Source organism: Schistocerca nitens, chromosome 8 (assembly GCF_023898315.1).
Source record: "Schistocerca nitens isolate TAMUIC-IGC-003100 chromosome 8, iqSchNite1.1, whole genome shotgun sequence".
NCBI lineage: Eukaryota > Metazoa > Arthropoda > Insecta > Orthoptera > Acrididae > Schistocerca > Schistocerca nitens.
This window is the reverse complement of record NC_064621.1, coordinates 536717060-536861238: the sequence shown is the minus strand read 5'-3', so window position 1 is coordinate 536861238 and position 144179 is coordinate 536717060. Positions and strand designations below refer to the sequence as shown.

At 43.4% G+C, this 144179-nt stretch overlaps 1 protein-coding gene across 1 annotated transcript; it reads left to right on the top strand.

Moving 5' to 3' along the window:
- The first annotated feature begins 24861 nt into the window (after nucleotides 1–24861).
- LOC126199661 (uncharacterized) lies at nucleotides 24862–138497 on the top strand. The gene is made up of 3 exons (XM_049936589.1): nucleotides 24862–24922; nucleotides 67978–68495; nucleotides 138222–138497. Exons 1-3 carry the CDS (start codon nucleotides 24862–24864, stop codon nucleotides 138495–138497), a joined length of 855 nt encoding a protein of 284 aa, XP_049792546.1.
- The last annotated feature ends 5682 nt before the right edge of the window (nucleotides 138498–144179 follow it).

Sequence of the window (144179 nt, the reverse complement as noted above, 5' to 3'; positions counted from 1 at the left end):
TTATGTGTTCGTTTATCCTGCGCGCTGTTAGAGAGTGGAACGGTAGGGATATAGGCTGAAGGTGGTTCTATGAACCCTCTGCCGGGCATTTAACTGTGAACTATAGAGTGACTATATAGATGTAGATGCAGATGTGAACTTACTTTTGGTTTTGGCCCTTAGACGTTCAACAGCATTGTGCAATCATGTTGTGCAATATTATTGATGGTCTCCCTAAACTGCTCAACAAAAATGTACATTAATATTGTGCTATATGATTCGAAATGTTGGCCGATCAAGACACTGCTGCTGTGATTCTTAGTATACTTTAATGGCACTCTTCAACTGGCGGTGGAACACAGCGTTAGAGGATTCTGTGTCTGGTTAATAGCGTGTGCAATTCAGCAATCAGCACTTCGAATCCTTCAGTTCTCGCAATGTCAAACTACCTACACAGTAAGTGTCCAACCACTGCCTTATTCTTTAGTACTATTTCAGGTTTGTGGTCCACAAAATAGCCTCTAGTTACTGTTTTACATAGGCTGGCGGGCAACAAAAATCACTTTACGCTCTCAGAAAGTAACTGAAATAATTTTCACGCAAGAGAAAATCAATATCGCTCTCTTGATGCAGAATCATTGACTATACCAAATTGGTTCCCCTCACGTTACCCATTGATTTGGTGTCAACTATGTAAATTCGATGCATTTTTTTACTGTTCTTTCCTCGTTGAAGCGTTCTGGGGACGACGTGTGAGCTTAAATTCTGTAAATTCTATTACTTTCTCTTCCTTAACATTCATTATTCCTTCGTTCTTGTAGAGTTTTTCTTTCCCATCTTCACGGACCACTTTGAACCCATACTGTAACAAGCTGTTCCTGCATGAGGTGTAGCAAGTAAATAAGGAGAAACGTTACCTATTGCAAACAAAATCACAATTAACTTTTATACCTTACTAAATACTACCCTCCTCTATCTATCACTATCCGTACACCGTTGCTTAAGTGTCTTCCATTGTACAAAGCAATGCTGCAGGTCATCCATTGTCACCTTCTTCAACAATTCTGTATTTTCTGCCATTAGCTCTTCTAAAGATTCAGAATGATCATTTTTATCTTGAAACTCTTCCTTTGGTCCGTTTTTGCATACACAAACAACAATATGGGATTGTAGGTCCGCCTTGATGTAAAACACTTTTGTTATTTATTTATTTCTTTTCCCAAACTGGTCCAAAATGTGTTCCATTCCATTCACTATTTGCTAATGAGAACAGGTAAATGTCACAAAGAGCCAGATCTCGTGAATACGGAAGGTGTTTGAGAAAAGGAATGCGCCTGTTCGCTAAAAAGTGTTCCAGAGAAACTGCACCGTGGTGCGCTGCCCCGATGCAGAATCCATGCATTGTTCATCCACAAATCCAGTATTTTTTTCATCAGTCTTTTCCTCGGCTTCATTAGGACTTATTTTTAGTATTTTTGATTAATCCTAATGCTCAGTCGTTATCGTTCCATACAATTTCATTAATTTTCTGAACTTTTGTTTCAATTTGTCAACTCACAAATCGACTGGGACGTTCATCACCTTAAACCTCTTTCCGACCTTCTGGAAACCATTCAAAAACTTGCGAGACATAGAATTATAGAAACACCTCCTTTAATATACAAAAACATTCTATTGGTGACTTTTTTAAATTTCAGGAGGAGATTGACGTTAATGCTGCTCTATTCTTAGGTTCGCAATGTTGGCGCCACGGCCGGTGTGGCCGGGTAGTTCTAGGCGCTTCAGTCTGGAACCGCGTGACCGCTACGGTCGCAGGTTCGAATCCTGCCTCGGGGATGGATGTGTGTGATGTCCTTAGGTTAGTTAGGTTTAAGTAGTTCTAAGTCTAGGGGACTGATGACCATATATGTTAAGTCCCATAGTGCTCAGAGCCATTTGAACCATTTGAACCATAGTGCTCAGAGCCATTTGAACCATTTTTTGTTGGCGCCATTACTGCCGAAGAATGTCCTCTACAACCAAGCTCAATAGCAAACTAAAGCAGACAGAAACACGAAACGAACGGTGGCTGCTCGTGAAAGTTCAAGGTCAACAGCATTCCAATTCCAGCCTCACCCAACCCGGCCGTGCGATCGGAAGTATGCAGTCTCGTTATTTAATATCCACACCACGTATATCCCTATTTTACGAGTGGGAATCTAAACTCCCATCTTGTTGTACCGTATGCCTTTAATCTGTCGCCCGTTGACTTCGTGTCATCGATGCAAATTTAACTGAATTTTGTTATTCTTCTTACCCTCATTGAACTGGGAAGGGGCCAAAGCCAAAAGCTTTACAGCTTCTCATGTAACACTAGCTACTGTGAAATTACGGCTTTTAAAATGAATTAATGCTTTGTTAAGTGATAAAGTTATTCATTAAAACTATTGTAAAATATCTTATTACTATGCCGGTGAGAATTTTTCAGCATGCCATTGAAGATACTCGTTTTCGAGTGCTGGGCCATAACAGTCATCCCTTTGTCAAAACCGCTTTCGTCAGCGTTTTTCCCTATTTGTGGCCCCTCGCCATCGCTAGATTGATTCCCCTTTCTTTTTTTTTTTCCTTTACGGTTATTCCATTTTCCCACAAAAGGGGCTACAGCTGCAGGAACTTCATTAACAACTACCATCTGAATAGCCCACCTGCCTCTCCCTGCTACGTCACCCAATTCATCTATTCCTTCAGATTTCTTAGTCACACTCCTTAGCTCATTTATTGACATAGGGCCTCTTCACAGCTGTTCCTGTAGGTGATTCTACCATCAATGCAGCGCTGCTATTGCTGCGTTCTTTACACCAACAATCACTTTGCAAGAGAAATCAACAAGCCTCTCCAAGCGACGCAAAGCATACTGACATCAAAACAGGCAACATTTTACACTCTGACAGTCCACAACGGCGTATTTTAATCTAGTCACCTAATGTGGAACTACACTCCTGGAAATGGAAAAAAGAACACATTGACACCGGTGTGTCAGACCCACCATACTTGCTCCGGACACTGCGAGAGGGCTGTACAAGCAATGATCACACGCACGTCACAGCGGACACACCAGTAACCGCGGTGTTGGCCGTCGAATGGCGCTAGCTGCGCAGCATTTGTGCACCGCCGCCGTCAGTGTCAGCCAGTTTGCCGTGGCATACGGAGCACCATCGCAGTGTTTAACACTGGTAGCATGCCGCGACAGCGTGGACGTGAACCGTATGTGCAATTGACGGACTTTGAGCGAGGGCGTATAGTGGGCATGCGGGAGGCCGGGTGGACGTACCGCCGAATTGCTCAACACGTGGGGCGTGAGGTCTCCACAGTACATCGATGTTGTCGCCAGTGGTCGGCGGAAGGTGCACGTGCCCGTCGACCTGGGACCGGACCGCAGCGACGCACGGATGCACGCCAAGACCGTAGGATCCTACGCAGTGCCGTAGGGGACCGCACCGCCACTTCCCAGCAAATTAGGGACACTGTTGCTCCTGGGGTATCGGCGAGGACCATTCGCAACCGTCTCCATGAAGCTGGGCTACGGTCCCGCACACCGTTAGGCCGTCTTCCGCTCACGCCCCAACATCGTGCAGCCCGCCTCCAGTGGCGTCGCGACAGGCGTGAATGGAGGGACGAATGGAGACGTGTCGTCTTCAGCGATGAGAGTCGCTTCTACCTTGGTGCCAATGATGGTCGTATGCGTGTTTGGCGCCGTGCAGGTGAGCGCCACAATCAGGACTGCATACGACCGAGGCACACAGGGCCAACACCCGGCATCATGGTGTGGGGAGCGATCTCCTACACTGGCCGTACACCACTGGTGATCGTCGAGGGGACACTGAATAGTGCACGGTACATCCAAACCGTCATCGAACCCATCGTTCTACCATTCCTAGACCGGCAAGGGAACTTGCTGTTCCAACAGGACAATGCACGTCCGCATGTATCCCGTGCCACCCAACGTGCTCTAGAAGGTGTAAGTCAACTACCCTGGCCAGCAAGATCTCCGGATCTGTCCCCCATTGAGCATGTTTGGGACTGGATGAAGCGTCGTCTCACGCGGTCTGCACGTCCAGCACGAACGCTGGTCCAACTGAGGCGCCAGGTGGAAATGGCATGGCAAGCCGTTCCACAGGACTACATCCAGCATCTCTACGATCGTCTCCATGGGAGAATAGCAGCCTGCATTGCTGCGAAAGGTGGATATACACTGTACTAGTGCCGACATTGTGCATGCTCTGTTGCCTGTGTCTATGTGCCTGTGGTTCTGTCAGTGTGATCATGTGATGTATCTGACCCCAGGAATGTGTCAATAAAGTTTCCCCTTCCTGGGACAATGAATTCACGGTGTTCTTATTTCAATTTCCAGGAGTGTATTTGTTTCAGCATACTCCTCAAGCGGACCGATTACTGGACGAACCTTCGCTGTTTCAGCGTCCTCCGATGTATACACTACAGCACTTGGAACATTGTCAGTTTATTTATAACCACCCAGTCTTTCTTTAGCATGTTCCAGGCCCGCAACTCCACCAAGCGGCATTCTGTCTCGTGGTGGGCAGTTGTCATAGTTTTTTGGCTGAGCATTGTATTTCTGTGACATGTTGCATGTATGAAAGATAGGACTCAAATAATTTTTAGGCCGCTCGACTAATATTTATTTGGTCGAATCCACGTTATTGCTTCCTGGACGAAAAAAAAATAGACTCCCTTCAAGTTTGGCGTCATTAGAGACAGCTTGAAACGTCCCCTTTGAACAATTATACAAGACTGTGCTTATACTGACACACAATATTTTTTAGCGCAACGCAATCTGACTTCCAAAATTCCCTACAAAAGAATGGCCCTGACTAACATTAAACTATACCTTTCACAAATCACTTACCTCACAAAAATCTTCGCTGCTCAAGCTACTGCAATACAGCGAGCGCCACTACTGCCAGCTAAATAAAAGATTCAAACTATGGAAGGCACTAACTACTGATAGGGATAGTTAGCAAATGAAAGATATTAATAGAGAACAAACAATGTATTTACCTTGATATCATCATATATATAGCAGTTCATGACAAATTACAAAACTCCGCCATCTCTCTCCCCACATCCACCACTGCTGGCGGCTCACCTCCAACTGCGCCACGCTACGCGCTGTTCACAGCCAGCTGCCTAACACTACAATGGCGAGTATTACAACAATGCAAAGCAGCCACAGACTGCACACAGCACAGCCAGTGATTTTTATACATAGGTGGCGTTACCAATAAAAAAACCTAAACAGCCTACTTACATAGCCCCCATGCTCCCCACAAAAAATTTTACAAATTGTGTTGGACTGTGGCCAATACAGATTTGAAGAAATTTTTCATAATTACAATAACAAAGATATCAAATGCACACACTTATTGATACAATGTTGGTCAAAAGCAAAAATTTTCTCGCAGTCCATAAAGACAGTCCTGATCATTCATCACATTGCAGTGTTTTTCTCAAAGTCTGAGCAGTAAAAGAAAATGCACACGGAAGTAGTGGATTTCCATGCAATCTTGAAGAAGTAGCGTTGTCCTTCCAATGGAAAGACAGTACTGACTCTCGACATGCAGACAGGTCATGGGCCACAACAGAGCAAACCCACAGCGGAGTCAATCGAAGTTTTGAAGAATATCGTTTGGTAGGTCATCACAGAGCAGACCCAATGTAGTCCTGGTAGAGATTACGGTATTGGTGGGCCACCAGAGGTGCAGACCCACTGTAGTCCTTGTAGAAATAATGGTACTGGTGAGTCAGCAAAGCTGTAGACCCACTGTAGTCCTTGTAGAAATGGCCAGCAGCCATCTGTTGTGACTGTGCAGGTGCACAATCACCAATGAAGAGTCTTGCGGATAATATAGCAAGTCCATAACCCACCACTTGTCCACTCACAAAAATTTGTTTGAAATGTCCTTAGAACCAGCAATGCTGTTATCCAGTGCCTTGCTGAATTATTAACACACGTGCAAACACTATCAGTCCCTACTTCTCACATATTGTCCATATACTATGACCAACAGAAATGTGTGCAGTGAAATGATACTTAATTTGAAGAACTGGTGTCAATTACAATATTATAACATGAGAGTACAATTACAAAGGTACAAAATACATCATTAAAGAACATAACAATACAGATAACATTTGTAGTACAGGCTTTACAACACAATAGAAATAAACATATACATCAATGTTACAGGAATTATGACATGAGTACATACATAAAAGATCAGAATAGCTTTTGAAACATCAACTTTACACATGAGCATTAAAACAGAACATAATAAATAATATCTAAGCATAATTACAAGTTAAATAACATATTATTAATACCAATTATATTTGAGGAGAACAGTATTCCTCATCATAGTGAATGTAGCTGAGTATTAGAAGAAAAAAATTCTATGAGACTACACAGAGACAGGAAGAAAACAAATACACAAGGGTACACAAACACATAGGGGGATAACACAATGGAAAGGACAGGGTTCGTTTTCAGTGTAACTTTTGGTACTGCAGTCCAACCCAAGACTTCATTCCATAGATCTTTCGTCTTATTTCCACATTTGTTTCCACCAAAAAAATCCTATCCAAGCATGCTTTCTGTATTTATTTCACATATTTCTTAACTCATTATTTATTTCTAAGAAAATCCTACCTATATCTGTTGTCCCTAAACCCTACTTTTTTTGGTTCATATCCTCTTTCAAAATACCCTTTTTTTTTTTTTTTGGCCAAAGCATTTTCTTTAAGCTTCTCAATGCATTTCTTCCAATCCATCATAGTTAGTTTCGTATATAGTCTACCCCCTCTTAAGCTAACTTAAATCTACTGAGCTCAGATGCTAAACTAAGGGACGAGGCAATGCAGCATCACATAAAACAATTAATATAAACAGCAATGAAAAAAAACGCAGATTTGCGAAGCAAGCAGCATTAAGAAATTAGCAAAGCAATTGTAATATTACAACTAATCTAAGGCACTGTGCAGCAACAATAAAAATAAATCATTAGTAAAACTGGCTTAACAGAATAATACAAAGTCAAATTCAATAACACTATGCCTGGCAAACAGCAGCAACTTATACCTAAACATGACATAGCTCAAGCAGAAAAAATATTACAGTAAAAATGGCCATGTTTAAAACTTACTTCACATCTTAACACTAGAGTGATGCATCACAAAAACTTACTCTACGAAAAAAAAATTACCAAGTAGTTGAAAAGAAAATTATGTATGCAGTTCCTGTTATTAGTCCCTTCTTATTGTTCTTTCCATTCCAAGAGCTCCTTTTTCGAAGAATGTGGATCATAAAGTAATTATTTAATAGATCTTGATATCATCATATACATATATATATAGAGCAGTTCATGACAAATTACAAAACTCCGCCATCTCTCTCCCCACATCCACCACTGCTGGCGGCTCACCTCCAACTGCGCCACGCTACGCGCTGTTCACAGCCAGCTGCCTAACACTACAATGGCGAGTATTACAACAATGCAAAGCAGCCACAGACTGCACACAGCACAGCCAGTGATTTTTATACAGAGGTGGCGTTACCAATAAAAAAACCTAAACAGCCTACTTGCAAGCTTCTCATATTCTTACGTGAGTGGTTAGCGATAGTCGTTTCTAAGAATGTGGTTTATGCTCCGCCCTTCGCCCTCTCAGCCAGGCATGTGTGCGTAACTGCCATCTGCCGGCTGAAAGCATTCCCCCACCCCCAATCACCACCAAATATTTACCTCTTCCCGTTTCCCGTTTTGCCGTTTTGTTCGACCGCCTCCTTCAGTTTTTCCCATCGCCACCAACGTTTACAGAGCTTATCTGCGTTTGTCCCTCTCAGGCGTCTGAACTTTTCACCAAGTGAATGTCTTACGCTAACTCCAGGTTAAGTCTTATCGCCGTGTTGCAAGCTTAGTCCTGCGGATTTACATTCGACGTTTATACTTTGAACTTGTTTGAAAGTTTGCCAAGATATCTCATGACTAGCCCACAACTTCCGAGAGCTTTAGATAAGCGTACGGAGGCAAGGGAAGAAATCCCATGTGCTTTGTAATGAGGCTTTGTAATGAGACTTTGTAATAAGGCTATTGGCAGGAGAGAGCATCGTGTTCGGCGTATAGTTCTGGCGCATCGTACTGCATCTGTAGCAGCAGTTTGAGCAACGTTGGCATCACATTGACACAAAAAACTGTAATTACAATGAAATGAATATCCCTAGCTGCATACAGGCGTTGATATTAGTCAACGGAGAGAGTGGAAAATGTTTGCCCAGACCGGGACTCGAACCCGGTATCTCCTGCTTACATGGCAGACGCTCCATCCATTTTTTTTCTTTTTTTCTCATTTTGTTCGATATTGTTCGCTGCGTTTGTTCGGTGCTCATGTCCCACGACACCCGTTCAAGTTCAGTGTTCATCCGTTGACTCAGTTTCTTATTGCAGAGGGCAGCTAACCCTCTGGCCTAACACACTGAGTTACCGGCTGTCTGAGTCACCGAGGACACAAAGGATAGTGTGACTAGAGGGACTTACCTCTGGCACGCCTCCTGTCAGACCCACATTCCCAACTTATTGTCCCGCACTATAATCATAGTGCCCCCGCCCATTATACTCATTACTCGCGGCTTGTTGCCGATTCCCGTAAGAGTTCGGGCACTATTTGTGCATCCGCACAGAAGGAGATGGTCAAATGTCCGAAAGAACAGATAACATCTTCATATATACAAAAAACTGTTGCAAATCAGTTACTTCAAGGACAGTTCCGAAACAGACGCCCTGAGGCTATTAAGATGAAGTCTGAAGCGACATGTAAACTAGTAAAAGAATTGAAGAGCACAGTGCTTGAAAAAGTTTTAAAATAAAAGTGATTCCTCTCTTTAAAGGTCTTTTTTTATAAAAATATAATTTGCGTCTGACTTGTAACAAGCGGCACTGTGGTCGGCGTCTGTTCACCAGAGGTGCGGCCGTAATACAAATTCTGGAACTAACCACTCCAGTCTTAACCACTGAGCTTTTCTGAGCTCAACCCTTTGATTCTAAGTACTATTATGGAGCGTTTTAGTAATTACAAAATTACCCCAGGTGGTAACAAATCCTCCGCCATCAGTGGCGCAACTAGTCTATCGGATTCTGGGGAGACTAGGCTGAAACGCTATATCCCAAACCAGAGGAAATCGAAGTCTTTTGACCGACTCATGCCCAAGGTCGAAACATTTTATGGCACTATCAATATTAACTCTCTCTTGACACCAGGAAAACTCTATAAATTAGGAGACACACTAAAAGAACAAAATATCAAAATTTTAGCCCTGCAAGAAACAAGGTTGCCTGATGAGAATACCATGGATTTTGGAAACTACCGATTGTTTAAAAGTAAAACAGACAAAAGAATTCTTAAAAACACTCCGCATCTGGGTGTTGCATTCGCAATTTCGCAAGACATTTTTGGCTCCGTAATCGAAGTAAATCCAGTAAACAACAGAATAATGACAATTTCCATGAAATGTGCAAATAAAATGTACTGTTTAATTAACGCACACATGCCTATCAACCAGGAGAATAGAACAAATCCAGAAAAAGTAAATAAGTCATGGGAAGTGTTAGAGAATACAGTCTCCAAAATTCCTCAAAATTATGTAAAGATTTTAATGGGTGATTTTAATGCACAGTTAGGGAAAGAGAGAAAATTTAGAAAAACGGTCGGTGAATTCCCTGCACATAAATGGACCAATCAAAATGGAAAGAGGCTGGTAGAATTTTGCAGAAATTTCAATCTCAAATTATGTCAAGTCATTTTAAGAAAAAACCTTCAAAACAAAAGACATGGCGATCACCTAACAAGGACATAGGTGAATTCCAAATTGACCATATTGCAATCTCGTATCCATGTCACAAAGAAATTTTAAATGTTCAAGTTCGTAAAGGCGCCAATATTGACTCAGACCATTACTTAACCCGTGTGAAACTAAAGCTAAAACCCCAAAATTTCAACAAAAGGACACCATTAATCCCCAAATTTGACACCAGTAAAATCCAACCATCATTATTAGCAGACGAATTTGACAAAACAAGTGCACAAAATTGGGAACAACTCAAACACAAGATTATCAAAACAGCTCAAGATCAAATTCCTTTACGAAAACACAAGAAACATGCTTGGTGGAATGAAAACTGTGATCATGCAATCAAAGCCAGACAAGAGGCATTTAAAGCATGGAATAGCAACAAGACAGAAGACACATATGATACATTCATGGCAACTAGAAAAGACACTTCAAAACTAATTAGACAAACAAAAAGACAATATGAGAATAGTCAACTCTTAGAAATTGAAGAAGATTTTCAGAAATACAATACCAGAAACTTTTATAAAACTTTTAAAACCAAAATAAAGGGGTACCAACCCCAGAATCTTTGCTTCAAGAAGGAAAATGGACAGTTGGCTCTTAACAACCAAGAAAATTGCAAAGAACTTTCTAAATATTTTAAGAATCTTCTAAATTGCCCCGAGCCCACAGAAAGATTTCCACCAAAAATTCCCCAACAATGCAATCCAGTTTCACTTGCACCAAATGAAGAGGAAATCATTAAAGAAATTCATAGGTTGAAAAACAACAAAGCATCTGGTGAAGATGGAATTGTTGCAGAACTTTTAAAGGCAGCTGGTCCAAAAACCGTTAAAGAAATTACTTCAATCATGCAAAACATTTGGCAAACTGAAAAAATTCCTGATGAATGGAAAACCGCCTTGATTCACCCACTTCATAAGAAGGGAGACAAAACTGATGTTAATAATTACAGAGGAATTTCTCTTCTTCCAGTCACATACAAAATCCTCTCTCAATGTCTTCTGAACCGAGCACAACAACAACTTGAATGGAAAATTGGCGAATATCAAGCAGGTTTCAGGCCAAATAGATCTTGCCCAGAACAGATTTTAGTCCTCAAACTAATTCTCAGACATCAAAAAATTTACAATAAAAAACTAGTTTGTACCTTTGTAGATTTTAGAAAGGCTTATGACTCAGTGGATCGTGAATCTCTTTTCCAAATTGTGAAAGAACAAGGCCTGGATCCTAAAACCACGGCAATTATCAGAGACACGCTAACTGGTACAAAATCAAAAGTAAAGTTCAGAGGAGAAATTTCAGAATCCTTTGAAATAAAAACAGGCGTGAGGCAAGGTGATGGACTCTCTCCGTTGCTATTTAACTGCGTTCTAGAAAAAGTAATACAAGAGTGGCGCGAACGAAAATTGGAGTTCAAAATTGACCAACCAGTGAAATTAGGACGAACAAATATTCGAATAGACTGTTTGGCCTTTGCAGACGACTTGGTTATTCTAACGCAGGACATCCAAATTGCTCAGAAACAAATAGAAATCCTTAAAGAAACAGCAGAAAGAGTAGGTCTCCAAATCTCATTTGAAAAAACACAGTATATGACTAGCAACAAACTGGCACCCAAACTTTTGGAAACTAAGTATGGAAAAATCAAAAGAGTTTCGCAATTCAAATATTTAGGTGAAACAATCTCAGAGACTAGTCTAGAAAAAATTGGAAATGAAATTCGTTGTCAAAAGATGGAGACAGCTTTTAGACTTACAAAAGACATCTACAACAAAAAATGTCTCTCGAGGTACTCTAAATTGAGACATTACAACACGGTCATAAAACCAGAGTGCCTTTATGGGGCTGAAACGCTAATTTTAAACAGAAAAAAGGACATTCAAGAAATCCAAAAAAGAGAAAGAAAAGAAATCAGAAAAATTCTATGTCCAAAATATACTGAAGAAGGAACATACAGGCTAAGAGCAAATAGTGAAATTCAACAATACACCAGCATATATTCAGATATGAAAAAACGCAGTTTAAAATTTTATGGGCATATTAAAAGAATGGATGCTACCAGACTAACTAAACAAGTAGTGGAATTCTACGAAAATCGAAGTAAAGCTAAATTTGAGACAATAAAATGGATTGCCGCTATAAAAGAGGACATGAAAGAGGCAGATATAAAACAAGATGAAATTCAAGACAGAAAATTATTTAGGCAAAAAATTCATGACTGGGTAGTTGGTCAAGCTGAAAAACCAAAGAAAACTGGAACCACATGGTCTGATGAAAGGAAAAGAGCTCATTCCGAGAGAATGAAAACAATTTGGGCAGAGAGAAAGTCTAAAAGAAAATAACTGAATGCCCCGTGATTGTACTTCGCGTGGTCCAGTAGGGCCCAAACGTGAATAATAATAATAATATAATTTGTACATTACTATCTGTTTGGTAATCTAGCTCCACAAAACAGAGAGAGAGAGAGAGAGATAAAATAATTCGATGAAGAACACCTGTTACGTTGGCTACGCAGTTCCACAACGACTCTCGCTTTACCGTTGTGCTACCCACATTATTGTTGTTTCATTTTGCATTTGAGATATTTCTACTGAGCTCTCTCTTTTTTCTAGAGATCATCTATTTTTCGTGATTTATCAGATTTATTTCATTTTATCTTTTGACCAGATACCCTTCCTGTCATCACAGACGGCAGTTCGCATGAGAGAGAGGAGTCGTTTGTTCCATCTATTTGTGTATCGCGTAAACGTACTTCTGTGTGTTACAGTATTTTAACTGTTTTTCTATCGTAATTCCTGAGCGGAGATTTGTAACGAGCTCAGTATTTACCTAAACAAGAGCGGAAAACCGTCTAAAAACCACACGCAGGTTGACATGTGTGCCGGAGCAACGGTCGTTAATATGCAGCATGGATTCGTTCCAGGTGTGGCTTGCTTTTCTACCTGATCAGCTAGTGCGTGCGGTTTAAGCTGTACGGGTGTATCTAAACTGATGTGTTCAGGAAACAGGAGAAATCCAAAATCTATTTCACTGAAACAGTTATCCATTTTTCGAATTCGAATCTGGCAGTAATATCAACGATCGACGTTTACACTGACGGAAAAAAATCTCGACACCAAAGAGGAGTTTTGCGACATAAATTAAAGCTGATAGCCGTGTTTCTACATCTTAAAGATGATAGCTATTGAAATTTCGCGCCAGTCGCACAAGAGAGTCAACAAAGATGCCATTATCAACACTTCACTAAATTTGAACGAGGTCGCGTAATAGTCGTGTGAGAAGCTGGATGTTCCTTCTGCATACTGCATAAAGACTTGGCAGGAATGTAGCCACTGTGTAGAGGTCGTCACGAGAATTTTCGTTCGCAAGATGACCAGGGTCCTAACGACCACGTGGCACTACGGACAGGAAAGACCATCGTGTTCGCCGTATAGTTCTGGTGCATCGTACTGTATCTGTAGCAGCAGTTTGAGCAGCTGGTGGCGCCACAATGACACAAAAACTGTTGCAAATCAGTTACTTCAAGGACAGATGCCCTGTGGCTTGCATTCCATTGATCCCAAACCACCGCCATTTGCAACTTCAGTGGTGACAAGCTCGAGCTCATTGGAGGTCAGGGAGGAGGTTTGTTGTGTTTTCTGGTGAAAGCTGGGTCTGCCTCGGTACCAGTGATAGCTGAGTGTTGGCAAGAAGGAGACCAGATGAAGGCCTGGAACCAACATGTAAAACACACTGGACCCACACCTAGAGTTAAGGCCTGGGTTGCGATTTCGTATGAGAGTGCCGGCCGAAGTGGCCGTGCGGTTAAAGGCGCTGCAGTCTGGAACCGCAAGACCGCTACGGTCGCAGGTTCGAATCCTGCCTCGGGCATGGATGTTTGTGATGTCCTTAGGTTAGTTAGGTTTAACTAGTTCTAAGTTCTAGGGGACTAATGACCTCAGCAATTGAGTCCCATAGTGCTCAGAGCCATTTCGTATGAGAGTGAGACGCTCTAGTGCTTATCCTACGCAGCCTGGCTGCAAATTTGTGCGTCAGTGTGGTGATTAGACCTGCTGACCTGTTATTCTACCATTAACCAACAGTATTACAGGGTATGTTTTCCAACAGGATAACACTCACCACATACGGCTGTTGTAACCCAACATTCTCTGTCCTTCTCGATCACCAGATCTGTCTCCAAACGAGCACACATGGGAGATCATCGAACGTCAGCTCCAGCGTCATCCACAAACAGCATTAACAGTCCCTGTAGTGACCGACCAAAGGCAACAGCACGAAGCTCCATCTCACAAACTGACATGGCGAGCCGGAGTGGCCGAGCGCTTCAGTCTGGAACCGCGCGACCGCTGCGGTCGCAGGTTCGAATCCTGCCTCGGGCATGAATGTATGTGATGTCCTTAGGTTAGTTAGGTTTAAGTAGTTCTAAGTTCTAGGGGACTGATGACCTCAGAAGTTAAGTCCCATAGTGCTCAGAGCCATTTGAACCATTTGAGCCACCTGACATGCAGCAACTGTACAACACAATGCTTGCACGTTTTCATGCTTGCATTCAATGTTCTGGCGGCTACACCGGTTATTAATGTACCAGAATTTCACATTTGCGGTAGCTCATCTCCCGCTTTCATTAATCTGTTATGCTGCAATTTTGATCGCTTAAATATGTCACCTAGGCAAGTGTATTCCCGTAATTTCATAACTCTACATGAATCATTTTTGGGTGCTATGATTTTTTGCGTCCGTGTATTTATTTATCCCGGCTGAAATAGAAAATGTAACTGTGTACCGAAAACGTGAAAGACAGTGTCACTAGCCTGTAAGTACGTAATCATGTTCCTAACAGTGTGCGAGGTGTTCTCTAGGTGGCAGCATCGTCCAGATAAAGAGATATCAATACTGGAACATCATAAAGATGGCTACCCCACGAACACATTGCATGAGGGGTGAATAGTGTTCCCTTCTTAGTCTGATGTGTAGCGAAGGTATGAAACGTGCTGAAGCTAATTCCAAATTGAGGTTCCCGTATTGTGAAACCTGTTTGTTAAAACAATAAGTTCATTAATGGAGTCAGGAGTTCGTAAATATTGTGAGGCGGGTTGTGAACACTCTCAGTTCCTTTTATTTATTTATTTTTTCCTTACGCTCACTAATTTCGACGTCTTCGGCGTCGGTTTCTTCTGCCATAAAATGTAAATTACTTCTTCTCTGTCCTGTCCGCTAACTAAGGTTCCTGCCGGCCGCGGTGGCCGAGCGGTTCGAGGCGCTTCAGTCCGGAACCGCGCGACGGCTACTGTCGCAGGTTCGAATCCTGCCTCGGGCATGGATGTGTGTGATGTCCTTAAGTTAGTTAGGTTTAAGTAGTTCTAAGTTCTAGGGGACTGATGACCTCAGATGTTAAGTCCCATAGTGGTCAGAGCCATTTGAACCATTTTTTGAACTAAGGTTCCTCCTCTCTCTTTATTGTTGTCGGCTCCTAATCTTCACGTGGAGGAAGTGTTGTGCTATACATTTTCCAGACTTTTCCGCTTTCAACCTAATCTGTTTTCTTACTCCTTTTTGAAATGGTATATTTCACTTTGTGTGTACTGCAGTCTTTTTCTGAAATTAGAAAAACTACTCTGGAAAAGTAATGTTTATCCGAATGTGAAAATAATACTGTTTCAATGTACAACATGGTCATGTCCTTAGGAACAAATAATCTGTTTAAATTTAAAAGTTTTGCAGTCAAGAAAATCTTGTCGGTACTGTATTAACAGTCTGTGTGTTACGTTAATATTCTACTGTGCACAAATAATCCGTAAGTGAAATCAAATTACGAAGAAGTATTATCAGACACCAATTACAAGTTAAAAATATTTTGAAGTAGAAACTATTGGCAGCTAACACAAATTTCCATTTTCAAGACGTGGGAAATGGTTACGACATTAAGGAAACCCAGTGCATTTTCAAATATCGCGTGTTTCATTCTAGAAGATGTTCTGTTTCAAAGTGCAAGATGGTGCACGACTGAACAAATATGGCTTAACCATCCACACGTTATGTAACTACCTTTGAAAATGTATAGAATTTTACGCATCATAAAACTCCGTAATTGAACAATTAACAATATCTTGCAAACAGTATTAATATATTATATATCACTTGAATATGTAAAATTCGCAAGATTTACAAAAGCTTCAGGAAACACGATCTCAAGTCTCACCACAACAAAAAAAGCCAAAATTGCTGTAAAGTGCTTTTGGCGGTTTCTAGCTCGCATTCCTTCAGATGATTCTAAAATCGGCCTCTAGATTTATGAAAGGTCATGCGTTCTTTGGTACACTATCCTGACCCTAATATTATAATTCAGAATTGTACATGCAGACTCTACGAGTAAGATGAGCAGATTTTTTTTATTATTATCATCAGTTCCTCTACGTTCAGAAGGCGCTGTTATTCCATTATTGTATATTACTGGCTAGCCTGGCGCCCGCTGCTTCGCTTGTGTAGATTGTGTGGTCTGCACTGATATTTTTGTTCTTTTTTTCCATAACCGAAATTTTATGTTGTTCGCTAATTGCAACACCTTTTATCCCCCAAAACATATTTCTTTATGTCTAACCGAAAAGTAAAATAACAGTTTTCATAGGTAGAGCTTTAAAATTTCTTTAATATAACGAAATGTTTTCTTAAAAATTTTCATCCACTATTTCACTTCCTTAGGGGTTGAATTCCTATTTTTTTTTTTTTTAATTTCTAAGAGAGAAGCCAAATACAAATTTTCATAGCTTTAGCTTTGAAAATGCTTTCATAAGGAAATAATTTCATAAAACTTTTCTTCCCCCCTATTTCATTCCGTAAGGGGGATCGAATTATCAAAAACAAAAAAGAAATGACACGGAATTTTTTTTTTATTTCTAAGCAAGGACTACCAATGTTCATAGACGTAGTTTTAAAATTGCGTTAGTAGTTCTTCAATAATTAGTTATCTTCAAAGCAACTTCTACTCACTATTTTACCCACTTTATTGATAATGTTTTTAAATGCTGAAACACGTATTTTTTATTTTGACAGAGAAACCAAATGCCAATTTCCTTAGTTCTATCTTAAACATAGCGACATATTTTCGAAAAGTCTTTCACCCCCTTAGGAGAGGAATTGCGCAAAATCCTTCCTTAAACGAGACCTGCAGTATAGGATTAAAGCCCTCAGCAAATTGTACATTTCTGTTCTCAGTGATTTCGGCTGGGCGATGACGACCCCGGGAGTCAGTCAGTCGGGACATAGCCTTTTATATACAGAGATATATTCTTTTGCAGGTTGGAGAAAATGAAAATTCTAGCGTGTACTTGACCTTTGTTAGTAAAGAGTAGAACTTCTGTAACTATTCGTGAGGTATCGTGGGCAAGTTGCAACAATATCACATCACACAATCATGTTAACATTATCTAAAACAAACATGCGATCGGACGGTTAGTGATGCCGGTAGCCCAACAGCTATAAAGTTCTACCACGTGGTTGGCTCCCCACGGACGAAAGACACATAAAGCAAGGAAAATTTACGAGAAGGCAAAGCTCTAAATATTTAGAAAGGTGAAAGCTTATGCAGGCACAGCTGAAGGCAAACAGACATTCATACAGAAGCGAGTGCTCACTTCTTATCGACACCTTTGTGCGGCGCTCTTCCGGCGGATCCAAGTCTGCTACAGAAATTTGCTAAAAGAAAAATATGCCAAAGTTTTGCATTCCTTGCTGCGACAAGGCAAAGCAATCTTCCAGATTTGAAAAGCGAGACCAAAAGCTAACAGCTCTCCCCTCGCCAAGTAACAGCGCGCCACGCGGCCAGCCTAACTCACCCTTCTTCGACTGGAGCACAGCTGTCGACGCTCCCGTACCGGCGGCAGACTGCCTTCCGCTTCTCCAGCCTCTTCCACGCTCCGCGTGGACCGGAAAACCCAAAGATGCCATTTCCGCCACCAACCTAACGCAGGTGGATTTCTCACAAGTAGCGGAAACCTCTTTGCCGACTTGACCACTACGAGAGTTGGCTATTCTGTACAACTGCTGCTGAATCTGCAGGACTATCGCAGACTTTCTGCAGCAGACTACGCCACCGTCTAGCAACGTGACACACAATCACATTCATTCAATCACACTACTATGAGAGTAAAGAGAATAGAGAAACGAGGAAAAGAAAGAGAAATGGTAATGAAAATGGGCTACCGGACTAATGAAAGGTGGCTACAGGACCCTTTCACTTCCCATCACATAAAATTGTGGAAACCGTGATGTCGATGCACCAATCGATTGTTGCCACATGTCTGCCCATGCGGAACTCCCACACGCTCTGTGCCAAATCCTTCGCTGTGTTATTGCGTTTGAGTGGCTGAGAGGAGCATTTATGTTTGGTGAGACCCACAGAGTGCAGCACTAAATTGTGCTCTCGATAAAACAGCGTGTGTGGTCGTTGTCGAGTGTTACGGGAAGCACAATTCGTGGAAAATGTGTGCAGAACTGTTGGTGAATGAGTTTTAATACTGGAAGTGTACTGCCAAAACATACAGCAAAATCTGAAAAGTAAAACGTAGAGCAAAATGGTAGCAAACGGGATCTGTAGCGAATAAAAATCGTATGCAAAAAGAATTTAAGCACCAGTAAACATTTCTGAGCTGAGGAAAAGCCTAGAATGGTCTCCGACGAAATCTCAACGTCGTTAATCTGTGCAAGTGGGTGTCAAGAGACCATCGTGTCGAAACATAATCAAAAAGGACCTGTATCTGTGTCCTTAACAATTTAATGTTATGCATGATTTAAGGCTACAGACAAAATTTTGCGTGTTCATTTCAGCCGGTGGTTTCTGAATAAAGCAGAAGTCGGACATTTGGATCCTCAGTTTTCCATTTCTTCAGATGAGGCCTGGTTCAGCCTGCAGGATATATAAACTCACGGGACATATGCCATTACGCATCAGAAAATCCCCATAGTGCTTCAAAAAGCCATTGCATTATCTTAAGACTGGTGTTTAGTTCACTATGCCTGTTGTCCACATTGCAACATATACTACTGGCCATTAAAATTGCTACACCACGAAGATGACGTGCTACAGACGCGAAATTTAACCGACAGGAAGAAGATGCTGTGATATGCAAATGATTAGCTTTCCAGAGTATTCACACAAGGTTAGCACCTGTGGTGACACCTACAACGTGCTGACATGAGGAAAGTTTCCAACCGATTTCTCATACACAAACAGCAGTTGACCGTCGTTGCCTGGTGAAACGTTGTTGTGATGCCTCGTGTAAGGAGGCGAAATGCGTACCATCACGTTTCCGACTTTGATAAAGATCGGACTGTAGCCTGTCGCGATTGCGGTTTATCGTATCGCGACATTGCTGCTCGCGATGGTCAAGATCCAATGACTGTTAGCAGAATATGGAATCGATGGGTTCAGGAGGGTAATACCGAACGCCGTGCTGGATCCCAACGGCCTCGTATCACTAGCAGTCGAGATGACAGGCATCTTATCCGCATGGCTGTAACGGATCGTGCAGCCACGACTCGATCCCTTAGTCAACAGATAGAGACGTTTGCAAGACAACAACCATCTGCACGAACGGTTCGACGACGTTTGCAGCAGCATGGACTGTCAGGTCGGAGACCATGGCTGCGGTTACCCTTGACGCTGCATCATAGACAGGAGCGCCTGCGATTGTGTACTCAACGACGAACCTGGGTGCACGAATGGCAAAACGTCATTTTTCGGATGAATCCAGGTTCTGTCTACAGCATCATGATGGTCGCATCCGTGTTTGGCGACATCGAGGGTGAACGCACATTGGAAGCGTGTATTCGTCATCGCCATACCGGCGTATCACCCGGCGTGATGGTGTGGGGTGCCACTGGTTACACGTCTCGGTCGCCTCTTGTTCCCATTGACGGCACTTTGAACAGTGGACGTTACATTTCAGATGTGTTACGACCCGTGGCTCTACCCTTCATTCGATCCTTGCGAAACATTGCATTTCAGCAGGATAATCCACGACCACATGATGCAGGTCCTATACGGGCCTTTCTGGATACAGAAAATGTTCGACTGCTGCCCTGGCCAGCACATTTTTCAGATCTCTCACCAATTGAAAATGTCTGGTCAATGGTGGCCGTCACAATACGCCAGTCACTACTCTTGATGAACTGTGGTATCGTGTTGAAGCTGCATGGGCAGCTGAACCTGTACGCGCATTCCAATCTCTGTTTGACTCAATACCCAGGCGTATCAAGGCCGTTATTATGGCCAGAAGTGGTTGTTCTGGGTACTGATTTCTCAGGATCTATGCACCCAAATTGCGTGAAAATGTAATCACATGTCAATTCTAGTATAATATATTTGTCCAATGAATACCCGTTTATCATCTACATTTCTTCTTGGTGTAGCAATTTTAATGGTCAGTAGTGTAATTCTTTCACCAAACTATTAATACTAATCGGTATGCCTAGAAAGTCTTTAAGCCACATGCGTATCAAGACGAACGACTGTACGGAAAATATCAGCGAAGTGGCGCAACAGCACATATTGGTTTGACAAACATGTCACTAGTGTATTAGGTGCGCGGTGAGCAGAGGACAGTCAGCAGAGGCAGTGCAGTCTCCTGAATACTTCGACCACCTTCTCTCTCTCCCTTTTATTTTCAACTGTGGGACAATTTGAAGGATCAGAGGCACTTAAATAATGATAGAAGCTGAAAAAATGAATTAAAATTTGTGTCATAGCTTGCACTTGAACCTGGGTCTCCTTGCTCACTAGGCAGGTATGCTAGCCATTACATCCACAGCATTACAGCTAACATACCTGCACGAACTACATTACTCCAATGCCCTCCCTAACACAAACTTCAGTTCACACGTTCACCCTATTTTCCCTTTTATAATGCTGTGGTGATGTACTGGCTAGTATGTCTGCCTAGTAACCAAGAAGACCCATGTTCAAGTCCCAGCCACAGCACAAATTTTAATTCATTTCTTCAACTTCCATAATTATCGTAGATAAAGATGAGACTCAAATGTCTCGGTAAAAATTTAGTTACACTTAAATAATCCTCATACACTGGAAGAGATACAGCAGAACACTGAAAATGCTACTCCTGTTTGTTCTCGACCAGAGCTGTTACACGTGTGTCACAGATTGATAGATGGACTATAGTGCTTATGGTGCATGTGTTTAGCACCTTCTGTGATGGTCATTAACAAGGTCCACTTGGTAATGGCATGGAGCTGAAGGACAAGACCACTCGTGGGCTTACGTAAAATATATGTCAGTTACTGGATCCGCTTTCATTACTTGATTTATTATGACAAAAATTTTAAACATTCGGAACAAAGTGGATTCATTCATCTAGATAAAAAAAACCTCTAAAGTGAAAGGAATGATGCCTTCATCCAAGAAATAATTTTTATATACTACTTTTTTACTGTATAATAACGTACAAGTATTTTTGATATGTGGCACTGTAATTTTGAAATTCTTTTATTCTGTGCCACTCTATTCTCAGAAAATTAATACATTTCTCCAACTGATTGTTTTAAAACTTCCATTGTCTGCAAATGCCTTTCCCTGTTCTACGCATTAAAACAGGTTTAATTCTTGTCCACAGCCGTATCTGTTCATAATTGACGCAGACAAATCCGTACTCCATATTGTCTTTTTCACCGCAGTATGAGAAGTTACTTGTTTCGCATTGTTTAAGCGTTTCATTTCTTGCTATTTTTTCATTCACTAGCTGATACAAACCTGACTGCACTTTAAGAATTTACTGTTTCTTGGATACATTTGCCCATATATTTGTCCAGTTTCTCTCGGTATATTTACTTAGCATCCTGTTCACTGGTTACTGATGGATCATTTATTTATGCACATTGGCAACATTTGTGGGAGTTTTTTGTCTTATCCTATTTGTTATATAACGGTATTCCGAGTAACGTAGCCTAACATAGTCAAAGACGTGACTGATGTGAGATATACTGGCTCTACAACGGCATCTGTTTCAAAATCGCAGCTGTTAGATCAGTAGGTAGCGCTTTTACTTCCTTCTGCGATCTATAGAAGAGCACGGTAACTCGTGACCTTTTAACATTTCACTCTCCTAATCATTCTTCACTCTGCGGTAGGGGAATATGTGACCTTTTATCATCCCACGGTCCTAATTCTCTTTCTCTGCGGTAAAGAAAAAGATGCTGTTTTAACGTTGACGATGATATATGATGCACTGATTTCTTTTCGCCTTTACGAAACAGTTGCGTACGTGTTTGTCCGCTGGTGGTTTGCCACTAGGAAGTTGTACAGTCGTTCTGCGATCAGGAGAATCGCATAGATTTTCCATTGAGTTGCAAAGTGAACAAATATGTGGCTGAGTTTCATATTTTACGAACGTTCCTTGGGCATAAGTAAACATATAGGACTGGATATGATTCTGCAAATCCACTCCGCATATTTTGATTGTATTTAGTTTCCGATACATATATTTATATGACCATGCACACTTCCTGTCATAGTAGAAAGTGGCGTAAATCTTGTGACAATCTCGTATTTTATCAGATGGAAATTCAAAGACCCAATTATAAATTCTGACAGATCGTAAACCTAATTGCAACTACTGTTCCGGCGTAGCGACAAGCGACGGCACGAAGATGAAGAACGCAAAAGGAGAGCCAATAGACCGCCGACAAGGAACGCATCAAGACAGGAGCGGCCTCTAGCCGAAGCGAATATAATCGCTGCTACTGCCAACCTAGGCCGGACGGCAGAAGACAGACACTAGCAGACACGGACTAGAAACCACATAGTATATAGCGATAGACACTGATTATTTGCATGTCGCCAGTAGTTAAGTATTGTCTATCTATTTTATTGTAATAAAAACCATTAATATTCCTTTCAGATGACGCTAATACAATAGCTCCCTACTTAGCAATCATAACCAACCGCTCGCTCACCGACAGATCTGTACCTACAGATTGGAAAATTTCGCAGGTCGCACCAGTGTTTAAGAAGGGTAGTAGGAGTAATCCATCGAACTACAGACCTATACCATTGACGTCGGTTTGCAGTAGGGTTTTGGAGCATATACTGTATGCAAACCTTATGAATCACCTCGAAGGGAACGATCTATTGATACGTAATCAGCATGGTTTCAGAAAACATCGTTCTTGTGCAACGCAGGTAGCTCTTTATTCGCACGAAGTAATGGCCGCTATCGACAGGGGATCTCAAGTTGATTCCGTATTTCTAGATTTCCGGAAAGCTTTTGACACCGTTCCTCACAAGCGACTTCTAATCAAGCTGCGGGCCTTTGGGGTATCGTCTCAGTTGTGCGACTGGATTCGTGATTTCCACTCAGGAAGGTCGCAGTTCGTAGTAACAGACGGCAAATCATCGAGTAAAACTGAAGTGATATCAGGTGTTCCCCAGGGAAGCGTCCTGGGACGTCTGCTGTTACTGATCTATATAAATGACCTGGGTGACAATCTGAGCAGCTCTCTTAGGTTGTTCGCAGATGATGCTGTAATTTACCGTCTAGTAAGGTCATCCGAAGACCAGTATCAGCTGCAAAGCGATTTAGAAAAGATTGCTGTATGGTGTGGCAGGTGGCAGTTGACGCTAAATAACGAAAAGTGCGAGGTGATCCACATGAGTTCCAAAAGAAATCTGTTGGAATTCGATTACTCGATAAATAGTACAATTCTCAAGGCTGTCAATTCAACTAAGTACCTGGGTGTTAAAATTACGAACAACTTCAGTTGGAAAGACCACATAGATAATATTGTGGGGAAGGCGAGCCAAAGGTTGCGTTTCATTGGCAGGACACTTAGAAGATGCAACAAGTCCACTAAGGAGACAGCTTACACTACACTCGTTCGTCCTCTGTTAGAATATTGTTGCGCAGTGTGGGATCCTTACCAGGTGGGATTGACGGAGGACATCGAAAGGGTGCAAAATAGGGCAGCTCGTTTTGTATTATCACGTAATAGGGGAGAGCGTGTGGCAGATATGATACGCGAGTTGGGATGGAAGTCATTAAAGTAAAGACGTTTTTCGTCGCAGCGAGATCTATTTACGAAATTTCAGTCACCAACTTTCTCTTCCGAATGCGAAAATATTTTGTTGAGTCCAAACTACATAGGTAGCAATGATCATCAAAATAAAATAAGAGAAATCAGAGCTTGAACAGAAAGGTTTAGGAGTTCGTTTTTCCCGCACGCTGTTCGGGAGTGGAATGGTAGAGAGATACTATGTGGTTCGATGAACTCTCTGCCAAGCACTTAAATGTGAATTGCAGAGTAATCATGTGGATGTAGATGTAATGTGATTTCCTTGCATTGTTTTATAGCTATCCGAGAAATCGGCATCCTTGAGGCACCCTATAAGAGACGAGTGGGCAGAACCCTACAAATTCGCCTATTGAACCACCATCGATCTTAAATTAAACGGTACTGCTCGTATTTTGTACTATTCTTTCACAGCCTTTAGCATTGATACACTTCACAAATACACTTTGTGTAACGTTATTAATTTAAACACCAAAAAAATTCCTCATCATTCAGATTTTTTTTTTTCAACCAATACCACGCATTCGGGAGGACGACGGTTCAACCCCGTCTCCGGCCATCCTGATTTAGGTTTTCCGTGATTTCCCTAAATCGCTTCAGGCAAATGCCGGGATGGTTCCTTTGAAAGGGCACGGCCGATTTCCTTCCCCATCCTTCCCTCACCCTAGCTTGCGCTCCGTCTCTAATGACCTCGTTGTCGACGGCACGTTAAACACTAATCTCCTTCTCCTCCTCCTTCAACCAATTCCAAAAGAATAATGGAAATATGCGAAGAATGTTGCTGTCAAATTCAAACCTGAATGATGTTTTCCGAGAAAAGTACATTTTCACTGTACTTACAATTACGAAGTGACACGACGAAAGGAAGCGGAGAGCGCATCCCCTGTTGACGCGGTCCTTCCGGCATGCAGGCTGCAGCGCACGACTGCATACCATCACAGATAAGGTTGGGCTTCTCTAGGTCAGGTACATCTCACTGTCGTCTTTACAAATACGCGACTAGCTTGCAAAAGTTTTGATTAATTGATCCCACGCCGCTGTACTGGACGTTGAAAGCTCAATACAAGCGAAAGTAACGTCGGATGGGCCCGAATACTGCCCAGTGATGTAACAGTCCTGCACCCCAATTGCTTATATCACAATTATCGTGTGACTGCAAATCTAAAATTTCGGAAATGAGGCAGTCGCTTCTGTGCAGATGAACCGAGGTGACGAATATACACCTACTCCTAAAATGATGGTTTTCTCTCCTACTAAACTTTAAGAAAAGGAATTCTTTTCTTTATTTCTTTTCCTTGTGCCTTTTTCCCGCAATGACGCAGGGTCGGAATGGTTAATCGGAATTGGCAAGGTTAATTTAAGGGGTGGCCGGATGCCCTTCCTGCCACCACCCCGTACCCCCCAGGATGGAAGTAATGTACCCCAATTGTCTGTGTCTAGTGTAATCCATGGAATAGTGTAAATGTGTTCAGATGTCTGCGAGCCGTGTAACTCAGGCGGAACGTGGGGACCAGCCCGGTATTCACCTAGTGGGATGCGGAAAACCACCTAAAAACCACATCCAGGCTGGCCGGCACACCGACCTCCGTCGTTAAGCTGCCAGGCGGATTCGAACCGGGGCTGGCGCGCATACTCGAGCCCAGGAAGCAGCGCATTAGCTCTCTCGGCTAACCTGGCGGGTCAAATTTTAAGAAAAGCAATACGGGGTTGAACAAAAATATGGAAACACTGCATAATATACATTCCTGAACGTACGGTGTATGTAGGTGCTAGCCAATCCTGTTGGTTGCACTGCTGTATTTCACCGTGAACGGCAACTGTGTAATGTCCTCAACACGTTGCGTCAGTTGCGACGAGAACAGTTCTCTGTGAAGTTGTGAGTGCATTACGTCGGATCTGAGTGATTCGAACGTAGGAAAATTGTTGGTGCTTATATGGGGGGAGTACTTCCGTAACCAAAGAAGCTCAAGTGTCTGGTGGAAAGCGGAAAAAAGTTTGGTCGTTATAAACGGCTATTGAAGAGGATACGAAAAATAAGGCGACGACAGCTGCAAAAGTCACTGCAGAACAGAATGTCGCACTCGCGCATTCTGTCAGCAGCGAAACTACACGAAGGGAACTTCAGAAGCTAAGATTTTCAGGGCGTGCTGCAATTTCAGACCACCCCACAGTGATGCAATTGCCCGTAACAGGAAAACGCGGTGCAGAAGTCATAAAAGCTGAGCTGTGGAAAAACGCAATAATATCATTTGGTGTGATAAGCCTTGTTTCGCACTGTTTACAACTTCTGACCAAGTTGACGTCCCAAGCGTCAAATACGGCGGTGAATCGGCGAAGGTCTTGGCAGCTGTACTGTGGTGTTCCCTGGGTTCCACGGTTTCACTGCAAGGTCGCATTATTGGCAAGGATTATGTGACTGTTATGGCGGATCAAGTCTACCCCATACCCCATAGCACATACTATATTCCCACACGACAGGGCCCCTGTTCACACAGCTCGCATTGTCCAGGGCTGGTTTTGTGACCACGAGGATGAATTGTCGCGTCTCCTGTGGCCTCCACAGTCACTCAGACTTTGTGGTCTACTGTGGAGAGAACGGTACGTGATTGCTATCCACTTCCATCATCCTCACCCGAAATTGCCACTATTTTGCAGCAAAAGTGGTATAAGAATCCTTCAAAAACCGTATTGGACCTGTATTTACCCATTCTGAGATGACTGTAAGCTGTTTTGAATGGCAGCTGGTTTCCCAAACCGTACTATGCACTGCAACCTGTTGAGTTAGTAGCGTTTCTTTATTTTTGTCCACCCTTTGTATCTAGGTCAGGTGTGCCCCATTGTCGTCTTTACAGATTTGAGATTGACTTGGAAAAGTTTCGTTCGATAGATCCCAGTCAGCTGTACAAGTGACACTAAGATTGGGTGGACCCCACTAACACCCATCGCTGTAACAATGCAACACCCCGACTGGATAAGTAAAAATGACAGTGTGACTTTACATCTAAAATTTTCGAAATAAGGTTATGGGATCAGTACAGCCGAAACAAGATGAGTTATGTACACCTATTGCTAAAAATCGTAGTCTCTTTTCCTGCTAATCTTTAAGAAGAACAGTACCTTCAGGTTTTAGTTACATCTAAGGTATGTCACAAAGAGGTGTAAATGGTAGAGGTGCTCACCTTTTCCCAAAAATGCTATGAAAAAGAATAATTACTAGAAAACAAAATGGTCGCGAGTCCATTGTGGAAAATAGCACTGCATAATTATTTGACCATCCCAGCAGTAGCTCACATTATTCAGAAATAAACGGAAGTTATCTGAGCAAGAAGACCGAATAGTAGCGGCTTCGTTCTAGGATACCATCATAACGACCGGGAGAGCGGTGTGCTGACCCCATGCCCCTCCTATCCCTATCCTCCCCTGAGGATGACACGGCGGTCAGATGGTACCGATGGGCCTCTTGTGGCCTGTAGACGGAGTGTTTTTTTTTCTTTTTTTCTTTTCTTTTTTTTTTTTTTAAATCTGAGCAAGACATAAATTTCCCAGTACTACTGTACTTCGATGTAATATCACTTCTTGTTAAATTTTCAAAAACTCAGATACTATAATGTGTACAAGAATTATTTAAATATCGTGCTGCATTCACACTACATTGTGCATGCAGCACGATACAGTAACACTGATCGTTACAGATTTGCACCGCCAAACGTGACCAGAACTGTTACAGTCACATTTTCTTATCGACACACAAAACAGTTACTGTTGAGAACAATGATTCAGCGTCAAGATTCTCCACACCAAGTCACAAGCTCAGTTCAGTGAAATCACGGAGTCACCAAAAACGTTCAACAAGCACGAAGGCCGGCCGGAGTGGTCGAGCGGTTCTAGGCGCTACCGTCTGGAACCGCGCGACCGCAACGGTTGCAGGTTCGAATCCTGCCTCGGGCATAGATGTGTGTGTGTACTTAGGTTAGTTAGGTTTAAGTAGTTCTAAGTTCTAGGCGACTGATGACCTCAGAAGTTAAGTCCCATAGTGCTCAGAGCCAAGCACGACAAATTTGTGTCCGAGTAACGCGTAGAAAAAAAAAAACTGCAGATTACTTGAATAGCGCTGGTTACTTTCTGATTTCAAAATTTTAAGTCCTCAGTAATTGTTTAATTGTTGATCCAGTTAAATGAGTAAGAAAATTAATGTTTAGTTAGTGCAAACATCATCATTACTGGAAACAGATTTAGTGGCTCAATTTCATTCAAAGTTTTCTGAATATTTCATTAACGTAGTGACGCGCAGGTTGTAATTAGGAATAGGTGCATAATCTTACCCTACGTAATAGTCATACGAGTAGAATAATGACAGAAATGTGTCAATTACATAAATACAGAGGTATTATGGCTGTGTGGACGGATGATCATCATCTTAAATGAGCCACTGTTCGCGCGTGTCCACCTCTCAACTTCGACGCACGCCCTGTACGGTATTTCTAACAGCAACGTTTGACAGACAGAAGCTTGGTAGCTGCTGTCCACATACACTGTCTGATCAAAAGTATCCAGACATCCTTACCTAATGCGGAATTGACCAGTAGATGTCAAGACAAGCGGACCCGCTTGTGTAAAAGCAGGCAGTAGAGAAACAGAACTGGTCGGTAGACAGAGCTCTGACTTACAAAGTGGATTAACCATGGGATGTCACCTGAGTAACATATCCATAGGGGATATTTAAACCCTTATAAAGCTGAGCAAGTCGACTGTTGATGGTAATTCTGAAATGGAAGCGCGAAGGAACAACCGCAGCAACCAAGCACACCTCACTTACTAATGGGCAGGAGTCTTCGAGCGTTGCAGTGGATGGTTGTTGAAAGGTCATATGAAATCAGAGGAAGGACTAACTCGTGAGTTCCAAAGTGCTACCAGCAGTCCAGCTGGAACAATGACTGCGTAACAGGAAGTCGAAAACTTGGGCTGCAGTGGTCGAGCAGTTCCTCGAAAGCAGCATTAACATTACTATAAGACCCGAAGACAGTAGAACTAAACCTTGAAATGAGACAAGAATAAATGAAACTAAAAGTGAGAGTTCCAGAATGAGATTTTCACTCTGCAGCGGAGTGTGCGCTGATATGAAACTTCCTGGCAGATTAAAACTGTGTGCCCGACCGAGACTCGAACTCGGGACCTTTGCCTAGGTCCCGAGTTCGAGTCTCGGTCGGGCACACAGTTTTAATCTGCCAGGAAGTTTCATATCAGCGCACACTCCGCTGCAGAGTGAAAATCTCATTCTGGAAACATCCCCCAGGCTGTGGCTAAGCCATGTCTCCGCAATATCCTTTCTTTCAGGAGTGCTAGTTCTGCAAGGTTCGCAGGAGAGCTTCTGTAAAGTTTGGAAGGTAGGAGACGAGGTACTGGCAGAAGTAAAGCTGTGAGTACCGGGCGTGAGTCGTGCTTCGGTAGCTCAGTTGGTTGAGCACTTGCCCGCGGAAGGCAAAGGTCCCGAGTTCGAGTCTCGGTCGGGCACACAGTTTTAATCTGTCAGGAAGTTTCAAAAGTGAGAGTTGTTTGCAGTGTTCCTTCCGTGACTGTATTACTTTCGTAATAATAAAGAATAACCGATTTCAGTCACAAATCGTACGTATTATTAAATTGCACGATGCATTTCGAGACTTGGGGGCTCATCTTCAGGCGCTTTGACAGTCTACATCAACTTGAGATTTCGTTTAATACTAGGACTATAATATTAAAAAATGCCACATGATAAAATATAAGATTATAAAGCCATGATAAATCGAAAAGTAACTTACTGTTTCTAATAGTAGGTACATGGTTTTGGAGAACGTTTATGTACACATACACACTTTCTATTAAACACCACATTTGCAGAAACATTTTGACGTAGCACATTTTCGTACACAAGATGGTGGCTGCTAGACTCTGTTTCTTCATTCAACAAGTTTTCAGAAGCTTCTTCTTTATGTGAAATTATTGCTCTAGCAGATCAAGTTTTTTACTTTTGTTTTCTGTATGGAGTACAGTTAAGCTGTTATGGAGCACACACATTACCATTAAAACCCAAAACACTAACACAAGAAATTATTACCATCGAAACAACTGCAAGAAATAATGTATATTCTGAAAGTCAATTGGCAAACTACCAAACAAAATACAGGTTAACATCAGTAATGGAAGTAGTACAGAAGGAACATCAGACACTGCACATAGATTAATAAGCATTCCCTATTTAGACGCAGCTCAGTATTAAAATTTCTTTCTCCACGAGCAACATACTGGGATACCACTTACCCTACACAGTAAACATAAACACTTCAATAACAGAAAAAAGTGTAGTGTATAAACCACACTGTACAGCTGTCCTGCATTATACATAGGCAAAACAGGAAGAACTTTCCATACACGTTACAAAGAACACACTGAAGCCTTTAGATTTAACAACTTTGGCAATTCTGCAATAGCTAACCACATGTACCTTAACAGATACAGACTAAGTGAGATCCATAACGGCTTAACTGTACTCCATACATAAGACAATGGTAAAAATTTTGATCTGATAGAGCAATTAGAAATAATCTTACATAAAGAAAAAGCTTCTGAAAACTTGTTGAATGAACAAACAGAGTTTAGCAGTCGCAATTTTTTCAGTAATTTTAAAAATTTCTTTTTTTCCTTACAAACAAGTAATTAATAATGTAACCATTTCATAAAAACTGCAGCATCATCACAGTCGAATTTTTTGACTTCTTTTTAATTTTGCTTGAAAAAGAAAATGTGGTGTGTCAAAATATTTCTGCAAATGTGCTGTGTAATAGAAAGTGTGTATTTGTACATAAGCAATCTCCATAAACATATACTTACTGCTGGAAACAGTGAGTTCCTTACCTTTATGAACTTATATTTCATAAAGTGGCATTTTGTAATATAACAATGTGATCATTCCAGGCCCAGAATTAAACGAAATATAAAGTTGATCTAGATTGTTAAAGCGCCTGAAAATGAGCCCCAGGGATTGAAATGCATCGTTCTTTTTAATGAAACCACAATTTGTGGCTGAAGGCGGTTACTCTTTAATATGATAATTGTGACATGGTATATGGCGGCGGTAGAAAACAACTTTCGGATTCGACAAAAAGAACCTACAAAATCTGACGAGAATAATAGAATAATCCTACCGCACTGTCGATGCATCTCGTTAGCATCAAGCATTATGTGTACTATCTGTCAAAGCCATCAAGAACAGTAAAATCTGAAAACAGAAACGAACGATCGCACGTACTTGAAGCACCTTTTCCATTTATTTATGTGAACACCTTTGTGTCCCCGTTCCATGGCAGTAACCTAGAGTGCTTCTTTTCAGTAAAGTTAAACGGTCAATAATGGCCTAAAAAGCCTTAGTTAGTTGTAGAACGCATAGGTCTAAATAAATACATACACCTTATATCAAAAAGTGTCACATTCGAAGTTATTGTGCCTGAAAACTTCTCCATTTTCCCATTTACGATTGCGGCAATATGGCAAGGAGTCAATACAAGATATACGACTGCTTTTATATCAGAAAGAAATGAGACAGGATTTGATGAGGGGGCGGGGGGTGGGAGGGATCACTGGTTAGTATTCCAAGACAGAAAAAGGCGGTGGAATGTAAGAGACTGAGAACCACTGGTGTAGTGGATTCTGTCCATGGTCTTATAGGTCCATGAGCTGACATTGCAAACCCCCTGCGACTGTGTAATGATATTCTCTGTGTGCCCGTGAAGGGAGCAGCATGTGGGCTTGGGGACTGTGCAACAGCAGTACCAACCTAGCAGCGTAATTGTGCGCACCACACGCAGGCTCTGTCACGTCGTCTCATGGCGGCTACTGTGGCAGCAATTAGTGCGTGCCGGCACGCGTCCGTCCCTTGACAGCCTGGATCACGCAGCACAATGCGACTGCGCGGTGCACCTCCTGTAACCGGTGCACACACGTTTGCAGCATTACAAACATCCTAAAGTGGTCAAAATACATGTCAGATAAAAAAGTTAGGTGTCTCATCCTATACACATAGGGTAGACAAAAATATGTGAACAACTCACCACAACACATAACTCTGCCTAATACGAGGCGTGTTTTTTAAGGCAGCACCGTTTTGAAATAAAAGTAAAACAAGTAGACTTTCCTTTTCAATTTTATTTTTATCTGAAAGCTCGTACTTCAATCTAACTTTCTGGATAATTCCAACCGATATTAAGATACTTATCATGTCGTACAATCAGCTGTAAATAGCATCCAGGTGGACATAGATAATGTTGTGGGTAGAGCCAACCAAAGACTGCGATTCATTGGCAGAACACTTAGAAGGTGCAACAGGTCTACTAAAGAGACTGATTACACCAGGCTTGTGCGCCCTATTCAGGATTGCTGTGTGGTGTGGGATCCGATTCAGATGGGACTGACGGATGACATCGAAAAAGTACAAATAAGGGCAGCTCGTTTTGTGTTATCGCGAAGTAGGGGAGAGAGTGCCACAGAAATGATACGTGAATTGGAGTGGCAATCATTAAAACAAAGGCGTTTTTCGTTGCGAAGGGATCTTGTCATGAAATTTCAGTCACCAGTTTTCTCCTCCGATTGAGAAAACATTCTTTTGGCACCCATCTACATAGGGAGAAATGATCATCACGATAAAATAAGAGAAATATGGGCTAGCACAGAAAAATTTAAGTGCTCGTTTTTCCCGCGCGCCGTTCGAGAGTGGAGCGGTAGAGAGACCGCTTGAAGATGGTTCATTGAACCCTCTGCCAGGCACTTTATTGTAATTAGCAGCGTAATCACGTAGATGTAGATGTAGAAGTCTGCCACCTTAGCAGAACTTTCCATAATTTAAAAGTTCGTAACAATCACATAAAGCACACATTTTGACATTTATGAGCGATGGTATGTTGCGAAAATAGGTAATATATTTTAAAGATGACGGTACAGCCGTGCATAATAACGAACGATGTGGGCGACCTTCGATCATTACTGACGATCTGGTGCAGAAAAGTGATGAAAAAGTGAGAGAGAAGAAATTCTTTACTCTTTCGACGTTATGTGATGAGTTTTCTCAAATGTCAAGAAGTGTGCTTTATGCAATTTTTACAAAACATTTAAATTATCGAAACTAATGCTCAGGCGTCAGATTTTTGCGGGGATAGTATTCGAAGATAAGTGCCTTACTACAGAAAAGTGGATTAAAGTTCAGGCTTTCATGTAAAAATGAAATTGATAAGAAAAGCCTACTTGTTTTATTTTCATTTCAAAACGGTACTTACTTAAAAAGCACGCCTCGTACGTTGTTGGAGAACGGTTGGCATTCCCAACAGCTTTCGGTCGTCTTGGAATGGATAAATACAGGTCCTATACGGCTTTCCAGCGAAACCTATACCATTTTCTTGCAAAGTAGTGGCAAGCTGAAATAAAAATAATGGAGGTGGATAGCGGTCACGTACTCTTATCTGCAAGGTAGGCTCAATACTACTGATATTTCGTAACTGTGGTAGCTGGGAGGGATGCGACAGTTCATCCCCGTGCTCACAAAACCAGTCCTGGACGATTCGAGATGTGAACAGGGTCCGTGTCGTTTTGGAACTCAGCGTTACTATTAGGGAACAAACTTTGTACCATGGAACGAACTTGATCGGCCAAAATGGTCACATAAACTTTGGCGATGATGCTACCTTACAGAGCAACCGTGGGGCCCACGAAATATCACTATACGACAGCCCAGATCATCATCGAACCCCCGTCATGTTTCACTCTTGGGACATAGACTCGGCCAGAAGATGGAAACAGAGTAAACCAAGACTCATCAGACCAAATGACATTCTTCCATTGCGTCATACTCCAGGTTTCGTGGCATCGGCACCACGTTTTCCTGTTTGGCATTTTATCATTGTAGAGTAGTTTTGAAATTCGAGCTCGCCCTGAAATTCCCTATTGCTCGATCTCCCTTCGTGTTATTTTGGTGCTGACAGGGTTTGTGATTGCGACGTTCACATAAATGCAATCTACATTCGGTTTGCAGCTAAACGACTGCGCAGCACATTTTTCATTCAGAAGTCGTATTTGAACAGGAATGTCCAAAGTGGACCTATTTTTTGCTGTAAGACAACTGCAGGAACAGCACTATGAATATGGAATAGATCTACTAATGACTTTCCTGGACATTGAAAAAGCGTATGATAGTCTGCGTAGAAGCAAAGTGTGGAAAGCCCTGGAGAACGAAAGGGTAGCAAAACAGATTATTTGGAGGGTAAGGGAAATGTACCATGGAAGTGTGAGCTTGTGAAAGTGGGAGGAGAGAGATCAGTTTGGACTGAACAGAAGAATGGCTTGAGGCAGGGAAGTGCACTTTCGCCGTTACTCATTATCGTAATGATGGATGACATAATGAGTACAGTAGCAGAAGTAATTGGTGAAAGGAAGATGAAAGCCATGGTGTTTGCAGGTGATCTGATGATTTGGGGGACTGAGGAGGGGGAAGTACAAGATCAGTTGGACGTATGGGAACGAACAGTACAAGAACATGGGATAAAATTTAGTACATGTAAGAGTGAGATGATTATCACAACAGCCGGCCGGAGTGGCCGAGCTGTTCTAGGCGCTACAGTCTGGAACCGCGCGACAGCTACGGTCGCAGGTTCGAATCCTGCTTCGGGCATGGATGTGTGTGATGTCCTTAGGTTAGTTAGGTTTAAGTACTTCTAGGGGACTGATGACCACAGCAGTTAAGTCCCATAGTGCTCAGAGCCATTTGAACCATTATCACAACAAGAAAGAAGGAGAGAGGAACAACTGGAATAACAATTCGTTCAAAAATGGTTCAAATGGCTCTGAGCACTATGGGACTTAACTGCTGTGGTCATCAGTCCCCTAGAAGTACTTAAACCTAACTAACCTAAGAACATCACACACATCCATGCCCGAGGCAGGATTCGAACCTGCGACCGTAGCGGTCACGCGGTTCCAGACTGTAGCGCCTCGAACCGCACGGCCACTCCGGCCGGCATAACAATTGGTGGGGAACCATTGAGGAGAGTGGAGATTTTCACGTACCTAGGAAGCCTGCTACAGGAAGATGGAAAAAACGACAGAGAAATAAACGTGCGGGGAAGAACAGCAGAAGCGTTTCGGAAGAGTGTCAGAAGCCTGATATGGAGCAAGGATGTACCCCAAATCAGTAAAAACGTTATATAGCGATCGTACTATGTCCCGGTCCTGACATATGCACCAGAAACCTTGGTTATGAAAGGAAGTGAGAAAAGCTAAGTACAAGCTAGCGAGATGAAATTCTTGAGAAACAGTATTGGAGCGACAAAGATAGACAGGTTAAGAAATGGTAGGAACCACTATAGGAGGAGACAGAGAAATCAAGGCTGAGATGGTATGGACACGTTAAGGGAATAGAGGAGAAGAGGATACCCAGGAGGATACACGAGATGAAACTGGAAGGAAAGAGACCAAGAGGAAGATTGAAAGACAGATGGCTGAAAGGAGTAGAGGAACGCGTCCAGAAAGAAGAAGACTGGACCAAGGTGAAGACGGAGAGATGGTGGCAAGGCAGAAGACGATGGAGAGGCGCATGTTCCATACAGACCCAGCCAGAGCCTGGAAACTATCCAGGATGATGATGGTGATGATGATGATGATGATGATGATGAAGTTGTATTTGAAGCGTTCAATGACTTTGAAAGTAAAACTTTGTCAACCGATCTGAGTAAAAACTCTAAGGCGTTTTCATCGTATGTAGAATCAGTAGGTGGGTCAAAATCATCTATTCATTCACTCGGTGACCACACTGGTATCGAAACGGAAGATAACAGACAGATGGCCCAAGTACTGAATCCGGTCTTACGAAATTGTTTCACCGTGGAAGATCATAACATGGTTCCTACTTTCAATCGTCGTACGAAAGTCGAAACGACAGATGTTGACGTAACCGATTGCGGAATAGAAAAATAACTACAGCCGCTTAGTAGCGGAAAGGCGTCGGGACTAAATTAGATACCTATAAGGTTCTACAAAGATTAAGCGAAATAACTTGGTCCCCTTCTAGCAGTAATTTATCGTAGATCGATTGAGCAACAAAGGGTACCTAGTGACTGAAAAGGAGCGCAGGTCATTCCCGTTTTTAAGAAGGACCTTAGAACAGATAGACCTATATCGTTGACGTCAGTCTGTTGTCTCATTTTCTGGAACATGTTTTATGCTAAAGAATTATGACATTCTTGGAGAAGGAAAATCTCCTCTATAAAAATCAACATGGATTCCGCAAATAGAGATCCTGTGAAACTCAGCTCGCTCTGCTCCTCCACGAGTCCCACAGCGGCGTAGATAATGGAGCTGTGGTTGATGCCGTGTTCCTTGACGTCGGGAAGGCATTTGACACCGTCGCGCTCTGCCGTTTAGTGAGCAAACACAAGCTTATTGAGCATCGGAGCAGATTTGTGACTGGATTCAAGACCTGCTTGCTGATAAAGTTCAACTCTTAATTTCCGGAGTGCCATAAGGAAGTGTGATAGGACCTTTACAGTTAGCAATATATGTACAAATGATGATGTAGAAAGCGTCGGATGCTCTCTAAGGCTGTTCGCAGATGATGCGGGTGTCTGTAACAAAGCAGCAACGCCAGAATATAATAACGATTTGTAGAATGACATCCAAGGAATTGATGAATGGTGCAGGCTCTGGCAGTTGACCCTGAACGTAAATAAATGTAACATATTGCGCATATATATGAAAAGAAATTAACTACTGTACATCTACACTAGTGATGACAAACCGCTAGAAATAGCATCTACCGTAAAGTATATAGGAGTAACTATCCAGAGCGACCTTAAGTGGAATCTCCACATAAAACAAGTAATGGGAAAAGCAAATGCCAGAGTCAGATTCGTAGGAAGAATCTTTAGGAGATGTAACTCATCCACGAAGGAAGTGGCTTTTAAGGTGCTTGTCCTACCCATTTTTGAACATTATATACCATGTATAGGGGAATATGCTTGTTTTCAATGAGACAGATATCCACCTGGACAGTGCGACGACGCTTGGAGCTGCATGGACTGTTACCAAAGCGACCATTGTTGCACCATCCCGTGATACGGCGGTAGAGGAGAGCGCGCCGACTGTGCTGCATCCAAAGACAACGCTAGACACGTTAGTGGCACTGTTTATTCTCGTAAGACAAGTTCTCGTTAACCGTACACCATGGTAGGCACATCCATATGTGCAGGCTCCGACAAAAACTTACGTTGCCAGAATACGCTTACCATCGTTGTAGTGGCCCAACACCTTTAAATGATGGTATGGGGGTACCATTGTGTACACAACACCATCACATTTGGTTCGAATACCCAGTAATTTCGACACCGGCAGATACAATTTAGCCGGCCGGAGTGGCCGAGCGGTTAAAGGCGCTACAGTCTGGAACCGCACGACCACTACGGTCGCAGGTTCGAATCCTGCCTCGGGCATGGATGTGTGTGATGTCCTTAGGTTAGTTAGGTTTAAGTAGTTCTATGTTCTAGGGGACTTATGACCACAGCAGTTGAGTCCCATAGTGCTCAGAGCCATTTGAACCATTTGATACAATTTAGACGTATGAAGATCAGTGGCTGTGCCCTCTCTTAGACGTCTGTGTGACATTATCTTCCAACAAGGTAACACAAGAAAGCTTTTTTCCCATGATGCGCCGACCTTTCTCTATACAGACGGTGTTGTTTTGGTTAGTACGTTATTTTCATCTCTCAGAACTTTATTAAAAAACACGTAGTCACGAGCAGGGCTTAATTTCGCTGGATCAAGCTGGAATGGCGTTTCGGTATATCCCACGGAAAACAATATACAGGGTGTCACAGAATAAAGGGAATGTTTGAAATGAGTAGTGGCAGCCATGAGCAGGTGGCAACACTGCGGGTTCGTGACAGTTAGCGAATAAACAGTCCGCCATTTCAGTAATCATGGATCAGTGGAACGGACAACAGCGTGCGTTAGCCATAAAAGTGTTTTATAAAAAGAATGATAGTTTAGTATCGGCACAGAGGGAGTCAATTTAGACCTCATGATGCCGTTCTGTCGAAACACGCGATAAAATGTTGGATTAATAACTTAGAAGAGACTGGACGTCAAAGAAGTGTGCGTTTTCCAGCGCACATTGATTTTGTACGCGAGTCTGCTAATGGAGCCCACGGCATTCAATTTGTAAGTTAGCAGCAGTGGTTGTAATGTCCCGGGAGACTGTTCGCAGAATTCTTCAACTTGATATAAAATTTCATCCGTACGAAGTACAGATGGTGCATCAAATGAATGACAACGAATACCGGTTACGATTGGGATTCTGTCAACAAATCATAACAAAAATAAACAATGACGATGAATTTCTAAACAAGTTGTGGATGTCAGATGAGGCACATTTTCATCTCACAGGTTATGTGAATAAATAGAACTGCCGTTGCTGGGCAAATACAAATCCTAATGACGTTCATGAGCCGGCCATTGTGGCCGAACGGTTCTAGGCGCTTCAGTCCGGAACCGCGCTGCTGCTACAGCCGCAAGTTCGATTCCTGCCTCGGGCATGGATGTGTGTGATGTCCTTAGGTTAGTTAGGTTTAAGTAGTACTAAGCCTAGGGGACTGATGACCTCAGATAAAAAGTCCCATAGTGCTTAGAGCCATTTGAACCATTTTGACGTTCATGAGCGCCCTTTACACGTTAGTAAACTGACACCATGGTGTGGTGTTTCATCACTTGGGATTATTTGACCGTATTTTTTCGCAAATGAACTGGGAAACACAATAATTGTCAGTGCTGATCGTTACGTGGATATGTTACAAACTTTCGTTACGTCTCCATTGAACAACTTTGTAAACGTTCATGAAGCCTGGTTTCAACAGGTTGGAGCACGGCAATCAATGGCATATGTGCGAGGATTGTTTGGCAACCGTGTTATCTCACGATTCGGTAAGATTCGCTGACTCCCTAGATCACCAGACTTACCCGTTTGTGATTTTCTTTGTTTTTTTGTGGGGTGGGGTGGGGGGGGCTACCTCAAGAGCAAAGTCTACACGACTCGACCAAGAATCCTGGATGAGTTAAAACAGAGAATTCGGGATGCAGTTCACAGCCTCCCAGCTGAGATGTTGCAGCCGTCATTGAGGAATCTCAACAGCAGATTTCACGAATGTGTTCGTACAGGAGGACGCCATCCAAAGGATGTAATTTAAAAAAAATGATAAATGTCAACAATGTTTCGTAAATGCAAAGTTGTAAGGTTTCAGTTACTATGAATGCAATTTCTTTCCTTCATCACTTCTAGTTTTATTGGATTGTGGAAATGTTCCCGTTTTTCTGTGTCACCCTGTATGTATTTGTACTCACTGCAACGAGTTGGCACCGGAGATTTAAAATAATACACGTGTATTAAATTGCAACGTTATTACAATTGGCAGCTGCAATGGCGCCAGCCAACGTGACTGACGCCGGCCGGTGTGGCCGTTCGGTTCTAGGCGCTTCAGTCTGGAACCACGTGACCGCTACGGTCGCAGGTTTGAATCCTCCCTCGGGCATTGATGTGTGTGATGTCCTTAGGTTAATTAGGTTTAAGTAGTTCTAAGTTCCAGAGGACTGATGACCACAGATGTTAAGTCTCATAGTGCTCAGAGCCATTTTTTGAACGTGATGAAGGGTGACGAACATCATGCGATGTACAGCAACTTGTGACGAGGTAGTGTGTATGTGTGTGTGTGTGTGTGTGTGTGTGTGTGTGTACAGTATACGCAAGATAAGCGGAACTTCGAAGTTGAATGAATAAACGGAAATGTCAGTTTTGTACATTCTTACTCTTCTACGGAAAGGAGAAATCTTTGACTAGATCTAGTATCGTGGCGCCGTCTCTTGTTTTGCGTGTCAGTGAGAAATAAACACCACATGGAGTGTCTGAAAATGAGTGTCTGCATAATGTGCTGTCACGAAATCATGTTTCTTCCATGTCGTAATGTATTCCTGAGCTGCTAATTGTGGCTTTCCGCTTTCAAATTATCCCTTTTTCTTCTTGTGCAGCTGTTTTCATAGCATATCTGCTTAAATGAAGAGCTCTGGGGGTCGGAATAAGGAATGTGTCTTTTTAGTGTCCGCAGCTCGTGGTCTCGCTGTAGCGTTCTCGCTTCCCGAGCACGGGGTCCCGGTTTCGATTCCCGGCGGTGTGAGGGATTTACACCTGCCTCGAGATGACTAGGTGTTGTTGTGTCGTCTTCATCATCATCGTTCATCCCCATTACGGTCGGAGGAAGGCAATGGGAAACCACCTCCATTAGGACCTTGTCTAGTACGGCGGTGTGGGTCTCCCATATCGTTCCCCTAGTCTCTGTCAAGGAGTGTGGGAGGTCATCGTCATCTTTTTAGTCGTCAAATTATAAAAATCGTGGAAAAGGTCATATCTTTTATTCATTTGGTAAAAAATTATACATTCAGAAGCTTATTTGTTTATTACCTGTGCACACAAAACATGTGGCTTCTTTTTCATTCACTAATATCAAAGTTCCGAAAGACAAAATCTGACTGAAGGATATTACGTACAGTCGGTCCCCATAGCAATGCACATGAGGTTGAGAGGAGAGAACGAAGATCACGGCAGCCGCGAAGTGAGGATAGGTGTGAGGGGGGGAGAGGGAGGGCAGTGTTTTTCCTTTTATCTTCCACTGCTACCAACTCAGGTGGCACATTTCGATCACACACCGAGTTAACGTTTCATGAAGAGTGTTAGAGGGACGTTCGTGTTCAAATGTGGTGCTTATTTGTAGTAATGAATACGAACTTGAATCAATGCAGGTTTTGTCTCGTTCACATTCCATTAATTTTTCCTAAGTTTTCGGGAAATCGATACTGAACATGACGCTGATGGGCCAGGAGTATATCCATAGTAATTCATCACTAAGTGCTTTATTAATTAATACTTGACACACTTCACGGAGCAGCTACAATTCAACTGACTGAATGTTGTGGCCTGCAGGCAAGGAAGAGTACCTGCCGACTTGTGCCGCTGTGTTTCGAGCACAACTAGGAAGCATTCCTACCGGGACGGACGGATTGCAGCTGTTGCTTATATTAAGTCTTGTGGTTTTATTGTTTTGATTGTAAGAAATTATGTTTTAAAAACATGAATTCCAGAACAGTATTTTGAAAAAAAAAATAATTTCTCATTGTAAGTTTTATCAAAAGTTTTCAAAAATCGAAACTTGTGATTTTTATGGCTAATGCGAGTGCGGTTGTATAGGTAAAGAAGTGCGTTCCGGTTCCCAAAATTTTGGAAATTGAACACTGGTCACGAGTAGCGAACAAACTAGCTGGCTCAGCGCCATTTTTGTTGACGGAGGTGTAGTGACTGAAAAATTTAATTCTTTTTTATCGGAACTGAAATGAACTAGCTGTAGTCAAACATATACATTTTGCGAAAATAAAACGGTATTGCATTTTGCACCGTGTGTAATCCCAAATCGCCTACAAATTTACTCATGTACTTTTCTTACTACAATAAACAAGCACAATAGGTAAAATTTCGTTATTGCTGTCTTGTTGTATTATACTTTTACCGTCCATCGATGGCAGAGATAGATGCGCCACCCAGCCAACTGGGAATGCCTGTTCATTCCTGCACGTTTACGTCCGACACCACCAACAATGAACACCATGAAATTCACAGCACTAATAACCCACCTTCCAACGATTGTCTTGGAGCAACATCTAAAAACCATGGAAAACAAACGTGTGAATTTTTTAATAAAATGGGAATATGAGAGTATTCTTAATTGTAGTAATTCTCTTTTATCGTGGATAACTGAAATTATACTTTCAGAAGCTTATTTGTTTATTACCTGTGCACACAAAACATGTCGCTTCTTTTTCATTCACTAATATCAAAGTTCCGAAAGACAAAATCTGACTGAAGGATATTACGTACAGTTGGTCCCCATAGCAATGCACATGGGGTTGAGAGGAGAGAACGAAGATCACGGCAGCCGCGAAGTGAGGATAGGTGTGAGGGGGGGGAGAGGGAGGGCAGTGTTTTTCCTTTTAGAGGGACGTTCGTGTTCAAATGTGGTGCTTATTTGTAGTAATAAATACGAACTTGAATCAATGGGGAGGGGTATCTGTTGAGAGGCCAGACAAACGTGTGGTTCCTGAAGAGGGGCAGCAGCCTTTTCAGTAGTTGCAAGGGCAACAGTTTGGATGATTGACTGATCTGGCCTTGTAACAATAACCAAAACGGCCTTGCTGTGCTGGTACTGCGAACGGCTGAAAGCAAGGGGAAACTACGGCCGTAATTTTTCCCGAGGGCATGCAGCTTTACTGTATGATTCAATGATGATGGCGTCCTCTTGGCTAAAATATTCCGGAGGTAAAATAGTCCCCCATTCGGATCTCCGGGCGGGGACTACTCAAGAGGTTGTCGTTATCAGGAGAAAGAAAACTGGCATTCTACGGATCGGAGCGTGGAATGTCAGATCCCTTAATCGGGCAGGTAGGTTAGAAAATTTAAAAAGGGAAATGGATAGGTTAAAGTTAGACATAGTGGGAATTAGTGAAGTTCGGTGGCAGGAGGAACAAGACTTCTGGTCAGGTGACTGCAGGGTTATCAACACAAAGTCAAATATGGGTAATGCAGGAGTAGGTTTAATAATGAATAGGAAAATAGGAATGCGGGTAAGCTACTACAAACAGCATAGTGAACGCATTATTGTGGCAAAGATAGATACGAAGCCCACACCTACTACAGTAGTACAAGTTTATATGCCAACTAGCTCTGCAGATGACGAAGAAATTGAAGAAATGTATGATGAAATAAAAGAAATTATTCAGATAGTGAAGGGAGACGAACATTTAATAGTCATGGGTGACTGGAATTCGAGTGTAGGAAAAGGGAGAGAAGGAAACGTAGTAGGTGAATATGGATTGGGGCTAAGAAATGAAAGAGGAAGCTGCCTGGTAGAATTTTGCACAGAGCACAACTTAATCATAGCTAACACTTGGTTTAAGAATCATGATAGAAGGTTGTATACATGGAAGAACCCTGGAGATACTAAAAGGTATCAGATAGATTATATAATGGTAAGACAGAGATTTAGGAACCAGGTTTTAAATAGTAAGACATTTCCAGGGGCAGATGTGGACTCTGACCACAATCTATTGGTTATGACCTGTAGATTAAAACTGAAGAAACTGCAAAAAGGTGGGAATTTAAGGAGATGGGACCTGGATAAACTGACTAAACCAGAGGTTGTACAGAGTTTCAGGGAGAGCATAAGGGAACAATTGACAGGAATGGGGGAAAGAAATACAGTAGAATAGGAATGGGTAGCTTTGAGGGATGAAGTAGTGAAGGCAGCAGAGGATCAAATAGGTAAAAAGACGAGGGCTAGTAGAAATCCTTGGGTAACAGAAGAAATATTGAATTTAATTGATGAAAGGAGAAAATATAAAAATGCAGTAAATGAAGCAGGGAAAAAGGAATACAAACGTCTCAAAAATGAGATCGACAGGAAGTGCAAAATGGCTAAGCAGGGATGGCTAGAGGACAAATGTAAGGATGTAGAGGCTTTTCTCACTAGGGGTAAGATAGATACTGCCTACAGGAAAATTAAAGAGACCTTTGGAGATAAGAGAACCACTTGTATGAATATCAAGAGCTCAGATGGCAACCAAGTTCTAAGCAAAGAAGGGAACACGGAAAGGTGGAAGGAGTATATAGAGGGTCTATACAGGGGCGATGTACTTGAGGACAATATTATGGAAATAGAAGAGGATGTAGATCAAGATGAAATGGGAGATACGATACTGCGTGAAGAGTTTGACAGAGCACTGAAAGACCTGAGTCGAAACAAGGCCCCCGGAGTAGACAACATTCCATTGGAACTACTGACGGCCTTGGGAGAGCCAGTCCTGACAAAACTCTACCATCTGGTGAGCAAGATGTATGAAACAGGTGAAATACCCTCAGACGTCAAGAAGAATATAATAATTCCAATCCCAAAGAAAGCAGGTGTTGACAGATGTGAAAATTACCGGACAATCAGTTTAATAAGCCACAGCTGCAAAATACTAACACGAATTCTTTACAGACGAATGGAAAAACTAGTAGAAGCCGGCCTCGGGGAAGATCAGTTTGGATTCCGTAGAAATACTGGAACACGTGAGGCAATACTGACCTTACGACTTATCTTAGAAGAAAGATTAAGGAAAGGCAAACCTACGATTCTAGCATTTGTAGACTTAGAGAAAGCTTTTGACAATGTTGACTGGAATACTCTCTTTCAAATTCTAAAGGTGGCAGGGGTAAAATACAGGGAGCGAAAGGCTATTTACAATTTGTACAGAAACCAGATGGCAGTTATAAGAGTCGAGGGGCATGAAAGGGAAGCAGTGGTTGGGAAGGGAGTGAGACAGGGTTGTAGCCTCTCCCCGATGTTATTCAATCTGTATATTGAGCAAGCAGTAAAGGAAACAAAAGAAAAATTCGGAGTAGGTATTAAAATCCATGGAGAAGAAATAAAAACTTTGAGGTTCGCCGATGACATTGTAATTCTGTCAGAGACAGCAAAGGACTTGGAAGAGCAGTTGAACGGAATGCATGGTGTCTTGAAAGGAGGATATAAGATGAACATCAACAAAGGCAAAACGAGGATAATGGAATGTAGTCGAATTAAGTCGGGTGATGTTGAGGGTATTAGATTAGGAAATGAGACACTTAAAGTAGTAAAGGAGTTTTGCTATTTGGGGAGCAAAATAACTGATGATGGTCGAAGTAGAGAGGATATAAAATGTAGACTGGCAATGGCAAGGAAAGCGTTTCTGAAGAAGAGAAATTTGTTAACATCGAGTATAGATTTAAGTGTCAGGAAGTCATTTCTGAAAGTATTTGTATGGAGTGTAGCCATGTATGGAAGTGAAACATGGACGGTAAATAGTTTGGACAAGAAGAGAATAGAAGATTTCGAAATGTGGTGCTACAGAAGAATGCTGAAGATTAGATGGGTAGATCACATAACTAATGAGGAAGTATTGAATAGGATTGGGGAGAAGAGATGTTTGTGGCACAACTTGACCAGAAGAAGGGATCGGTTGGTAGGACATGTTCTGAGGCATCAAGCGATCACCAATTTAGTATTGGAGGGCATCGTGGAGGGTAAAAATCGTAGGGGGAGACCAAGAGATGAATACACTAAGCAGATTCAGAAGGATGTAGGTTGCAGTAGGTACTGGGAGATGAAGAAGCTTGCACAGGATAGAGTAGCATGGAGAACTGCATAAAACCAGTCTCAGGACTGAAGACCACAACAACAACAACTGAAATTAGGTAGCTGTAGTCAAACATAGACATTTTGCCAAAATAAAACGGTTGACCTATTTACTTTCCTTCACCTGGTGCACCTATCTTTTTACGTTATTAATTTTAAATGCCACAGTCAAATTGAACTTATTTATAATCAACAAATGCAAGTAAACTTAACTAGCTTCCCAATGTGGGTCCTAAATAAATCCAGCAATACGTAACTGACGCCCAGCATGGAACCTTACAACATTCATAATTATAGCTGGGACTGTTCCATCGATGGTTGCAGACATTGTTCAGTTACTTGATAGTAATACTGTATATTTGTTCCTGTGTCAAAAAAATTAATTACTTGTAATTGTTGAAGAATAAATGGTGTCATTGTGGACGGCTAAAATTTGTACCCACGCTGAAGAGCACTTAAAACGAAAAACAAAAAAAATCTGAAAAGGACACAGCCCACACCTTTGTCTTATCAGATCTTATGCTTCGTCTGCGACGATGTCGCGGATAGGAAGTTACATCAGTAGCTACATCCATAAAATTTCTAGGAATATGCATAGGGAGCGATTTGAAGTGCAACGACCACAGATGCCAGACTGAGATTCGTTGGTAGAATCCTTAGGAAATGTAGTCTGTCAGCAGAGGAGGCAGGTTATAAAAACCCTCGTTCGACCAATACTTAATTATCGCTTGTCAGTATGGGATCCGCACCAAATAGGATTGATAGAGGAAGTGGAGAAGACGCAAAGAATAGCAGCGTGTTTTCTTACAGGTGAAATTTCGTTATTTAAATGTGTGTCTGTACTTAAATTGTTGAATGACTGAGAAGATGAAACTTGTACGTTATTTGATTCTGAAACAGCTGAGTAAAACTGAACGTTCTGAGCCTAGTTTCTCTTTACTTCTTCTTATGTCAACACTGACCCACAATATTCTAGCGCAACGCAATCTGACTGCTCAAAAAAATTACAACCTAACTTCAAATAATTTATTCCAAAGAATGGCCCTCACTAAAAATAAATCTTAACAGTAACCTATACATTTCATTAAGCACTTACCTCACAAAAATCTTCATTACGCGGACTATAGCGATACAGGGAGCGTCAATACTGCCAGCTAAATAAAATATTCTAACTACTAAAGCCACTAACTGCTAATAGCTATGTGGTTAGCAAAGGAAAAATTTTGTTGCAAAACAAATAATGTATTTTTTACCTTAATAATGTGACATCCAGTTCAAACACGAATAAAAAATCGTCGTTAACATCCAGTACAAAGATATATAATCACGAGTAATTTTCACTGTCCAAGTCGGATACTTCCAGGTCGTTAGCCTACGCTAACACTTCAGACCTCTACCCTCCTTCAACGCTAACTTCTCACATTTAACACGCGTCACTGCTGGCTGTTCACCTCCAACTGCCCAACAGTACTTCCATCACTGCTGGCGTCTAACTTCCAACTGCCCAACAGTACTGGCGATTAACTTCAAACAACGAGTCCGACCAGCTACAGAGTCTCATACAAAGAAAGCGCATTCAGAGATCCAATGCAAAGCGCCACACAGCGCTGCCAACACAGAAGCAGCCCACTTCCACACGTTCATTTAGTAAGTATGGAAGTGTCACGGAGATGATCAACCGGAGGCAGACTCTGCTATGGAGGTCTTCTGCATCACAGTGTGGTTTTCTGTTAAAATTCCCGGAGAGAACGTTCCTAAGAGAATCAAAAAAATTTGTTGCTTACTCCACGAAAACAGCGTTATAGGGATTCGAACCCACTCGTAGGCTTACCGGCAATCGCACCTCCTGCGAACCACTCACGAATCTGCATCTACATCTACATGAATACTCTGCAAATCACATTTAAGTGCCTGGCAGAGGGTTCGTCAAACCACTCTCACAATTCTCTAGTATTCCAATCTCGTACAGCGCACAGAAAGAATGAACACCTATATCTTTCCGTACAAGCTCTGATTTCCCTTATTTTATCGTGGTGATTGTTCCGCCCTATGTAGGTCGGTGTCAACAAAATATTTTCGCATTCCAAGGAGAAAGTTGGTGATTGGAATTTCGGGAGAAGATTCCGTCGCAACGAAAAACGCCTTTCTTTTAATGATTTCCAGCCCAAATCCTGTATCATTTCTGTGACACTCTCTCCCATATTTCGCGATAATACAAAAATGGCTGCCTTTCTTTGAACTTTTTCGATGTACTCTGGTAAGGATCCCACACCGCGCAGCAGTATTCTAAAACAAGACGGACAAGGATAGTGTAGGCAGTCTCCTTAGTAGGTCTGTTACATTTTCTCAGTGTCCTGCCAATAAAACGCAGCCTTTGGTTAGCCTTCCCAACAACATTTTCTGTTTGTTCTGTCCAATTTAAGTTGTTCGTAATTGTAATACCTAGGTATTTAGTTGAATTTACGGCTTTTAGATTAGACTGATTTATCGTATAACCAAAGTTTAACGAGTTCCTTTTAGCGAACATGTGAATGACCTCACAATTTTCGTTATTTAGGGTCAACTGCCACTTTTAGCACCATTCAGATATTTTTTCTAAATCGTTTTGCAGTTTGTTTTGATCTTCTGATGACTTTATTAGTCGATAAACGACAGCGTCATCTGCAAACAACCGATGACGGCTGCTCAGATTGTCTCCCAAATCGTTTATATAGATAAGGAACAGCAAAGGGCCTATAACACTACCTTGGGGAAAGCCTGAAATCACTTCCGCTTTACTCGCAACAGGAAAGCGGGGAAGTGATAGTAGTACACAAAATACCCTCCGCCACACACCGCAAGGTAGCCAGTGCCACCTCCACAGTCACGTCTCCCCAATGATTGCCTCGCGCCATCCGTCGTGTGGCTCCAGTAATGACGTTATCGTAGTTCCGTAAGACTGGTAGTTCGTATCCGTGTTCCAGAACTGCAGACACTTCATATTAAGAATGAGAGACGCATCTCCCTGCGTGTAATCTGTTATACGCATAGGGGCAATAATTAGAATAGCTATTTATACAGCCTTGTTAGAGGGTGTAGCAGCCGAGTGCGAACGCTTCGCGAGAGGGCTGCGCTGGTAATTATAGGTCAATAGAGTGTGGAGCTGCCGTCAGCTCAGCGCCTACTGGTGGTGACGTCAGAACCCACCACTCACCACAGCCAGCATTGCGTAGCAAACGGGTTCGCGGCTGCAGTGGCCGTGTTTGTCCTGAATGGCGGTCCGCATTTTCCGCCGACGTGGTATTTGCTGCCAGCTGAGCTGTGGGCGGAAATGTGTACTGTCGACGTCCGCAGTTTGGTCGTCATTGCGCACACACACGCACACACCAATGGCAAACAACATTGCTACTGAACAGCAGACTTCAAATCCAAATTATATAGCTGTGTGGTTTCGACAAGAAATAGGAAAGACGGAATAACGTTGCTTGGGACTGCTTTAAGTGTCCTTAAGTATTCGTGGCCGTGAGAATCAATACACACTCGAGAGCAGTCCGGAAAGTAGGAATCGTTTGCGTACCCAACAGGAAACGTAACGTTGCCAGTGTTTAGTTCGAGTCAGTATCCTTCCGTTAATGATAGAGCAGTGTTTTCCAACTGAATATGAACTGGACAACCCGTAAGCTGCGTTAAACGGGCGAGGAAAATAAAAGTGGCCCGGACAAATGGAAACGATTGGACGTGAATGTGACACTTCGTCACGCGCACACCACGTGTACGCCCGCCACGTGATCCACACCAGTCCAGGGTCAGTGTGAGCGTAGTGCGGGTTGTGTTAGTGTGGAAACGATTAGACGTGAATGTGACACTTCGTCACGCGCACACCACGTGTACGCCCGCCACGTGATCCACACCAGTCCAGGGTCAGTGTGAGCGTAGTGCGGGTTGTGTTAGTGTGGAAACGATTGGACGTGAATGTGACACTTCGTCACGCGCACACCACGTGTACGCCCGCCACGTGATCCACACCAGTCCAGGGTCAGTGTGAGCGTAGTGCGGGTTGTGTTAGTGTGGAAACGATTGGACGTGAATGTGACACTTCGTCACGCACACACCACGTGTACGCCCGCCACGTGATCCACACCAGTCCAGGGTCAGTGTGAGCGTAGTGCGGGTTGTGTTAGTGTGGAAACGATTGGACGTGAATGTGACACTTCGTCACGCGCACACCACGTGTACGCCCGCCACGTGATCCACACCAGTCCAGGGTCAGTGTGAGCGTAGTGCGGGTTGTGTTAGTGTGGAAACGATTGGACGTGAATGTGACACTTCGTCACGCGCACACCACGTGTACGCCCGCCACGTGATCCACACCAGTCCAGGGTCAGTGTGAGCGTAGTGCGGGTTGTGTTAGTGTGGAAACGATTGGACGTGAATGTGACACTTCGTCACGCGCACACCACGTGTACGCCCGCCACGTGATCCACACCAGTCCAGGGTCAGTGTGAGCGTAGTGCGGGTTGTGTTAGTGTGGAAACGATTGGACGTGAATGTGACACTTCGTCACGCGCACACCACGTGTACGCCCGCCACGTGATCCACACCAGTCCAGGGTCAGTGTGAGCGTAGTGCGGGTTGTGTTAGTGTGGAAACGATTGGACGTGAATGTGACACTTCGTCACGCGCACACCACGTGTACGCCCGCCACGTGATCCACACCAGTCCAGGGTCAGTGTGAGCGTAGTGCGGGTTGTGTTAGTGTGGAAACGATTGGACGTGAATGTGACACTTCGTCACGCGCACACCACGTGTACGCCCGCCAGTGTGAGCGTAGTGCGGGTTGTGTTAGTGTGAGTCGAGCATTGCAGAAGGGACAATGGTGCTCATACTGGAGCGGCGGTCATTCATTGTGAAAAGTTACGTGGCAACAAAGTCGTGGAAACGGTGTGGTCACATGTTTGCTGAGAAGTTTAATCGTGTCAGAGTACCAGCAAAGAGAGCCGTAAAACGCTTAGTCCGAAAACGTCATCAGACATGAACTGTTTTCGACAAGTCAAAAAACATTCCGAAACGTGCCCGCATACCAGAAAATATGGCTATAGTACACCATAAGATGCTTCAGAGGCCTACCAAATCAACCTCACGCTTGTCCCAAGATATCGACATATCACGTCGATCACGCGAACGAATATACCACCTGGACCTGCACGTGTATCCCTACCGAGTGTCTGTTGTTCATGCATTGAAACCAGCAGTTTGTCCTAAACGCCTCCAGTTTTGTGAGTGGCTGTTCACTGAGATAACAATGAATGGCTTGGGCATGGAGCTGTTCTTTATATCTAATGAAGCGTGGTTTCACCTGAGTGGTTATGTCAGCTCACAGAATCACACATTCTGGGCAGTATAACTTCCACGAAATGCCACTGCATGGTCAGGATGGTTGGGATTTGAGGTGCAGTATCTGCACACTGCATTGCTGGTCCTCTCTTTTTTCCATCAGACGCTGACTTCGACGCGTTACATAACAAACATTTTGAAACCATTTGTGACAGCATTAATAGTGAAGGAAAAGGCTTACACTTACTTCCAACAGGATGCAGCAACTACCAACACAGCCGACCCAACCTTGGAGCACATTTACACAATCTTCACGCCTGACTGAGTTACTAGCGGAGGTCACTCGTGTCGTTGTGCGACTGCTTTTTTGGGGAGCCTTCAACTCTGAGGCATATCGCAACAAGTGTGATAATCTTCAAGAACTACAGCAGAACATTTCGGATGAGATTTCAGCAATTCCAGCAGTCCAGCGTGGATCCGCTTTCAGCAGCTTGCTGACCAGGGCTGAAAAATGCCAAGAGATGAATGGTGGTCACTTTCAACATCTGTTACAGTGAGATTAGTGCTGTATTTCCTTTCCTCTACTGTGTTCCTTTGTATCCTGGAACTCTGCTCTCCGGGCGACTTTTGTTCCCGCATCCTGTATAAAAGGTAAGGTGTGCAGCACGAGCCTGTGACCGGGCTATTGGCCTGAGTCCAGGTGGAGTGCTGCCTCTCTCACTGCGGTGATGGGAGGGGGAGGGTTAGGTGTCGGGGGCTTTTTCTCCGTGGGCTTTGCGACCAGTGACGTGAACGTCGTGTTTTCGACCACAAATGTTGTAGCCCTGAGTTTTCCGATAGTGAAGGACACTGTACTGACCGTTTTTATTTTTATTTTTACTTTTTTTTCTTTCTATAACGTTAATGCAGCAAACCATTAAAATTCTCGCCTTAATTTACGAATTTTAATTTCTCACTCGATTTTTTGTAAGAAAGCCAGAGATATTACACATCTTAAAGCCCCCGGGTGATTATAAATTCTTATAGTGTCTTTTAACGTTTTGTCAAGACCTGCGTCTCTCTTTTGAAGAGCAGGGCACTGGAATCTTTTTTAATCACAAGTGTTGCATTTACTACTTGCTCGTTCAGGATATTTATCAGAGAGGAAGCGTTTGGACGTTCTTGATTTATTGAGGAGTTTGGTTTCCACAACATTCGTACTCCTGTGCTGGTGGTTCAAGACATTTCACATTTCAGTTTGTATATTAGATATTCAGAATGAGATTTTCACTCTGCAGCGGAGTGTGCGCTAATATGAAACTTACTGGCAGACTAAAACTGTGTGCCGGACCGAGACTCGAAATCGGGACCTTTGCCTTTCGCGGGCAAGTGCTCTACCAACTGAGCTACCCAAGTACGACTCACGCCCCGCCCTCACAGCTTTACTTCTGCCAGTACCTCGCCTCCTACCTTCGAAACTTCACAGAAGCTCTCCTGCGAACCCGGTAGAGCACTTTCCCACGAAAGGCAAAGGTCCCGAGTTCGAGTCTCGGTCCGGCACACAGTTTTAATCATCCAGGAAGTTTCATATTAGATATTACCATCCCTTGATTGTCTATATAGTCTGCGAATTTCCTGATCTTTTTCTCAAATGGGCATTCCCTCTATTTTTACCATCCACGTTTCGTCAACAATGCTTGGTGGACGATTTTTGATGCAGCACACATGCGGCAAAACAGTCTGAAATCTTCTCTATCGCTGTATTCTTCTTTTACTTCCAGTTCTTGTCTTTGTTCCACAGGCGTGTTTTGAAGTGGAAATTGGAACTGGAAATTGGAATGTTTCGGGGAACATTGTTTCCGTAGATTTAATCGTGGACATTTCGAAGTGTAGCACTTAAGTTTTCAGTGAACATCCAGGCATCTTATTTTTCGACGCACAGAAGTATCTTTTTATGTATATTGAGTTTTGTCTGGAAGCAAATAAAATAGAACAGGCAATACTTTCGTCTCTTCCTCTGCGCTTCCCCCCTGCCACCTTGTTTGGTGTACATGTTCCCAACAATAGTCAAATGTTCGTCCATAAAAACAGTTCCGTTTTCACAAAAGATTTTCCCCGCTGCTTCACCAGAACCAGTATCCTTTTTAATCGAACACGCCCATCGTCAGTTTTCAAAAAACTGTTACCTTCAGTTGATATGTGTGTGTGTGTGTGTGTGTGTGTGTGTGTGTGTGTGTGTGTGTGTGTGTGAAATCTTATGGGACTTAACTGCTAAGGTCATCAGTCCATAAACTTACACACTACATAACCTAAATTATCCTAACGACAAACACACACACCCATGCCCGAGGGAGGACTCGAACCTCCGCCGGGACCAGCCGTCAGTTGATATGAAACTGTCTTCGGTCACTTGAATTTCCGAACTACTGCCAGGATTCCGTGCTGTCCCAGTAGCTTCCCTGCTTGCTCTGCACAACGCCGTCTTTGAGTTCTTATAATTTGGTGTATTTGCGACGAGATCTAAAGCCTTTCTCTTTCAAACCTTGAATTTCTTCCATAAAAATTTGGGAAACGGGCACTGTCTTCTCTGCATGGATTCTGCCATTCGCAATCTTTAAACGGCCTCGACACTTACTCCGTTCGAAATTCCAGCACAACCTGTTCGTATACTCATAACATTTTCTGTGCATTACGTAGCGATGACCGTCCTTGATAAGACAGGGCATATCTTTCGTTGTTGTAATTATTTCCGCTACTCAAAGTGTGCACAGCTCAAGTAGCGCACGAAACTACACTGAAACGACGGCTGTTGGCAGGGACACTGCCAGAACGTGACAACACATTCGCTGCTGGTAAACGATGACGTAAATCAGGAACGGAGAAGATTATGGTCGGAAAGCCAACGATGCAAAACTGCCGTGTCGCAAGTGCGACGGTTCGTGCGACACGTATAAGAGGGCTGGAAACACCACGGACGGAAAGGCCACGTAGCCGAGGATAGCAGGCCCGCCACCGCGCGCGTCTTGTACACCGGTACATACCTGACGGCAGGCTAATTCGAGTTGGGGCTGTATGAAGGGGGTTGTAATGGCAGAAAATGTCCGCATATGCAAGATTAATGATGTTCTCGTTCTGGACTGCGCATGTAGGCAACGCGAATGCCTAACGACCATGGCCCGCGTAGCCCAGTTGTAGCATTTTGGAGAGCTGCTCTTCCACTGCGGGACTCCCGAAACTAGAGATGCCGTAATGTCCAAGTACAAGGCAGCACTTCAACACGAAGGCAATTGGCGCTACTCTCTTATTCAACGTGACACAGCGCTGGTAGAATTTCATTTCGTAACTGCAATGGGACCGGCCGTTGTGGCCGAGCGGCTCTAGACGCTTCATTTCGGAACCGCGCTGCTGCTAAGGTAGCAGGTTCGAATCCGACCTCGGGCATGGATGTGTGTGATGGCCTTAGGTTAGTTAGGTTTAAGTAGTTCTAAGTCTAGGGGACTGATGACCTCAGGTGTTAAGTCCGATAGTGCTCAGAACCATTTGAACTGCAATGGTACTTCATAGGGCTGCACTGTTTACATGCTGAATTTATACACTGATTTTTCGTGAGCAACACGCAATTTCATCCATCACGATAACCACTCAGTTCAATTTCAGACAAATTCAGAATTGTTTCAAAATAGACACAGAAATCCGTCGCCTCTCCATTTCCTTGACGTACAGGTACACGCATCGGCAACTATTTAGTTATTATCACCATAATTAAACTTTAACCACCTCAATCTGCTCCAGTAGACGAGAGTCCACTGATGTGTAAAATTTAAATATTTTTGGAAGATTGAATAAGTCAATAGTATAGCAGTATAAAGCAACTAACTTTCGGTGACATGCTTCAGGCGTCTAACAGCAATGTCGTCCCAACACTTTACACATATCCAGAGGTTCGATGGGTTGTGATATTGTCTTATTAACACACTGGATCTTCTGAATAATGTTTAACTTAGATGAGTCAGGTTCTGATGTTGTGTTTGCGGTTTTGGCATATAGTAGAATGGTACTGAACGTCACGAATCCATCCTCACAGACCCTGTGACTGGATAGTTTTTGTGCTTGATGTCGATTTATAACACTCTGCCGCGCTGGGTAGCCGTGCGGTCCTTGGCGTCTTGTGACGGTCTCCGCGGCTCCCACCACGGAGGTTCGAATCCTCCATAGGATTGTCCTTAGCGTAAGTTAGTTTAAGTTAGTTTAAATAGTGTGGAAGCTTAGGGACCGATGACCTCAGCAGTTTGGTCTCATTGGACCTTGCCACAAATTTACAAATATAACAGTCTAAGCCGGCCGGTGTGGTCGAGCGGTTCTAGGCGTTTCAGTCCGGAACCACGCGGCTGCCACGGTCGCAGGTTCGAATCCTGCCTCGGGCATGCATGTGTGAGCTGTCCTTAGGCTAGTTAGGCTTAAGTAGTTATAAGTCTAGGGGACTGATGGCCTCAGATGTCAAGTCCCATAGTGCTTAGAGCCGTTTGAACCATTTAAACTGTCAAAACTGGGTTCATTTAGAAACGCCAATATTGCTGTCGTTTCACATTTCTTATTGCAGCAGGCGTTTGCTGCAGGCAGAGAGTTCCGTTTACCTTGAGACTTACCCTTTCATTTTTCAAACTTTTGCCATGCTTGTGACTTTCAGTGACTTCCCTGAAAGGACGAGCACTGTAGCTCTTCTCCCTGGCGAGAGCCTGCGTGTCAGGCAATTTTGTAACGGCGTCGATACCACACAACACGTGTTACGCCACAGCCTATTTCTCCATCTTTATTAGCCTGCACCGTCCGGCGTGGCCGAGCGGTTCTAGGGGCTGCAGTCTGGAACCGCGCTGCTGCTACGGTCGCAGGTTCGAATCCTGCCTCGGGCATGGATGTGTGTGATTTTCTTAGGTTAGTTAGGTTTAAGTAGTTCTAAGTTCTAGGAATTGATGACCTCATAAGTTAAGTCCCATAGTGCTCAGAGCCATTTTTACTAGCCCGCAGTACTGTTCATGTTCTGTGTCCCTGATACTGATGGTTCGCCCGATCATTCCGGCATAGAAACACTATCTCGCTACTCGTGACATTTCGAGTCGACCCCTTTTGGCTTTTGCTGATCTGAGAGACACACTGATTTTCTTCGTATGTGTGGAAAAAAGGCACATCCACAGAATGATGGACAGAATCGACCTAGCTGTCGTAAAGACTAAATACAAACTGACCAAGTAGAAAAGACAGCGTTGAATCGCCGAAGAACACAACAGTGCTGGTAATATATAACATAACGTGTACATGTAAAAACCCTCTGTACTGGAATGAACAGATTATCCGTGAACATCAGAATCATCACGCATGGTGGATTCAGGTGTAGCGGAAAACGCACTTTTGTAGACCAACCACATGATAGGTTTGTAGGTTTGGTCATCACGCGAGTGTTACGGAAATGCTTCAGGAACTCGGACGGGAGTCTCTAGAGGAAAGGAGGCGTTCTTTTCGTGAATCGCTACTGAGGAAATTTAGAGAACCAGCATTTGAGGCTGACTGCAGTATGATTTAATGCCGCCAAATTACATTTCGTGGAAAGACCACAAAGATAAGATAAGAGAGATTAGGGCTCGTACAGAGGCGTATAGGCAATCATTTTTCCTTCGTTCTGTTCGGGAGTGAAACAGGGAGAGAAGATGCTAGTTGTGGTACGAGGTACCCTCCGCCACGCACCGTATGGTGGATTGCGGAGTATGAATGTAGATGTAGATGTGGAGAAGACCTACCTCTCCAGTCTGTTCACTGAAGTCGCCAAAATTCACAAGAACGACAAGAGTTTCAGCATTGAAGGAGAATAGTCTCAAATTACACGGATGCACGGATCCTGGCTTCCCCACTGCAGAGAACGATCGTTGCAAGTAACAAGGAGACACCTCCAGCGGTAATGGCGAAAGGAAAGCCCTCAGACTTTGAACCTGCAAGGGCATACACTTCTGGTCGAACGCATCCGGACATCAATTAGTGGACATTAATAAGGGGGGGTGGGGCGGTCCATCTACCGCCTTTTTGACCTCTTGGATTCTGTTGGGGACATTTTCAGTGGGGTGTCTGAATGTCTGTGGTGGAATAGCAGCCCATTCTTCCTTAAGAGCCAAAACCAGAGAAGATAATCATGTTGGACGCTAGGACCTCAAGCGAAATCGACGTTCTAGCTCATTACGAAGGTGTTCCATTGGGTTCAGATTGGGACACTTGTCAAATCTGTCCGTTTCAGGAAAGTTATTGTCGGCAAACCATAGCCTCGCAATAGAACTTTATGACGGGGTGCATTGTCGTGCTGATGCAATTATCGTCTCTGAGCTGTTCCTGTACTGTATGCAGTGCAGTACACAGCTATTGAGGTATAACTGAAATTTCAGTCATAATTTTCACTATCACTAATTACACAAACAAAAATTTTGTAATTAATTTTTACATGTATACATATATTTCTAACTTATGCAAGTAAGAGGGAGACTTATGTCAACATTGTCCTGATGTATATATAACTTCTGATGTGACTGTATCTGGTAACTGTTCTTGTTGTAAGTAGGCTGTTTAGGTTTTTATATTGGCAACGCCACGTAGTGCTCTGTATGAAAATCACTGGCTGTGCTGCGTGCAGTCTGTGGCTGGTTTGCATTGTTGTTGGCCATTGTAGTGTTGGGCAGTTGGCTGTTAACAGCGCGTAGCGTTGCGCAGTTGGAGGTGAGCCGCCAGCAGTGGTGGATGTGGGGAGAGAGATGGCGGAGTTTTGAAATTTGTAATACTGGATATCATGAAGTGCTATATATAATATGACTATTAAGGTAAATACATTGTTTGTTCTCTATCAAAATCTTTCATTTGCTAACTATGCCTATCCGTAGTTAGTGCCTTCAGTAGTTTGAATCTTTTATTTAGCTGGCAGTAGTGGCGCTCGCTGTATTGCAGTAGTTCGAGTAACGAAGATTTTTGGTGAGGTAAGTGATTTGTGAAAGGTATAGGTTAATGTTAGTCAGGGCCATTCTTTTGTAGGGATTTTTGAAAGTCAGATTGCGTAGCGCTAAAAATATTGTGTGTCAGTTTAAGCACAGTCATGTATAATTTTTCAAAAGGGGACGTTTCATATGTCGACCCTTAGCCGAGGATACCTCACTGGAATCTTCTGATTTTTTTCTTGTAGTTTGTGTAATTAGTGTAGATTTTGTTTATTGCTAGCGCGTAATCGTAGAGAGATTCTTTTGTAGTTTGCAGTCTTTCATTGTTGTTGTGGCATGCATGTAGATTTGCACCAAGTATTTCGCAGCTGCGCTTGCGATTAACTAGATATTATTTTCAATGCTATGTTAATGTGTTTTCTTATTTTGCTCTTCAAATTGTGCTTTTCTGTGTTATCGTGTGAAATACTGTGACAATAATGGCGTGTGAAAAACGTAACACTAGGCTCCAAAGTAAACTGAGAAATAATAGTGACGACGAGCGTAGCTTATCAGCACCACTGTGTAATGAATTAACAGAAATTCGAAGTAGTAATTTGGTAATTGTGCATAGGGATATGGAGCGGGCGGCAAATAATGGTGTAGACAGTGAAACAGGTAGTGAACAGGGAAGCATTATCGATCGATCGGTCGGCAACAGCCCGCCTCAGGAATCCGAAATGACAGGACACAATTTCGCAAATACTGTATATTCAGGTTTTGGGTCCTCACCGTTTTCTGAAATAAGTCAAGACACATTTTCTGCTTGTCAAAATGTGAATGTTGCCGGTGCAAATTCACTGCCGAAAAGCACTGAGGAACATGTTTCAGACACCAGTGCACTGTTATTGCAGTTAATGCAACAAATGGGACAAAGGCTTCAAAAGTTAGACACAATGGAACAAAATCTTCAAAAGTTAGACACAGTGGAACAAAATCTTAAAATGTTAGACACAGTGGAACAAAATCTTCAAAAGTTAGACACCACACTTGAACAAACACGTGAAAATTTAACTACTGAGTTACATAACATCGAATCGAAATGTTAAAAAGTCTGTAATGACGTAAAAAAACAAATTTGTGAGCATTTCCAACCTATTTTTTCGCGTCATGAAATGCATTACAGAATCACGAAGCATCCATAAAAGAACTGCAAACTATTGTTCATGAAAATCGCGACACCTTGCAAGCTAAAATTGACTCAGTTGCATCTACCGATTCGGTTACGCAACTTGCAAAAACTCAAGAAAACTTAAAGGACACAGTAGATACGATTTCAACACAAATGGACACTCTGAAACTTGGTTCAGAAAAACACACTGAGGAAATAAGTACACTATCAGAGAAAGTAGCCGAACTTTCGGATCAGTTCACTAACATCTTCAAAGGTAGATGATGATCTGAATGACACAAGACATGTAGCCATCACTGACACAGAATAGTAGGAACAAATTAAGAAATTAAAACAAAATCAGAATCAAATTAATACGCAATACAAAAGAGAAATCCGGGAAGTACAAGATCAGTTGGCACAAGTAATACAAAAATTTCATATTTCAGAGGACACTCGCGCTCCAACACGGGAAGAGGAACTTAGAAATATGGAAAAGCCACAAAATAATAACACAGGGCATTTCGGAAATTATGAAAGAAATTGGCAAGCTGCACCGAATTTTGAGATGGAACCGCCGACACGACGTAACACTGACGGATATGCTACTCGCCGACACGATGATTTTGACTATAAGCTGTTCATTACTACACGTAAATTCAAAACTTTTAAGAATTCTGCCAACGACATTCATCCACAAGTGTGGCTCCATCAATTCTCTCATTGTTTTCCTCCCAACTGGTCATTGGAGCATAGGTTGGAATTAATGTGTGGGTACTTGGAGAATGAACCAGCTGTAAGAATGCGATCGGTCATTCATGATTGTCACAGTGAAGGAGATTTTTATCATGCCTTCCTCTCAGCATATTGGTCTCAAGCTACACAAGACCGAGTAAAACATAGCATCATAATGATGAAACATTTCGAACAATCTGAATTTTCCAGTCTTGTGAAATATTTTGAAGACATGTTGCACAAGAATCAGTACCTGTCAGACCCATATAGCCCCTCAGAACTCATCCGCATTTGCTTAATCAAACTGCCTGAACATTTACGACGTATTATTTTAGCAGGACGTTGCAAAGACGACATTGAAGCTTTTCAGGGACTGTTACAAGAACTCGAAATTGACACTGACAATCGCGGAACCCGAAAACAGGAGCACAACAATTACAGATCACATCCGTCACAATTCCGAGATGACAAATAATAAACGAAAAGGCTATTCTTTCAACGTAAATCGTGACCAAAACAGACACCATCCATATGACAACCACTGGCAGAGTAATAATAGTTACAGAGAAAGTTCGCATTTCCGTAGTAATGAATATGACAGAGATTACCATAGAAACAGACAATATGGGAACAAAAACAATTATTATCAAGGGAGACAGAATAACTTCAGACGCAACAGTTCAGTGCGCAGTTACGATTCCGGGAGAAATTCTCCACCACATGACCGACAAACAAGAAACTATGTAAACTACCGACAAAACGACAGACCTGAATTCCATCAGAACTGGCGGGATTCAAACAGAGCAGGGCACTCTCGACAAGGTGAATTTGTAGAAGTTAGGTCTCCTAATCCCAATAACGACGCACACCAACAAAGAGATAGCAGACAATGACCCGCACCGCTGGCAGCCACGTGCGCCGGCTGGCTCAGATAAAAATAACATAGACGCTAACATTGAGAAAAATTCCAGTATTCTTTACCAACCTATACCGTATGATAATTGCGTTCAAGTTGAAACTGTGCGTACTAGGAAGAGTAAAGGTTTACACCACATTTCCATGTAAAACCGTTTATTGAGAGATAATTTTTTTTTTTAAATTTAGTCTTTGCTATAAAATTTTTCACTTCACGTTACTAGTACTCTTTGTAAGACTTAGAATCTGTTAACATGCAACAATGTTTGAAGTTAAATATCCAATCAAGAACCAAGAGAATTTATTTAAACAGAAATTACGAATGCATTGTTATTGTGAACAGGCGACACAGTGTTATTGTGTGTGTACATTCTTGCTTGTTAGTTGCACAATTACGCAACGACTATAAGGCTCACATACTTAGAACATATACTGCTAATGAGATTTTAATGCAACATTTGGTTTACTTGAAAATACATTCTGGATTTAAAGTACTTTCTGTGAGATACCAGATGACACAGTGGCTAGTTTATGTGACAGCTACACGAATTTATCACGACGCTACTAATGAGTGACAATTTACAATGTTGTTTTTGCGGTGTATCTGTTTTATATCTGCACAGGTTTTCTGTATTATTCTGGAAAGTAAAACAATGTTTTAGTAGTAACTTTTGTGGTATAGCTACAATGAGACAGCCTTTTTCGTAGCACAATAATACGTTACATTATAGTACTTTCTTCATCATGGCAATAAGCATAATAACTACAATATCTATACCCAAAGCATTTCACTTTGTTTATCATGAGGTAAGTACATTGACTTCTGCAGAACTTAGCTTTCGAAGGACGACAACTACGACACTTCCAGAGTGATTATCTTACAACAAGACGCACAGTTTAGCGCTACAGTACACGTATTTGAGTGATTAATTTTGTACTTAAAACATTTATTTTTAAAGATTTTTGAATTACAAAGAAAGTTTTCTGTGATACATTTCATTCCATTGCTGTAATCTGTAACACCTGAGGGTATAATTACGAGGGCGGTTCAGAAAGTAACCTCCGATTGGTCACAGTGCGGGTTGTGGGGGGAGTAGCGACGCCATCTGTGCGTTCACGCACTCAACAGGTCAGTCGGCATCAAGCCGTGGTCGAGTGAACGTCGTACCTGCGCTAGTTTAGTTTTTGTGGCAGTTTGAAATGTGTGCTGCAATAGAAAACCCCGCCAAATGTGAAGTGCATGCTGTCATAAGGTTTTTTACAGCCAAAGGATATTCTGCAGCAGCTATTCATCGTGAGCTTTGTGCCGTGTACGGACCAAGAGTTATGAGTGAAGGAGTTGTCCATGAATGGGTACGTTTATTTAAAAGTGGACGAGAAAACGTTCATGATGAAGAGAGGAGTGGTAGACCATCATTGGTGACTGACGAACTCGTTCAGACAGTTGATGCAAAAGTTCGTGAAAATCGACGTTTCTCAATGTCGGAGTTGCCTACTGGTTTTCCACAGATTTCTAAGACTCTCTTGTACGAGTTAGTGACAGCAAGATTGGGTTACCGTAAGTTCTGTGCACGATGGGTGCCCAAAATTCTTACCGACCACCACAAAACTCAAAGAATGGCCTCTGCATTAGACTTTCTGTCACGTTATGAGGATGAAGGTGAACCATTGTTAAACAGAATCGTGACCGGTGACGAAACCTGGATTAAGTACGTGAACCCTGAGACAAAAGAACAATCAAAGATGTGGGCACATTCAAATTCGCCTACCAAACCAAGAAAAGCCTCGCAAGATTTTTCTGCCAGAAAACTGATGGCAACGGTGTTTTGGGATGCCAAAGGGGTGTTGTTGGTTGAATTCATGGAATGTGGTACGACCATTAATCAAGACGTGTACTGTGAAACAATAAAAAAGTTACGACGGGCTATACAGAATAAACACCGTGATATGCTGACTTCCGGTATCGTTTTTTTGCACGATAACGCCCGTCCTCACTCTGCTCGCAGAACAACGGCCCTTCTTGAGTCCTTCAAGTGGGACGTTATCAACCATCCACCTTACAGCCCAGACCTGGCGCCAAGTGATTATCACCTCTTCATGCATTTGAAGAAATGGCTCGGGTCACAGCGGTTTGATGACGACGAAGAGCTCAAAGATGCGGTCACAGGCTGGCTCCAGGCACAAGCGGGTGATTTTTATGCAGAAGGAATTTCAAAGCTTGTGAAGAGATACGATAAGTGCCTCAATCGCTATGGAGACTATGTAGAAAAATAGTGCAAAGATGTAGTTGTAAGATGTATATATTAAAATATTTTTATTTAACTTGGTGTATTTTTTTAAATCAACCGGAGGTTACTTTCTGAATGGCCCTCGTACATTAATCCTCAGGGGGGTACACGCCTACTTTGTGTACCATGTGTTTGGCAAGCACAAGGAGCCCTAGCTAATATGGTATTTGCTTATACAACTTTACTCATCGGTACCATATTTTTCTAACACAGAATTACACAGCTATCTGATTATTTAACAGAGAAACAAACATTTTTTTTTACTACGTCAGTGACACATGTTTACGTAATTACACAATTGGATAACTTCACACTTACGAAATTGTATATTGTCTGTATTTTTTCGGAACCATTGTGACACTATGAGAGCTTTGAATGATGTATTTGGTATGGGATCATGATTTTTAAAGTACGTTTGAGGTAGATGACACTATTGAAATGAGCAGAGAATTTTTTTTTAGGTTTTGAAATTATTGGAGGAAGCTAGGGCGATTTTGAGATTTGGCTGAGGTTTTATGATGTTATGATGACGATGTGTATTACGCTGTTGCGGTATGTTTATGATCAATAAGCTGATGCTATATGAGGAATTTGATTATGCTACGTATTTATTATGATGAAATATTGAAGAAGTTGTTATATCCTAGCCAGTAATGCCAACCGAGCCCGCTGCCAAAAAGGTTGGCAGCATCAAAGTCCGGACGCCGTCCGCATAAGCAGCGCCAGCGATACAGGAAATCACCGCAAGTCTGCGCGCGCCACCGCTGGCTTCTGGCTTCTTAAGCGCTGGAGTCGCGAGCGCTAGGACAGTTCTGTATTCGCCGCTCAATTGTATACTCGCCACCGAATTGTGTACTTGCTAGTCAGTTGTGTGTTCATCGCAGCAGAGTTGTTGTTTGTCGTCAGCCGACGCTGACCTAGCCGCTCCGACTCGAACTAGACAGTTTTCTGTAGACCATGTTCACCACTGTGTTCTGTATCGTCGTTAATAAAGATAAGTACCGACTTTCATTTAATCTGAGTGTTTGGGTTTTCATCTTTCTGTTCACTGTTGCAGCGGACCGGTCGGCCCGCTATTAAAAGTGTGGCGGTGACTTCGTAGGCCGTTTCTACAGCGAAGTGTTGTCGCTACGAAGGCCGTCACAAAACTGGCGATGAGGACTTCCGAACTCGTGTGCAGGGCTGGTGCAACTTGTTTCTTGAGATAGAATTTTGGGGGCTGGTTTAATTTGTGTTCACTATGTCTGCCGAATTACAACGGTTGATCTTGTTACAGAGTCAGCAAATACAAAGTCTGGTGGAAGCAATCGCCAAACAAGCGGCTAATCCACCACCACACAAGGAACAAGCACAGGCAGCACCGCCTTTTCGTGCTTTTGAGGCATCACGAGAAGAATGGCAAGAATATTTCGCGCAGTTGCAGGCGCACATGTCAGTCTACAAAATCACAGGTAATGAGCGGCAGCTTTATTTAATTTCCACTGCAGGCGTGGAAGTCTATCGACTACTTTGTAAGTTGTTCCCGGAATCCAAGCCAGAAGCTTTAGACTATGACGTTGTTGTTACCAAGCTTGCTGAGTATTTAGAGTCGCGAGTTCATGTGGCAGCGGCCAGATTCAAGTTCTTCAGATTAAAGAAACTGCCTCATCAATCTAATAAACAGTGGTTAACAGATTTACGGGGCCTCACCCGTCAGTGCCGATTTAATTGTGTGTGTGGAGCTTCCTACAGTGATGTCATGTTACGCGACGCTATTACTCAAAACATTGCAGATTCTCGTATTCGTGCTGCTATCTTAAAGTTGCCTGACCCGTCATTAGAGACTGTGATGAACATCATTGAAGCCCAAGATACTTTTGACTATGCTGAGTGTGAGTTAGATCAGCCATGTATTTCTCAAATTGCCTGTGCTAAGCAAGTTATGTCACGCCCGCGGCCCCACCGGCAGAGTCAGACTGTAAACACTAGCCGGCCACGTCATGTTAAACACATTCGTCAGCCGCGTGTGCAAAATGATAGAGTTCAGTCTTGCCCTAAGTGTGTTCTTGCTCATCCTCGTGAACGTTGCCCGTTAAGAAACGCGGTTTGTCACTTTTGTCAAAGGAAAGGACACATCCAGACTGTTTGTTTGCGTAAACGCAAGAACAATTCTAGTGCTGCCCAGCCCATGGATATTCATGTTCTACAAAGCCAGCCCGCCCAGAAGGTCGCGTTTAAAGACTCTTCCACGGTTCGTGTGGGTAATAAACTTGTTCGCAATAAGCCACCCACCCGGCCCTCTGCTATGCGACCCAAGCGTAATTCAAACGCTGTAACACGTAATGTACAGACTGCAAGTGAAGCGGGAGTTGTTGTTCCACCCGCCCAACCCACGAGTTGTCGTAAGCAGCGAACACGCGCTAAACGCGCTGATTTTGTGTCTTCCGCCTCCACTGCTCCGATCCAGAGGCAGTGTAATAAACTATTTGTGCAGCTACGCATCCAGGATAAGACCTTCAATTTTCAATTAGACACTGGTGCGTCTGTGACTCTCATAAATAGTGCTACGTATGCGGCTATCGGCCGCCCTAAACTTTCAGCGGCAAAACATTCTTTGGCTACTTATAGTGGCGAACACATTCCTGTGTTAGGTGTATGTAGCGTGCCAGCCACATTCCGTGGCAATACAAAAACAGTTCCATTCACAGTGCTCCGCGCTACAGACAGTGTAAACATTTTCGGATTAGACTGTTTTGACTTGTTTGGCCTGTCTATCCAAGACAATGTGTTGCAACTTAATTCTGTTGTTGTTCCTCAAGACAGCATAACCGATTTGTGTAAACGATACAGTGACATATTTAAAGACGAACTCGGTTGTGCTGCGAACTTTGCCGCTCATATTACGTTAAAAGATAATGCTCAGCCTCGATTTTTTCGTGCTCGTCCAGTGCCTCACGCCCTCCGGGCACCTGTAGAAGATGAACTTCGTCGTTGGCAAAACGACGGTGTTATTCAACCCGTTTCAGCGAGCCAGTGGGCTTCTCCCTTAGTTATTATAAAGAAACCGTCTGGCAAGTTACGTTTGTGTGCTGATTTTAAGTCGGCAGTTAATTCTCAGACTGTCATTGATTCTTTTCCTTTGCCTAGACCGGACGAGCTGATGGATAAGTTAGGGGAAGCTCGTTTCTTTTCCAAAATTGATCTCCGTGAAGCATATTTGCAATTGCCCCTCGACGAGCAATCACAACAGTATTTTGTCATAAACACGTCGTTGGGGTTGTTCCGTTTTCTGCGTTTGCCTTTTGGTTGTGCGTCAGCTCCAGCTGTTTTTCAGCGTTTTTTGTCCCAACTTTTGGCTAATGTGCCATCGTGTTGCAACTATTTAGACGATATTGTTGTGTCCGGTCGGACGCCTGCTGAACATTTCCGTAATTTGGAGTGTTTGTTTACAGTGTTGTCTCAGGCAGGCCTACGTTGCAACATCGATAAATGTTCATTTTTCCTTACGGAGTTGGAGTATCTGGGACATGTTATTAATGCTCAAGGCATTCATCCCTCCCAGTCACATTTTGCAGCTATTCGTGATTTGCCCGCCCCTCGCAATCTGCATGAATTGCAAGCAGTTCTTGGCAAATTGACATATTATATTAGGTTTATACCTAATGCATCACAGATTGCTGCACCGTTGCATCGTCTCCGCCGTAAGAATGCTCCGTTTGTGTGGTCAGCTGATTGCCAATCAGCCTCTCAACAGCTAAAAGAGGCTTTATTGAATGATCGTTGTCTGGTCCATTACGACCCTAACAAGCCTCTGGTGTTAGCTTGTGATGCCTCTTCTTTCGGCCTCGGTGCTGTGTTGTCTCACCGAGTCGGTAACACCGAACGTCCTATTGCGTTCGCATCTAAATTGCTAAACAAAGCTCAGTGTAATTATAGCCAATTGGACAAGGAAGCGTTGGCTATTGTGTTCGGTGTCACAAAATTCCATCACTACCTCTATGGTAGACCATTCTATTTAGTAACAGATCACAAGCCCCTGACGTCACTGTTTCATCCGTCTAAACCAGTTCCTCAGCGGACAGCTCAGAGACTACAACGTTGGGCTCTTTTGTTATCACAATACCAGTATGAGATACTGTATCGCCCTACAGCTCAGCATGCAAACGCTGACGCGCTTTCTAGATTGCCGATTGCTGCGGATGATGTCTTCGATTCCTCTGACGACTCTTGCCATCAGATTGACGCCGATGAGCATCAATCCCTCCGGGATTTTCCGATTGATTATCGTCAGGTGGCACGTGAGACAGCTACGGATACTCATCTGAGTTTACTATTACGTTTTGTTCAGCGTGGTTGGCCGTCCAAGGCAAAGGACATATCGGATCCTGTGGTTCGTCGCTATTATCCGCAACGTCATCTGTTGTCTGTTTCGCACGGAGTTTTGCTGTTACGCACCGAGAATGACCAGCTTCGTGTAGTGGTTCCCCAAGTGCTCCAATCCAAGGTCCTCGACTTGTTGCATCAAGGTCATTGGGGAGTGGTCCGCACCAAGCAGCTTGCCCGCCGTCATTGTACATGGATCGGTATTGATAAGCAGATTACGCAGATGTCTACAGATTGTTCGACGTGTGCCGAACACCAAGCTGCTCCGCCTCAACGCTATTTTGAGTGGGCACGCCCTGCCGGTCCCTGGCAGCGAGTGCATATTGATTTCGCTGGTCCATATTGGCATTCTCGTTGGCTCATCGTGATAGATGCATTTAGTAATTTTCCGTTTGTTGTGCCCATGCAGTCTACAACGTCTGCACAAACTATACAGGCGTTGACTTCAATTTTTTGTATTGAAGGTCTTCCAGAAGTTTTAGTGTCTGACAATGGCCCACAATTTACCTCTGCTGAATTTGAAGGTTTTTGTTCTGCCAATGGCATTCGCCATGTTCTTACTCCGCCGTTCCACCCTCAATCGAATGGTGCAGCGGAACGTTTTGTACGCACATTCAAGGATCATATGGACCGCCTTCGTGCTACGCACTCTCGTCAGCAGGCCCTCATCACGTTCCTGTCGTCGTACCGGACCACGCCACGCGACGGCCCTTCGCCTGCGGAGCTTCTCCACGGCCGTCGTCATCGCACCCTACTACGGTTGTTGCACCCCCCGGATCGACCCGCCGCTTCTGAGCATCGCACGCGTTTTCAGCGCAACGACGCCGTTTTTTTTTCAGAGTTTATCACGGTCGCCGTCGTTGGGAACGTGGTACCGTGATAAGTGTCCAGGGTCGCGGTTTTTATACTGTTCAAGGTGCTACTGGGGTGCACAGGAAGCATCAGAACCAGTTGCGCCGCGCTGGCCGCCCGGATTCTGCCGCTCGTTCTTTGTCCACAGATTTGGTCCGCAGCGGGTTCCAGCCGCGCCTTCCGACTTTGCTGCCGCCCCCAGGGCAGCAGCAGCAGCCGTCGCCGCTACCACGCCGACAGCCCGTCCCGTTGATGCCTCCCGCGCAGCTTCATGCGGGAGCGCCCCGGGTGGTCGCTCCGGCGCCTGCGGTCCCTCTTCAGTCGCCACCGCCTTCGGAGCTGATGGACGTCGACCCCTCAGCCGGGCCGCCTTCCCAAGCGGTGGCTGTGCAGCCTGTACTGCAGCCGCTTTCCTTGGGCACCCCCAAGGAGTCTGACACCGCAGCGCCTTGTCCGGCGCCCACTCAGCAGCCGTCGACGCAGCGTCAGGAGACGCTGCCTCTCTTCGTGGGTCCCGACGCCCCGTCGCGTCCAGTACCAGAAGCTGCGCCCGTGGTCACAGGCTTGCACCCTGACCTCGGTTTTCAGTCGGTGTTTCCCGAGGCCCCGCGCAGCCAATGCTGGGGTGCGGACCGGGGACTGCCACCGACAACAGTCTCCGCCCCGGTCTCTTCTGCTACGTCTGCGGCCAGACCCCTCCCCCGCCGTCGACGCTCGCCACGTCATTATTCAACGACGGTGCGGCGATTTGGGGGGGAGGAGTGTTATATCCTAGCCAGTAATGCCAACCGAGCCCGCTGCCAAAAAGGTTGGCAGCATCAAAGTCCGGACGCCGTCCGCATAAGCAGCGCCAGCGATACAGGAAATCGCCGCAAGTCTGCGCGCGCCACCGCTGGCTTCTGGCTTCTTAAGCGCTGGAGTCGCGAGCGCTAGGACAGTTCTGTATTCGCCGCTCAATTGTATACTCGCCACCGAATTGTGTACTTGCTAGTCAGTTGTGTGTTCATCGCAGCATAGTTGTTGTTTGTCGTCAGCCGACGCTGACCTAGCCGCTCCGACTCGAACTAGACAGTTTTCTGTAGACCATGTTCACCACTGTGTTCTGTATTGTCGTTAATAAAGATAAGTACCGACTTTCATTTAATCCGAGTGTTTGGGTTTTCATCTTTCTGTTCACTGTTGCAGCGGACCGGTCGGCCCGCTATTAAAAGTGTGGCGGTGACTTCGTAGGCCGTTTCTACAGCGAAGTGTTGTCGCTACGAAGGCCGTCACAAAAGAAGTGTCTACGAATATATATATGTGTAATAAAGCAAGGAATAATGAGTAGTGGTTAGGGACTCTGGTTTGTGAAAAAGGATGTTGGAAACCGAGAATCGTACTTTAAGAATTATGAAATGTGTGTACATGCGTGAATGTATTACAATGCTGTCGAAAATTTTTTGGACGTTGTTATATTTATAGGATTTTATTTTCTACACATTTGTAACGCAAATTCTCAACCTGTGAAAATATTTCTATATGAGACTGTCACTGCTATCGTAAATATTTCGGTAAGAAAGGTAGGTCACTGTAAGCACCCTGCTGCACGACAGTCGCCTGGGAAAAAAAGCCATTAGTGTGTGCCTTTCAGAGACACAGGTAAAAAAGAAAAGGCCATTATCCTCGCTATTGACATTCCTTTGTAGAAAGAATCGCAAATACGACACGTTCAAACTTGAAAACATATGATAACACTGTGGAGCTCTTAATTTATATTTACTGAAATGTCTAATGAAATGACGAGAAATATTTTATCTCTTTCTAGTTGAGAGATTTTTTACTACCTTATGAAATGCCATATGGCTAATGAATGATGTTTCATGCCTTCCTTTGTACAAATTTGCTCATTTTCTTTAATATCTAGTTTCTAGCTGCACTGCAGCATTGGTTATTATAAAATTTAATAGATGTACTAATATCACTATTTTCTGTCTACAGACCCAGTAAAGAATACGTTTCTGATAAACTTTCTTAGAAAAGAGAGCACAAATAGACATTTCCCTTCACAGGAATTGCATAAATACTTTTTTTAATGACTTGGCAATTTCTTTTCTAGAATAAATTGTGATGCATCACTCTAGTATTAAGATGTGACATATGTATTAGACATGGCCATCTTAAGTGTACCATTTTTTGTGCTTGAACTTTGTCATGTTTAGCTATAAGGTATTGCATTTGCTGCTGCTGCTGCTTGCCAGGCATAGTGTTACTGAATTTGACTTTGTATTACTCTGTTAAGCCAGTTTTACTACTGATTTATTTTTATTGTTTGCTGCACATTGCCTTATATTAGTTGTAATATTGCAATTGCTCTGCTAATTTGTTTTACTGCTGCTTGCTTTGCCAGTCTGAATTTTTGTCATTGCTGTTTGTGTTACTTTGTTATGTGCTGCTGCATTGCCTTGTCCCTTGGCATATATATCTGAGCTCAGTAGATTTAAGTTATCTTAAGAGGGGGTAGACTATATAAGAAACTAACTATGATGAATTGAAAGAAATGCATTGAGAAGCTATAAGAAAATGGTTTGGCCAAAAAAAAGAGGTAGTGTACAGTGGAGAAAAACTATTTTTGACAGAGGATGTGAACAGAATACAGAAAGCAGGCTTAGGTGGGATTTTCTTGTAAATAAATGATGTAAGATAATGGAAAATAAATAATGAGGTAAGAAATATGTAAACATATAAATACAGAAAGCATGCTTGGATAGGATGTTTTGGTGAAAACAAATGTTGAAATAAGACGAAAGATCTATGGAATGGAGTTTTGGGTTGGACTGCAGTACCAAATGTTACACTGAAAACAAACCCTGCCCTTTCCTCTTGTGTTATTCTGCTATGTGTTTGTGTACTCTTGTATATTTGTGTTTTTCCTGTCTTTATGTGTTTAGCTGATATGAGTAACGTTGTGGAATTTTTAATAATATGTTTTTTTCTTTGTAAAGATGCTTAGACATTATTTATTCTGTTTTGTTTTAATGCTCATGTGTGAAGTTGATGTTTCAAAAGTTATTCTGATCTTTTATGTATGTACTTACGTCATAATTCCTGTAACACTGATGCATCTGTTTATTTCTATTCTTTTGTAATGCCTGTACTACTACAAATTTATCTGTATTGTTATGTTCTTTAATGATGTATTTTGTACCTTTGTAATTGTATTCTTATGTTATAAAATTGTAATTGACACCAGTTCATCAAATTAAGTAACTTGTAAGTTACATTTCACTTCACATGTTTCTGTTGGTTATAGTATATGGACAATATGTGAGAAGTAGGGACTGTTAGTGTTTGCGCATGTGTTAATAATTCAGCAAGGGACTGGATAACACCATTGCTGGTTCTAAGGACAATTCCAAAAACTTTGTGAGTGCACAAGTGGTGGTTATGGACTTGCTATATTATCCGCAAGACTCTTCAATGGTGATTGTGCACCTGCACAGTCACAACAGATGGCTGCTGGCCATCTCCACAAGGACTACAGTGGGTCTGCATCTTTGATGACCCACCAATACCATTATCTCTACAAGGACTACAGTGGGTCTACACCTTTGATGATTCATCAATACCATTATTTCTACAAGGACTGCAGTGGGTCTGCACCTTTGGTGGCCCATCAATACCATTCTCTCTACCAATACTATAGTGGGTCTGCTCTGTGATGACCTACCTACCAATATTCTTCAAAACTTCGACTGACTCTGCTGTGGGTTTGCTCTGTTGTGGCACATTACCTGTCTGCATGTCAAGAGTCAGCACTGTCTTTCCGTTGGAAGGACAACACTACTTCTTCAAGACTGCATGGAAATGCACTACTTCTGTGTGCATTTTCTTTTACTGCTCAGACTTTGAGAAAAAAAACACTGCAGTTTTACTGTAATGAATGATCAGGACTGTCATTATGGATTGTGAGAAAATTTTAGCTTTTGACCAACATTGTATCAATAAGTGTGTGCATTTGATTTCTTTGTTATTGTAATTATGATTATGAAATTTTTTTTCAAATGTGTATTGGCCACTGCCCAAAACAATTTGTAAAATTTTTTGTGGGGAGCATGGGGGCTATGTAAGTAGGCTGTTTAGGTTTTTATATTGGTAACGCCACGTAGTGCTCTGTATGAAAATCATTGGCTGTGCTGCGTGCAGTCTGTGGCTGGTTTGCAATGTTGTTGGCCATTGTAGTGTTGGGCAGTTGGCTGTTAACAGCGCGTAGCGTTGCGCAGTTGGAGGTGAGCCGCCAGCAGTGGTGGATGTGGGGAGAGAGATGGCGGAGTTTTGAAATTTGTAATACTGGATATCATGAAGTGCTATATATATGACTATTAAGGTAAATACATTGTTTGTTCTCTACCAAAATCTTTCATTTGCTAACTATGCCTATCAGTAGTTAGTGCCTTCAGTAGTTTGAATCTTTTATTTAGCTGGCAATAGTGGCGCTCGCTGTATTGCAGTAGTTCGAGTAACGAAGATTTTTGGTGAGGTAAGTGATTTGTGAAAGGTATAGGTTAATGTTAGTCAGGGCCATTCTTTTGTAGGGATTTTTGAAAGTCAGATTGCGTAGCGCTAAAAATATTGTGTGTCAGTTTAAGCACAGTCATGTATAATTTTTCAAAAGGGGACGTTTCATTGTTATATTTCAGTGAAATTCTAAAATCTCGATTTCACGTCGATTTTGTGATATTTTGTACCACGAGGCGTATTATGGTGTAGATATTTCCTATAATTTTTTGACAGTTTATACCACAGATGCCTTATAGTTACATGGTAACATACTATGGTCACAGGTGATTATATCTTTAGGAACCAGTACTTCAAGTAAATGTCCTATGTTTGTTTCTCAACTTATGTCAACATTGTTCTGACGTACAAATAATATATGATATGATCATTCTTGCTACATTTCATGTGAAATTCAAGAAATTTTGCTGTCACGTGTGATTACAGGGAACACTTACAAAATTATACCAAAATATTACGCCACGCAGAATAAAACAGCGCTGAATCGATGTGAAATCGAGATTTTAGAATTTCAGGTGAAATATAACAAAAACAGTTACCAGTCACACCAGTCGTTATATATACGTCAGTACAACGTAGACAAAAGTCTCTCCTTCTTCCTTACATAATTTACCAATACTGTAAATATAAAAAAATTAATTACAACATAGTTATTTGTGTATTTCGTTATAGTGAAAATTACGACTGCAATTTCAGTTATACCTCAACAACTTACGAAGTTCTTCACTTATAAGGAGTTACGTGTAAAACTCGTGCAGAACTACAGCACGTTGTAATTCTCAAACTTTGTACACGCAGGTACTTTAAAATGGAGATCTACACAAAGATCTGTCGCAATAACCAATAAATGTTTCAAGCAGTGATACTGGAACCTTACTTACAATATCGTTTCAAGACATATATTCCCCTGCAGGCCCAATCATCAAGAAACTAATGAAAAATGAAAAATAATGCTTTGCCTCCCGAGCGCCAGTTATACTAACCATAGCTGACAAGTAACAAAATTAGGAATTAAGTTTCCTGTATCTCTTAAAAACAGTGAGACGAAACGAAAATTAATAAACGCTTATAAACCTACAGATTCATTTTCAGTTGAAAATGCTTGTCTCGGCTCGATACAGTTTATTGGTTCGGCTTATGAAAGGTATTTGGAAACTGAACTGATAAATGTTCCTTCGAAAAGTTGAAGACTGATGCTGTTCCAAACCTGTCATCCTCCAGTGCTGATGTAGGGCATAGTAATGTAGTAATAACAAGAGAAATATTTGAGCACAAAAACGAAGCTACCGCAAAGAAGCAGAAAATATTTTACAGGTAACTATATTACCAACTAATAAAGAAATTACGACTAGACAACACACTAATAATATAAACAAACAATTATGTGAAAGGGTGAATGCGTGCTTACGCCAACAGTTAGAAGTTATGGAAACGGAAATAAAAGAGTTTAAGCAAAGGAATGCAGATTAACAGGCTCGTCTCTCTCGATGTAGCACTGAATTACTGAAATTAAATCATGTTCAAAAAGTGATTTAAGACTCTTTTCGTGACTGTCAACAACAAACGGCTGTGAGAGGACGGTGTACTAATTGGTCTATGTGGTCTAAGCCTACGTGAGCTTCATCCACAATAAAAATAAGTGGTGCCCTCCAAAACAGTGAAAGAGGCTGATGTCCTTCGGTAGCTTTACCGACCATAGGAAAACACACTGCTGGCCGGAGGGACCGAGCTGTTCTAGGCGCTACAGTCTGGAACTAGGGGACTGATGACCTTAGATGTTAAGTCCCATAGTGCTCAGAGCCATTTTTTTAAACACACTTAAACCAATTTAAAGCTTAATAATAATAGTAACACATTAAAACATGGGAAATATCGATTACATTCATACCTGCATATGAGTTAAACCCGCGTGCGCCATGTGCCTGTACACTTCAGTGAAGCATGGCGAGAGTGTCCACGGCGATGTCACAGCTAACAGCCAGCCCGCGTATGACACCTACCGCGTATTCTAGTATCCGTGGTGACATCCAACGGCCAGTCAACGAACGAAGGTACCGATCTTTCACAACCTAACGTTCTGCTGCTCTTACTGTTTCCGTATGGACATCACAACACTCCCCACCTCCTTTTACATTGGCACGTCCACCCCTTGTGACACCTATTGGACTAGGGATTTTCGGATACTTTTGATCGGATAGTGCACAACTCAATCATCCACCTACTGACAATCCTGCTTTATCAGCTCAATGAGACTATTCATCTGCGAGAAGATAGGTCGCCAATGTCTTTACAAAGCCACAAGTTATTTTAGTTCGTGATGTAAGTGGGACATCTCATGTACTGCTAACCGTTTCGATGGAATATGTGAACCGCTGCTACCTCAGTGAACTTCAAAATCTGGGTCATCAGGGCTGAGCGATATGGCAGCCGTCTTGGAGGGAGGTTGACAGCAGAGGAGTGGAGAAGATAGCCAGCGATGGGCGTGAGCGCATGGAATTCCCATTATCGGCTGCTGTGGACACCGCCTCCGCAAATAATAAAGACGGGGCGCTCTGGGAAATGCATGCCGCAGAGGGCAGACGCGGCCAAGGCGAAGAGGGTGGGAGGGGGCAGTGGGAGGTGACGTAGCTCTGCGGAATTCTACAGACGTCACCAGCTGGCCACAGACCCTGCGATCGCCAGCGGTGCGACAATCACAGCGCATCGACATTTTTAACGATTCTTTGACCTCCACCATCTTTCCAACAGCCTGGAAGCAGAGACTCATAAAAATGTTTTCCGGGAACGAATCTGCCAGACAGCCTTCCGTTTACAGGCCCATTTGCATTTCGCCAGCATTATCCAAGGCTTTAGAATAGGCAGTTCACTAACGGCTCACTAATTGCTTAACATCATGTAACCCTTAAGGTGAAAGACGAAGTGGCTTCCAGAAAAGTCGCAGCACGACGACTGCTTTTCTGAACGTAACTGACGATCTGAAACAAGCTATGGATAAAGAATAGGAGACTATTGTGTGCTTTCTGGATTTTAGAAAAACATTCGACGTTGTTGAGTTGACATTCCACTGCTAATTCCACAAGCCAAAATTGTTCTTCAAGTGCTGTACAGTGGTTCCACTCATACGTTACATCTCGTAAAGAGTGTGTGATGATTAGAACTAAAAGGTCACAATGGAGGGTATGACACTAACTTGCCGCGAAACAATCTATGTTTCCCTCTGAGAGGATTTCGAAAATTGACTGCGCGTGTGTCTAATGAACAAAGATATCGGACTATAATTTTGAATATGGTGAAATCAACAGAAAAATTAAACGGACTTCAACCTTGAGAGTTAACGAAAGTGGTAAAGTCATAAGGGAATAAAAAATGTGAACGGACGCCATCCCAATCAGGCACTTTAATTTGGAAATATATGTTTACGAAAATTGGATATTGGTTATTGAAGTTACTTTTGTTGATATTTCCCTTTGAATAGGAACAGGGTACAAACTGACACATTGCAATCTGAACTGTGTGTAGCAGCAAAAAACTGGTTCAAATGGCTCTGAGCACTATGGGATTTAACATCTATGGTCATCAGTCCCCTAGAACTTAGAACTACTTAAACCTAACTAACCTAAGGACATCACACAACACCCAGTCATCACGGGGCAGAGAAAATCCCTGAACCCGCCGGGAATCGAACCCGAGAACCCGGGCGCGGGAAGCGAGAACGCTACCGTACGACCACGAGCTGCGGACCGTGTAGCAGCAGTTACCAATAACGCACACACCAGTAATTACAGAAAGAAAATTTGCACCAAGCTCTAATTAATGGCAGCTACTCTCAAGATCATTACTTAATCAAATACTGAAATGTTACTGCTTGAAGTGCAGAACTAAATTTGGACATGAGGGTCTTTTATCTTAACTGACACGAAAAAAAAATAAATAAAGATGAATAGTATCATAAATACACTGTTTAAACTCCTCTACATAGGAGGGTTGGAACTTTAATAGTGGCGACTATTTATTAGCAGCTCGTAAAAAACAGTTACGTGTTTCAAAGTTTTACTGACCTTCAAAGTAGTCACCAGCATTGTGTATAACCCGTTGCCAGCGATGTGGAAGTCGTAGGATACTCTTATCAGTGCCAGTTGTGTTGACAGTTCGAGTGGCGCGGTTTGTAGCCCGACGAATTTGTAGCAGTTCTGAAGCGAACGCCGTGAATTGTTTCCTTCAGTTTAGAAATCGAGTTGAACTCACGAGGGCTTAAGTCAGTGGAATGCAGTAGGTGGTATAGCACTTAGCATCCCCATCAGTCAAACAAATCAGTAACAGCTTGCACTGTACGTGCTTCAGCATTCTCCTGCAAAATGATGGTCAGGTCCTGCAGAAAGTGTCAGCACGTATGTCCTATGCTTTTCATTTTTGGAACACAGCCTACGACCAGCTTAGAGACAGAAGTGATGATACTTTCTGCATATTGTACTTGCTGTCTATAATTGTGATAGCCTGATACTCAGCATATTAAAATTACGATTCGTAAGCTGTTGTTTATTTAACCTGATTAGATCAGGGCTTTGGCGGTTCTTGTTATTCGTGGGCTGAAGGATTGGGTTTAAAGTCAGCTGTTCCAACCTCCATTTCCCGAATTCTGACTTTATTTACACTGCTTGACAAAGGAAGTGGAGACGCCGGAATGAGGGGGGGAACGAATTGAAACTTTATGGCTTGACAGAGTATATGACGTTATTTCAGTGATTACAAAATAGAGTCAAATTTAGAAAGACCTTGGCAGTACGAGACCATTTATCAGTATTACGTTACACGTTCTTAGTGTTGGATACCCACGTTGATTCGCTTCGCAAAGGCGTCATAAAGTGGCTGATCCTCTCCTGAGCCAGGCCTATTACACAGCTTTCCTGGGTACAGACGCTGAGACGAAGATGTCTTACGAGCTGGACCCACACATGTTCTGTTGCGAACGGATCGCAGACAGTCCATAGAGACAAGTGCCGTGTGTGGACTAAAATTGCGCTGTTGAAAATTGGCACTGTGATCTGGTTGGTTCAAATGGCTCTGAGCACTATGCGACTTAACTTCTGAGGTCATCAGTCGCCTAGAACTTAGAACTAATTAAACCTAACTAACCTAAGGACATCACACACATACATGCCCGAGGCAGGATTCGAACGTGCGACGTAGCGGTCGTTCGGCTCCAGACTGTAGCGCCTAGAACCGCACGGCCACTGTGATCTACAGCGTTAGATAACACACGAGGACACAGAATGTCCGTGATGTCCTGTTGTGCTGTCAGAACTCCCTCAGCCTTCCTACCGACACCATGAGGCCAGGAATAACACATTTTTCCAGTGTCCAAGGCATCACCGCCATGCTCACCGACGATGCTCATCCAGTCGAGTGCAATGTAAATAAATTACTCATTATGCAGTCACTTATACCTTCTCCATATGCCAATAAAAACGATGAATTCCTTGAATAAAAAAACTTCAACATGTATTCTGAAAGTATATACACTCCTGGAAATGGAAAAAAGAACACATTGACACCGGTGTGTCAGACCCACCATACTTGCTCCGGACACTGCGAGAGGGCTGTACAAGCAATGATCACACGCACGGCACAGCGGACACACCAGGAACCGCGGTGTTGGCCGTCGAATGGCGCTAGCTGCGCAGCATTTGTGCACCGCCGCCGTCAGTGTCAGCCAGTTTGCCGTGGCATACGGAGCTCCATCGCAGTCTTTAACACTGGTAGCATGCCGCGACAGCGTGGACGTGAACCGTATGTGCAGTTGACGGACTTTGAGCGAGGGCGTATAGTGGGCATGCGGGAGGCCGGGTGGACGTACCGCCGAATTGCTCAACACGTGGGGCGTGAGGTCTCCACAGTACATCGATGTTGTCGCCAGTGGTCGGCGGAAGGTGCACGTGCCCGTCGACCTGGGACCGGACCGCAGCGACGCACGGGTGCACGCCAAGACCGTAGGATCCTACGCAGTGCCGTAGGGGACCGCACCGCCACTTCCCAGCAAATTAGGGACACTGTTGCTCCTGGGGTATCGGCGAGGACCATTCGCAACCGTCTCCATGAAGCTGGGCTACGGTCCCGCACACCGTTAGGCCGTCTTCCGCTCACGCCCCAACATCGTGCAGCCCGCCTCCAGTGGTGTCGCGACAGGCGTGAATGGAGGGACGAATGGAGACGTGTCGTCTTCAACGATGAGAGTCGCTTCTGCCTTGGTGCCAATGATGGTCGTATGCGTGTTTGGCGCCGTGCAGGTGAGCGCCACAATCAGGACTGCATACGACCGAGGCACACAGGGCCAACACCCGGCATCATGGTGTGGGGAGCGATCTCCTACACTGGCCGTACACCACTGGTGATCGTCGAGGGGACACTGAATAGTGCACGGTACATCCAAACCGTCATCGAACCCATCGTTCTACCATTCCTAGACCGGCAAGGGAACTTGCCGTTCCAACAGGACAATGCACGTCCGCATGTATCCCGTGCCACCCAACGTGCTCTAGAAGGTGTAAGTCAACTACCCTGGCCAGCAAGATCTCCGGATCTGTCCCCCATTGAGCATGTTTGGGACTGGATGAAGCGTCGTCTCACGCGGTCTGCACGTCCAGCACGAACGCTGGTCCAACTGAGGCGCCAGGTGGAAATGGCATGGCAAGCCGTTCCACAGGACTACATCCAGCATCTGTACGATCGTCTCCATGGGAGAATAGCAGCCTGCATTGCTGCGAAAGGTGGATATACACTGTACTAGTGCCGACATTGTGCATGCTCTGTTGCCTGTGTCTATGTGCCTGTGGTTCTGTCAGTGTGATCATGTGATGTATCTGACCCCAGGAATGTGTCAATAAAGTTTCCCCTTCCTGGGACAATGAATTCACGGTGTTCTTATTTCAATTTCCAGGAGTGTATAATTATATTCACTGCGCGCCGTAATAGCTGGCTATTCTTTCATTAAATATTCGCTCAAGATTAATGTCAGTTTCTACGCCGATGGTAAAAAATGCCACACCCTCAAGAACAAGGTCATTTTATTGACAAATGAGGTTTCAGGTAGTTCATGGTTGTAGGAGTATCTTATAAATTCAAATGAAACGTACGTGTAACAAGCATCTTACAACAGTTGATGCAATTCGACAATGGTTTTTGCAGGGCCTGGATAACGAGTAATATGCCGCTTCATCGCATCCCATACCTGTTCAATCGGCTAGAAGTCTAGTGATCCTGTTGGAAAGGGCAGTTGTTCTACAGGATGGAGAGCATGTTGCGCGCACTGTCTTTCTGGAAAAGCACGTCACCTTGCTATCAAAGAAATAGCAGTAGTACGAGGAAACAATCTGTAGAATGTAACGGGTAATGGTTACTTTACCTAGCAGATACACCAAATGTGACCCCGGGTTGCAACTGACGGGCCGCCACAAAATGAAGCCAGAGATGGAACATGTGTGTCGTGTGCGAATGCGCTCTGAATAGGCAGTTTATCAAGTCAACTCCACCCAAGGATACGTCCGTCACTCGCAGACAGACAGGACCTACTCTCATCACTGAAGACAGCAGAGCGAGATTCCACTATCCAGCGCTCTTTCACAGCATCAGAGTAGCCAAGCTTGGTGGGTCGTGCTGTTCAAACAATGATTCAAATGGCTCTGAGCTACAGGTGTGTAAATGTTTCACAGAACGCTATTGAAAATAGCGAAACACCAGCCCAAAATATACAGCAATCCGATGACATGTCCCTCCAGCTTCGCAACGACCCACGATGTGGCCCTGTTCAAATGGCTGAAGCTATTCAGCAGTAGTATTTACTTGCCACTGGGCCGTGGTTGTATGTATCCTAGAAGGAATGTTTCAGTCACTGCTTACCTCGAAACTCGGTAGAGTTCGTGGCTGCAGAGTGAAAATAGAGGACGCTCAGAGCGCCATCTGATCGCCAATGACTGTGACACACGAATCACTAACACTACGAATCCTCAGTAAGCACAAATTATAACACGGTGCGATTGAACACAGTCCTTGAAGGTGTTACACTTTTTCCGGCAGCTTTCAATCTTGGTCTGGAGTATCTAATTAGGTTATGTCAGTCAGAAATGGATATAATGCACAAACTGGCGTGAACAAATTTTAATTCATTTCTTCTTTTTGTTCGATGACAGAACTATGTGCCATCTTCTCACACCTCCTCTGTCCAAGTACTCAGCCCTCTGGTGGGTGAGGCTGGTTGGCGTCTCGGTTTCCCCCGGTTTGCGGCCCTAATTCTATCACTTAGCAGACATCCTATAGTGCGGCCTTTCAACATGGCGTTCTTAGCTAACATTTTACTGGGAGATAAAAAAAGCACATGTACGGCGGATTATCGTGCGACCATTACAGGACCTTCAAGCTCTCATATCAGAGCTGTGTTCCTCACATAAAGTTACGTAAGAAATTATGATAATTGTAACACAATAAGTTGTAGTAACGCGTTAGAAAGAGAGTTAAAATGATTTTCTATGCTGAGACCCACCAAATGTCAAAACTGAGGTTGATATATTGCGGCACAGTTATACCGGCCAAATGATGCTTTGTATAGAAACTGCAATGTTGCGCAGTATGGGATAAACCCAACTAGGCGACACGTATTGCGTCGCGATCATGCTTTGGGTGCGTCGGCGATCACTTGAAACGACTCCCTCTGGCTGTTCAAAGTGCTCACTTACAAGAAAACACTGCTCTTTCTCGCCTATGATTGGCTACGTTTGAGAACAGAGACTCAAGAACGGCCTGACACGACGAGATGGCGTCAGTGTGAGGGTGGACGTGCATGGAGAAAGACGTACACGAGAGTGTGTTTTATTGTACTACAGTTTTGTCGCACTATCTTTATAAGTGTTTATGACAGTGTGTCCAATAGGGTACTAAAGATTTGTTTGTCTCGTCTGAGATATATAATGCTTCACTAACTCAAGCCATTTCTCCAGAGTGACTGAAATATGACGTTGTCAAACAATGTTGAAGAAAGGTGGTGGCAAAGGTGTTAATAATTACCAACCTGTTTCACTGTTGACATCATTTTCCAAAATTTTTAAGAAGGTGATGTATTGTAGACTCGCATTTCACAGGAGATGTATATTATTATTGTATCTCACCTAAGCAGCAATAATAACCTCAGCAAAGCACTGTTTTGGGTCAGAACAATTGCTCTACTGACAAGGGAACCTCCCCATCGCACCCCCCTCAGATTTAGTTATAAGTTGGCACAGTGGATAGGCCTTGAAAACCTGAACACAGATCAATCGAGAAAACAGGAAGAAGTTGTGTGGAACTATGAAAAAAATAAGCAAAATGTACAAACTGAGTAGTCCATGCGCAAGATAAGCAACATCAAGGAGAATCTGGGCTCAGTAGCGCCGTGGTCCCGTGGTTAGCGTGAGCAGCTGCGGAACGAAAGGTCCTAGGTTCAAATCTTCCCTGGAGTGAAAAGTTTAATTTTTTATTTTCAGACAATTATCAAAGTTCAGGTTCTCACACATAATCAACTTCGCTCTCCAACATTCCAGGACATGTTCAGATTTGCTTGGACATATGCAGGCTTTGACAGTCTACACACGGAAAAATTTGAAAACGTTAAAAACACATGCTTTGACAGAGCACAGGGAAAACTGTGCGACTCTGAAACTGTTGCAGTCATTTGTTGCCGTTTATGTGACAAACTCTTATGTTTTCATCACTTTTTTTTGGAGTGATTATGACATCCACAAGAAAACCTAAATCGGGTAAGGCAGAAGAATCTTTTCACCCATTCGCCAAGTGTACAAGTGATGTGGGTCAACAACATATTCCTGTCATGTGACGCACATGCCGTCACCAGTGTCGTGTAGAGTATACCAAACGTGTTTTCCTGTGGAGGAATCGGTTGACCTATGACCTTGCGATCAAATGTTTTCGGTTCCCATTGGAGAGGCACGTCCTTTCGTCTACTAATCCCACGGTTTTGCGGTGCGGTCGCAAAACACGGACACTAAACTTATTACAGTGAACAGAGACGTCAATGAACGAACGGACAGATCATTACTTTGCGAAAATAAAGAAAGTAAAAATTTTCACTCGAGGGAAGACTTGAACCAAGGACCTTTCATTCCGCAGCTGCTCACGCTAACCACGGGATCACGGCGCTACTGAGCCCACACTCTCCTTGATGTTGCTTATCTTGCGCATAGACAACTCAGTTTGTATATTTTTCTTATTTTTTTTAAGTTCCACACAACTTCTTCCTGTTTTCTCGATTGATCTGTGTTCAGTTTTTCAAGGCCTATCCACTGTGCCAAGTTACAACTACATCTGATGGGGGTGCGATGGGGAGGTTCCCTTGTGAGAATGGCACATACGTTTCACACTTTTACAAGCGTTAAATATAGTTATAGCGCCGGTTGGTGTTTTCTGTGACTCGTCTAAGGCACTTAATTGTGTGAGTCACACTACTCTCCTAGATAAACTGAAGTGTTATGGGAGTGGTGGTTTGGGCAACGAATGGATAGTGTCATATCTAACCAAAAGAAAGCAGAAAGTTCTGCTTAGTAATGCAGCCACTGCAGTCTGAGGACACTACTCTGAGGGGAGAAATTACATCTGAGGTTTCCCTAGGCTCAGTTTTAGGTCGACTGTTGTTGCTCATGTATTTAAACGACCTTCCGGCTAGTATACAACAAGCAGAATTAGTTCTTTTTGCAGATGACAGCAGCATTGTAATGGATCCAAGTGTACATGCGCTAATAATGGAACTGATGAACAATGTTCTAAAAGTATAACTGATTGGTTTTATGTGAATGGTCTCACCCGCTCTTCAAAAAGGACACAGCATATTCACTTCGCGCATGTAGGGGTACTACGCCAAGATTAATCTGACGTATGGTGAGGAAATAGTAAATAGGGTGTCCATTTTGTGGAGAATTTCAACTGTAAAAAGCACATTTTGTAACTCCTAAAACAACCTGTTTCAGCCACATTTGGGTTTAGGATCATTCCAAAATCTTGGGGAGAGAAAACTCAGTAAGTTGACTTACTTTGCGTATTTTTATTCAATAACATCATGTGGAACAATAATTTGTGGCAGCACATCTTTAAGAAGGAAAGTCTTCATTGTTCAAAAACATGCTGTAAGAATAATGCATGGTGCTCACCCACGATAAACTTGTGGTCATTTATTTAAGAAATTGGGCATTATAAGTACTGCTTCAGAGTATCTTTATTCCCTCATGAAGTTTGTTGCAAATAATCCAATGCAGTTCAAAAGAAACAATAATGTACATAACTACAATATTAGACGGAAAAACGACATTGATTACTCCACATTAAGGATGTCTTGAGCACCAAAAGGGGCCACAATGCGGCAACTACATTTTTTGACAATTTACCCAGAGATATAAACTCACCCAGTGATATAAAATGTCTCGGAGACAGCAAAATAAAATTTGAAAACAAATTATAAAAGTTTCTCCTTGACAACTCCTGTTCCTTAGAACAATTTTTATTATTGTAATGCGTAAAAGGTGGTGGATGGCAATTACTAACTCGCTTCTGTGTATTTAATAACAGTAATAAAGTAGAAAAAATAAAGAAATTATAAATATTCAGCATGTTCTCATATTTGCAAATTAATTTGCGATGTGAGTGTTAGAATAGCTCGTTCCACACCATTACGATTTATCGAGAATATGGTTCGTGGAACATGAGACTAATACTGCCTGCTCACAACTGTCTGTTCGAATTCACATGCTGTTAAGAGCTGTTAGCTCAAGCTGCACCCGTAGAAACTGCTGACATCGCTTGTGTACAGTGTTAAGCATTAAAATTGCAGCACCATAACGCCGACGTGTAACTGACTTCAAGCTGACTTGCTTGTATTTGCAAATAATATTACCGCTTCAGTGCAGTCTCACAACTTAGGAGGGGTAACGCCACCTACTTTCTATGTACTGAATGTCTCAAATCTTTTGGGTCAGATTGAAACAGGTGATAGTGGATCCATAATCGATTGTATTGAGATATGGAACCATTGTTCGGAAATGTATATTTATTGTGTTCTGGAAATACATAGTATACACTGCATAACAACAATGTAGCTCATAGTAATTGTTCAAAGCGACGATCGCCAGTCTCAATGTAATCATGGCAACGACGCATGAAATTCTACCGCCGCACTCCCTCAAAGATCTCTGGTTTCTGTCGTACTACGGGACGAGCAGATTGGATCCTAACGAGCAGGTCTTCATGGGTTTCTGCTGGGTTTCATACACCAACGTCTTAACGCAACCCCAGAGAACAAAGTCCAGAGGTGTGAAATCTGGCGATCGCGGTAGCCATGAGACAGGACCTCCCTTCGAGTCCAACGATAAGGGTACGTATTGTTCATGTGCTCGCTGACATTAATATCGAAGTGGGCTGGTGCAATGTCGTGTTGAAATCACATCCTTTCGCGAACAATAAGGGGTAGAGTCTCCAAAAACTGTGGCAGCATATCTCGCAGGAACTCCAGGAAACGTACACCATTTAAGCGGGGAGGCATCAAATAAGGTCATTTTAGGTGGTATTGGTGGTCAGGAGAGTACACTGTTTAACATCTGCAGACAGATATCCGGTATCTCTGAGAGAGTGTGGCACCACTGAATGCGCCGTTGCAGTACATGTATTGAGACTGGCAGTCGTGGCCTTGAACAATTACTATGAGCTACGATGTTGTTATGCGGTGTACGCTGGGTTTGTCCACAACACAATAAATAGGCATTTCCAACAACTGGTTCTGTATCTCAGCATAATCGGTTGTTGACTCACTATCACCTGTTTAAATTTGACCCGAGAGGTCTGAGACACCCTGTGCAAGGAAATATTACGTAGCAGGTTTCTCATTAAAAAATCAGTTAAATTATGTTTAATGAGAAGACAGACCAGTGCTTCGTGTAAGAAGACGAAACACCCACCAGAACTTGTCCAAAAGCGACAGCGAGGTGATCGTGGTATACTGAGACTTCAATTTCTCGATCCGCAATATTACTGCTCTCGTTGGTTGGAGCCGACGACTTGCAGTTGAATGCAGAATCGATTGGTCCAGGAGAGCCATGGAGGATGCCAGCCGGCCGTTGTGGCCGAGCGGCTCTAGGCGCTTCAGTCCGGAACCGCGCTGCTGCTACGGTCGCAGGTTCGAATCCTGCCTCGGGCATGCATGTGTGTGATGTCCTTAGGTTAGGTTTAAGTAGTTCCAAGTCTAGGGGACTGATGACCTAAGATGTTAAGTCCAATAGTGCTTAGAGCCATTTGAACCATTTGGAGGATGTCAACGGTTGCAAACAACTAGTACCCGAGAGGATAGCCATCCCATCTAGCGTCGGCCACACGTTATCCGTCTTTATTGGCAGACCGCAACTGCAACATTTTCGCTGCTGCTGAAAACTAAATACCACACTACATTCCACCTTTCCAACGTGGCTGCGCTATGTTACTACGGTTCCTCTAGGGGCGGGCTACGGCACTGTGGTGTGGTGATTTCAGTGAGTACTGGGGTGGGTAAAATTTTATGACTACGCCTCGTGTAACTGTATAGATTTTGTCGAATGTTACGCGAAGTTGGATCTTACGGCCCATTCGTAACCAATCTTGCACATCCATTAATTCTGTAGAAATGTCATCTCATTTGCTAATACATGTACCATAATTATCTTGTGTTTACCGATAACAGTAACTGTTTCTCTTCTGTTTTAATATGTGTTTGATCACAACACTGACGTTACTTTTGGTGTTTTTAAATTGAGTCAGTAATTGGGAATTATGTTTATGTTTTTGTTTGATGATAATCCTAATAACGGCGATTCCTCGTGAGATGAATTTTGTTTTAATATTTTATTAAAGCATTACAGTTAAGTATCCAATAAATTGTCCAGCGTTTCCGACATCAGTGCAGACTGTGACTATCAGGAAGTCAGTCTACTGATTGTATTCTGTCTGTATGGTTACCAGATACACTGATCAGCGAGAACATATGCTATCGATATAAACCCGTCCAGGCGATAGCAGCGTTAACTGGTGAGGAATGACTGCTAGTCAGACACACGCGTGATGAATGTAGTGCCAGCGACCTTGCTGCTCTTGTGTAGAATGGCGAAGACGCGCGATCTATCTGATTCCGACATAGGGCAGATTGTGATGTCCCGAGCCTTGACACGAGCATTTCGCAAACTGCACGACGTGTGGGGTGTTCGAGAAGTCTGTGGTGAGAGTCTTCAACACGTGGCGAAACCAAGTTGAAACCACATCCAGAACTCGTGTGGTTGAGCGGCCACCCCTCGTTACAGACGTCGGACGTCGTACGCAGGGCAGACTGGTAAAACAGAACTGGCAGCGAAATGTAGCGGAGCCAACATCAGACTTTAATGCTGGCGAGAGTACAAGGATGTTTGAACACACAGTGCATCGAACACTCCTAAACGATGGGCCTCCGCAGCCGACAATCCATCCATGTGCCAATGTTAAGACCACGACATCGGCAACTACTATTGAAATGGGTACGTGGCCATTGGCACTGGACGATGGCGCAGTGTCAGAGCATTACATGATATAATGAATCCCGAAACCTTCTTCACCATGGCGATGGAAGGGCGCGAATCCATCGGCATCCAGGCGAACAGCTCCTTAACAGGTGTACTGAGGGACGGAAAAAACTGGAGGTGGCTCCAATATGCTCGGGCCAACATTCACCTGGACACCCGTGGGTCCAGTGGAACCAGTGCAAGACACCCTGATGGCCAAGAGGTATCGTAGTCTGGTCACAGACTACGTTCGCTCTTTCATGACGATAATGTTTCCCAACGGCGGCGGCACTTTTCAACAAGATAATGCGCTATGTCACGGGGCCTGGAATGTGATGGAGTGGTTCGAGGAACAGAATGACGAGTTCCAATTGATGTGCTGGCTCCCCAATTTGTCAGATCTGAACCCCATAAAACACATCTGGGATATGACCGAACGTGTCGTCAGAGCTCATCGCCCCCCCCCCCCCCCTCTGGATTTTGTGGAAATTAGTTAACTTGTGAGTGTAGATGTGGTGCCAACTGCCTCCAACAACCTTCCAAGGCCTCACTGCTTACAAGCCACAACGCGTCGCCGCTGTTATCCGTTCTAAAGGTGGACATACCGGCTATTCAGTAGGTGCTCATAATATTCTGGCTGACCATTGTATACGCCAGCTTCTTACCTGTTGACATCGTACGTTGCGGACGTGGTCTCGGTGTGCTGTTTGATACTGACTGGATTTCTCATAGTGCTACGAAGGACTTCCACTTATTTCAAGGACTTGCAGTGTCTAACAGTCCTAATTCTTTCAGTAACCGCCACCAGCCACATGTATGTGTTATCCTCCGAACTCTTAACTCGTACGGAATTTGTAACGAGATTTTTCATTTAGATAAATGGAAAGGTAACACCGTTGCAACTAATTGTTCTGTGAAGTGTGACCTTTCTTCCGAACCTATGTGGTGGCATTCGCTTTGTCATGTAAATTCGGCACTACAGACTCCTTTGTCGCCCAACGAAAAGAGGGTCACAGTACCATTAGCTTTGGTCTTGATAATCTCTTAGAAGTCCAAACTGCGTATTTACTATCCTAAGATTCATATTTGCAGTTTGTCAGAAGGGTGCATAATGGATTTTGTGATTTTAATTACAACAGATTAAGAAAAGGCTAAGAGTTTCAGTTATTTGTTGCTTCCTTATCAACTTATAGGCCTATATGAAATATATTGAAGTTTCAGAATGGGCCCTAATATTTGGCAACAATTTAACTTACAGAGACATTACAAAACACATCTCCTTTCATACCACACCTGAGAAATGAATAACTTATCGGTTTTTCCATATGGACAATTTGTCCATATGGACTTCTTTGTGCAAGTGACTGATAATTTTTCGAATTTACCTTAAATACTGGAATACTCTCTTTCAAATTTTGAAGCTGGCAGGGGTAAAATACAGCGAGCGAAAGGCTATTTACAATTTGTACAGAAACCAGATGGCAGTCATAAGAGTCGAGGGACACGAAAGGGAAGCAGTGGTTGGGAACGGACTAAGACAGGGTTGTAGCCTCTCCCCGATGTTATTCAATCTGTATATTGAGTAAGCAGTGAAGGAAACAACAGAAAAATTCGAAGTAGGTATTAAAATCCATGGACAAGAAACAAAAACTTTGAGGTTCGCAGATGGCATTGTAATGCTGTCAGAGACAGCAAAGGACTTGGAAGAGCAGTTGAACGGAATGGATAGTGTCTTGAAAGGAGGATATAAGATGAACATCAACAAAAGCAAAACGAGGACAATGGAATGTAGTCGAATGATGCTGAGGGCATTAGATTAGGAAATGAGGCACTTAAAGTAGTAAAAGAGTTTTGCTCTTTGGGAAGCAAAATAACTGATGATGGTTGAAGTAGAGAGGATATAAAATGTAGACTGGCAATGGCAGGGAAAGCGTTTCTGAAGAAGAGAAATTTGTTAACATCGAGTATAGATTTAAGTGTCAGGAAGTCGTTTCTAAAAGTAGTTGTATGGAGTGTAGCCATGTATGGAAGTGAAACATGGACGACAAATAGTTTGGACAAGAAGAGAATAGAAGCTTTAGAAATGTGGTGCTACGGAAGAATGCTGAAGATTAGATGCGTAGATCACATAACTAATGAGGAGGTTGTTGTTATTGTTGTGGTCTTCAGTCCTGAGACTGGTTTGATGCAGCTCTCCATGCTACTCTATCCTGTGCAAGCTTCTTCATCTCCCAGTAACTACTGCAACCTACATCCTTCTGAATCTGCTTAGTGTATTCATCTCTTGGTCTCCCTCTAGGGATTTTACCCTCCACGCTGCCCTCCAGTACTAAAATGGTGATCCCTTGATGCCTCAGAACATGTCCTACCAACCGATCCCTTCTTCTAGTCAAGTTGTGCCACAAACTTCTCTTCTCCCCAATTCTATTCAATCAATAGATGGATAGATGATATAACTAATGAGGAGGTATTGAACAGGATTGGGGAGAAGAGAAGTTTGTGGCACAACTTAACTAGAAGAAGGGATCGGTTGGTAGGACATGTTATGAGGCATCAAGGGATCACCAATTTAGTATTGGAGGGCAGCGTGGAGGGTAAAAATCATAGAGGGAGACCAAGAGATGTATACACTAAACAGATTCAGAAGGATCTAGGTTGCAGTAGTTACTGGGAGATGAAGAAGCTTGCACAGGATAGAGTAGCATGGAGAGCAGCATCAAACCAGTCTCAGGATTGAAGACCACAACAAGAACAACAACAACCTTAAATACCTTCTGTATGTTAGTAACTATAATCGAATGTCTCCAGTCCTTCGTGACGATCAGATGTATCTGCATTCCTACTTCCAGCATATTAAGGGTCTTGATGCCGACGACTGTTGTGGATAGTCACTAACACATATTTATAATTTGATGATGCCTTTGTTTCTTAATATGATTTTTAAGTTTCAGCTATTGTTTCAGTGTTAAAAAATCCGAACATGACATTACTACCAGTATTTATATGCATTAAACGTGTTTCAGAGTTTAGATTTGAGATGGAGTATATGTTATTAATATTTGAATTGTTATAAAATAGTCTAAAATGCTTTGTGTTCACTTTAACCTCTAAGTTTGCCACTGACACACAGATTATCGAAAGATAAAAACTATTATAAAACACGTAAATTTGGGAGCTAAATATTTCGTTAGATTATCTATGAATTTGTTGGTTCAAATGGCTCTGAGCACTACGGGACTTAACATCTGTGGTCATCAGTCCCCTAGAACTTAAAACTACTTAAACCTAACTAACCTAAGGACATCACACACATCCATGCCCGAGGCAGGATTCGAACCTGCTACCGTAGCGGTCACGCGGTTCCAGACTGAAGCGCCTAGAACCGCACGGCCACACCGGCTGGCTATGAATTTGTATATCTTCGTTGAGTTTTGGGGTTTTCTTTCACAAAGACGTGGTCATTGTCGAAGTGAATCAAGAGTTAGCCACAGTTCAATTGCTTCTCAAGATATTGTCTTTACATGAATGCGTGGTGTCTGTCCTTTTGGAAGTCGCAGCTGTGACACATATTATGTAAATTGAAGAGGGAAGGGGGAGAACGGAAAGGAAAGGGAAGCAGCTATTGATGTCAGCTGCATCGGGAGTTTACGCGGAATCACCGGCGACGAGTGAAAATGTGTGCCGGACAGGGATTCGATTTCGCGTGAGGTCCAGATGCAGCTGACTTCAATGGTTCCTTCCCTTTCCTTTCTGTTCTCCCCCCTCCCTCTTAAATTTACATACACTCCTGGAAATGGAAAAAAGAACACATTGACACCGGTGTGTCAGACCCACCGTACTTGCTCCGGACACAGCGAGAGGGCTGTACAAGCAATGATCACACGCACGGCACAGCGGACACACCAGGAACCGCGGTGTTGGCCGTCGAATGGCGCTAGCTGCGCAGTATTTGTGCACCGCCGCCGTCAGTGTCAGCCAGTTTGCCGTGGCATACGGAGCTCCATCGCAGTCTTTAACACTGGTAGCATGCCGCGACAGCGTGGACGTGAACCGTATGTGCAGTTGACGGACTTTGAGCGAGGGCGTATAGTGGGCATGCGGGAGGCCGGGTGGACGTACCGCCGAATTGCTCAACACGTGGGGCGTGAGGTCTCCACAGTACATCGATGTTGTCGCCAGTGGTCGGCGGAAGGTGCACGTGCCCGTCGACCTGGGACCAGACCGCAGCGACGCACGGATGCACGCCAAGACCGTAGGATCCTACGCAGTGCCGTAGGGGACCGCACCGCCACTTCCCAGCAAATTAGGGACACTGTTACTCCTGGGGTATCGGCGAGGACCATTCGCAACCGTCTCCATGAAGCTGGGCTACGGTCCCGCACACCGTTAGGCCGTCTTCCGCTCACGCCCCAACATCGTGCAGCCCGCCTCCAGTGGTGTCGCGACAGGCGTGAATGGAGGGACGAATGGAGACGTGTCGTCTTCAGCGATGAGAGTCGCTTCTGCCTTGGTGCCAATGATGGTCGTATGCGTGTTTGGCGCCGTGCAGGTGAGCGCCACAATCAGGACTGCATACGATCGAGGCACACAGAGCCAACACCCGGCATCATGGTGTGGGGAGCGATCTCCTACACTGGCCGTACACCACTGGTGATCGTCGAGGGGACACTGAATAGTGCACGGTACATCCAAACCGTCATCGAACCCATCGTTCTACCATTCCTAGACCGGCAAGGGAACTTGCTGTTCCAACAGGACAATGCATGTCCGCATGTATTCCGTGCCACCCAACGTGCTCTAGAAGGTGTAAGTCAACTACCCTGGCCAGCAAGATCTCCGGATCTGTCCCCCATTGAGCATGTTTGGGACTGGATGAAGCGTCGTCTCACGCGGTCTGCACGTCCAGCACGAACGCTGGTCCAACTGAGGCGCCAGGTGGAAATGGCATGGCAAGCCGTTCCACAGGACTACATCCAGCATCTCTACGATCGTCTCCATGGGAGAATAGCAGCCTGCATTACTGCGAAAGGTGGATATACACTGTACTAGTGCCGACATTGTGCATGCTCTGTTGCCTGTGTCTATGTGCCTGTGGTTCTGTCAGTGTGATCATGTGATGTATCTGACCCCAGGAATGTGTCAATAAAGTTTCCCCTTCCTGGGACAATGAATTCACGGTGTTCTTATTTCAATTTCCAGGAGTGTAATTTGTGTCACAGCTGCGGATTCCGCGTGGTGTCTGCTTTTTCGCACACGTCCGAAAGGAAAGGCACTACGCATTCATGTAATTGATTCACTTCGATGGGCAATGAACCCACCACCTTCAGTGTGGATGCAGAACTGCGTTTGACCTTCTGTGGGAATCTCAAAGTAGCGAGCATGGAGGACAAGGGCGAGAACTGCGGGCAGGTGCGGCTAGGTAAGAATGTGGATAAGCTGCGAGGCGCGCCGAGGCGGTCTGCGCAGTTGTGATAATCACTATGTCCAGATGGCGTAGTGGTTGATGCAAGTGCCTGGTAAGCAGGAGATCCGGATTCGAATCCCGGGACGTTGCAAATTCTCACTTGTCGCCACTGATTCCGCATAAAGTCCCTACGCAACTGACATCAATAGTTCCTTCCTATTCCTTTCCTTTCTCCCCCTCCCTCCTCAATTTACATAATATTATATATGTAGAGGGTCACAAAAATGATTGGAACTACTTTGTTAGAAACCTTTTTATCCTTTATAAAATCGCAGGAATATAAATTGAAGATTATAATATGCTATAAGCATAAATATCAAAGATAGTAGTCTGATGTTTTCCCGCTTTGGAGCGTATAAAACAGTATTGTAGTATATCCATCATATAGAACAACATTATTTGACTACCCGATACACTGACTGAAACTGTATTGTAGTATCCGATACACAACCTAATTCGCTATAGAAGTATCACTTAATTCTGTTGGTTGTCAGTCAGAGGTATAGAGCTGGCAGAACGAGGAACTGCCGACCTGTAAACCCATAGATTAATGATAAGCTTCTGGCCGAACAAGTTTCCACAATCAATCTCTGCCGGTTCAAATCTAATTTCCATCTTAAATTTCCCGCAAGCTGAGGGCTGTGTTTGGTACTGCCGAAAGCTGCCGCAAACGGCGGTGAAAAATCGCCGCGTCGCATATTGAAAGCACGACGTCTCGCGATAACGTCTGCAAACAGCGCACTTCGATCGCCGGGAACAAAAACAAAGCCGTTTTCGCTCGCTAAATGTGTCGGGTTGACACGTGGTTTACTTCCTGTCTCGGACCATGCATTATGTAGCGGGACGCCAACGAGATTGCAAGATGGCCCCTTTGCAGCTAAGACGCCGCTGTCTATTAATCATACGTCTGAATAATTTAGACGCCGTACATTATTCAGCACGCCAATGGAATATTAAAGCTTCCGGGGCGCTCTGAGCGGCATGTCAAACATGCGGCTCAGCTGAGGAAGCCGTCTACGTAGTTTCCAGCGTCTCAACTAGCACACTAGCCGGACACTGGCGCGCTGTTGCGTGTCCACTCGCTGACACCGGTTGCTAATGACGATGACGATGATGACAGCGATTTGAATGAAATGGGCGTTATAAGCTCCCATACTGTGGTTAAATCAGAAAATAAAATATATGGGTCCACCAGAAAAACACCTATTTTTATGTCATTTACTTTCGACCTGGTGTCCTTATATCCCAAAGAGTCTCTCACACATTACTACTATCAGTGGATCAAGAATATCTGCTTAGAGAGAATCAAAACCGAAAAGCATTTGGCTTGGATGGAATAAATTAAGAAGTGTTGAAATATGCGAAAAGCTTATGCACTTATTTAATATGTACTGACAGTGCTTCAGTATTCCTGATAATTATAGAAAATCTGAAGTGATCAGAATGAAATTTTCATTCTGCAGCGGAGTGTGCGTTAATATGAAACTTTCTGGCAGATTAAAACTGTGTGCCGGACCGAGACTCGAACTCGGGACCTTTGCCTTTCGCGGGCGAGTGCTCTACCATCTGAGCCACCCAAGCACGACTCTCCCGTCCTCACAGCTTTACTTCTGCCAGTACCTCGTCTCCTACCTTCGAAACTTTACAGAAGCTCTCCTGCGAACCATGCAGAACTAGCACTCCTGAAAGAAAGGATATTGCGGAGACATGGCTTAGCCACAGCCTAGGGGATGTTTCCAGAGTGAGATTTTCCCTCTACAGCGGAGTGTGCGCTGATATGAAACTTCCTGGGAGAGCACTTACCGGCATAATGCAAAGGTCTCGAGTTCGAGTCTCGGTCCGGCACACAGTTTTAATCTGCCAGGAAGTTTCATATCAGCGCACATTCCGCTGCAGAGTGAAAATCTCATTCTGGAAACATCCCCTGGGCTGTGGCTAAGTCATGTCTCCGCAGTATCCTTTCTTTCAGGAGTGCTAGTTCTGGGATGGTTCTCAGGAGAGCTTCTGTAAAGTTTGGAAGGTAGGAGACGAGGTACTGGCAGAAGTAAAGCTGTGAGTACGGGGCGTGAGTCGTACTTGGGTAGCTCAGATGGTATAACACTTGCCCGCGAAAGGCAAAGGTCCCGAGTTCGAGTCTCTGTACGGCACACAGTTTTAATCTGCCAGGAAGTTTCAATCTGATGTGATATTTATACTTAAAAGAAGAAGATACAAGTGTAACAACAAGCTAAAATGGCATGCTTTTCTTGTTTAATTTGATGCCAATCAACAAACCTTTAAAGCACTTACGTTGTTCATAAAGCGTAACATAAATATGAATCAAAATATCATTTAATATATTCAATAAATCCAATGTATACATTGCCATGAGGTAGTTGCAATTTAATGTTCTTAACGTATCACAAATAAATGAAAAATACACAATATCTTTACATGGTCGCAAGTGAAATATTGTTGTAAAATTATGTTTCAAAACATAACTGTCGGACTGTTTGTGCGCAGGAGACATTAGAAGGAACCGTTGTCGTACGTCACTCTCCCTCATCTTATGTAGGAACGCTTTTCTCTACACTGTACATCTAGCGACGGAGAATAATTTAGTTAACATATTCCGGCCTGCTACTGTCACGGCCATACGTGTCTTTCTTTGTTTTTTTTTTTTTTTTTTTTCATCGTCCATCGGTGTCGTCTTCATTTGGCTGCCCGTTATACTAACCATACAGTAGTGGAATCGACCTAAGGCAGCGTTCTACCAAAGTAATAGTATAATAGCTACAGCATACTGTATCGAATTTATTATGAAAGTAGTAAATACATGAAAGACAAACAATCGTGAAGGAATTACATAGTTTCTTTCTTAACGTGAGTAACAAAATCGGGCGTTTGCGTTTCCTGCGTGGAAACTGATGTATAGGCACTCACTGTCCTGTTGTGTTATAGCATTGTTGGTACTTTCTCCAATCTCCGTTCTTCCTAAGTACCTTAAAAATTCTCTTCGAGATTGATTTCGTTAGGGTTTGTAGTTCTTGCAGTGGAGTTGTCTCCCACTCTTCTCGTATCGCACTTTTGAGCTCACTTACGGCATCAGATTGCCTTCAGTTGCAATAAACACCCCTCGCAAGTATGCTAAGTTTTCCATGGGGTTCACATCCGGGCTACGTGCGGACCACAGACCACGGAAAGACATCCATATGTTTGTATTCAAACCACTTTTTGGTTGTAACAGAAACATGTACAGATGCATTATCTTTTTGAGACTTTCGTTTGCCGCGCGGGACTAGCCGAGCGGTCTAGGGCTCTGCAGTCGTGGACTGTTCGGCTGATCCCGGCGGAGGTTCGAGTCATCCCTCGGGCATGGGTGCGTGTGTTTGCCCTTAGGATAATTTACGTTAAGTAGCGTGTAAGCTTAGGGACTGATGACCTTAGCAGTTACGTCCCATAAGATTTCACACACATTTGAACATTTTTGACACTTTCGTTTGCTAGGCCCTCATCCTAATTAGTTCTCTCTCAGTGTACATGCTAGCGTTCAGTATAGTGTACAACCAAGCAGTGCATGATTTACCTTTAGCGTAGAATAGTGCCCAAATCATAATTCTTCTACCACAAAATTTCTGCTCATTCATACCGGCTTCTCTCGTCTCAGACCATCCCAGTAATACTGACATCCAACCGGCCCATATAAATTAAACTTCTTCTCATCACTGCAGATCTCTTTATTCCATTCTGAAGTCCATGATATACTTTTTTCAGCAAACACTTACCTAGTTTGTTTATGTTTGGGTGTTCGAGCAGGCTTCTGAAGTTGTTTCTTGAGGGCAAGAAGTTTGTCGTTCGTCAAAATTTGTCGTACACGTCTGAGCATTACTGACAACAATAAATCAGTTATAGGTTTAGAATGGCTCTGAGCACCATGGGACTCAACTTCTGAGGTCATTAGTCCCCTAGAACTTAGAACTAGTTAAACCTAACTAACCTAAGGACATCACACACATCCATGCCCGAGGCAGGATTCGAACCTGCGACCGTAGCGGTCTCGCGGTTCCAGACTGCCACGCCTAGAACCGCACGGCCACTACGGCCGGCTTATAGGTTTAGAAGGATAACGGATTGTGGCTCTTGCTTTGCGCAAAAGGAACCGTTTCGATGCCTCAAATACTTTTCTACGTAACCCATATTTTACGTTCTGTCCATGTCGTGCGCCTAGTCTAACGAAATTATCAGTCACGATACTTGAACGGCTTAGCTTCTTGGCGATCTGTCGGTTAGAGAGCCCCATTTCCTTGTAAACAGTAGTTTTTGATTTTTCATCACATACTGTTTTCCGAGTGGCACTGTCACACTCGTGTTTTACGTACACAACACGCACTTTCACTAATGGTGCCTGTTTCCTATCTCCAGTAAAGGCACATACGCACGCACTAATGCGACACAGAGCCGACTGTCTTTGTACTGAGTTCCACCCTCTACCACCTGAACCGTTGATGTCTTATTCTATGCTGTACTACTGACACCAGTTGCGACAGCATTTGACTTCATCTGTTCGTATACTGGATCTTATACTACTGTACATAAGCTGTCACAGCTATTCCAGCCGACAGTGCTATTTTTCACGTAAAAATCCTTGTCTTTATACTGTGTAACACCAATAAGCGGTACTCAAGGGAATGCTCCTTTCCCTAGAATCTTTTTCTATTGATTCTACTTTTTCCTGGATTGCCGCAGTAGCTATCTTCATTTTATCTTCTTCCCCCATCAGCTCAGAACGAGTTTGTGGAATTCCTTTTTCAAGATTTTCTTCCCTTTCTTTGCTGAGGCTCTTGTTTTTGATCGTTACTATCTCATCTACTTCGCGTACCTATCAAATTAAGCTGATATCAGTTGTTTGAATGTGCGCCCATTAGACTCTTTCTAGGTAACTCGACTTCCTTCCCTTCTATCTCAGTTTCACTTCCAAATCCGTTCTAATAGCATTCAATTCTTTCTTCACAAACTCTAAGTCTCGTCCGCTTGAATTTGTGTTGCTAACACCCATATTTTAAATTTACGAACCTTACTGGTTCCCTGTTTGCTTTTAAAACCTCAGTATTACCTTCAATGGCTCCTAATACTTGTTTCAGTATCGAATATGAACATCCAGTTACCTCAGTCTGACTTTCATCTAAATAATCCTTTTCATATTAACTTTTCCTGTACCTTCGGTCTCTTGGTCTTCATCTCTGCCCCCCCCCCCCCCCCTCCCTCATGTTCTTTCGTATCCATTTTGACCTTATATGGTTTTCATTCCAAAGATTTTGATTTTACAGCCAATGTTCCTAAGTTTTAAACCGTCCTGTCTCACACATCGCCACTTGTGACAGGTCCCCAAAATTTCTCTTGCTATCTGACTTTAGTATTTTGTTTATTTACCGTTAGTTATCGTAGTGTTCCATAACCAGCCAGGATAGCCTATGGCGCTAACACGCTGCTTCCTGGACTCGGCTAGGCGCGCCGGCCCCGGATCGAATCCGCCCAACGGATTAACGACGACGGCCGGTGTGACGGCCAGCCTGGATGTGGTTTTTAGGCGGTTTTCCACATCCTCCTAGGTGAATACCGGGTTGGTCCTCTCGTCCCGCCTCAGTTCCACGATTCGCAGACATTTGAAACACATTCACACTATTTCACGATTTACGCTAGATACAGACAGCTGCGGTACACTAATTCCGTCCCAGGGGGTATGGGGTGGCGGCAGGAAGGGCATCCGGCCACCCCTTCCATTTAACCATGGGGTATGGGGTGGCGGCAGGAAGGGCATCAGGCCACCCCTTCCATTTAACCATGCCAAATCCGTACTTAACCCTACCGACCCTGCGCACAATGTAGGATAAAGGCAGTAGCAAAAGAATAAAGAAAGAACGATGCTAGTGTTCCATCACCACATCGATCGAAATTTGTATTTTTTTTCTCGACTCGTGTTAAAGTCGGCGGGACACGAATAATAACCCTGTCATCTTCAATGGCTGATTTAGTTCTTTGTCCAGTCTGATACATTCATTTGGGTTTGTTACTGCCAACGCCCCCTATCGCTTTACCTTGCTTCTGCACTCCACTCTACTGCATCCAGCAATACACGGCACAAACAAACATGCCTCGTTTACTATCGGCTGCAATAATCTAAATTTCACCCGGCCGCCCCTTGTCGCGGCTCGTAAGGTTATAAAACGTACAAAAGAAAGCAGGTACGCGGCTGCAGGCTACTAGTCGGTCAGGCAGCCGAAACTCTTTAGTTTTCCACAGCAGCAACTCGCTACACTCCCAGCGACAGCTGCTCTTCGCTACGTACGTAACATTTCACGAACAATCACCTCTCACTTTTTTTTTTAACTGTTGGCTTTCGTTATCTGCGCCTACAGTCAGCTCAACAACGGAAATATGGTTATACATTTTGTCTTGTAAATGCAGAGTAGACATTACTTTCAAGTCGTAGCTTACCAAACAGCCTTCAAATCTTGTTAGCATCCACCAACGTAGCAACATATGAATTACTGTACGAGTCCGTCAACAGCGCCATCATCCAGATACAGCTCCATGCGATGCTAATCTAAGGCTCTTGAAAATTAGAACGCCAGGAGAAGACCAAAGCACAATTAAGTTACTATATTCCCAGTGCTCAGTCTATAAATGTATGTCACTATGTTCCTCCTATGTGTATATGCCCGAATACTGGTGTACCTATACGAATGTAATACCGAAATCTGGTTATGCTTACTGTCCTCACATTCTGTCTAGGTGATACTCGTAGACCTGCACAAATATTCAGTTATCTATCCTCACCATTTGAAGAATTCTTACAGGACATACAAAAGAAGACTTTATTTTTAATTTTGATATTCTCATAAATCAACAAAAACAATTGTCAACCATAGATTACATCGTTCATGGCAGCTATTAGATGATGACCCAGCAAGCCTATGCAGTTGCTGTTTGCTCCTCAGTACAGTAGTTACGTCGTATCAGACTGTGGACGGTTTTACAGATGGGACTCATCCCTTTATAACATGGATGTCACGAGCCGATTTCTCTTCCGTTTCTGGCCGGAATCTTCGAACCCGGCAGCTGAATAATCTCATTGATGATGGCAGCTGGAGAAGACGTGCTGGACTACGTTGGCGGATGCCGAGATGAGTTGTGGCAGCCCGCTGAAGTGTCCACCACCGCACCAGGTAGCTTGCCTTCTACCGTGACACCGTCACTGTCGACCTTGTACCTGCATCGACCTCGGTCATCAGCAGGGAACGCAGTGTCTCTTCCTCCATACCGTCCCGCACAAAGGAAAGCTCCCATTGTTCAGTTTTCGGCCTCCTTGTTACTTCAACATTTTAAACCCTCACCTAGTTCAGAAAGTTATGTACCTTCCTATTTACAATACTTGATTAATATCTACCGTTTTCTTCGTTTTCGATCTTAAATTTAACTTTGTAGGTACTCGTTATTTACTACAAAAACGTGCCGGTTCAATTTCCCTGGCTTCCTCTCGATCAACGACAGGGTCCTTTCTTGTTGCCGGAGACAATCGACCCTTGCTGTCTCGATTCACATCTCAAAAAATACTAGAGCCGCCATCTTCGGCCTCTGGACGCCTTATTGCACAACATTAGTAAATTTTACTAAAGAAATTATTTTAGCCAAGTTTCGTGACCGTTACGCATCCAGGCAAGAATCTGACGGATTGTTTACTATTGTCGCCCAGTCTGTCAATTTTTCCAAATGGTTCAAATGGCTCTGAGCACTATGGGACTCAACTGCTGTGGTCATAAGTCCCCTAGAACTTAGAACTACTTAAACCTAACTAACCTAAGGACAGCACACAACACCCAGCCATCACGAGGCAGAGAAAATCCCTGACCCCGCCGGGAATCGAACCCGGGAACCCGGGCGTGGGAAGCGAGAACGCTACCGCACGACCACGAGATGCGGGCTCAATTTTTCCAGGTAAACGTGGTGCAGAAAACCCAAAGAATGGCAGCATGTTTCGTCACGGGTTCGTTTAGCAAGCGTGAAAGCTTCACGGCTTTGCTCATCCACTTCCAGAGCAAGACGTGAAAAGAGCGTAATATACTGCGAAAACGCCGACATTGTTCGGTCGCAGAAGAGTCAGTCAACATCCGAACAACTTCCCCATACATACTGGGTGGTCATAATTATATTGACGGAGTTCCGACTGCTGCAGTGTGGACTGTATACGTTACAGGATGCAGAAACAGCGTAGGTATGTTCATTAATCGGCGCACTCACAGAGGATGCAGGAAGGAATCATAGTTCCACTTTCTGCCAGCAAGTGAAAGTACGCCACTGTGAGCAATCAGAATGTGGTGTGCATGCAGGAAAGGGAAGGAATGATCAAATACATGATAACAGTGGTGCTGGTACTTTCATGGTCACAAGTTTGAGCCGTTTTGCGGGTCGCGTTGGTGCCGCTGATAGGTTGGAATCGTTTTCTTCTTGTGTTTACTGGCGCCACTACATTTGCTAGCGTTGTCTGTCCGCGAGTAGTAGCAGCAGCAGCGGTTATCGATACCTAGTACCGTGGTAGAGTCTTTGGAAGGACGTCAAGTTTTTTCCAGGTCGGAGTTGTCGGGCAGTTCGGTTGGGACGGAGCAGCGGTGAGGCCCGACAGCGCCAGGATGTACCAGGACCGCTGGGGACTAGAGATGGGCAAAACTGTTCTTTTCAGAGATCGGATCAGAACTGTTCACTCCCTGAAATGAACTAGATCTTTTTCATGACTCACCACTCATTCACAATAGAAAATAAATGGAAGGCCCATTGCCCTTTAAACTTGGTTTATTACAGTACTATACCTGTATTTTGATCTTATTTGATCCTATTTTGAAGTAACACAGATAGTGAGTAAGAATTTTGTATTGTTTATTGAAATTTCCACGATATGACAAAGTTTTTGATTATTGATTTATTTTGCACTATCGTGGTTGTTTGGGTGATTGGAAAACGTTGCAACTTGCGATTTACATTAACAATATATTTGGCTATAATGTATTAAAATTTCATTATCCTCGTACAAATACATCACAAGCCATATATTTTTAAATTGAACATTTCTTTCCGAAGACGCCTAAAATTGCAAAATCCATACCAGAATAAGAAAAAAAAGATCAATTTGACTGTAAGACTAAAGTGCTGCATATAGCCTTATGCAGAATAAAACAAGGAAAATATTGGTGTATCACATTTTGCGATATGTTTATCGGTTCGCTCATAATTAAAGCGTGAATTCGAGTGTCGATAATAAAAATCCTACAGTGAGAGGAGTCGTCAGAAACCTAATCTGATCAGTAATGTAATATACATAGCGGTATTACTACGAAGAACAATATCCAGCAGAGATGAACTCCGATGCAGAGGCGCTGAGTCAAGCAGGTCGAGCCGCGAGCTGTATTACTGTGTGAGCTAAGACCGCAGAGACCAGAGTGACACCTGAGTTGCTTTGCTCAACGCTCTGGCTAGAGTCGAGAAAGGTAAGGTGAGCGTTGAGCGGGCGAGTTCCGAGGGTGGGGTGACCAGTGAACGGCCACCAGTCACCTGCTCCGAGACAAGTCGTCCGTTCTCTTGCGAGCAGGTTGTTGCAAGTAGTTCTTATGTTCTCCGCTAGGAGGCTCTCTGTCCTGTTGCTCGCATCAACTGCCCAGAGGGCAGGACGTGCGACTGAAACGATCGCCGACGGAGTGCGATGTTAAGTTTAGCTGTGCCAGACACTGCATGCGGCAGAGGAGTCACAGAGACGGCACGGCATATGTGAAACACAAAATCCAATGGGGAACTGCACAATGCAGGCAGCCAAGGTAGAAGCAGGCAGAGGCCGGCGCTGGCTGTGTTGTAGGGCGTGTAGTGTGCTCTGACCAGCAGAGGCCCCACTAATATGCTCCGTCTCTCTCTCTCTCTCTCTGTCTCTCTCTCTCTCACTGCTGTGGGAAACGTTTGGAGCTCCCGTTCTTTTTTTCTGAATCACTGATTGTTCACTCCTTTGAAAGATTCAACTCTATGAATCAGTTCAGGAGCGGATCCCCCATCTCTACTGGGAACACGCAGGCACTGTCAGATCGAGGGGCTGTAGTTGCTAGGGCGACAACTGCGTTCTCCACCGGACTGAGGATGGTTGAGTTGAGTGAACATTAACTCAGTAGATTTGAGATCATGCTCTTTGTTAGCACGTTGCTGCTTGCAGGGTGGCTAAGACGAAGAGCAACGAGTGGAGTGTTTGGAGCTGGCGAAACTAATAAGCTGTCCTCCACCTTTTATTATTAATCATTGGATTCCTTGTGTTTATTTATGAAGGTAAACCATTTCTGCCTAGTGGCTGCTAACGCCCCAGTTACCTGCCCTAGAGGTTAGCGTATATTCGCAGCAGTGTACCTTTCCTCGCCTTGCTGCTGCTGTCAAGTAAGGCGCGTAGTTCGACAGCCTCCTTGGTTGTTGTTCGGATATTTGTTTCTTCTGGACTACTTTGGTTGTAGTGGGTCTTTATGCTTCTGGATGTTCTAACACCGGATTCAGAAAACGCAGTGCTGTCCGCCGGTTCCACCTTGCCTGGGTTATTCCATCGTTGTGTTCACTATCAGATGTTAGCTAGATGTTGCAAGGGTGTTGGCCGGCGTTTAAACTGTCACTAGTTTGGGTTGCCATCCAGTTAAGTGAATACAACTCTTGACTGCCTGTCTCATCGTTTACGAAATTGAGCGACTTTCCCAGGCCGATCCTTGGAGCACTGTCTGAGGCCCACTTCTCTCTTGATCTGATCTGATTGTGATGATTGTCAATAAGGTCTCCAGCTGTGAATGCAGTTTGTCTTAAGAATTCTTAATTCGATATTGTCTCTTAATATGACTGTCCCTTTTTTATAATATTATAGTAAAAATTTTCTATCTAGGCCTTCATCTGTCAAATTGATTTTGAATAATTACTAATGCGGCCTTCAGCCGACAAATAATTTGAATTTCTTGTCTATAAGGCCTTCAGCCGTGAATGCAATTTGTCCTAAGAATTTTTAATTTGATACTGTCTCTTAATATGATTGTCCTTTTTTTATGGTATTTTAGTAAGAATTTGCTGTCTAGGCCTTCAGCCGTCAAATGGTTTTTGAGGTATTGCTATTGGGGCCTTCAGCCGACAAATAATTTGAATTTCTGGTCAGTAATGCCTTCAGCTGTGAATTCAATTTGTCTAAAGAATTTTTAATTGGATATTGTTTTAACAGTCAAATTTGATAATTGTTCCTTATTGTCAATCTTATATGCAATTGGTTCCAAATAAAGTGTACGTGATTGAAAAAGAACAAACTGAGACACCAACGGTAACTGAATAAGGCCCCGTCCACACCAAAATCTGCCCTTTCCCTAAGTGAACACGTCTCAAGTTACAACATATTTTCGTTGTGGTCTCCCGACTCAACAACATGCCGCATCCTTAACACTGCATGGTTAACAGTTGCCGCACCAAATCCGGTGTAATTAGTGAGATATGTCGTCCTGTGCTATCCTTCAGATCGGGAGGAGTCCGGATATATCCCTGACAGACAAGATCTTGCAGATATCTCCGAAACCACGTAGGTTTAGGTCGGGTGATCCGGAAGGCCAAACATTTTGAAATTTCGTAGAGATGATGCAGTCGTTACCGAAGGTTTCTCGAAACAAATTTTTCACCTGGCAAGGTATCGTCCCATCATGCATGAAAATACTCATGTGGACACAGTTGCATTCTTGCAAAGCTGAAATCACGTATTGCACAAGGAAGTCATTATAGCGTGTAGAAGTAACTGTACACTTGACAGGCACGTGAGGTGTCATCTCCTCCAAGGAAAACAGTCCGAGAATTGAAGGAGCTTGTGAAGCAACGCCACATAGTCACGTAAGCTGAGTCCAGCAGATTTCCCTGCAAAACATGTGGCGTAGTAGAACCCCACAAGTGACAGTTCTGTATATACATGGCACTGTGCAGAGTAAACTGTCCATCATCCATGCAATGAACATTCCCAAGCCTCATATCATCCACTTCCACGCTTGCCAAAAACCGAAGGCGTTGTAGCCTGTCTTGGGGCTTCATTTGGTGCACATTCTGAATCAATGTAAAACGAGCCGCAAAATCTTTTGAATTGCTGGCCAGAGGAGAGACAATTCCCATTACACAGTTCAAGAAGTGGCTGCAGATTTTGATGCATGTGCTGAACGGTCAGCTATAGCTACAGCAACTTCATCGACAACTGCCATGAGAATAGGCCGCCCCCTCTCCGTAGTGTACCACGTAATTCACATGCTTCTTCATATTTCTTCGCCAAATTGCTTATCCAATTCATTGACATAGGGCCTCTTCGCAACTGTTCCTCCCGGCAATGTTCCTGCAATGCAGCGTTGATACTGCTGCTGTTCTCATAGCACAGCTTCACCAGCAACGCACGGTCTTTCTTCTCGATAGACATTGCGTTTCGTACGGAAAACTTCAACCTTCTTAACCCTTTACACCAAGAGTCATTTAAGAGAGATCAGCATCCGTCGCCAGGCGACGAAACAGCATACTGACGTCAAAACAGGAAAAATTTCACTTTCTGACTGATTACAGCACCATGTATTCCCCTGGTGGTAGAAAGTAGAACTATTATCTTTTTGAGGATACTCCATGAGCGCACCGATTAATGAAGACACCTGTGATGTATACTGCCACTCTAACACTGTGAGTTTAATTGTAACCATCCGGTATATGAAGGCCTTGACTGTGATCTGTGGCAAGGGAGAAATTGGTTGTTTTGAGAAATTGAACACTAAGTTACTATTGATTTACCAACCTTTACTTCCTCAGCGAGTTAACTAAGCATTACTGTAAAATCTCCTCAAAAATACAGTTTGAAAATGTCTATGTTGTTTCAGTTTATGATACTAAGATTTGTATTAAGAGTTTGAAAATAATGAAGTATTACAACCTCAAAATGTAATATAAGATACTAAGGAAGTGCCTTAGCATTTATGCCATCACACTGTCGCGTAAATTCACGTAAATAATGGTAATGGACACTACTTAATATTGTTTACTTGCGTAAAGAATTATTCACATTTACCTGGTCAGAGACAACTTATGAAGGCATTAGCGTTGGGGAACGTAGTTCTTTTTATGTGAATTGTAGTTGGCCAGGTGATCCTTAGATTTGTACAGATCGTCCTAAGAAGCGTCTTCCTGGAACGAGCAGTGCACACGTTACTCCTAATAGTCCTAATAGAAGCCACGGTTTTGTTACTTACCCCGTTCACATGTATATATCCGGAAAAATTTGAAATCAGTACTTACCGCTGTTCACATGTATATATCCGGAAAATTTGAAATCAGTGAGAATCTGAAATTAGAGACTGTGCTGCCATTTTTCGGTTTATCGTGGAACCATCTGCTTATATTGAAACGTCCCCTTAGAAAAATTATAAATGACTGTGCTGGTAAACCTCTTATGATTTTCAAACAGCTGAGCAAAGCTGAACGTACTCAGACATTTCTCTCCTTATTTATTCTGATCATCACTAAACTAACACACAATACTTTTAGCGCAATGCAATCTGACTTTCAATAATCTCTACAAAAGAATGGCCCTGACTAACAGTAGTCCTTAGGTTAGTTAGGTTTAAGTAGTTCTAAGTTCTAGGGGACTTATGACCACAGATGTTGAGTCCCATAGTGCTCAGAGCCATTTGAGCCACTAACAGTAACCTGTACCTTTCATGAATCACTTACCTCACAAAAATCTTCGATGCTCGAAATACTGTAATACGGCGAGCGCCAATACTGCCAGCTAAATAAGAGAGTCTAACTACTGAAGGCACTAACTACTGATAAGCATAGTTAGCAAATGAAACATTTTCATAGAGAACAAACAATATATTTACCTTAACAGTGTTCAAAAGTCGTAATATATATATATATATATATATATATATATATATATATATATATATATATATATATATATATATCAGTTCATTACATCCAGTCTTACAAATTTCCTTTTTCTGACGGACACACGTCCAGATCGTCCGCCCTCAAAACTCTGGCATCTCTCTCCCCACATCCACCAGTGCTGGCGGCTCACCTCCCAACTGCGGAACGCTACGCGCTGTTCCCATCCAACTGTCCAACACTACAATAGCGAATATTACAACAATACCAACCAGCCACAGACTGCACACAGCACAGTCAGTGATCATCTTGCAGAGCGCTACGTGGGGCGTTACCAACATAAAAACCCAAACAGCCTACTTAAAATATGAATGACGCACTTCACGTATCCCGTTTTACATCCAATAACTGTTTCAAAAAAAAAAAAAAAAAAGAAAAAAAAGAACCAAGCACCACGAGGGAGTTATATAAACTGGTTACTAATTGATATTCATACAGCTATCGGTAGAAAATGTAAAAATGTAAAATTTCACTTCCGATGAATGAATGTTGAGGCTGCTGCGCATTTTCACCGTGCAGTTGGCAAGGGTAGTAAACAGAGGACATGTCGATACCAGGACGTAAAGTGTTTGTGAATTTCACTACGTGTACTCAGCTGGACAGCAACTATGCTCCGCAGACAGGTGCGTCAACAGTATATGCAGATGTCAGAATTTGAAAGAAGACGTGTAACTGGCTTCAAATAAGACGGTTGGAGCATTCGGGAAACGTTATAAATAATGGGTGAGCCATAGGCGAGCACAGCGTCAAGAAGCAAGCAGTCGACACGGCGAGAGTCTCTACTGCTTGTCTCTGCTACGGTCGCAGGTTCGAATCCTGCCTCGGGCATGGATGTGTGTGATGGCCTTAGGTTAGTTAGGTTTAAGTAGTTCTAAGTTCTGTGGGACTGATGACCACAGATGTTAAGTCCCATAGTGCTCAGAACCATTTGAACCATTCTACTGCTTGTCTTTGTGCTTGCCAAACACTGCCTTGGCCTTGAGATCTTCCCCCAAATGAGAACTTTTGGAGCAAAACGGCCAGCGCCCTCCAACCAGCCCGGGATTTTGATGATTTTATGCGTCAGTTGGACAGTATTTAGCACGATCACCGTCAGAAGGACATCCAACAACTCTGTCAAACAATGCCAAGTCGAATAACTCCATGCGTAAAGACTAGAGGTGGACCATTGCGTTACTGACTTTCTCTATTTGCGAAGCTCTTTCTCTTGAGGAAATCATACAATTTTTCTGAAACTGTAGTTTGTACGTGTACATCAAATCTACCCATTTCGTCCCATTTGGTTAATACCTTCGTGATGTGTCGCGTTATTTTTAAAAATTTTTTTTGTCTTAGAGTGTACACTCCGAAGAGATCACGAAAGGAAAATATAGAGAGATCATGTGGATGCTGACTACCTCGCGTGCTACTCGCGAATGGGACACGAAAAGGAATGAAGAGGCTGGGGTGCATAGTGTACCCTCCGACATACATCGTGTGGTGGCTTCTGGACTAAACATGTAAACTGTATCTGCTAGGCAGCTTGTAAACTGAGGTCGTCATATGACATCACGCTGTCACGTCACACAACCATATAATACGCACCCCAGAAACTAAGTGAAAAGTTCTTAAGAAACATCAGTGTTCACGCTAGAGTTAAATACATAAACAGATTTTCTGTGCTCCTGAAATGAAAACGGCCCACTTTACACACGTGTTCCTAAGTCGCACCTTAGGTACTAACTCTCCTGTACAACTTCTACAAACACAGAGTGCATTTAATTAAACATGATAACTATAATAAAACTTGTTAAAGTTCTAGTGTAACTCATCTTTAAGAAAATAAAGCATCACATTGCTCAAAAACGTGCTCATTTTGTTGACATCTCTTTAAGGAGTTGGGCGTTCTGGCTACTGCTTCGCAATATATTTATTCCCTCAGGAAATGCACTATAAGTAATCCAATACAGTTCAAAAGTAACAAAGATATACATAATTCCAATACCAGAAAAAAATGGCATTCATTACTCCACATTGAGGTTGTCTGTTGCACAAAGAAGTGTGCGCAATGCCGAAACAAATATTTTTGATAACTTACCCAGTGATATATAATGTCTGACCGACTTCAAAGTAAACGTTGAAGACAAATTGAAAAAATATCTCCTTAACAACTCCTTGTTATTCGTAGAAGAATTTCTATTATTTTAATGTGTAAAAGTGTTGGGAATGAATTAGTACCTCACATCTGTATATTTAACGATAATAATAATAATAATAATAATAATAATAATAATAATAGTAATAATAATAATGATAATAATTATGATAATAATACACTGAAGCGCCAAAGAGACTAGAACAGGCATGCGTATTCAAATACAGAGATATGTATACAGACAGAATACGGCGCTGCGCTCGTCGACAAAAAAAAAAAAAAAGTTTAAATGCTTCAAATGGCTCTGAGCACAATGGCACTTAACATCTGAGGTCATCAGCCCCTAGAACTTAGAACTACTTAAACCAAACTGACCTAAGGACATCACACACATCCATGACCGAGGCAGGATTCGAACCTGCGACCGTAGCAGCAGCGCGGTTCCAGACTGTAGCGCATAGAACAGCTCGGCCACACCGGCCGGCGGTAACGAATATTTGAGACAACAAGTCTCTGACGCATTTGTTAGATCGGTTACTGCTGTTACAATGTTAGGTTATCAAGATTTAAGTGACTTTGAACGCGGTGCTATAGTCGGTGCACGAGCGTTTGGGCACGGCATCTGCGAGGTAGCGATCCCGTGGGGATTTCCCCGTACGACGATTTCATGAGTGTACCGTGAATATCAGGAATCCAGTAGAACATCAAATCTAAGACATCGCTGCGGCCGAAAACAGATCCTGCAAGAACGGGACCACCAACGACTGAGGATAATCGTTCAACCCCTCCGAAAATTGCTGCAGATTTCAATACTGGGCTATCAAAAAGTCTCACCGTGCGAACCATTGAACGAAACATCATCGACATGGGCTTTCAGAGCCGAAGGCCCAATCGTGTACTCTTAATGACTGCACGACACAAAGCTTTACGTCTCCCTTGGGCCCGTAAACATCGACATTGGACTGTTGATGTCTGGAAACATTTTACCTGGTCGGACGAGTCCCATTTCAAATTGTATCGAGCGGATAGACGTATACTGGTATGGAGACAGTCTCATGAACCCATGGAGCCTGCATGTCCGCAGGGGACTGTTAAAGCTGATGGAGGCTCTGTGATGGTGTGGGGCGTGTGCAGTTCGAGTGATATGGGCCCTGATACGTCTACATACGACTCGGACAGGTGACAGATACGTAAGCATCCTGTCTGATCATCTGCATCCATTCATGTCCATTGTGCTCCTCGACGAATTTGGACTTCAGCAGGGCAGTGCGGCATCCCACAAGTCCAAAATTGCTACAGAGTATCTCCAAGAACACTCTTCTGAGATTAAACACTTCCACTGCCCACCAAACTCCCCAGACATGAACATTAATGAGCATATCTGGGATGCCTTGCAACTTGTTGTTCAGGAGAGATCTCCACCCCCTTGTGCTATTACGGATTTTTGGGCAACCCTGCAGGATTCATAGTGTTATTTCCCTCAGCACTACTTGAGACATTAGTCAAGTTCATGCCACGTCATGTTGCAGCACTTCTGCGTGCTCGCGAGAGCCCTGCACGATATTAAGCAGGTGTATCAGTTTCTTTGGCTCTTCAGTGTAAAATACAAAAGAAAACTTACAAATATTTGGCACGTAGCTATTGTTACAAACTATTTTTCAATGTGAATTTAGAATGACATGTTCCACTTTATTGCTATTTATCGTGAAAAATGAGCCGTACAACATCAAACTAATTAGCTTTCATTACTTGAGAGACTCTACATGACGAACGAGTGACTGTGGACAACGAAACTTTGTGAAAGCATTTGTAAGGACAAGCGTAAGGCAAATAATGACTGAATCATTGAAAAAAACACATTTTCATTTGCACTTGAATGGTTAACATTTGTTGATTGAGTACGATGTTTACGCTCCAGGTTACAAACATTATTCAGTGAGGTAACCATCTGTATCGACGGCAGACTGGAATTGCACTAGAGTTGCTCTACTGCTGCCCGAAACATCTCAGGTGGTGTGTTGTCTACCTCTCTCGATTAATTCATCTTCAAACTCCAACATGTATGTATTAGGGACCTGTTGAGAAACCTTGTCCTTTAGGTAATCCCATAGCCACACATCGCATGTGCTCGAATCTATTGATGTTGGCGCCACCCAGTTTGGAAGGACCGGTCAGTCAGTCGGTTTTCTTTATATGTGTTCCGGAGTAGCCGAGTGACCCCACGAGCAGTGTGACGTGGTGCTCCATCGTGCAACAAAACAGATGAGTTCAAAGTAACCTTCTCTCGCAGAGCAGGGATCACATGTTGGCGAAGCAGATCACAGTAACGTATGCCGTTCACACTGCACGTTAATTAGAATTTTCTTTTTAAAACTTTATTCACTTTGCATTACGTAAAACAAAAATCGGTCAAAATTATTATTTGAATATTTTTTGCCGTGTGAGTGCGTGAGAATATTGAGAGAGTGTATGTGGGACATACATTAAAATTTACTATTTCATTTTACGTAAAACCTTGTACAAACGAACCGTGGGAAAGTTATGTTGCAACCACGATTCAGGTGGCGTATGTCGGTGTGTGCTTGCTTTTCTATAAAAGTCGCCAGAATGGAAGTTAGAGGCGGAATAAGTTTTGAAGAGTATTTAACACCTCGTTTATTTTGATTAAACGAAATACGAAAATTTGAATTTTTGTTGATATTAATTACCATCAAATTAGTGATTCGATGTGTCGGCCCCCGTAGCTGAGTGGTCAGCGCGATAGAATGTCAATTCTAATGGCCCGGGTTCGATTCCTGGCTGGGTCGGAGATTTTCTTCGCTCAGGGACTGGGTGTTGTGTTGCCCTAATCATCATGCTTCCATCCACATCGTCGCGCAAGGCGCCGAAGTGGCGTCAAATCAGAAGACTTGAAACCAGCGAACGGTCTACCCGACGGGAGGCCCTAGTCACACGACATTTACATTTAGTCTTTCGATAAGGTAAGATTTGCCGCGCGAATGATCTGGAAAGTATGTTGTGATTGTTCGTTGAGATCAGCAGCTAATCAGTATTAAGTTGTTCCCATGCGAAAAGAGGAGTGGGCATATAGGAGAGTACCTCAAGAGGAGTCGCCTGCTAGCCAGCCTACGGATAACACGATGTTAGATCGGCCCTCAAAAATACTCTGTAAGATGCGGAAATACTGAGCTAATTTAGGTTCGAACATATCGTGACTAAAGCGACTGGAGTTGCGAACATTTTAACGAAAGTTTGGTGTTTCTAAATTAAATAGTTTGAGAGACTTGTGAACTTTTTGGTCGTAGTAACAACTGCACGTGGCGTGTTTCGTGCTGTGTACAGAACATTTTGGCGAGAACTTCTTACGAAGAAGACCACTGAAACGACCGAATGTTTAACTCGCGAATAGTTGTTTGTCTGTGACTGGTATAGCGTGAAAATAAGTCGGGTCGGACTTACTAAAATTCTGGCTGCTATTCGAGTGAATATTTGTTATACAGACGGTGAACTTTGAATGATAACGTTTTACCATATTAAATACGGACTTTAGGCGTTTCATGTGTTTCAATATGAATAAAAAGCAGAGTTAATCTAATTTTAAACGCTTCGCTGCAAGTAGACTGAAGATTCCGAACGCCCGATTTTTTAATCATGAACTTTCACGAACTGACTTTCAACTACAACTACACGGTCTCTGTGTCGTAGGTATTAGGTGGTGGATTCATCAACGCTTCTTTACACTGCCTAGCACGTATCTGCTACCGCAGAGTGAAGGGTCATCGGCAGGAATCCTATCGAGGTAGGTGGACTGAACGATAGCGATAACAAAAACGGAGACGATCGACCCCGCTCCGCCGCAATGTCTTTAGGTCTTTGGGACCAGAGCTTCTCCTACTTCGCCGTACCAGTGCCGACGCCTAACTGCAAACAATGACTCTAACACTACTAACATCGTAAATTCTGCAGCACACAACCTGAACATCATCCCTATAAAGTCGGATACCCACACTGTAAATAGTTTACCGTCTACACAGGTAGCGAAAGTTTATTTATAACCACCCAGTATAATTAGCATTTGTAAACCGATATCTGCGTGTTAGGCGCCCTTCGCCAATCTGTACCTCGCAGAACGCAACACGGGAGAGCAGATCTGCTTTGCTGCATCGCCACTTTACGGCGGCTGCAGATCGCAACTCAAACGCAACAGGTTGCTTTTCAGTGCGGGCGAACGTGAGAATGTAGCGGGGGTGAGAAACGGCTTGGTGTTCTGTAACAAGTTCGGCGCTGTGGAAAAGGTTTCAAGCTGTAGCGGACTGGATAACTCGTCTACACTCGGCCTTATACCTTCCTCGGGGACTTCCTTTTTCATACAAAATCGAGCTCTTCGCATCCAACTTGTACACAACAAACAGGACGAGAGAAGATGTAAAATAAAAAAAGTCTCACCTTATAGGAGCACAAAGAAAACCCTAAAAATTAGTTGATATTTTGTATCATTTCAACAAGTTTAAAAATATATAGACCACAACTCAATTCAGTACAAATGATTCAAATGGGTCTGAGCACTATGGGACTTAACATCCGAGGCCATCAGTCCCCTAGAACTTAGAACTACTTAAACCTAACTAACCTAAGGACGTCACACACATCCGTGCCCGAGGCAGGATTCGATCCTGCGACCGTAGCAGTCGCGCGGTTCCGGACTGAAGCTCCTAGAACCGCTCGGCCACCGTGGCCGGCTCAATTCAGTACAGATTTCCCACTATATTTTAACGTCTATTCAACGTTTAGAAAAAGAATACAAACAGCGTATCCATTTGATAGGCAGCTAGACCTTTCGTTCAGTAGATCCACAGTGAAGGGATCTCCAGTGATGTGAAACGTCATATCTAATCTCTCTACACAAAATCTCAGTCACTCGGGCGTATGGCATCACCGCATTCGGATGGGTGGACTTGATGACGTGACAGAATGGCGCAAAGGAGTTCTCATGCTCGTACGTTGCCATGACCAAATGGGGATTGAAGTTGACCAAAGTTGTGACGTAGCAGCGCAGACTCTCCAATGTGCCAACAGGGGATGGTGAACCACTCTCAGACATATAACACATTTGCATCCACATGTACATCTCCATACATACTCCGCGAACCATCGTACGGCGCGTGGTGCAGGGTACCCTGTACCACTGCTAGCTGTTTCCCTTCCTGTTCCACTCGCAGACAGGACGAGAAAACGACGACTGTCTCGATGCCTCTGTATGCTCCCTAATTTCTCGTATCGTAACTTCGTGTTCCTCATGCGCAATGTACGTTGAAGGCAGTAGGATCGTTCTACAGTCAGCCTCAAATGCCGGTTCTCTAAGCTTTGTCGATAGTATTCCTTGAAAGGAAAGTCGACTTCTCACCAGGGATTCCCATTCCAGTTTCCAAAGCATGCCTGTAAACCTTGCGTGTTTTTGGAAGTTACCAGTAACAAATCTAGCAGCTTGATATATTCCCTTAACACGGCCTGGTGCGGATCCCAAACACTCGAGCAGTACTCCAGAATAGGTCGCACCAGCGTCCTATGTGCGGTCTCGTTTACAGATGAACCATACTTTGCTAAAATTCACCCAGTAAACAGAAGTCGACCATTCGCCTTCCCTTCCACAATCCTGACATGCTCGTTCCATTTCACGTCGCTTTGAACGGTACGCACAGATATTTAAAAGACGTGACTATGTCAATCAGGACGCTACTAATGCCTTGTCTCAACATTATGGGTTTGTTTTTCTCGCTCATTCACATTAATTAATTTTTTTTAAGACAGCTCCATTTCATCACACAAACTAGAAATTTAATCTAAGTCGTCTTGTATCATGCTACAGTCACTCATATTCGACACCTTCCCATATGTCAATCAAAGCATCACCAACACACAACCGCAAACTGCTGCCCACCCTGCACATCAAAACATTTATGTGTAAAGAAAATAACAGTTGAGAGGTTTCATGCCCTCTTTTGCATGTCTCCTCTCATTTTCACCAATTTTATTAATGTTCTATGTCATTGCACGGTAGTAACAGACCGAATAAGGTTATTGTAATGAGAGTATTTGTACTGAGAGCCGGCCGGAGTGGCCAAGCGGTTCTAGGCGCTACAGTCCGGAACCGCGCGACCGTTACGGTCGCGGGTTCGAATCCTGCCTCGGGCATGGATGTGTGTGATGTCCTTAGGTTAGTTAGGTTTAAGTAGTTCTAAGTTCTAGGGGACTGATGACCTCAGCAGTTGAGTCCCATAGTGCTCAGAGCCATTTTTTTTTTTTTTTTTTTTTTTTTTTTTTTGTACTGAGAGCTCAAGAAATATTTTTCACTTGATTCCTAAACATGTTGTTCTACTGCGCTGGGTGGCTTGTGCGAAGCAGTCATCGGAGGACGCGGCACACTGCGTTTCTGGTTGGGGGCTGCACTTCCCTGAATTCTGTGGGGTTCGTACAATAGGTTTAAGCGCCTGGCGGAACGACTGACGTCGGTCGAGTTTCGCCTGTTGTACGCAGGGTGAAACGACCTGCGAGACGTCTGAGTGTCGCCGCAGTTTATGTCTTTACCATTCCGGCGCGTTCGGAATGGAGATCCCTGGCACCGACTGACTACATTGTCCTACTGATTCTGAGAATACTTGTGGACTGTGCCCTGCTGAGTGCGACTATCTGGCACCGGCTGGCCGGTGGTCTAGGCAGGTTGTTTTCCTAGCCGGTCAAATGGCAAGTTCAGTGCCCTCTGCTGAATAGCAGAGGCATGATTGGTCAACTTAAACTGAGGCTAGTTGACGTCATAAGGCCCTGTTCGAAACTGGAGGGAACGGTCGCTATTGGCGCAGACGATGTTCCGAGACAGTGTGGGGGAATTTTGGAATCAGCACTGAATGCTGATTCGCGGTTTTCAAGGTGAGTAGGGAGTTGAGCAATGTTGGCTTCGCTCTTGCACCGCATCACAGGAGGGACTCGGGGATCTGATCTTCCTCAGAGTCAGACGGTCTTGGGACTTGGTCGCTCGTTTTCGGAAGGACTTAGAATTCTCGGACAGCCTTCGCGGTCAGTGGTTGACACAGAATTGCTGTACGGCAGAAGTCGGCGCCTACATCATCAGAACGCTGCCTACTGACGACGTGCTGCAGATTTCAGTATCGGTACAGTATTTTGCGGCTCCGGCATTGTAGGCCCTTATCAATTTTATACTGAATCCCTCAGCAGCACGCGCATTCGCTTTGCTACAAGTCCACCTTGCTTGTTTCTCCATGTGATCCCATTTGAGCTCTCACTACTAATTGCGATACTGCTATATAGTCGGGAAATTAATATTTGATTTATTGGGGCCTTCAGTCATTATCGTCAATCGTTTGCATCACAGAGAGCAGGAGCCCCTTGTTCTCCAGCCAACTCTTATTCTCATAATATTTCAGTGTACCCTGTCCTTAACCCACTGTTTGTGTCGATAATCATGTACATTTATGTAGTGATGTATAATAAATCTCATTGTAATATTTAATCCACATATCATTTCGTAGATGTATTCAGAATCCCATTTAATGTTGTTTATTTATTTATTTATTTATTGCTTTTACGACCCTATTGGATCACTTTAGTTCAAATCTTGTAGTCGTCCTTAGCCGTTTCATTTGTTTGGCTGTTTCTTCTTTCTTTTTAGCCCATATTTTTTTGAGCCGTTCCGATCTTCGTTTTCTTTCCTCCTCTGAATACAGCACATTTCGTCTCTGCCTTGGTTTGTGCGTGAGTGTTATTGTGTTTGTTTTTACCCATTCGCTGTATTTCTGTGATTTTGTTACAAGATCCTCCTTCGAGATTCCTAGTTCTTCCATGTCCTTCTGCACTTCTCTCACCCAGTTTGACTTGATTTTTTTATTCCAATAAAAGTCGATCAGTCGTTTAGCTAGTCTAGTGTCTTCCGTTCTCAGTATGTGTCCCAGGAATGATATCCTTTTCCTTCTGAAGAATTCTGTTAGTGGAGTGATTGTTTTGTAGACGGTTTCGTTTGGGATTATTCTCCATTGGCCTTCCACTAGGTTCTTCTTGTTTATACACTTTCTTACTATCCTTCTTTCTATTTTTTCTATTGCTTCTATCTCTCCTATTTTATACGGTCCGGAGATTGTCTCGCATGCGTATTGTATTTCCGGGAGAATCACCGTCTGGTAATGTCTGATTTTGGTTTTTGTTGATAGGCATCTCTTATTGTATATGTTCTGAGTTGTGAATAGAGACTTCTTCAGTTTGTCAGTTCTTTCTTTCCAGTTTATTTTCTCGTTATTGTTGTGTGTTATTGTTTCCCCTAGATACTTGAATTTTTTCACCAGTTCTACTTTAGTGTTGAAAATTGATATGTGATCAACGCAGAGAGGATCCCTGACCATGATTTTGGTCTTTTGGAACGAGATTTTTAGTCCAATTTTCCCAGCTATCTCTTCTAGTGTCTCAATTTGCGTTCTTGCCTCTTTTATGTTGTTTGCTAATAGCGCTAAGTCGTCCGCAAAACCTAAACAGTTTACTTTGATTTTTGTTCCTACTTTTATTAGTTCTGGATTAATCTTCCTCCATTCTCTCATCAGATATTCCAGTGCACAGTTAAACAGAATTGGGGACAGCCCGTCCCCCTGTCTTAATCCTGTTTTAATTTCGAACGCGTCTGAGGTTGCTCCTCTGAATTTGACTTTAGAGGTTGTGTTCTCCAGTGTAAGCCCAATCATTTTGATCAGTTTGGGGTGTAAGCCTAAATTTCTCAGTATCTTCTTCAAAGATTCTCTATGTATGCTGTCGTAGGCTTTTTGGAAATCGATGAAAGAGATCACTAGTTGTTTGTTTCTTGATTTGTAGTAGTCGATGATTAGCTTTAGGTTTAATATTTGTTCTGGGCAGCTTCTTCCCGGTCTAAATCCCGCCTGATACTCTCCCAGTTCTTTTTCTAGTTGGTCTCTGACCCTGTTATAAATTATTTTGGAGAGAATCTTGTACGTACAGTCCAGTAGGGAGATCCCTCTATAATTGCCTGGGTCTGTCTTACTCCCTTTTTTGTGGATGGGACATATTATCGCTGTTGTCCATCTTGTCGGTAATTTCTCCTCTTTCCAGATCTTTTGAATGTTCTTGTGGAGGCTGGCCACTGCGTTTTCTCCGGCGTACTTCCATAGCTCTGCCGTTAGTTGGTCTTCTCCGCTAGCTTTGTTGTTTTTTAATTGTTTAATTGCTATTTCCACTTCTGATATTGATGGTGCTTGTATGTTCTCTTCCGGTGTCCTGACTTCTGTGTTAGTATTTATGTCGAGTATATTGATCGGGTCTTCGCAGTTCAGAAGATTTCGGAAGCTTTCCGCCATAATATTGGCATTTTCTTCATCGTTGTGTGCCGTTACTCCTTCTTTGTTTTTGAGCATGAGGGTTGGTGGTGTAAAGGTTTTGGTTTTTTCCCTAAATGTTCTATAGTATTGCCGTGAGTTGTTTTTGGCAAAGCTATCTTCTATTTGGTCCAGCAGTCCGTGATGATACTTTCTTTTGCTATTTCTTAACGTTCTTTGAGTTATTTTCCTTTGTTGGGTCAGCGTTGCAAAATTTTCGTCAGTTTTGTTATTTTGGAATTTCTTCCACGCTTCATGTCTCTTGTCGACTGCCTCCTCACACACTCTGTCCCACCACTGGTGTTTTTTTCTCTTTTCGGGTTGTGCTATTTCTGCGGCTATTGTTTTCAACTTCTCTGTCAGTTCTTCCAGTTCCGTGTCTGATTGGACTGTGTTTGTTTTCATTGCGTATTGTGTGTTGTTTTGTATTTTTGCTTGGTCGTGGGTTCGTCTCAACCGGTTGGTTCTTTTTTTCTTTTTTCCAGCCGGTGTTATCTTGATTTTTATTTTGGACAGGTAGTGATCAGAGCCCAGGTCCTTTCCCCTCAGAACTTTAACGTTGTAGATTTCTCTGTGATGGTCTTTGTCCATACAGACATGGTCAAGTTGGTATTCGCCCTTTTTCCAATCAGTGTGTTTCCACGTTTTCTTCTTGTGTGGTCTTCTTTTGAATCTGGTCGATTTAATCACCATTCTGTGTTCTCTGCAAATTTCTATCAATCTTCTGCCATTCGTGCTAGTTTTCTTTTGTGCCGGCCAGTCCCCAACAATGTTCCTGAACCTTTTCTCTCTTCCTATCTGCGCATTGAAGTCTCCCATTACGATTTTAGTGTGGTTTGATGGAACATTAGTGAGGACTTGGTCTAGCAGATTCCAGAATCCCTCTACATGTTTCGGGTCAGTTCTGTTCTTCTCGTTTGTGGGTGCGTGCACGTTGACTAACGTGTACGTCTTGTTTGCGGACCTGATGGTCAGAGTTGCTATTCTATCCGTGTAGGCCTTGAACTCCTTGACAGAATTTATTATTGTGTTTTTCACTATGAAACCTGTTCCGAATTGTGGTACATTTTTCATTACTCTCTTTCCAGGGATTCCTTGGTAGATTCTGAATCCCTGTGATTCGTATGGTTCCCGCATTGTGTTTCTCATCTCCTGTATGGCGAGTATTGTTATCCTTTGCTCTATGGCAGTGTCCAGTAGAGTTTTGAGTTTTCCAACCTTAGCTAGTGAGTTTATGTTTATCGTGGCGAAGTTTGTAAAGGTGTTGGTTCTCAGTGTTTGCTTCGGTGTATTCAGATGCTCCGATTCATCCGTAAGTTCCTTTGGTTGATTGCCCCCCGGATCCGATGGCAATCTTTCCTGTCTTATTTTGGCAGGCGGGGAATTTTGACTAAAAGAACTTTCCATGTTTTGAACTTTCAAGGATGTATCTTTCCTGTGTGGAGACAAGTCTCCGAGATTACAACTACAAATGTGATTTGTAGAGGAAGGTGATTCAGCCGCACAATCTGTGAACAGACGCTGACCGCCAAGCCGCTTGATCCAAGGCAGTCGCTTGGTGGATTTTGGCTGTCCTGGAAGTCGCCCATTCTGGGAACTGTCGCTCCTGGACTTGTTTTGCTACTTTTGGTCCGCCCTGAGTATTTTATTTCCTCAGTACCCATCATATCTGATGAGCGTTCCCCTATCCGCCACCTGGGGAGGCGCCCGGTATGAGAGTAGCAACTCACTCGGGTTAATGTTGTTTATTATGATAAAGTTCTCTTTTTTTCTGAGTAGATTACGATTTTTATTAAAGTATTGTGAGTGTGCACTCCTTATTTTACCAACTAACAGGATCCACCATCATTTTCTTCCGTTACCGTTGCGCACATAATCAATTAGGTGGTATGTAAGGAGGGGGTCGAGCTCATGTCCAGTTCTCATGCCAAATTCGTCTGAATTAAAGAGGTACAAACTCTTCTCCACCCTGGCACCTCGTACAGTGGTCCCATCACACTCCTATAGGAGACTCTTGGTAATAACCTCGTCTCTGAAGAACACGCGGTGTCGAGGACAACACACCAGGTTCTGTTACTTAAGAAGTATTCGATCCACTCACACATCTGAAAATCTATTCCGTATGATCGTACCTTCTTTAACAGTCTGTAGTGGAGTACCATGTCAAATGCTTTTCGGAAACCTAGAAATATGAAAGCACCTGTTACCCTTCATCCATTGTTCACAGTATATGATTTGAGAAAAGGGCAAGCTGAGTTTCACACTAGCGTTGCTTTCTGAAACCGTTTAGATTCGTGGAAATAAGCTTTTCGGTCTGTAGGAAATTTATTACATTCGAACTGAGAGTATGTTCTAGAATTCGGTGACAAATTGATGTTAAGGACATTGGTTTGTAAAAACGGTGTAAGAAAAACAAACACTGTGGTAAAAAGATCCAAACCGACAACGAGCGGAGCAGAGTGGCAGAACTTGTCAGTGGCGATCGCTTTCATACCTGGCAGGAGCTGCTACTCTCAGTGAGTGCAGCTCCAGCTCATCCAGTGGCTGGAAGAACACTGCGATTGTAAATCGTGCATTGGAGATGCTCTTCGGATTGGGAATGAACACCTGGTCCCCGGCACGGATCCGCCCGGCGGACTTGTGTAGAGGGCCGGTGAACAGGCCAGTCTGTGGATGGTTTTTAGGCGGTTTTACATCTGCCTCGGCAAATGCGGGCTGCTTCCCCTTATTCCGCCTCAGCTACACTATGTCGACGATTGCTGCGCAAACAAGTTCTCCACGTACACGTACACCACCATTACTCTACCACGCAAACATAGGGGCTACACTCGTGTGGTGTGAGACGCTCCTTGGAGGGGTCCATAGGGGCCGAACCGCACAATAACCCTGGGTTCGGTGTGGAGCGGCGGAGGGGTGACGTGTACTGCGGTAGTCGTCGTGGGATTGTGGACCACTGCGACTGCGGCGGGGAGGGAGCCTCTCCGTCGTTTCTAGGCCCCCGGTTAGCATACAATACAATACAAGTGGATTAAGGATGGAAAGAATACTTCGTGTTTTAATAATCAGAATCGGAAAATGCTACGAAAACAGAGACTGTGGCATTCTCGGTTCAGTAAACAACCAGAGAATGTAGTTCCTTCACTAGATTGTCGTACAGATGACAGAATGGTAGATATCGAAATAGACGACAGAGGGATAGAGAAACGATTAAAATCGCTCAAAAGAGGAAAGGCCGCTGGACCTGATGGGATACCAGTTCGGTTTTACACAGAGTACGCAGAGGAACTTGCAGCGGTGTACCGTAGGTCTCTAGAAGAGCGTAGCATTCCAAAGGATTGGAAAAGGGCACAGGTCATCCCCGTTTTCAAGAAGGGACGTCGAACAGATGTGCAGAACTATAGACCTGTATCTCTAACGCCGATCAGTTGTAGAATTTTGGAACGCGTATTATGTTCGAGTATAATGACTTTTGTGGAGACTAGAAATCTACTCTGTAGGAATCAGCATGGGTTTCGAAAAAAACGGTCGTGTGAAACCCAGTTCGCGCTATTCGTCCACGAGACTCAGAGGGCCATAGACACGGGTTCACAGGTAGATGCCGTGTTTCTTGACTTCCGCAATGCGTTCGATACAGTTCCCCACAGTCGTTTAATGAACAAAGTAAGAGCATATGGACTATCAGACCAATTGTGTGATTGGATTGAAGAGTTCCTAGATAACAGAACGCAGCATGTCATTCTCAATGGAGAGAAATCTTCCGAAGTGAGAGTGATTTTAGGTGTGCCGCAGGGGAGTGTCATAGGACCGTTGCTATTCACGATATACATAAATGACCTTGTGGATGACATCGGAAGTTCACTGAGGCTTTTTGGAGATGATGCTGTGGTGTATCGAGAGGTTGTAACAATGGAAAATTGTACTGAAATGCAGGAGGATCTACAGCGAATTGACGCATGGTGCAGGGAATGGCAATTGAATCTCAATGTAGACAAGTGTAATGTGCTGCGAATACATAGAAAGATAGATCCCTTATCATTTAGCTACAATATAGCAGGTCAGCAACTGGAGGCAGTTAATTCCATAAATTATCTGGGAGTACGCATTAGGAGTGATTTAAAATGGAATGATCATATAAAGTTGATCGTCGGTAAAGCAGATGCCACACTGAGATTCATTGGAAGAATCCTAAGGAAATGCAATCCGAAAGCAAAGGAAGTAGGTTACAGTACGCTTGTTCGCCCACTGCTTGAATACTGCTCAGCAGTGTGGGATCCGTACCAGATAGGGTTGATAGAAGAGATAGAGAAGATCCAACGGAGAGCAGCGCGCTTCCTTACAGGATCATTTAGTAATCGCGAAAGCGTTACGGAGATGATAGATAAACTCCAGTGGAAGACTCTGCAGGAGAGACGCTCAGTAGCTCGGTACGGGCTTTTGTTAAAGTTTCGAGAACATACCCTCACCGAAGAGTCAAGCAGTATATTGCTCCCTCCTACGTATATCTCGCGAAGAGACCGTGAGGATAAAATCAGAGAGATTAGAGCCCACACAGAATCATACCGACAATCCTTCTTTCCACGAACAATACGAGACTGGAATAGAAGGGAGAACCGATAGAGGTACTCAGGGTACCCTCCGCCACACACCGTCAGGTGGCTTGCGGAGTATGGATGTAGATTTAGATGTAGACAAACGGAAGTTAGTAGAAAATCGTGTGTCCGTAAGAAAATCAATAAGTGAATCATGAAACTATTACCAGCATCAGCATCTTGCCGATAACTTGAGAAAATCCTGGTCATACGTAAAATCCCTAAGCGAGTGGAAGGCTTCTATCCAGTCACTCGTCGATCGATCTGGTGATATTAAGAGAAAAGCCGAAGTTTAGATTTCACGTTTAATGAATAATTCACACAGGAGAGTCATACAAATATATCGTCGTTTGACGGTTGCACAGACTCCCACATGGGAAACATAGTAATAGACATCCGTGGCGTAGAGAAGCAGCTGGAAAGCTTCAAGACAAATAATTCGCCAGATCCAGATGGAAACCGAATTCGATTTTACACAGAGTAAACTGCGGCTTTGGACCCTTACTCTCGCCCCGCGCAATGTCCAAAGCGATTGCAGAAAAGCCCAGGTGACTCCTATATATAAGAAATTTAAACAACAGACCCGCAGAATTACAGACCAATATCCTCAACATCGGTTTGTTGCAGAATTCTCGAACACATCCTTTGTTCGATTATAGTGAACTTCCTTGAGACAGGAAAACTACTGCTCACAAATCAGCACTAAATCAAATATGTTCAAATGTGTTAAATCTTATGGGACTTAACTGCTAAGGTCATCAGTCCCTAAGCTTACACACTAGTTACCCTAAATTATCTTAAGGACAAACACACACACCCATGCCCGAGGGAGCATTCGAACCTCCGCTGGGACCAGCCGCACAGTCCGTGACTGCAGCGCCTCAGACCGCTCGGCTAATCCCGCGCGGCAAATCAGGACTGATTGAGAAAACAACATCGCTTGTGCGAAACTTACATTGGCCTTTTCTCACATGATATACTGCGAACTATGAATGAAGGGCAGCCGGTGGATTCCATATTCCTCGATTTCCGTAAAGCATTTACATGGTGACAAACTGCCTATTGGCTTCTGTCTCGGGTTCTTCGGCCGACGTTCATCTAATGATTTTTCTGACGTTTCGCCAGCACGAGTGGCTGGCATTGTCAAAGCTTCACCCTCCATTGCCGGTAGTGAACTGGAGCCGAGCTCGCGGCCGCAGACTATATGTACCTGGCGCGCCAACGTCCGAGGGCTTCTCCGCGGTCAATTCCGGTGCGGTTCTCCTCTTGCTAGCTGCGACGGTCGTTCGCTGCAGTACGGGAATCCAGGATCCGTTTACCTTAAGGCTTTCCTCTTTCTTGTTGAAACTGTTCGCGTGTTTTTGTATTTCTACAGCTTCTCTGAACAAGCGCGTGTGATAGTGGTTCTCTACAGCCAGAACTTCCGTGTCGGCGAATTTTATTACGTGGTCGGTCTCATTCAGTGCGTTTTCTGCCACGGCCGATTTCTCCACCTGCCCCAACCTGCATTGTAGCTTATGCTCCTTGATCCTGGTGTTAATGGATCGTCCAGTCATTCCGACATAAACTTTTCCGCATGTGCATGGTATGCGGTATATTCCCGACAGGTGGAGGTGGAGAAATCGGCCGTGGCAGAACACGCACTGAATGAGACCGACCACGTAATAAAATTCGACGACACGGAAGTTCTGGCTGTAGAGAACCACTATCACACGCGCTTGTTCAGAGAAGCTGTAGAAATACAAAAACACGCGAACAGTTTCAACAAGAAAGAGGAAAGCCTTAAGGTAAACGGATCCTGGCTTCCCGTACTGTAGCGAACGACCGTCACAGGTAGCAAGAGGAGAACCGCACCGGAAATGACCGCGGAGAAGCCCTCGGACGTTGGCGCGCCAGGTACATATAGTCTGCGGCCGCGAGCTCGGCTCCAGTTCACCACCGGCAATGGAGGGTGAAGCTTTGACAATGCCAGCCACTCGTGCTGGCGAAACGTCAGAAAAATCATTAGATGAACGTCGGCCGAAGAACCCGAGACAGAAGCCAATAGGCAGTTTGTCAACAAGTGGCCACGAAAGCCTCAACAATTTTGCATTTACATGGTGCCACACCGCTGACTGTTAACGAAGGTAAAAGCATACGGAATAGGTTCTCAGATATGTCTCGAAGTCTTCCTGAGTAAAAGAGCCCAGTAGTTCATCCTCGCCGGTGACTGTTAATCAGAGACAAGGATGTCGTCAGGTGTGGCCCAGGGATGTATGAAAAGACCGCTTTTATTTTCTGTATACGTAAGTGATCTGAAGGAGAAAGTAAGCAGCAGTCTGCAGCTGTGTGCTAGTGATGCTGTGAAATACAGGAAGGTGTCGTCGTTGACTGACTGTAGGAGTATACAGGATTACTTAGACAGAGTTTCTAGTTGGTGCAGGGAATGGCAGCGTGCTCTAAATGTAGAAAAATGCAAGTTAATGCGGATGAGCAGGAAAGACAACTGTATAAATACCTCCGCAGGAGTACCAACTTCTCGCATTTTATCTTCGTGCTCCTTACGCTAAATGTACGTTGGCGACAGGAGAGTCGTTTGGCAGTCAGTTTCAAATGCCGGTTTTATAAATTAACTGCAGTAGTGCATCGCGAACAGTTACTCCCATTTGAGTTCCCGAAGCATCTACGTTACACTTGCGTGCTCATCGAATGTATCCTAAATTCTTGAATTACTTTGATGCCTTTCTTTACTCCGACCTCGTTGGGATCCAAAGCACTCGAACAGTACGCAAGAATGGGTCGTACTAGTGTTCTGTGCGCCGTGTTTCTTTATAGATGAGCTTATATATGAGCTTTCGGATGCAGCATTGGTAGGATGCTTCTTGAAACAGTCACATCGATTAAATATCTAGGCGTAATGTAGCAAACAGACATTAAACGGAACGAGCAAACCAGGTTGATAGTAGGGATGGCGAATGTTCGACTTCGTTTTATTGGCAGAATTGTGGAAAAGTGTAGCTCATCTCTGAAGAGAGACTGCGTATAGAACACTAGTTCCATCCATTCTTGCGTACTGTTCGAGTGTTTCGGATCTCCACGAGGTCGGATTATAGAAAAACAAATGTAATTCAAGAATTCAGGGTAGGTTCGATGAGCACGTAAGTACAACGTAGATGCTTCGGGAACTGAAATGGGAATCACTGTTCGCGAGGCACTATTGCATTAATTTAGAAAACCGGAGTTTGAAACTGACTGCCAAACGACTCTCCTGTCGTCAACGTACATTTAGCGGAAGTCCCGCGAAGATAAAATGTGAGAAATTGGAACTCCCGCGGAGGCATTTATACAGTTGCTTTTCCCTCGATATCTTTGCGAGTGGAACAGGAAAGGAAATGACTAGTAGTGGTATGTGGTACCCTCCGCCATGCACCGTACGGTGGCTTGCTTAATATGTAAGTAGATGCTGACGTAAAACTAAATGCAAGTGACGTGTGCTGTTGGGTACGTGGCGAAAGACATTCTTCGTGGTGGCACATACAGCGACACGTCTTCGTTGGCCCAAATAACACAGGAACCTGAAAGTATGTAGCGTGGTCCGACGATTCACGTTTTTGACTTTCTTCAGAGGTAGAAAGCGTCGAGTGCACTAACTGTCCAATGATGCGCTAATTCCGCAGTGTGCGGGGAGGCCGGAGCTGGTTCTGTGATTCTTCTGGGACAGGTTTTCGTACCATGACTTGGGCTCACTTATTAAGGTTACCTTGAACATGAACCCTGAGGTATAATTCAACGTTCTCGGTGGAGCGTCCGTTTCGTCCGCCTGCGACTCGGCGTCCCGCATGACGGAACAGAAATGTGGGATGCCTTCATTACAGCGAGTGACACCTAAGCACATATTTACAGTACGGCCGAGGCCGCTGCCGGAGACGAAATCACGGCCGCCATGGACCGCTACCAGAGCATCGCGGATCGACAGCTGCGATTGTGGTAGCGATCAACAAGCGGACTATTTTCCTGGGAAAATAGTCCCAGAAGATCCATCCGCCAACCGGCCTTATAAGACGGCGCACCGCTGGCCGGAAGACAGTTCGACACGCCGCCTCTTCTGCTGGTAGTCCTGGATCGTTAGGGGTGGTAGCTTCAGACAGTGACTCCAAGAGTGTCGTGTAACGGTGGTCTGGCCTCCCTGGACAGCTTTGTGGTAATGGTGTGCCGATCACACTGTAGTATTTTTGTTTCTGTCAGTTTGCCTGAGAGCCCACGGCCCACCGAAAGTTGGCTGGGGTGAGGAATCACGCTTTTGAGGTTTGAGCTAAGTACAGCTATTGACATGGTACACGCGTACCGTTTATTTTACATTTTATGCGAGTCTTTTGCCCTTTTGGGCGTTCAGTATTAATGTTGGACCATGCTTCTTCAGGCAGTTTGTAGTTTTACTGTGTTCCGAAGAAGGCGTGGTTATCCGCTCCGAAACATAGGTCAACATACGGTTTCTATTTGCAGTCTAGGCAGATTCTTTATAATCATTAAATTATTCACGATTGCTGACGAGCTGCAATTTTAAAAGCTCTCAATTTTCTGTCTTTCCTTTGGTGGACGTCCTCTGGCGATACACTTGAGAGGAAAACATTTTATTTAGTTATTCTTCTGTTATAAGATCCGAAGTGGGATCCATATTTTGTTTCTTGCTTGAATTTTGCTTTCTTTCGACTGCTTTGCCGAATTCAGCAATTTCTTGTTTACTGGTTTTTTCCCAATGAAAACAGCGTGAGTAATATCGTTCGCGTTTTCTCTTTGCTACGGCAGATACAGCACTCGGTGCCCCAGCGTCAGTCTTCTACAGCTTCACCATGAGTACGCTGTGCGCACTGGGGTCTTCCAGAAAGACCACATCCATGTCACAAGACTGCAGTCAACCGCTGCTGGTTTGCCGAATCTAGATTTGGCTGCTAAATCACACGATCTTAATACCATGGAAAATATGTAGAACTACTGAGAGCGGAGAAAAATATGGGTACACAAGAATCACAACACATATCCAAGCCGAAGACTGTCAGAAACCGGTTAGGATTCAAAGCAGCTTACAGTCGTCTTGTAATAGAAAAACCGATTTCAAGGGATTCTTATGCCACTGTTCCTACAATGAAGTGGCAAGTTTGGGTAACGATGATGCAGGTGGATAGCGATCATGTACATTTCTGTACAAAGTAGACCACAAAGACGAAAATTTAATAGTCATGGGTGACTGGAATTCGGTAGTAGGAAAAGGGAGAGGAAGGAAACGTAGTAGGTGAATATGGATTGGGGTTAAGAAATGAAAAAGGAAGCCGCCTGGTGGAATTTTGCACAGAGCACAACTTAATCATAGCTAACACTTGGTTCAAGAATCATAAAAGAATGTTGTATACATGGAAGAAGCCTGGAGATACTAGAAGATATCAGATAGATTATATAATGGTAAGACAGAGATTTAGGAACCAGGTTTTAAATTGTAAGACATTTCCAGGGGCAGATGTGGCCTCTGACCATAATCTATTGGTTATGAACTGTAGATTAAAACTGAAGAAACTGCGAAAAGGTGGGAATTTAAGGAGATGGGACCTGGATAAACTGAAAGAACCAGATGTTGTACAGACTTTCAAGGAGAGCATAAGGGAACAATTGACAGGAATGGGGGAAAGAAATACAGTAGAAGAAGAATGGGTAGCTTTGAGGGATGAAGTAGTGAAGGCAGCAGAGGATAAAGTAGGTAAAAAGACGAGGACTGCTAGAAATCCTTGGGTAACAGAATAAATATTGAACTTAATTGATGAAAGGAGACAGTATAAAAATGCAGTAAATGAAGCAGGCAAAAGGGAATACAAACGTCTCAAAAATGAGATCGAGAAGAAGTGCAAAATGGCTAAGCAGGGATGGCTAGATGACAAATGTAAGGATGTAGAGGCTTATCTCGCGAGGGGTAAGATAGATACTGCCTACAGGAAAATTAAAGAGACCTTTGGAGAGAAGAGAACCACTTGTATGAATATCAAGACCTCAGATGGAAACCCACTTCTAAGTAAAGAAGGGAAAGCAGAAAGTTGGAAGGAGTATATAGAGGGTCTATACAAGGGCGATGTACTTGAGGACAATATTATGTAAATGGAAGAGGATGTAGATGAAGATGGAATGGGAGATATGACACTGCGTGAAGAGTTTGACAGAGCACTGAAAGACCTGAGTCGAAACAAGGCCCCGGGAGTAGACAACATTCCATTAGGACTACTGACAGCCTTGGGAGAGCCAGGACTAACAAAACTCTACCATCTAATGAGCAAGATGTATGAGACAGGCGAAATACCCTCAGACTTCAAGAAGAATATAATAATTCCAATCCCAAAGAAAGCAGGTGTTGACAGATGTGAAAATTACCGATGTATCAGTTTAAAAAGTCACAGCTGCAAAATACTAACGCGAATTCTTTACAGACGAATGGAAAAACTAGTAGAAGCCGACCTCGGGGAGAATCAGTTTGGATTCCGTAGAAATATTGGAACACGTGAGGCAATACCGACCCTACGACATATCTTAGAAGCTAGATTAAGGAAAGGCAAACCTACGTTTCTAGCATTTGTAGACTTAGAGAAAGCTTTTGACATTGTTGTCTGGAATACTCTCTTTCAAATTCTGAAGGTGGCAGGGGTAAAATACAGGGAGCGAAAGACTATTTACAATTTGTACAGAAACCAGATGGCAGTTATAAGAGTCGAGAGACACGAAAGGGAAGCAGTGGTTGGGAAGGAAGTGAGACAGGGTTGTAGCTTCTCCCCGATGTTATTCAATCTGTATATTGAGCAAGCAGTAAAGGAAACAACAGAAAAATTCGGAGTAGGTATTAAAATCCATGGAGGAGAAATAAAAACCTTGAGGTTTGCCGATGGCATTGTAATTCTGTCAGAGACAGCAAAGGACTTGGAAGAGCAGTTGAACGGAATGGATAGTGTCTTGAAAGGAGGATATAAGATGAACATCAACAAAAGCAAAACGAGGACAATGGAATGTAGTCGAATGATGCTGAGGGAATTAGATTAGGAAATGAGGAACTTAAAGTAGTAAAAGAGTTTTGCTATTTGGGAAGCAAAATAACTGATGATGGTCGAAGTAGAGAGGATATAAAATGTAGACTGGCAATGGAAAGGAAAGCGTTTCTGAAGAAGAGAAATTTGTTAACATCGAGTATAGATTTAAGTGTCAGGAAGTCGTTTCTAAAAGTATTTGTATGGAGTGTAGCCATGTATGGAAGTGAAACATGGACGACAAATAGTTTGGACAAGAAGAGAATAGAAGCTTTTGAAATGTGGTGCTACAGAAGAATGCTGAAGATTAGATGCGTAGATCCCATAAGTAATGAGGAGGTATTGAATAGGATTAGGGAGAAGAGAAATTTGTGGCACAACTTGATTAGAAGATCGTTTGGTAGGACATCTTCTGAGGCATCAAGGGATCACCAATTTAGTATTGGAGGGCAGCGTGGAGGGTAAAAATCGTAGAGGGGGACCAAGAGATGAATACACCAAGCAGATTCAGAAGGATGTAGTTTGCAGTAGTTACTGGGAGATGAAGAAGCTTGCACAGGATAGAGTAGCATGAAGAGCTGCATCAAACCAGTCTCAGGACTGAAGACCACAACAACAACATATTAAATGCATTGAATAGCCGAACATCACCCATTGGGATATTTTGTGACCTCCAAAGGCTTTTGATAGTGTGAATCATGAAATTATTCTAGATAAGCTTAAGTATTGTGGTATGATTGAGACAGTACACGATTGGTTTAATGCATATTTAACTTGAAGAATGTAGAAGGTTGAAATTAACTGTACAGGTAGTCTACAAAAATCAGAGTCCTCTAACTGAGGGGATATCGAGAATTGTGTCCCACAGGATTCAGTCTTGGGTCCCTCGTTGGTTCTTAATATGTATTACTGACTTGCCACTCTGTATTCATGAAGATGCAAAGCTAGTTTTTTCTGCTGATGATACAAGTATAGTAATCACACCCAATAAAAAACAATCAGCTGAGGAAATTGTAAATAATGTCTTTCAGAAAATTATTAAGTGGTTCTCTACAAATGGACTCACAAAATTTTGAGAAAACGCAGTTTATACAATTCTGTACAGTAAATAACATAACACCATTGATAAATATAGACTATGAACAGAAGTCTGTTGCTAAGGCATTGTATTCAAAATTTCTGGGTGTGTGCATTGATGAGAAGTTGAATTGGAAGAAACACATTGATAATCCGCGGAAACGGCTAGGTACCGTTACATATGCTGTTAAGGTTATTGCGAATCGTAGTGACAAACATATCTGTAAATTAGCCTACTATGCCTATTTTCATTATTTGCTTTCATATGGCATCATATTTTGGGGCAATTCGTCATGATTCAAATGGCTCCGAGAACTATGGGAGTTCACTTCTGAGGTCATCAGTCCCGTAGAACTTACAACTGCTTAAACCTAACTAACCTAAGGACATCACATACATCCATGCCCGAGGCAGGGTCCAACCTGCGACCGTAGCAGTCGCGCGGTTCCAGACTGAAGTGCCTAGAACCGCTCGGCCACCGCGGCCGGTAATTCGTCATTAAGAGAGAAAGTATTCATTGCATAAAAGCATGTAAGCAGAATAATAGCTGAAGCCTACCCAAGATCAGCTTGCAGACATTTATTTAAGGAACTTGGGATATTCACAGTACCTTCGCAATACATATATTCACTTATGAAATTTGTTATTAATAACGGATACCAATTCAGAAGTAACAGCAACGTGCATAGCTACAACACTAGAAGAAACGATGATATTCACTATTCTGGATTAAATCTCACTGTGGCACAGAATGGTGTGGATTACGCTGCCACACAAGTCTTTGGTCATTTGCCAAATAGCATTAAAAGTCTGACAGATAGCCAGCCAACCCTTAAAAGCAAATTAAAAGAATCTCTGAATGACAACTCCTTCTACTCAATAGATGAATTTTTAGATACGAAGTAGTAACTGCAAAAAAGGTGTTATTAATTATTTATTTTGTCTAAAGCAAACGTTCCACATCGTTATGAAATGTCGTATTCATGATCTGTGGAACAAGTATTAATGTATGTATGTACTGACATGTGCTAACTGTGGTGGCCAGGGGACATGCGACAAATCATCCTCATACTCCCAAAACTAGTCCTGGAAGATACTAGCCGTTTCCTGTTAGAACACATAACCACTGTGGAACAAACGTTGCACCGTGGGATGGACCTGACCAGGCAAAATGCTCACATAGTTCTTGACACTAATGCGACCTTCCGTTGTACCCATGGGGCCCACGGAACACCACGGTATGGCTGCCCAAATCATCACCGAACCCCAGCCATGACTCACTGTTGCAATGTAGACTCCCAAATAATCACCGAAATCCCGTTACGGTTCACTCTTGGCAGCAAGCAGCCTTCGTCATTGACTTGAGACGGCGTACGCCAGACGTAAACTCGGCCAGAACTTGGAAAAGTGCGGAACAATACTCGTCCGACCAAACTACTTTCTTGTATTGCACCATAGTCCACGTTTTATGGCAGCGAAACCACGTTTTCCTGTTACGAGTGTTTGCATCACAGATGAGTGGTTTTGTAATCCCAAAAAAAATGGCTCTGAGCACTATGGGACTCAACTGCTGAGGTCATCAGTCCCCTAGAACTTAGAACTAGTTAAACCTAACTAACCTAAGGACAGCACAAACATCCATGCCCGAGGCAGGATTCGAACCTGCGACCGTAGCGGTCTTGCGGTTCCAGACTGCAGCGCCTTTAACCGCACGGCCACTTCGGCCGGCTTTTGTAATCCCAGTTCGCCCTTCAATTTCCTGCTTATGGCGCTCCCTTCGTGTTGTTTTGGTGCAGACAGGGTCCGCGGGCGCGACATTTAGTTCTGCAGTGTCTTTGGCGGCTGTCATCCTTTTTTCATCACAATCTTCTACAGTGACCGTATGTCACGATCATTCAGACACACTTACGTCCACGTTGTGAGTTAGCGGATGGTGTTTTCCCGCTTTCCTGTACGCATTATAAATCCTCGATACGGCGTTTCTTAAAACACCAAACACTTTACATACGTTTTTGGCAAAACACAATTTTGTTTTATATCCCAAACATGTTTCACTGCAGTTGCAGCATCATCTGTGGGCTTTTTATTTGTGGCTGTTGAACATAAAGGCTGTTCTTTGCTGTTTTTGCACACGTAAATATTAGTTTTTAAAACAGTAGTTACAAATTTTTGAAGAATATATAATGTTATGTATTCATACCTTTTTACGACAAGGTGTGGTTTTCCTGAGGCATTACTTTGGTATAGTGCCTGGTTTCTTTCAAATGTGTGTGAATTCCTAAGGAACTAAACTGCTGAGGCCATCGGTCCCTAGAATTACACACTACTTAAATGAACTTAAACTAACTTACGTTAAGAACAACACACACACCCATGCCCGAGGGAGGACTCGAACCTCCGGCGAGAGGGACCTCGCAATCACTGACATGGCGCCTCTAACCACGCGGCCACTTCGCGCGGCTGGTTTCTTTCACAATTTGTCATCCGCAACCGTATACAGCTTTATGTAGACAAATGTTCAGCACCTTGCTCAACTGAATGCTGTTATATTTACAAGGTGTACAGGTGTACAACACTGCTTCTGTCGTTTTGCAGTAGATGGCGGTAGCGGCAAGCGATGGTGCAGTTGATAGGTTGTGTGATACGATAGGCTTAAGCATTTGTAAACAGTAGGTCATCAAAATATTCATTGATTTGTCATTTCATCATAAAGTTGTTCTCGACTTAATACACTCCTGGAAATGGAAAAAAGAACACATTGACACCGGTGTGTCAGACCCACCATACTTGCTCCGGACACTGCGAGAGGGCTGTACAAGCAACGATCACACGCACGGCACAGCGGACACACCAGGAACCGCGGTGTTGGCCGTCGGGTGGCGCTAGCTGCGCAGCATTTGTGCACCGCCGCCGTCAGTGTCAGCCAGTTTGCCGTGGCATACGGAGCTCCATCGCAGTCTTTAACACTGGTAGCATGCCGCGACAGCGTGGACGTGAACCGTATGTGCAGTTGACGGACTTTGAGCGAGGGCGTATAGTGGGCATGCGGGAGGCCGGGTGGACGTACCGCCGAATTGCTCAACACGTGGGGCGTGAGGTCTCCACAGTACATCGATGTTGTCGTCAGTGGTCGGCGGAAGGTGCACGTGCCCGTCGACCTGGGACCGGACCGCAGCGACGCACGGATGCACGCCAAGACCGCAGGATCCTACGCAGTGCCGTAGGCGACCGCACCGCCACTTACCAGCAAATTAGGGACACTGTTGCTCCTGGGGTATCGGCGAGGACCATTCGCAACCGTCTCCATGAAGCTGGGCTACGGTCCCGCACACCGTTAGGCCGTCTTCCGCTCACGCCCCAACATCGTGCAGCCCGCCTCCAGTGGTGTCGCGACAGGCGTGAATGGAGGGACGGATGGAGACGTGTCGTCTTCAGCGATGAGAGTCGCTTCTGCCTTGGTGCCAATGATGGTCGTATGCGTGTTTGGCGCCGTGCAGGTTAGCGCCACAATCAGGACTGCATACGACCGAGGCACACAGGGCCAACACCCGGCATCATGGTGTGGGGAGCGATCTCCTACATTGGCCGTACACCACTGGTGATCGTCGAGGGGACACTGAATAGTGCACGGTACATCCAAACCGTCATCGAACCCATCGTTCTACCATTCCTAGACCGGCAAGGGAACTTGCTGTTCCAACAGGACAATGCACGTCCGCATGTATCCCGTGCCACCCAACGTGCTCTAGAAGGTGTAAGTCAACTACCCTGGCCAGCAAGATCTCCGGATCTGTCCCCCATTGAGCATGTTTGGGACTGGATGAAGCGTCGTCTCACGCGGTCTGCACGTCCAGCACGAACGCTGGTCCAACTGAGGCGCCAGGTGGAAATAGCATGGCAAGTCGTTCCACAGGACTACATCCAGCATCTCTACGATCGTCTCCATGGGAGAATAGCAGCCTGCATTGCTGCGAAAGGTGGATATACACTGTACTAGTGCCGACATTGTGCATGCTCTGTTGCCTGTGTCTATGTGCCTGTGGTTCTGTCAGTGTGATCATGTGATGTATCTGACCCCAGGAATGTGTCAATAAAGTTTCCCCTTCCTGGGACAATGAATTCACGGTGTTCTTATTTCAATTTCCAGGAGTGTATGTCAACTTGCGGAGGCAGTTACCATCATTTACGGGAAGTTTTAATATTCTGCTTTAACATGAAGAAATTTGCGGCTGGAGCTAACAAAATGCTGGGTAAGACCCCTGGTGGGGCACCTATTTGTGAAAGAACGCGCAGAGGATGGGTTCAGCCATTAAAGGACGGTGATTTTGACTTCGAATACCAGCATAGAAATGGAAGAGAGGTTTTCGAAGCTACTGACACCGCCGGAAACAGTACAGGAGATCGTTCTCGAAATCAGCTGATGCGTCTGAGCCGCGCTCTGATATACAGACGGCCACAATACACTGACAGGCACGAAAATGTGATTTTGCAGCACGACAGTGCTCTATCTCATGTCGCAAAAATCACCTGCTGTGTCCTACAGATATTGCTCCCCCTGACTATAACCTTTTTCGATCAAGGTCACACTACCTGGCTGACCAGCACCTCCAGTCATATGTACAAGTGCAAAACGGGATCGATTCGTGGATCTCCTCAAAAGGCAGCCAGTTCATCCGTCGTGGGATTCGTATGCGGCCAGAATTATAGGAGAAAGTAGTGGCCAGCGACGACCAGTACTTTGAATCGTAAAATTTTTGTAGGCCGTTCACAATAAACCCTCGAACTTCGAGAAAAAACAGCATAAGCAAAGTCATTGAACTAATACCTTTAGAACAGTATCTGCTGGAAGTGATAGTCCAAGTACATGGCTCAAATGGCTACAAGCACTATGGGACTTAGCATCTGAGGTTATCAGTCCATTAGACTTAGAACTACTTAGACATAACTAACCTAAGGACATCACACTCATACATTCCCGACACAGGATGCGAATCTGAGACCGTAGTAGCCGCGGGGTTCCGTACTGAAGCACCTAGAACCTCTCGGCCACAGCGGCCGGCGTCCAATTAGGAAATGAGTCTACTTGGCTTATTTTCATTCGTTCAAGACATACAATATTACATTGTTAGGTGACTTTTCCCGTTCTCAAAGTGTGTCTTTTGCTCATAAACGGTCAATTCGAGTGATGTGTAAGTTCGCTGACTTTTTGTCGTGTTTTAGCAATATGAGAGTGATAACAAGAATTAGCAGCTTTCACTCAATTAATACTGGATTGCACCACGTCGACTCTGGTGCAAAAGAGTGTATTGTAAACTGCTGCAACCATTTTCAGCAAGTTACCTCAAGAATTAAAAAATATTCAAACAATCCTCGATCTTTCTGGTGTAAACTGAAGAATTTCCTTATAACTCACTGCTTCTATTCTGCTTGAGAAAATTCCTGTGTTATATTGTTGATTATGCTCATATCTTGTCCCCTGCACAGCATTTGTGTCCGATTTATTTCTTTTATTATTAACGTATTTGATGCTACTTTCATGTACTGACACGTTCCTTGACCATGGAAAACTGCTCCTCAGTTTGGTCCTACGGAAATAGATGTGTGAAATAAAACGAATAAAATACACTACAGGCCATTAAAATTGCTACACCACGAAGATGAAGTGCTACAGACGCGAAATTTAACCGACAGGAAGAAGATGCTGTGGTATGCAAATGGTTAGCTTTTCAGAGCATTCACACAAGGTTGGCGCCAATGGCGACACCTACAACGTGCTGACACGAGTAAAGTTTCCAACCGTTTCTCATACACAAACAGCAGTTGACCGGCGTTGCCTGGTGAAACGTTGTTGTGATGCCTCGTGTGAGAAATGCGTACCATCACGTTTCCGACTTTGATAAAGGTCGGATTGTAGCCTATCGCGATTGCGGTTTATCGTGTCGCGACATTCGTCGAGATCCAATGACTGTTAGCAGAATATGGAATCGGTGGGTTCAGGAGGGTAATACGGAACGCCGTATTGGATCCCAACGGCCTCGTATCACTAGCAGTCGAGATGACAGGCATCTTATCCGCATGGCTGTAACGGATCGTGCAGCCACGTCTCGATCCCTGATTCAACAGATGGAGACGTTTGCAAGGCAACAACCATCTGCACGAACAGTTCGACGACGTTTGCAGCAGCATGGATTATCAGCTCGGAGACCATGTCTGAGGTTACCCTTGACGCTGCATCATAGACAGGAGCGCCTGCGATGGTGTACTCAACGACGAACCTGGTTGCACGAATGGCAAATCTTCATCTTTTTGGATGAATCCAGGTTCTGTTTACAGCGTCATGATGATCGCATCCGTGTTTGGCGACATCGCAGTGAAAGCACATTGGAAGCGTGTATTCGTCATCGCCATACTGGCGTATCACCCGGCGTGATGGTATGGGATGCCATTGGTTACGCGTCTCGGTCACCTCTTGTTCGCATTGACGACACTTTGAACAGTGGACGTTACATTTCAAATGTGTTACGACCGTTGGCTCTACCCTGCATTCGATCACTACGAAACCCTACATTTCAGCAGGATAATGCACGACCGCATATTGCAGGTCTTGTACGGGCCTTTCTGGACACAGGAAATGTTCGACTGCTGCCGTGGGCAGCACATTCTCCAGATCTCTCACCAATTGAAAACGTCTGGTCAATGGTGACCGAGCAACTGGCTCATCACAATACGCCAGTCACTACTCTTGTGAACTGTGGTATCGTGTTGAAGCTGCATGGGCAGCTGTACCTGTACACGCCATCCGAGCTCTCTTTGACTCAATGCCCACGCATATCAAGGCCATTATGACGGCCAGAAGTAGTTGTTCTGAGTACTGATTTCTCAGGATCTATGCACCCAAATTGCGTGAAAATTTAATCACATGTCAGTTCTAGTATAATATATTTGTCCAATGAATATCCGTTTATCATCTGCATATCTTCTTGGTGTAGCGATTTTAATGGCCAGTAGTGTAGCGGGAATAAGTCGAGTGCACGAGTTTTAGAACTTAAGTCGGTCATTCCGAAACGATAGAAAAAATACTCTAGAACTATGTTTCCAAAAGATGAATGTCACTTCGAAGTACTTTTGGTGTCGTTGTGTGAGTAATTGGGACGTGAACCCACAACCACATCAATGAGGCAAAGTTACCTTCATTTCAGTGATTTGCGATAGGAAAAGCGCAGGCAAAGTCAATGAACATCAAGTGGAAATGTGCGGTTCAAATGGCTCTGAGCACTATGGGACTCAACTGCTGTGGTTATCAGTCCCCTAGAACTTAGAACTACTTAAACCTAACTAACCTATGGACATCACACACATCCACGCCCGAGGCAGGATTCGAACCTGCGACCGTAGCAGTCGCACGGTTCCGGACTGCGCGCCTAGAACCGCGAGACCACCGCGGCCGGCACCTAAGGACATCACATACATCCATGCTCGAGGCAGGATTCAAATGTGGGGGCCTTAATTGTAGGAGCTATGGTACGACTGCGACACTTGAGGCGGTGTCTGAAGTGTAGGGCCCGGACGTGGCAGCGTAGACCCCGCCACCTCCTGCCGCCGCTGCCGGTAATGCGATTAACGTGGCCGGCTCGCCAGAAGCCCCTCCGGACGGCGCCGCCGCGGCTCCAGTTCTCGACGGGCTGTTGCCGCTTACGTCGTCGCTGTCCGTGTCGCCACCGCCTGCGCTCCGTGTCCACCGACCGCCATGGCTGCTGAGGAGGAAGGGTGAGTGCTGCCTCGCCACGGCGGACCACTGCCCTGGGGCCAAAGGCCGCAGAAGACCACTGGGGCATTTACCAGTAGTCGTCCATTGAAGTAGGAACCAGCCAGTGTACAACAAATCCTCGAACTACTGTAACATGTGCGAATATCAGTAAGCAAACACTGGAACGCTCTCCAGTAATAAATGTTTTGAAGAGACAAACGGTCTTGGTTGCAGAAAAGCTTTATTATTTTATATTTTGCCAGTAACGCGTTTCGCCTTGTTTAAGGTATCTTCAGATTGTCCTGCCAAGAAAAATATAAACTTTTCTTTCAGAATGGCGTGACCAGATTTAGTATTACTTTGGTTTACCAGGGAAAATATTAAAACCAAATTACTTATATAACAGCTGCTAAACGCATATCTTGCAAATGTCTTAGCACACCTGTCAATATACTAAGAAATAAAAATAAATGGGATGTAATAGCTGAAAATATTGAGAAGACAGTAACTGATCTCCTCCATCAAAGATACACAACAGAAAACATTTTTAAAACAACTTACTGATGTAAAGCGGTGTTGAGTAGTCGGGAAGTCATGTTTAAAATACGTAAAAATCCTCAGTGGGTAGATCACAAAAAACGGTATCAGGGCAACTACCTACTGAGGATTTTTACGTATTTTAAACGTGAATTCCCAAGTACTCAACACCTTTGGACTGCGCCATATACTCTACAAGGTAATCTACTGTCTCTTTATTCTTCTGTACGTAACTTAAAGGCACAACCAGATTACTCGCCTTGAATGCCGTTTTGACTATCTTTCGGGTTGTTTTATTTTCATAGGCCACTGCGCAAAGTCTCTTAAAACTCGAAGAGGGCAACTACCCGCAGAGGTTTTTATGTGTTTCAAAGATGATTTCCCGCGTACTCAACGCTATGGTATATCAGTAAGTTACCTTCAAAATTTTTCTGTTGCATGTGTTTGATCGACAACATTAGTTACTGGCTTCTGAATACTTTCGGCTGTTATATCCCACTTACTTTTATTTCAGGGATCACCACGCAATATACTTAAAATATTGACAACGGTGTTCACCCGATAAAACATTTGCATGGACGACGAAATATGTGTTTAACACCTGTTATGTCAGTAAGTTGGTTTTAATATTTTACTTGGTTGTCCAAAGTTTTATTAAATCAGGGCCATGTCATTTTCCAAGAAAAGCTTGTAATTTTTTTTTTGTAGGCCAGTCTGGGATACCTTAAACGAAGCGAACGCTTTATTGGCAAAATATAAATGAATAAAGCTTGTTTTGCAGCCAAAACTGTTTATCCATTCAGACAAACATTGCTCCAAATTAGAAACATTATTGTTAGTAACAAGCCGCCTTCACTTTACCACCTAAATTGCGGCACAGTTGTCACTTTTACGAGAAAAGTGTTTCAGGCGAAATTAACGAGTTTTATGAGTATTAGTTTCATCTCACGATATAACTTTCCTCTTCTTCACTGAGCAACAGATTTTCCAGCCCACTGAAATGCTCAATGAACGAGCAAGTACGGAACACAAAGACACGGCTCTGTATGGTTTCAGAACAACAGCTGTACAAGAAGCAGTCAACATAATAAAACTTCACCCTTTCTCAAACACACTTACACCCCCTCTTCTCCATCCCAAGAGCTATCTTTCTCTTTCCTACCACACTCCAATCCTTAACCCCCCATCCTCTCCGCACCCACCGCATCCCCGCTACGCCCCATGTCATGACACGCTGTCACTTCTTCACTTTGAGCTACTTCACTTCAGTTTGTTTTTACGAACTAAAATAATATGATGATACTGTTGTATTACATATTCAGATTTATAAATTTCAGACTTATCGATTAGATTAGAAATCTGTAAAGATTAATCTGCGTCTTACACTATGTGGAAAACATGAGAAAACTTGTGCAGTCAGCGGAAGAATGTACGGAAGTTTTTGCTCCTACGTAACTGAGTTCGTAGAGACTAACTTAAATAAACATTATTAGTGCAATCTGTAGCCTTCTTTTGCCAGGAAATGTGTAATGCTGCAGTTCAAAGACGTAATAAGCCAAAAACACCAGTGCTAAACGCAGGAGTACCCAGCAAAACGTGGATTCAGACACACATCTGGATGGAAACAAATATCAGACGACCTATGCAAACAGTGACGATGTTTTTAGTGAATACAACGAAACGAGTATTGTAAAATAAATACTCATTTATAGTCCTGTTTCTGCTTTGGATTTTTTAGTAATTGATAGGGGGGGTGGAGTTCAAATACTTTAATAATCCATGGAGCAACTACGGGCACCATGGGCTCGCAAATGGAAAATTCTACTATATGAGATGTTCGAGAAGTAAGGAGCGATCTGTAGCCAAATAGAAAGTACAGTGAAAATACGATGTGTTATGAAGTGTCTCATGTCGCTCTTTTCAGTTCTGAGCGCTCAATGAGCTCGTTAAGGTGTCTAAAACAATATTATTTCCCGTCAAGCATTGATGTCTGCCCAGAGATTTCCCCTGATTTAATGCAACCACACATAAATTAATTCTCATACAGTTCCTTTTCATGACAGTCCTCGCTCACACAATGCATGGGCAATGAGGACGCCCTCTCTGCTCATATGAACCGCTCGCTATAGAAACAACACTCAGACACAGACAACAAACTACAATCCAAAGTAGAAAATTTCCAAAAGAACACGAGATTGCCTTCTATGACGAGGGTATTGGAAAGTTGGTAGAACGCCACGACAGATGTCTAAGTCGGATCTGGGACTACGTAAAGAAGTAGCTGGAAAGTGTGGTTAACTGTTGCAAGTAAAACAACCTCGATTTTCACTGTGGTTTCCGTTTCGCGACCGATCGTTCCTTACTTTCTAAATAGCCCTCGTATTTTGTTTCATGTATTTATGCAAACCAAAACATTACCTGTTTCTATACATGCTTGAGTCACACATTAAATTGTGTCGTTACATTCATGTAGTGCAGTCATAAATATTCTAAATAACTTTCACCGTACGTGTAAATCAGAAAGTTTTCCCCCAATGCAGGGGAGGAACATTATATGGCCACTAATTAATTCTGTTGCTTCATTAATCTATTCTGAGACTATTTTTCCGTAAAACTAACAACTGTGTCGTTCGCTTACACATAGGTGATAAACTGAAGCAGGTGTAACGTCCAAAACGTCAATATGTACATTGAAAATGGAGCTGAAGCTTCTAAATGCGTTAGATTTAGTAGAAAAATAGAGTATTGTGACTGAATGTTCTGTATTACTATTAAAAGTATCTATAACGCACTGCAGAAGCTACCACCGGCAGCCTACAACAAAATTTCTGTTAATAAGCATAGCTGCATAATGGTCAAGACGTCTGCGTTTTTGCTCTGTTCCGACTGTAGCAACTTTGTCCATCATCACATTTAAATCGTGGAATTTGCACCTTCGTCCTGATGGTATAACATTGGTATATGTAGCGGTACACCTCAGGTAAAACAGATTCCTAGTGATAAAGACTCGACATTTTGTATAGTACAGCTGTTATGGAAGTACGTAATATAACGTTAAGGCGACAAATCCTTCGAGAACGTTCTGATGGCAGTGTTAGTTTTTGTTCGTTTTAGTGTGGGATGAAAGGGACCAGACTGCTACGGTCATCGGTTTCGTTTTAGTGAACCATCACCAATGGGAGCAGTATAATTTCTGTTAACTACTTTGTCACCATCTCGAATATTATCATCAGTGTTTACTCAGTTATTACTAACCGTTAATTAGCTTGACTAAGATAACACCAGACCGCCTACTAATAAAAACTTAATGTCTTTTTCACAGCAAAGGTCTCTGAAATAAGGACAGTATATAGGCACAATTTTGTTTCTTTGGTAATTTGTACATCAGTAGTTTACAGTACTAAGTCACAGTCACTCATTGGTTTTCAGAAACCAGCATTCATGCATGAATTAGCTATTACTGAAATAGTCATGAATTCCGTTTATTTTAAGTTCGTAGTTACTGTTGGCAAGAATTGTACATCAGAGCCCACATTTTTGCTCGGCAATGCAGTACTCGACATAAAGTACTCTGTAGCTCATTTGTTTCCAAAAACGTTCTGTTCTAAAGCGTTATCACCTAAACGAAAGATTTAGTTACAAAAACAATACTGTCACAGCTATACTGTCCTCGGTATAGCTCAAAATGGACTAAAACACTCCACTTGGAGAAAACAGGCGAACACATGTCGAAAAGTCTGGAAAACTTTAAAGATGTCGCGGGTGCGATTCGACCTTGAAGGAGTGTTGCCATCGCTGCCCTTACATAACATACCACGTCTTGACACAATAGAGCATTTTCCACGAAAAATTTATCTGCCTGTAAAACGAAAACAAGTGTTTACAGAACTTGTATTATGAATTCATGGGCTACAAAGCCGTATGTATCTCCATGAACAAAGAACATACAAAAATAAAAAAATTAATTAATGGCGTTTTAATGTTGTATATATATATATATATATATATATATATATATATATATGTGTGTGTGTGTGTGTGTGTGTGTGTGTGTGTGTGTGTGTGTGTGTGTGTTTAAATTTCAAATGCCAGTATAGTTACATTACATACCAAGTAAATGTCCCATTTTTTATTTATTGGTTTCAACACTTTGATCAGGTACCAACAATAGAATATTGTGGTTTATGGGCGCTCAACGGCGTTTTTGTGATCTTATGTTCCTTAAAAAGACTACACTAGCAAAATATAAAGCTCAGTTCATTACATAAAACCAAACTAGTTAGGTATAAGGCTGTAGCTATATGATGTATCACATAAGAGAGCATTTGCAAGATATATCCTAATTACATGCTGATATATAAGAAAAGTTCGTATGTTCTTAAAGTGCCGTTTTACAGAGAGGAATGAAGTGACAAATGCATTTAACTATAATTCAAATTTCCATGTAACATGCGATACAAATTTGCTCCCTGCATGAAATAAGGATACAGGTTACTGAAGTGTACTGTTAAGTTTACCTCGCTCCTATGAAGATAGTTTAGACCTCTGAGACCAGGAGATTTTAACGCCACCTTCCCTCCTGATTAGCAATAAAATGTAATGTAAGTTTTCTCTTCAAGACGAAAAAAGTACGAAATAAGCTTAGGCCTGAAATAATATAGAAAATAAGTCATATTGACAGTATTATATGAAGTCCAGAAAGTCTGGCAAGACAGAAGGCAGTAACAGGGTAATGACAGTATGAGGACACTTTTGATACCAAATCGATGTTAAATTCATTATGCAAGTTAATTAATTGATCAGTTAGTTACCCAAATCCCTGATGATGCTATGGGTTTCCCTAGCCAGCACATGTCCCCTCCCCACACCATGCCCCTCCCCCCCCCCCCCACCACCACAGAGAAAAAATGGTTTAAAATTAAAAAATGGTGGGAAATTCAAGATTTCATGGTAAATTTTAATGTTGGTGGTAAATTTAAAGACTACTTATGTTGTATTGCAAAAGACATTATAATAATATATTTTTTATTTACAGAAATTCAATTTGCATATCACATTTAGGTTACTGACACAGTCTACTTATGACAGCACAAACCATGATGGCCGACTCAGAATAATGGTACAGTTCAACTCCCCTATTTCTACTGGTGGGAAGTTCAAAAATTTGTAGGCAAATCCAAATTTTTTCCTCTGGCTATGTAGCATGGGAGTTGGGGGGGGGGGGGGGTAATTTCCACTGATTAAGCACTAGACA

Bases quoted from the DNA above. Each gene is read 5' to 3' on its own strand.
- LOC126199661 (XM_049936589.1), top strand. From the start codon at position 24,862: ATGCAGGCTGCAGCGCACGACTGCATACCATCACAGATAAGGTTGGGC. The intron at 24,923-67,977 runs GTACATCTCACT...CTTTGTCCACAG, and splicing joins GTTGGGCTTCTCTAGGTCAG to ATTTGGTCCGCAGCGGGTTC. The intron at 68,496-138,221 runs GTCTCTTCTGCT...GTGGCAGCGTAG, and splicing joins CGACAACAGTCTCCGCCCCG to ACCCCGCCACCTCCTGCCGC.